This window comes from Nelumbo lutea, chromosome 3 (assembly GCF_056320005.1).
Source record: "Nelumbo lutea isolate HS-2025 chromosome 3, American lotus-T2T, whole genome shotgun sequence".
NCBI classification, from domain to species: domain Eukaryota; kingdom Viridiplantae; phylum Streptophyta; class Magnoliopsida; order Proteales; family Nelumbonaceae; genus Nelumbo; species Nelumbo lutea.
The window spans coordinates 98,936,231-99,070,000 of NC_142686.1; the positions used below are offsets into that span (position 1 = coordinate 98,936,231).

The 133,770-nt window shown below is 39.9% G+C and overlaps 2 protein-coding genes and 3 pseudogenes across 22 annotated transcripts; 1 reads left to right on the plus strand and 4 right to left on the minus strand.

The window, feature by feature from the left end:
* The first annotated feature begins 5,086 nt into the window (after positions 1–5,086).
* On the plus strand, positions 5,087–16,359 carry LOC148867116 (DNA-directed RNA polymerases II, IV and V subunit 3 pseudogene; annotated as a pseudogene).
* Positions 16,360–21,319: 4,960 nt separating this feature from the next.
* On the minus strand, positions 21,320–26,392 carry LOC148867117 (DNA-directed RNA polymerases II, IV and V subunit 3 pseudogene; annotated as a pseudogene).
* Positions 26,393–30,288: 3,896 nt separating this feature from the next.
* On the minus strand, positions 30,289–43,144 carry LOC148867118 (DNA-directed RNA polymerases II, IV and V subunit 3 pseudogene; annotated as a pseudogene).
* Positions 43,145–65,438: 22,294 nt separating this feature from the next.
* LOC148867119 (putative leucine-rich repeat receptor-like serine/threonine-protein kinase At3g14840) lies at positions 65,439–92,780 on the minus strand. Of its 12 annotated transcripts, none has more exons than XM_088978831.1 (24): positions 92,277–92,780; positions 91,938–92,121; positions 84,177–84,248; positions 83,987–84,055; positions 83,821–83,892; positions 83,669–83,740; positions 83,489–83,560; positions 83,295–83,366; positions 83,120–83,191; positions 82,926–82,997; positions 82,754–82,825; positions 81,009–81,080; positions 80,836–80,901; positions 80,620–80,688; positions 80,205–80,240; positions 79,992–80,038; positions 71,372–71,745; positions 71,097–71,295; positions 70,339–70,485; positions 67,314–67,432; positions 66,994–67,204; positions 66,641–66,878; positions 66,145–66,295; positions 65,439–66,065 (listed from the first exon to the last, which is right to left on the minus strand). In XM_088978831.1, exons 1-24 carry the CDS (start codon positions 92,383–92,385, stop codon positions 65,688–65,690), a joined length of 3,045 nt encoding a protein of 1,014 aa, XP_088834957.1. In that variant the 5' UTR covers positions 92,386–92,780; the 3' UTR covers positions 65,439–65,687. The 12 variants fall into 12 exon arrangements, 11 of the variants coding, with proteins under 11 accessions (XP_088834957.1, XP_088834956.1, XP_088834959.1 ...); XM_088978830.1 differs by having other exon boundaries at positions 67,314–67,444; positions 92,277–92,636; XM_088978833.1 differs by having other exon boundaries at positions 67,314–67,444; positions 91,938–92,162; positions 92,277–92,560.
* Positions 92,781–96,362: 3,582 nt separating this feature from the next.
* LOC148867120 (uncharacterized) lies at positions 96,363–121,358 on the minus strand. 10 transcript variants are annotated; one of them, XM_088978842.1, is made up of 6 exons: positions 118,958–121,358; positions 118,215–118,389; positions 102,288–102,359; positions 101,752–101,818; positions 97,152–97,284; positions 96,363–96,611 (listed from the first exon to the last, which is right to left on the minus strand). In XM_088978842.1, the coding sequence occupies exons 1-2, from the start codon at positions 121,210–121,212 to the stop codon at positions 118,374–118,376; spliced, it is 2,271 nt and encodes a 756-aa protein (XP_088834968.1). In that variant the 5' UTR covers positions 121,213–121,358; the 3' UTR covers positions 96,363–96,611; positions 97,152–97,284; positions 101,752–101,818; positions 102,288–102,359; positions 118,215–118,373. The 10 variants fall into 10 exon arrangements, 8 of the variants coding, with proteins under 8 accessions (XP_088834968.1, XP_088834975.1, XP_088834972.1 ...); XM_088978849.1 differs by lacking the exon at positions 97,152–97,284 and having other exon boundaries at positions 119,101–121,358; XM_088978850.1 differs by lacking the exon at positions 96,363–96,611 and having other exon boundaries at positions 118,209–118,389; positions 119,101–121,358.
* Positions 121,359–133,770: the final 12,412 nt, after the last annotated feature.

Below are 133,770 nucleotides of genomic sequence, written 5' to 3' on the forward strand. Positions count from 1 at the left end.
CTTTTATTTAAAAGTCAATTTTCATCAATAAAATTACTAGTAACACAAATATAACTTATGTTAAATTTAGAAGTCCAAATACTAAAAGTACTTGCAACTTTAGAATTAAGATTTAATAACATATAAATTAAATTTTGTTTATATGAATAAAAAATTTTTAAAGCATTCGGTTTAATAATATTCCTAAAAACTTTTTTAAATTGTGGATTTACATAATTATATAACCATTTTTCAAGTTTAGTACTTTCAACTAACAAAATGGTTGTTCAGTATGTACAATGTATTTTGCTAATTCTTGCCTCATTTTTTCTTGAAAATATTTAAAAGTACCAAAACCCCCTGCCCAATTTTGTGTTTGTATTGTTTTTCTCCCTTCTTCTTCTTCTTCTTCTTTTTCTTAGGTGAGCAAATGTTTCCGCAAATGACCTGTACCACCCTTGCTACAATAACTAAAGTCTTTCCTATATTTTTGCAAACAACTATTTTTCACTTCCCCTGAACCTCCTTTATTTTAAATATTTTCTAAACTGGGCTAATCAACTTAGAGGTCTTCTTTTTCTTTCCCTAGTATTAGTACTAAGGGTGGAAGTTCCATCAATATCAATAGCATTCATATTGATGTTAATACTACCATGCTGTGACTAAATATCGTTCACATTGAACATGTTGGGGAATTGGTTTTGGGAGGAGCCAACCATTTTTTAAGTTCTAAAAACTAAAAATTAATTTAATTGCACTTACCCAAATTGCCAATTCATAATCCCAACTTGATTTCAACGGCTGAAGGCTTTCAACTCCAAAAGTCCAAGCTTCCCAAATTGCTAACTTGAGAATTGAGATACAGAATTGTTGAGTAAACCTTCTTCTTGTTGAAACTTTAATAAAGTTGAGAATTAGAGAATCAGAGAATGTATAAGAGATTAAGAGATTGCAACTTGAGAGAGTATGAGAACTAGAGAAGAGATTAAGAGAATTGTTGAATTGGTGTGATGAGAATGGTGGAGGATAAGGCTATTTATATGAATTGAAAATAATTCAATTACCCAAAATACCCTAAAAACTAACAATTTTTTAGTTGGAAGGGGTATTTTAGTCATTGTAAAGTTGTTTATCACTTTACCCAAAATGCCCCCAAACTAAATGTTATATAGCTGTTGGGGGCATTTGTGTCATTCTTTCTCCCCCCAAAGCAAAATACATAAATACCACTATATAACTATTTATAATTGTTGGGGGTTATTTCTATAAAAAAACCCAAAAAGCTTAAACTAGCCGTCCCTAGACCTGTTCATGGGCCAAGTGGCCCGACGAGCTGGCCTGGCCCCCGGACGGGCTTAACCTTGGGTCAAAAAGCCCGACCCGCAATAAATTTGAGCCGGGCTCGAGATTTTCCAAAATAACCCGGCCCAGACCGACGTATAGACTAAACTTAAAAAACCCTAAGCCAAACCTCTCTTCTCTTTCACCTCTTTCACCTCTTTCCCCTTAGCCGAACCTCTCTTCTCTTCACATCCTTCTTAGTCCTCACACTCTCAGGCAGCCACACAATCGGCGAGGCGGTGAACATTCACCAATGTAACAACTCCGGCGGTGAGTCCTCTCCTTCTCTCTCTCTCATTCCTCTTCTCACTTCTCTTTCAAATCTCAGACACCGATGAGGCAGTGAATATAGGCAGCGGTAGCGGCAGTGAGTTCTCTCTCTCTCTCTCTCAAACACGAACTGATGCTACACAATCTAGGCACTCCTAGCTGGCCAAAACTTGGCTCCAAACTGGCGATGAAGGGTACCTGAGAAGAAGGATGAGATGAAGAATTCCCGGGGATTTCGCCCGGTGGGAACACTCCCATGCTTAAGTTAGAGTTTTGTAAGAAATGGAGAGTATGAAAGAAGCTAAGAGTATAGAAAGCGCAAAGTTAGAGATTACCCTGGCCCCTTGGGGGCTATGGTCTTTTTATAACGAGTCTCTACCAAATTAAGCACAACCGCCACTGCCGGATCAGGTGTAACTGTCATTGTCCTTCTTTGACAGCTGCCATTTCCAGGGTTGAGGTGGCAGGTGTGGGCCATCCCTGCAGGACATGTACCTGTTGGGTATGAGACATATTTCAAAGGTGGCAGGTACAGCGCCGCCTCTAGGTTCAGTAGATGCTATCAGAGAGATATTTTCTAGACCTTCGGGCTATCTTGAGCCGAGCTGCATTCTGTCGAGCTTCCTGATGTCGAGGTACTGGTGATGGGCCGAGCTGCTTTCTACTTGAGGTGCATCCTCAATAGAGGAGCCAATGGCGTTGGCCCGTGGTGTCCCTACTTCGGGACACCCAAGTCGAATCAGGGTGCTCCCTTCCTTGGGAGAGGCTTAGAGCTCATTGGGGAGAGCTCGGGTCCTAGGAGGAGCTCGGGCCCTGAGAGGAGTTCGGGCCCTAGGAGCTAGGGATGTCCTACACTTGGTGGGAGTCAAGGTTGGTCGGGCGCTAGTCCTCGGCGAGTTCCCTAACTCGCCGAGCGGCTAAGTTGGACTCGGCGGGTCCCTCTTGTCGAGTCACGGTTGTGCTGTCAGGCTGAGTTGTTCGTCGAGCCAGGTCACGCACATGTGTCCCTATGCTATGAGGTCGGGCCAAATCACCCTCCATCGATTGCCCCCACTCCCTGTGCTGGGGGCGCTGACCCAGCGCAGGGAGTTCATGGTGCACCGAGTGGATTTGTCTCAGCACTCATGCCACCCTGTCGGGCAACCCGTTGGTCATATCGGCCTGGCGTTCGGTTCACTCGGAGGAAAAACCTGGGCTACATACAGCTCACGCGCCGACGTCACACGATCTGAACTTCATGGACCCCAAAAAATGGGCTAAACTGATTTCACCTCGAGAGCCTCGTAGCCGGTTTTCTTGAGAACCGTCAGATCGCTTCGACCTTGACTGTCGATGCCTGGGCCTAGCGGCTATAAATAGTGGGGGACCCTGGTCATTTTCTTTCGCCACTAAGTATCCTTCATCTAGATTGAGCTCGCATCTAGAGTCTTCAGCGCGGGTCTTCTAGCTCGTCTAGTCCTAGTTCGGTTGCATTTTTCCTTGGTGAGTCCCCGAGCTTCCCTTTCTCCTTTTTCAGTTTGTTCTTTCAATGTCTAGTGGGGATAGTCTCTTAGATGAGCCCGAGGTGGTTACCTCGGGTGAGGGTGACCCTATTGTTGCCCAGCCGTCTCATGAGGCACGGGTGACCTCGGGTAGGCTGGCGTCCACCTCCCACCGAGGTCAGGTGCCAGATCAGTTCAGGCCATCCACTATGACGCTAGAGAGACTTCAGCACCTCATCCAGCACTTCAACCTACATTAGGAATACTCATATAGTCTTCCTACCAGCAACTTCCCTTGGGAGCACGGTCCGGATGAGATCGTGATATTTAGGGAGCAACTCGTCGGTGGGCTTCGCCTCCCTCTTCACCCCCTTATCCCCGAGGTGTTGAGACGCTTTAATGTCACACTGAACCAACTCCACCCAAACTCTATTCGAAACGTGGTCGGGACTATCTCCCTTTGTTTCGAATACAACCTTCCCTTAGATATAGACATCCTTTGCTCTATTTTGTCAATAAAGAAAAGCGCCTCGGGCGTTCTCCCCGAGCACAGGCGGACCTACTATCTGTCCCCTCGCTTAGGCTTCAAATTGTTACAAAAATTCCCAAGCAAGGTCCCGGCCTGGAAGCGGGACTACTTTGTAGTCTGGAGCAGCACGGGGTGGACCTTCCTTACTAGTTGGAGGGTGGCTACTCAAGACCCCAGCATTACTCTCAACGAGAAGACGAGGAAACACTCCACTCATGGGCTCAGGTCGAGTTTGATCACAAAGATTACAATGCCGAAGGGAAGCTCATTCAGGCCGGTTTGAGCCCAGGTAGGTCTATTTTACCTTCGCATCTCGCTTAATCAGCTAAGTGTTTTCAAGCTTACTGACACAAAGCTCTATTGCAGGTCCCATGGAGGAAGAGAGGATTACCAGTCAGAGGTTCCTTCGCCAGATGAAGAAGAGGAAGAAGCGAACCGCCAAGAAGGCCCGCATAGAGCCCCCAAGTACCCCCACCCCTGAGCCCAACCTCCCATAGGTTCCTTCTTCGGGGCCTAAACTCCCATAGGCCCTTATCTCGGAGCCCGAGCTCCCTAATGCCCCTCTAGTGATAGATTTGGAGGACTTACCATCTCAGGAGCCTGAGGTGGCGGCAAAGCCGGTTGCTGAGCCAACTGGGGCTGCTGCCGAAGTTCTTAATCCCACTGAAGCTGCTACTAAGGCTTCCGAAGAATCGGCTCATCATGCTGCTGAGACAGCGGTGTCCAGCTCGGGGAGCCAGGAGGAGGAGAGCATCCTGATCCCCTAGTGTAGCCTCCAAAGAAGTAAAGGAGCTATCTACCCCGCAATGGTTACAGACTGAGCCGATCTCACCCCTGGTCAGCTCGGGGCCCGCGCTACAACCCACACTATGGTGGTGAGTTCACACTCTAAGAATCATCATTTTCCCATTCTTTCATTCTTTTCTCTTTGGTATTGATCGACCTCCTTTTGCTGGGTGGACACCGCCGTGCACTCGTTGACCCTTCAGTCTGATAGATATCTAAAGCGAGCTTTGGCTGCCGAGGAGTCATCTCGCACAGCCCATACTAATCTGAGGGCAGCTCGGTCTAAGATCCATCAGTTGGAAGGTGACGCTACAACTCAAAAGAGTTTCATTGAAGTTCTGTTGTCAGAGAAGGAGGAGCTAACCCGCGAGAGGGACAAGTTGAAGGCTGAAGTGAACGGGCTCAGAGCAGGCCTGGAGGCCTTAAAGCTCGAGGTGTGGAACCTTAAGGAAGCCAAGGGGGCCTTGGAGTACGAGGCGGAGTATCTCAAAGTTGACATCAAGAAGAAGACCCAGATCTTCGATCAAGCTCTCGAGGAGACGAAGGTCCAAGCCATCATCGACTATGTCAAATCATCTAGGTTTGATGACGTGATGTCGCAGGTCTACCGTAGGGGGTTTAAGCTCAACAAATGGTTAATAAGACATATATACCCCACCTCGACACAAGTGCCATCACCACCTGGAGGATCACAGACGACATGGCTCGCCAGGCCATGGATGACACAGACTCCGAAGAGGAGGGTGGCGATGAGGAGGCTGGTGCTACCGACCTGGTTGATACCCCCAAAGAGGCTCCGAGTGAAGTCGACAAGCCTTCGAAGTAGTTGTGTGCTCCTTGTACTCTGGGCCTGTGAGCTCAGTCTTATTTTCTCTTTTTCTTGATCCTTTGTATTGAGGTTTTTTGTAATGAAAGCACATATTATGTAATGAAAGTGTGTATTTTGCTAAGTGTTTGTGTAATTCTCTTCTGCCGAAGTGTGTCTTATTCGAGTTATCAAGCAAGCGGGTTTAGTTCTTGAGGTGGGCATTCCTCTACTACTGTCACCTCAAACTGTTTCCCTATACTTAGTAGGGGTGACTCCAAGATTTTGCGATGTACACCGAGGTGGACACAGTAAGGCACGTGCCTAACCTATCTGATTGGCTACTTAGGTTGGCGTTTACCTCTAGCAGTGTATACCGAGGTGGGCTGAGCATCAGAGAGTTCATACCCGAGATGTCCTTGTCTTTGGCACACTAAGCTTATGCTGGCGAGACGGCCAAGTCATGCATAGCGCTGAGGTCTTTAGTTAGCTCGGGGTTTTATCCCTTAGGCTAAAGGGAGCGACTCACGGTCCACTCCCCCAATAGTCTGCCCCTGTCGAGGGGGTGACTAGGTCCCATGTTGCCAAGGTCATTGATAGCTCGGTGAATTGGCCCTTAAGCTCTAGGAGCAACTCGTGGTCTACTCAGTTCAGTGATTTATGAGTAATATTGTCTTAAGTTGACGATATTCCACGCCTGAGGTACTTGTCTCCCTTCTAGGGTCTTGAGCTCGTACGTTCCTTTCCCGAGCACTCGCTTGACTCGGTAAATTCCTTCCTAGTTCGACCCGAGCTTGCCAACACCGGGCTCAGGTACCATAACTTTACGGAGTACCAGGTCACCGACGCGGAGGTTCCGCTTCTTGACTCTAGCATTATAGTACCGAGCTACCTTCTGCTGGTAGGCTCGTTCTCGTTCGTCTTATCATCATATGCTTCTAGCCGCAGTGATGAGACTTCAATTTCAGCTGGGATGACTGCTTCGGTGCTATATGTAAGGTTGAAGGGGTTTTTGCTTGTGGCGGTCTTCTCTGTGGTTTGGTAAGCCCATAGAATGCTGGACAGCTCATCCGCCCATAGTTCTTTAGCTCGGTCTAGGCGTGCCTTTAATCCGCGGAGGATAGCACTATTCGTGACATCTGCCTGACCGTTTGCTTGAGGGTGTGCGACTGAAGTGAAGTTTTGTTGGATTCCCATGTCTTGGCACCAGTTCTGGAATTTAATGTCCTCGAACTGCTTTCCATTGTCGGAAATTAATACCCGAGGTAACCTGAAGCGGCACACTATGTTCTTCCAAACGAAGTTCTGGACGTTTCGGGCTGTGATCGTTATGAGAGGTTCAACTTCTACCCACTTGGTAAAGTAGTCTACTGCTACCACCAGGAACTTCCTTTGGCCTATCGCCGATGGAAACTGTCCAAGTATGTCGATCCCCTATTGTGCGAAAGACCATGGGCTGGTGAGATACTTGAGGTCGGCAATGGGCTGATGGTGGATGTTGGCATGCTTCTCGCATTTGTCACACTTTTTGACGAGTTCAACAACGTATGTTTTCATTGTTGGCCAGTAGTATCCCTGTCGTAGTGCTTTTTGGGTGAGGGCTCTGCCCCCAAGTGTACGCCACATAGGCTCTCATGAGTGTCGCGGAGTATGAGTTTAGTTTCGGAGGGTCGCAAGCAGTGCAGGTAGGGGAGCGTGTAGGATCTTTGGTACACCCGTTCGTCTATCATGACGTATTTGGCTGCCTGCCGCTCTACCCTTCTGGCGGCATTGCAATCCGCAGGGAGGGTCCCGTGTAGTAGGAAGCTCACAAGCGGGTCAATCCATCTTCGCTCTGCTCGAACGACAGGTGTGACCTCCTCTACTCCCCCGAGAATGCTAGGCCGAGGCAGATCCTCTATATACACGGTCCTCATGGTGTTATCACTGGTGTTGGCCAGCTGGGATAGGGCGTCGGCCTCAGCGTTCTCCGACCTCGGGATTTGTATGATGAAGTGTGACTGGAAGTTGAGTAGGGCCTCTCTTACTTTGGCTAAGTAGGCAATCATGGTTGGTTTGTGAGCTTCGCATTCACTTGTAACTTGGTTGACCACGAGCTGGGAGTTGCTGCAGATGACGATATGTTTGGCTTTCGCTTCTTTGGTCAGGGCTAGCCTATTTATCAACGCTTCGTATTCCACTTCATTGTTGAACGCGACGAACTCGAAGCGTAGTGCGTACTCCAATTTCATGCCACTTGGATTGTGCTGAACTATCCCGGCTCTGCTACCCTGCTGGTTCAAGGAGCCGTCCATGTGAAGGATCCAAGGCTCCTCATCCCAGTTTGTGCTTGGCCTAACTAGGAGAGATGCCGCACTGGCTGCTACATCACGGTGCTCGGACTCGACCGGCCTGGGAGCTCTGGGCTTGCCCGAACTGGGGGCCTCGTCCTCAACCGGCCTGGGGACTTTAGAGCTGAAGGTGCACTCTGCCACGAAATCTGCCAAGGCTTGGGCCTTAATAGCAGTTCGGGGCTTATATTGAAGGTCGTACTCGTTGAGCTCAACGACCCACTTCGTCAGTCGTCCAGAGACCTCGGGCTTGAGTAGGACTTGCCTTAGAGGTTTGTTGGTGAGGACGACGACGGTGTGAGCTCGGAAGTATAGATGGAGCTTTCGGGCCACGATAACCAACGTGTAGGCTAGTTTTTCTATCTCTATATGTCTTGTCTCTGCTCCCTACAACACTTTACTAACACAGTAGATAGGTCGTTGGACCCGGTCTACCTCTTTTATTAGTACTGAGCTGACCACCTCGTGCCGGGTGGTCAAGACTGGTATGCTAGCGAGGTACCTCTTGAGCTCTTCGAATGCGAGCTGGCACTGTTCGGTCCATTCAAAACCCTTGCTCTTAATTGCTTTAAAGAAGGGCAGGGTCTGCCGATTTGGACATGAAGCGGCTTAGAGCAGCTATTCGGTCGTTAAGCATCTGAACCTCCTTCATCTTTCGGGGTGGCCTCATATCTAAGATGGCCTTTATTTTGTCCGGGTTAGCCTTGATGCCGCGCCGGTTAATGATGTATCCCAGGAATTTACCCAATGTGACACCGAAGACACACTTATTTGGGTTCAATTTCATGTTAAATCTATGTAGGATTTCAAAAACTGAATGCAAGTCTTGTATTAAATCGTGTGAAAATTGGGTCTTGACGATCATGTCGTCTACATAACACTCTATTTTTCGGCCGATCAATGGCTCAAACAATTTATTTACAAGTCTTTGAAAGGTTTCCCCGGCATTCTTTAGCCCAAAGGGCATGAACTTGTAGTAGTATAGGCCGACCTCGGTTATGAAGGCGGTCTTTTCTTCATCTGCTGGGTCCATCCTGATCTGGTTGTAGCCTGAGTAGGCATCTAGGAAACTCAACAACTCATGTCCTGAGGTCGCATCCACTAGTCGGTTGACCCTGGGGAGTGGGAAGCAGTCCTTTAGGCAAGCTTGGTTCAGGTTGGTATAGTCGACACACATGCACCATTTACCGTTAGACTTTTTTACCAAAATGGGGTTGGCTACCCAGCTTGGGTAATGGACTTCTCTTATGAAATCGGCTGCGAGGAGCTTCCTGACCTCTTCGTCGACCGCCTTTCAGCGCTCAGGGGGTAAGTTATGTTTCTTCTGTCTAACGGGCCTAACTACAGGGTCAGTATTAAGTCTCTGAGTTATGACGTTAGGGTCAATGCTAGGCATTTCTACTACGAACCATGCGAAAACATCTAAATTCTGAAGTAGGAAACTTACTAGTTGGGATTGCAGGGGTTCCCAGACTGAGGCACCGATCTGAAGTGTCTGAGTTGGGTCCTCTGTTGAAGTTGGGACGACAACCATTTTATCCGTGGACGCAGCTCATTCCTCACCTTGTTCCGTGGGCCTCTCCAATTTGAGGTCGTCGGCCACCTTGGTTTTCCCTTTGAGGGCGGTGACATAGCACTTGCGAGACTCAAGCTGGTCACCTCGCGCTACCCCCACTCCGAAGCCTGTAGGGAACTTCATCGCCAGATAGTAAGTAGAGACCACTGCTCATAGGGTGTGGGTGATCGGCCGACCTAATATGGCATTGTTAGGGGAGAGAGTTGCGATTACCAAGAACTCGTGGTTGAGCCTCACTATGCTGGGCCATGTGCCAACCTCCACAGGTAAAGTTATCCTTCCCATGTCTGACTTCTTCTCTGCTGGAACCCAGCAGGGGGTGTTTGTGGGCTTCAGGTCGGCCTCTCGCAACTGGAGCTTGTCGAACACGGCCTTGAAGAGGATGTCCGCCGAGCTACCAGAGTCAACCAGGACATGCCTGACTTCAAAATCGTTGATCTTCACCTTCATTATGAGTTCGTCGTCATGGGGGTAGTGGACCCCGTGCGCATCGTCTTCTGTAAAGAGGATTGGGTCTTCTATCCTTGGCCGCTTTGGTGGGTTCTGTTCTTCTCTGGTGGCTTCGTGAGCTGATGTCTGGTCTGCAGCCAAGGTGCAGTCCGCAACGATTGACCTCCAACTATCACATGGATAGTCCCTCGGGCTGGTCTCTCCTCCGGGGACTACCTCTATGCCTTCTCTGCTGGTTTGCTACCGGATTCGGGAGCATCCTTAGCCTGCTCCCCCTGCCGACCTGCCTTATTATTATTATTATTATTATGTACAAAATTTCTCAGATAGTCGTGACGGATGAGCTCCTCTATCTCATCATGGTGATTTTTACAATTTTCGGTACTATGACCATGATCTTTATGAAGGGTACAATATAAGTTCTTATTTCTTTCACTAGGGTTCCCTCTCAGACGGGGCAGCCACTTTACATATGGGTTGTCCTTGATTGCCATCAAGATTTCGGCCCGCTTTGCATTCAATGGTGTATAGTTAGTCCGGTCTACCGTGGGAGCTCGGAGTGGTTGTGCCACAGGAGCTCGGAACGGCTGGCCTGGCCTCGTTCCCCGAGCTAGGTCCTTCCTCTTCCGACTGTCTCCCTGGCTTGAGGATTCGCCTTCCCTCTTCCTCTTATCGGGTGCGCTTTCGCCCTTCTGGTTGATCTCTTCCTCTGTTGCTATAAACCTGTCTACAAGCTTAAGGAACTCAGCTATGGTTGCGGGCTGGTTGACAACCATGTGCCACTTGAACTCTTTGTGTGTCATGCCTCTCTTGGCTCCCGCGAGTCGCACCGTGGGGTCTAGGCGTGGTATTTGCGTACATGCATTGTTAAACCACTTGATACAGCCCCGAATGGACTCTCCTTCCTTCTGGATTATACCGAGGAGGCTCTCCTCAGTTTGCGGGCACCGCTTGCTGGTGACAAAGTGGGAGGTAAAAGTTTGTGCGAACTGCGCTCAGCCCCTTATCGACCCGGGAGCAAGGTTTCGGTACCACGTGCGGGCCACTCCTTTGAAGGTAGTGGAGAAGGCCAAACACATGCAGGATTCACTAGTTCTCGCCAGGTGCATTTGGGACTGAAATGCGTCAACGTGATCATTTGGGTTGAATGACCCATCATACTTGTCGAGACGGGGGAGCTTGAAGTCCTTGGGCATCGGAACAGCAAGGGGTTTGGGAGACAAGGGGGACGGAACAGAAAGGAGGGTAGCTTTTGCTTCACTTGAGCTTACCTCCTCCTTACCTTTGAGCTCGGGCAGGTCGCACGTTGCAGTCTGGCGAGCTCATCTGCACCTCCGTTGTTGCCGCGTTGGCTCAGTGTTGGTGTTGCTTGCTTCAGTATCGCCAAGCTTGATGGGCTTGGACTGCTGGTGGTAGCTTTGGATTGAGAGACCTTGCCCGTGGTCAGTGGCTAGGGCCCCAAATTGGTTTTCCACGAGCAGGAGCCCGAATTGAGTGTGCTGGGGGCCTGCGGGCTTGACCAGCTCGGTGGCCCCCGACCATGGGAAGAGGCTTGGCTCTTGGAGGGATTTTGGACCCGGGAGATCTCTTCTTGGTGAGGACGTTTGCTCCGGGGGGAAGGCTTGGTTTGCTTTGCGGCTGTGTGCCGAGGTGGGACTTGCTGCGAGGTCTGGTGTATGTTGCTGGTACTGGTACTGTGAAACTTGGTGCAACACTTTTAATTTTCTGATATATAAAATATTACTTTTAATCCATCAAATCATTTTTAATTTTTAGGCATCCAACCTTTGCTTTGTTAGACTTGAATCCATTACCGTTCACACCGAGAGAATCATTCACAAAACTGACCCAAACTGATTCAAACTGACCAGGTCGGTTTTACTTAGTATTGGGTTAGTTTCGGTTTCATTTCTAGGTAAACCGACCAGGTCGGGTCGGTTGGAAAAATGCCAATAAACCGATCCAACCCGACCTGTGAACAGCCCTAGCACATTGGAATTTGAAAAATCTGATTACTCTTCTAAGATGAAACACTTGTGAATCAAGGCACACTTGTAAAACGAAACACTTGTGAAATGCATCAGTGCCAAACACCCGCTTGGAAAGCTAGTTATGTGATAAACAATTGGGAACCAATTCTACCTCAGGATTCCCCAAATGGAATTTGGATTCAGTCCTCACAAGACCATGCTCACATCGTCCGTACAACCATTTACAATCGTGCATTGGGAATATCTCTCCAGGAATAAAAAATACAAATAGGAAGATATTCCCCATACATGGTCGAATCATCCCCCTATGCCTTTTTATAGATAGGTGTTTCTTAGACAAACACTTCTATTGAAAACATCACTTTAAGCATTTCTTGTTTTTGTTGTTTGCATGGTTGGGTGTTTCAAGTAGCACTCCATAAAACCATATGCCACCTCAACATACAAGAAACGTTTTTTTCATTTTTCTGTTTGGTTGGGGCGTTTCAAGCAATACCCTAATTGATCCAATGTGACACTGTTTAGCTTTGTTGGAACATTATCATTCTTTTCTAATGGCCTAGAGTACTCATACATGTATTTAATGACTGATATTGAGATCCAACGGTCAATTCTACGTGCAAATCACATCCAGTGGCTCATAATCGGTATCCTAACAATGATAGAATGATAAATATCGAACATGGGCAAGATAGATCTGCAATGCACTGGATCATTTCTTAGACCTCCCATGTAAGATGCCACATCAGATCCAAGTAAGAAATGCATTTAAACGTGGGGTTGTTGGGAGAAACCAGAATTTGAAGTTCCTCAAATGACTCATGCACATAAATCTAAACATTTTTGTTTTTTTTTTCTTACATTTATTTGATAAACATTGAAACCAAACAATGGTTTCATGTTCAATAAATGCCAATGCCTAAGTGGTGCTGATGTGGTGGCATTTTTTCAAGAAAACGCTCACAAAACCAAACACCCTCTAATCCAATATGACATGGGTCTACTTGGCATATCAAATTAAGCTTGACCCAGTGGTTTGCTTTACATACAAGGTCTTCGGTACCCCACTCGAATCGAGAAAAATGCCCTAACCCCTTTCTACCCTCTTCACTTCCACCAAGGTCCACCTCTAAAATGTAGATGTGCATGTAAGTTTGTATCACCATAAATGAAAAATATGAAAAATAGATTGCTTGTTTTTCATTTTCACCTCATTTTCTTCAAGTTTTTATCCCCATAAATGAAAAGAATGAAAAAATAAATCAAATGGGGTGATCATTTGTCTTGTAAAGTTTTATCTTTGTAAAAGTATACTTTGTTATTTTTCATTTCATTAAAAGAGCTGACATTGGTTAGGTCGAATTTGAACTTCATAATACCTGCCTCAAGTGTCTAGCGAGCCTAATCAAGCTCGTAATAAAATGCTACTTTTTAATATATTTGTATTCATAATATAAATAAACATTAATATTTTGGCATTAACTTATTTATAATATAAATAAATAAATTTATAATTGATTTTCATAATATATATTTTATTTATAATTTTTAATACTAATTTATTTATAATTGGCTCGAATCAAGCCAAGCTCAAGTATTTTGCAAGTATCAACTTGAGTAGAGTTCGAGACAGAAACATGAAACTCAATCAATCTTGAGTCAAGTTTCAGACTATATGTTTTTGAGTCAAGCTCGAGTTCAAACATCTTGATACTCAGCTCGGCATGACTCAATTACATCCCTAGTTTTAAATGAAAAACATGGGTGATCATTTGTCTTGTTTGATCTCTGCTTTACAAAGTTAAGTTAAACTAGGTATAGTATATTTGTGAGTCGAATTAGGTATAAGAGATCATTTTTTTTTTATCTTTAATTGTGAATCTTGAGCCTTTATATTGGAATCTTGCATGTGTGCATGTTACATGTATGCAAATTAGGAACAAGAAAGGTCTCAATGAAATGCTTCTTAAAGATGTGCATTCCATGTAGAACGCTCTTTTTTGCTTATGTGGTGAGCATCGATGCCAAATGCATTTCCTAAAGAAGCAATGAAAAATGTTTTAATTACAAGCAATTTCGTTTACTTATAAAATGGATTACCTGCGCAACACAATGGAGCCAAACACCTTTTAATTAAGATGCTATTAAACATGAGTGACGTGGCCTTCTTTATGATTGATTCCATGCATTATTTTAAAAGATTTAAGCCTTAAGGTGTGAGGAGTACACACATTAAGGCAAGGCACATAGGTTTTGCTTTAAGGGTTAAGTCTTTGTCAAAATGAAGCTAACCACATTATTGAAGTGGAATGGATTTGCTTATGTGATTAGCATAGGCATATGTTAGAATGGATTGCCTAGGTCAATATATGGAAGAAGCACTTCAATAATTATGGGTCAAATAAAAATAATAAAAATGAAAAACGAATAAAACAAATCAAACTCTTATATGTTATTTTTATCAATTTATAAACTTTAATTAATTTTTTCTTAAGCTTTGAGGCTTATGCTTTGCAATGCCTTGAGCCTTATGCCTCACCCTTTTGGCCATTACACCTCAACTATGCTTTAGCCTTTTAATTCCATGGAGATTAGGCTATGAATTCAGGAATAATCCCAAGCCAATAACTCAGTTCATCATTTTCGGTGGTACCTAGACGTCCCTTCACATTCTAGGCATTTACTAGTTTATTGACACATGGATTATGAAATTGGGTTACAGTTTTCATCATCGTCATCATCCTAACCTTATTCCAAGTGGTCAAGCTGGTCAGCTAGAATCAAGTTTGGTCATTCCATTAGGTTTAAATGTCGTATCCATTGTTTAATTATGGCCACTTAATCATTTCTTATACCCTCCTTCAACTTGCAATAAATCATTTCTTTGTATAAGTGTTGTCGATGGTCTTCCTTATAGGTGGTCAAATTATTTTGATCTATTTTCTCTCACTAATAAGCGTACACATGCTTTGTACATGGCAATTCTAGATGATGATGATAATGATAGTAATAATGTATTCACAAATTTTTATAAATATATATTTTTATTTTGTTTATTATTATTAATTGGTTGCAAATTGCAAAATCAAAATCTAATTACATAAGCACTTCATCCAAATATGTGATAATTGGATCAAATTGTAAAGTTTCAAGTATCTTTGATAGGCCTATATGCTTCTCTAGATTCTTCTTTTTGTAATGTTTTATCTTTTTAGTGTATCTTTTCTTGTTCATTTATAAAGAAATGTAAGATTTAAATAGAGGGGAATGATGTGAACAGTAGTAGTTTAATTTACAATTTAAATGTCACAATTAAATAAGGACTAAATCCAAAAATGAGTATTTTAATCAAAAGAAAATTTCACAATCTTATTCATATTTTTAATAGTAGTGTAAATATAAAATTAAGATGTGTTCAATTTTTCTTGTATTTTCTTTTTGTGGTTTTGTGTGTAGAAATAATTTTGATGTCACACTTACTTTTTGTTTAATATGATAATTATATGATGTTATACATGTTCTTGAATGTTTTTCTTTACAAAACATATGTATTATTTTATTTTTTAATTTTTATTTTATGATTTTTTATTATTTATTTTATGACATTAAGTATTAACACATTTGACCCAAAAGTTGAACTATTGATTTTTGCCAAGGGAAAATCTATGATGCGGGAAAGATATGATATGGAAAGAATTTTGACCAATCAAAACCCACCCATGAATTTTGATAAATAACACATGATTCGCTACCATGTTTATGATTCCAAATTATTGGTCAATTGTTTTTCCAATATCATATATTTTCCATATCATAGTCGAACCCTTTTGCTAAATAATAAAATAATTTTATTTTTGGTCAAATCTAAATTATGTATTTCATTTTCATTATAAACAAAAATAATTCTTATTTATTACACCTATTGTTTTAATTTAATTAATAAAAATATCATAAATGTGTCTAATTTTTTTTACATTTTTGTAATTTTCTATATTCATTCCATTTTGAAAATTTTATTACCTAAATAAGACTTCATAGGTTGATCAATTTGATTGGGATGGTTAAATTTCTTAGCCTCGGCTTGGACAAAGAATGATTTTGTTTTTGAGTTAGTTTTAAAAATATATGGGTTTATATTATTAAATATATTGACATGGATTTAATTAATAGCATTTTTTAGTAAAAAATAACTTAAATATAGGATTTACTCACCACCTTGGCCTCATCCTGGATGGCCAGTGTGAGTATTGCTCTATCAAGTTCCACTTCAAAATCCACCACCACTCCGACCTTTACCCTTGACGTTATCAGCTGTGACTTCAAAATCTCCAACCCTTCCATCATCCCAATGTCGCCCAGTATGCAAAGTCTGGTGGCTACAACGCTTTTGAGCAGAGGGGTATACTTATGGTGAAATTGTGTTGTGGACAAGAGCTGAGAGTAAGGTAAGAGCGCTAGTTGGGAAGGGGATAGGAAAAGACCACGCAAAGTGGTCGCCTGCACCCAATGTGACTTTCATGTATGAACCAAATATTCATATTAGTGAAGATTGGATTGAGAGTAGCCCAACAAGACTTTTGACATTGATCCCAATACTCATAAGGTTGTAAAGGTTGATCCTGAGGCATACACTTAATGAGGGGATAGCGAAAGTAAAGCACAATGGGGAAGCCAGGACTTGTTGACATATATGTTAAAGAAGATAGTTTCATTTTCATTGTTGAATCTATTGGCGCCATTAAAGCTTTACAGATGGTGATCAATGCAGTAGAAGTGCTTAAACAAAGGGGTTTCTTCAGCCAGCTCCCCCTTAGAAATTGAAATTTCGAAGGGAGACGTACGGAAATCGAAACCCATGCCAGCCCCAACCAACAAATTCGAAATTTGTTACGGCTCCTCCTCTCCCCCCATGTCAGCATAAGTTTAAGTATTATACCCATTATACCCCTCTATGAAACATTAATCGTCTTTCCTATTTCGAATTTATAGCGTCTTCCTCATTTTGAAATTTTTAAGAGTCTTTTAATCACCTAAGTTTTTCATCTCTCATCACCGGAGCTTCCCCATTTCGAAATTTCAAAGAGTCGTTTCATCACTGAAGCTTCTCAATTTCAAAAATTTTCAGTTTTTTCATCGCCGGAGCTTCATCTCTCTTCATCTCTATCTTTGTTCCCCATTTCGAAATTTCTCAAAGCCATTTCTCTATCAGTGTTCGCCGTTTCATCACCGAAGCTTCATCTCTCATCATCAGAGCTTCATCTCTTGCTCATCATTGGAGCTTCATCTCTACTTGTGTTTGCCATTTCATTACCGGAGCTTCATCTTTACCTGTGTTCGTTGTTTTATCATCGGTCTTCCTTATTTAAGACGTTGAAACATTCTTAGATCCTCCTGTGTTCACCGTTCACCAACTATGGACGACACTCAATGTTTACTGATGAGGGCGGATTTGGCCCTCTAGTGAAATCGTGACAATTGGCACCTCATGCCAACCAAGTGTAGCCTTTTGACAACTGAGCAGCTCGGAAGAGCTTGCCACAGGCAGCTTGCTACTTATAGACAGCTTGGAAGAGCTTGCCACATGCAGCTTGCCACTTACAAACAGCTCAGCATAGCTTTCCACAGGCAGCTCGGTAGAGCTTACCACAGGCAGCTTGCCATTAAAAGACAGCTCGGCGCATCTCTCCCTCAGGCAGTTCGCCATCAGGGAGTTCGGCATAGCTCTCCCCCAAGCAGTTCGCCATCAGGGAGCTCGGCATAGCTCTCCCCTAGGCAATTCGCCATCAGGGAGCTCGGCATAGCTCTCCCCTAGGCAATTCGCCACCAGGGAGCTCCACCATCCTCTCCTGGGAGCATGTCAAATGACGAGGTACTTAGCAAAAAATAAAAAAAAATTGGTATGTGACCAGAACCGGTTACATCAATTGGCGCCGTCTATGGGAAAACACTATAAAAAACTAAGTTCTCATCCTACAAAAGCTAAGTCCTCTTCTCCCAGAAAGCTAAGTCCTCACTTTTTAGAAATTGAAGCTCTTGCTTTACAATTTACATTTTTTATGAACTCAAAGACTATGAAAGGAGTTAGCATACTAAAAAGCTCTACCAACTTTACTTTCAATTCAGATAAAACCTCATCAGTCCTCTCCGCAAGGTCCCCTCTACAAAGATGAGCTCTTCGTGGCTTTTGCGGGAGTTGGCGGCCAACAGACTACATAGGCACCCTCGCTGGTCGAGCCTTCCAAGGCTCCCGTGTGAGCTAGTGACCTAAAGTTAGTAGTGCTACCCCTGAAGGTCGAGCTCCTAGTAGCTTCTTGTAGGAGTGGGTGATCAACATTACGAGGCTGATGCAGCGCAATCACAGGTAGCTCGGCACCTGGTCAGCTCGGCACCTCATAGGTAGCTCAGCACCTGGTCAACCTGACACCTCACAGGTAGCTCGGCACTCGGTCAGCCTGACACCTCACAGGTAGCTCGGCACCTAGTCAGCTCGACACCTCACAGGTAGCTCAGCACCCAGTCAACCTGACACCTCACAGGTAGCTCAACACCCGATCAGCCTGACACCTCACAGGTAGCTCGACACCTGGTTAGCTCGGCACCTCACAGGTAGCTCGACACCCAGTCAACCCGACACCTCATAGGTAGCTCGTCACCTGGTCAGCTTGGCACCTCACAGGTAAAGCCTACGGGCCACATTATTGCTTAAGACCCAGTCACCTCTTTGGCACAGGCAAAGTCAAGAAGAGTGGACTATGAGTCGCTTCCAAAGCCTACAGGCCAAATTACTACTTAAGACCAGTTGCCTCTTCGGCATGGGCAAAGTTAAGAAAAGTGCACTACGAGTTGCTCCCAAAGCCTTCGGGCCACATTATTGCCAAAAACCCAGTCACTTCCTCAACATGGGCAAAATCAGCAAAAGTGAACTATAAGTTGCCCCTAGAGCCTAAGGGCTACAGTACTGAACTGGTGGAGAGCTCCTCACCTTACAGGCAACTCGCCACTTGCAGGCAACTCGCCACATACAGGCATCTCCCAAAGCCTATGGAATTGGATCAGCACTTACTAGCTCGTCGACTTTCGGGCCAAAAGAAGAAATCTACTCCCTTCGCTGAGTTACTCTCAGCTTGAGAGTGGGGGGCAAATGATGAGGGCGGATTTGGCCCTCTAGTGAAATTATGACACCTGGCACCTCATGCCAACCAAGTGCAGCCTCTTGACAACTGGGTAGCTCGGAAGAGCTTGCCGCAGGCAGCTTGCCACTTACAGATAGCTCGACATAGCTCGCCACAGGCAGCTCGGCGAGGCTTGCCACTAACAGACAGCTCGACATAGCTCGCCATAGGCAGCTCGACAGAGCTTGTCACATGCAGCTTGCCACTAACAGATAGCTCGCCACTTGCAAGGTAGCTCGGTACAAGGTAGCTCGCGGAAGAGCAGTTTGGCATACCGCAGGAAGATCTCCTGCCTGACAACGTACCTGACAGATCTGGAGACCTGCGCCCACGTCTCTCGCCAGGCGGCACCGTGCTTGCTAGCCCTAAGAGCGATCCCTTGCCTAGTAGAGCCGTACTCTACAACAACTGCCTACACCCGCCACCTTAGCTCTGGCAGTAATGGCTGCAGCAGAGAGACAGAGGCGGTTATGCCTGACTTAATAGAGGTGGTTACGCTTGATTTGATGGGACACCACTATATAAGGACTCCGATCCCCAAAGACAAGAAGAGGGGAAAAAATGGAGGTAATCCCCGCTCTCTAGCTCTCTCATTTCTCTAATATCATCTTCAAGCTCTCTACAATCAGAATGTTAACTTAAGCATCGGAGAGTCCCTGCCGGGTAAATACCCCCGGGTCCTCTGATTCAATTCTCGCAGGTTCCTTAGCTTCCACCACCTACAAAGAGGAGGAAAAGATGGAGTTCTCGCAAGTCCATCAGCTCCTGTTGCCTACAAAGGAGAGAAGATCATCTCATGCAGAGGGCAGTCGGGTTGCGCTACACTAGGGAGCTCCACCACCCTCTAAGTCACAGGCCGCCTAGGAGTAGGACAAATAACGAGTCCACCACGGTAGCTCACCACTAGGGAGATCGGCATAGCTCTCCCCCAGGCATTTCGCCATCAGAGAGCTCGGCATAGCTCTCCCCCAGACAGTTCACCATCAGGGAGCTCGACATAGCTCTCCCCCAGGTAGTTCGCCATCAGGGATCTCGGCACAGCTCTCCCCCAGATAGTTCGCCACCAGGGAGCTCCACCATCCTCTCTTGGGAGCAGGTCAAATGATGAGGTACTTAGCAAAAAAAAAAAAAATTGGTACATGACCAGAACGGGTTACATCATTTACCATTTGGAGGAAGCTGGAGCATCAGTTTACTGTTCACCGTCCGTCGAAGGCACCTTTTGTTGACCATTTACAGGATGCTCAAAGCTGGTTTTAGTGACCGTTGGAGGGTTTCTCAGGCCCTTGCATTCAACTACTGTGGAGGTGGTTCCCTCGTGTTTCTGGCACAACCCCTATGCTTCCGGTTCATTTTGGTTTAGCCACCCATTCGTTGACGCTGCTTGACCACAGGCACTTCACTTTGTTACATTTTTTCCTTAATTGATTGCCGTAAGGACCTTTGTAAATGAATATTTGAATGTTGCTTAGTTCAGTGCTAATGAAAATGAAGTGTGTAATGTTGATTAAGATATAGATGTCATTATCGTGAGTTATTGAACATTTGTAGGTAAGAATAGCCAATGGAGTGTCGGGAATCAATCTCCGAGTAGTTTGCAATATGATACAAAGTATTGCTATTGCAAACAAAAATGCATTCTTCAAATTTCAACAACTCAGAATAACCCGCAAAAGTTGTTTTATATTTGTCGATTAAAATCTGAGGTAATATTTTTAGTGGGATGATATTATTTGTTTGCATTGATATAAGGCATGTATATTGCTAATGACATGTGTTGCACTTGTAGGAGCAGGTGCTCAATAGCCCAATGACTAAAAGCAATTCTATTAGTTGTTGCAAATTTTTTGAGTGGGCGATTCCTCGAGGTTGGTCGGATGAGGTTACATCAGGAAATAGTCATAGTGATGTTCTGGAATGCCTTGAAAATGTGGAGAGAGCAGTTGATGTTTGCATAAAGAAAATTGAATCTATGAAATTAGTCCATGAGTTAGCTACTGAAGGGATGACTACAGTTAGGCAACTTGTTTTTCTTCTTTTTGCTATCATTCTCCTTACATTGGTCTTTTGGAAATAGTTTATCATTATTGATGAATAGGGTTGGGCCGGGAAAATTTGTGAGTTTGCAATTTTGACCATTACAGACTGTTATGAGGGTTTCAACAATTAGATGGGAACATTCTTCTTTGAATGAATGTGTTTAATGGATAGCGGTGTTTGTTTGGGCACCTAAAACCTGTAGACAAGGTTAGGCTAGTAAGAAAAATGTAATTTCATAGTTTTGACTATTAATGACTATTGTGGGGGTTCTAGTGGTCGAATGGGCACCATCTTTTATGTGTAGATGCGAAAATCTATATAAGGCAGAGAATGTATTTGTACTTGATCATGAAAAATAGGTTTGAGGAGGAAAAAACTATGATTTTAAAGTTTCAATTGTTAAGGACTTTTATGGGTGTTATGGTTCCAAATGGACATTGTCTTTTACCTATAGGTAAAACAAATCACTTGTGAATCAGGGCCCACTTGTGAAACGCTTTGGTGCCAATCATCACCAAAGACATCAACTTTTCTTCTATATCTAATGTTGCCTTAAGTGATCAAACCAATCATCCACGCATGTGTGCACCCAATTTACCAAACTGATCATTGGCGTCTTCAAATTCCCCAGACAACCTGACTACATTCAATTTCTGTTTAATCACTTCGATTGCATTGATCACCAGTTGTAAAGCTTTAATGGCACCAATAGATTTAAGCAATGTTTTGAACCTACAGTTGACCTAGATGGTCAAACTGTTTGAACCGTTACCCAACCAAGATTCTGGGGCTAGTTCAGTCAAGACCTATCAGATGGCCAAAAACCATTGACTTGGTCAAGAATTATTTGACCCAACCGGTTTGTCCGCTGACCCATTCAACTTGGTCATCGGGTTGCACACTCAATGTATGCAAACTTTCAAAAGCCATAACTTTGCACTTTGATATCTGATTGGGGTAATTTTTTTTTTATTTTGGGTAACTTTTCGAGATCTATGCATTCCAAGGAGCTGTAAGCGCTGCTATTTCAATAAAAAAAGCTTTTTGAACCTCAAATTGTAATTTTTAATATTTTTATAAAAAAGAATTAAAAAATATAATTAAATATAAAAATATATATACATATCTAAAATATATTTACACATTATTTGTTAATAAAATATATATTTATACACACACACACATTTATATATATATATATGACGTGGCACGACTTGAACTATTAGAACCGGTGGCTCACTTCGAAAACATTAGAGTTAACAGTGAAAATGAAACTATTTTCTTTACCATATATCTCAAAAGTCCTCACTTCCCCCATTGCTTCTGGTTTCATTATCACCTCATCATGGTTAGTGTATACCTCTGTAAGGTCAGCCAGTACAACTTGATGAGTATTGGGATCAATGTGATAAGCACTTGTTAGGCTGCTCTAGATCCAATCTCTCTTCCTATCCCCTTTCCAGCTATCACTCCCACCTCCGCTCTTGCCCACAACGCAATTTCACGATAAGTATACCCCTCTGCTCGGAAGCGTTGTAACCACCAGACTCAACATATTAATTGGGCGACATCGACAGGGATGACGAAAGGGTCGGAGTGATAGTGGACTTTGAGGTGGAACTTGATAGAGAAATACTTGCACTGTCCGTTGGGGATGAGGCCAAGGTGGTGAACGATGAACTCATCATTGAAAACAGAGGAGTTGACCTCGATTTTGATGAGGTCAATTGCAATGGTCGGTACCTCTGCAAGCATGACACGACCAAGGGCATTTGCCATTCTTGTGTCTATCTCTTGGAGCTTGAATTTGAGGTAGCGTCCATCTCTCTAATCTTTATTTTGGGAATCACTGCTAAGATACTCCCTCCACTCCTCTCATTTGCATGCTCTAGCTCTAGAAGGTTCTACTCAAAATTCTACTTTGAGCCTCTAACTCTCTTGAGTTGAACTACTGAAATGATATAGGTGGCATTCAAAAACACAACTATTAATGGGGTTACTTCTGTCATCAAAACAATCGATGAATGGATGTGGATTATGTCTTGAGAACAGGGAGGATTTAGCTAAGGATCCAAAGCTTGAATAACCTTTACAACAATATGTTGGCCAGTAGTATCCCTGTCATAGCGCTTTCTGGGTGAGGGCTCTGCCCCCCAAGTGTCCGCCACATAGGCCCTCATGAGTGTCACGAAGTACGAATTCAGTTTTGGAGGGTCGCAAGCAATGCAGGTAGGGGAGCGTGTAGGATCTTTGGTACAGCCGTTCGTCTATCATGACATATTTGGTCGCCTGCCGCTCTACCCTTCTAGTGGCATTGCGATCCGTAGGGAGGGTCCCGTGTAGCAGGAAGCTCACAAGCGGGTCAATCTAGCTTGGCTCTGCTCGAACGACAGGTGCGACCTCCTCTGCCCCCTCCCTCCGAGAATACTAGGCTGAGGCAGGTCCTCTATATACATGGTCCTCATGGTGTTATCACTGTTGCTGGCTAGTCGGGATAGGGTGTCGGCCTTAGAGTTCTCCGACCTTGGGATTTGTCTGATGAAGTTTGATTGGAATTTGAGCAGGGCCTCTCTTACTTTGGCTATGTAGGCAATCATGGTCGGTTCCTGAGCTTCGTATTCACTTATAACTTGGTTGACCACGAGCTGGGAGTCACTGCAGATGATGATATGTTTGGCTTTCGCTTCTTTGGTCAGGGCTAGCCCATATTCCACTTCATTGTTGGACGTGATGAACTCGAAGCATAGTGCGTACTCCAATTTCATGCCACTTGGACTGTGCTGAACTATCCCGACTCTGCTACCCTGCTGGTTCAAGGAGCCATCCATTTGAAGGATCTAGGGCTCCTCATCCCAATTCGCGCTTGGCCTAACTAGGAGAGATGCCGCACTGGCTACTACCTCACGGTGCTCAGACTCGACCGGCCTGGGAGCTCTGGGCTCGCCCGAACTGGGGGCCTCGTGCTCAACCGGCCTGGGGACTTTAGAGCTGAAGGTGCACTCTGCCACGAAATTCGCCAAGGCTTGGGCCTTAATAGCAGTTCAAGGCTTATATTGAAGGTCGTACTCGTTGAGCTCAACGACCCACTTTGTCAGTCGACTAGAGACCTCGGGCTTGAGTAGGACTTGCCTCAGAGGTTTGTTGTTGATGACGACGACAGTGTGAGCTTGGAAGTACGAACGGAGCTTCCGACCCGCGATAACCAACGCGTAGGCTAGTTTTTCTATCTTTGTATATCATGTCTCTACTCCCTGCAACATTTAACTAACATAGTAGATAGGTCGTTGGACACGGTATACCTCTTTTATTAGTGCTGAGCTGACTACCTCGTCGCTCGCCAAGAGGTATAGTTCTAAAACATCACCCTCTTTGGGTCGGGTCAAGACTGGTATGCTAGCGAGGTACTTCTTGAGCTCGTCGAATGCGAGCTGGCACTGTTCGGTCCATTCAAAACCCTTGTTCTTAATTGCTTTAAAGAAGGGTAGGGTCTGCCGATTTGGACATGAAGCAGCTCAAAGCAGCTATTCGATGATTAAGCCTTTGAACCTCCTTCATCTTTCGGGGTGGCCTAATATCTAAGATGGCCTTTATTTTGTCTGGGTTAGCCTCGATGCCGTGTCGGTTAACGATGTATCCCAGGAATTTACCCGAGGTGACACCGAAGACACACTTATTTGGTTTCAATTTCATGTTAAATCTAAGCAGGATTTCAAAAACTGAATGCAAGTCTTGTATTAAATCGTGTGAAAATTGGGTCTTGACAACCATGTCGTCTACATAACACTCTATTTTTGGGCCGATCAATGACCTTGTAACAGTATAGGCCGACCTCGGTTATGAAGGTGGTCTTTTCTTTGTCTGCTAGGTCCATCCTGATCTGGTTGTAGCCTGAGTAGGCATCTAGGAAACTCAGCAACTAATGTCCTGAGGTCGCATCCACTAGTCGTTCGATCCTGGGGAGTGGGAAGCAGTCCTTTAGGCAAGCTTGGTTCAGGTTGGTATAGTCGACACACATGCACCATTTACCGTTAGCCTTTTTTACCAAAATGGGGTTGGCCACCCAGTTCGGGTAATGGACTTCTCTTATGAAATTGGCTACGAGAAGTTTCCCGACCTCTTCGTAGATCACCTTCCAGCGCTCAGGGGCTAAGTTGCGTTTCTTTTTGTCTAACGGGCCTAATTACAGGGTCAGTATTAAGTCTGTGAGTTATGATGCTAGGGTCAATGACGGGTGTTTCTGCCACGGACCATGCGAAAACATCTAAATTCTGAAGTATGAAACTTACTAGTTGGGATCGCAGGGGTTCTTAGACTAAGGCACCGATCTGAAGTGTCCGAGTTTGGTCCTCTGCTGATGTCGGGACGACAATCATTTCATCCGTGGACGCAGCTCGTTCCTCACTTTGTTCTGTGGGCCTCTACAGTTCGAGGTCGTCGGCCACCTTGGTTTTCCCTTTGAGGGCGGTGACATAGCACTTGCGAGACTCAAGCTGGTCACCTCGCGCTACTCCCACTCCAAAGTCTGTAGGGAACTTCATCACTAGATAGTAAGTAGAGACCACAGCTCGTAGGACGTGGGTCATCGACCGACCTATTATGGCATTGTAGGGGGAGAGAGTTGCGACTACCAAGAACTCGTGGTTGAGCCTCACTATGCTGGGCCATGTGCCAACCTCCACAGGTAAAGTTATCCTTCCCAGGGGTCTGACTTATTCTCCCTGGAACCCAGCAAGGGGATGTTTGCGGGCATCAGGTCAACCTCTCGCAGCTGGAGCTTGTCGAACACGGCCTTGAAGAGGATGTCCGCTGAGTTTCTAGAGTCAACCAGGACACGCCTGACTTCAAAATCGTTGATCTTCACCTTCACTATGAGTGTGTCATCGTGGGGGTAGTGGACCCCGTGCGCATCGTCTTCTGTGAAGAGGATTGGGTCTTCTGTCCTTGGCCGCTTTGGTAGGTTCCGTTCTTCACTGGCGGTTTCGTGAGCTGATGTCCGAGCCGCACCAAGGTGCAGCCCGCAACGATTGACCCTCCAACTATCACGTGGATAGTCCCTCGAGCCGGTCTCTCCTCCGTGGGATGCCTCTGTGCCTGCTCTGCTGGTCTGTTGCTGGATTCGGGAGCATCCTTAGCTTGCTCTCCCTGCCGACCTGCCTTATTATTCTTATGATTATTATGTACAAAATTTCTCAGATATCCGCGATGGATGAGCTCTTCTATCTCGTCGTGGAGATTTTTACAATTTTTGGTACTTTGACCGTGATCTTTTTTAGGGTACAATATAAGTTCTTATTTCTTTCACTAGGGTTCCCTCTCAGACGGGGCAACCACTTTACATAAGGGGCGTCCTTGATTGCTATCATGATTTCGGCCCGCTTTGCATTCAATTGTGTATAGCCAGTCTGGTCTACCGCGGGAGCTCAGAACAGCTGTGCCGCAGGAGCTCAGAACGGCTGGCCTGGCCTTGTTCCCCGAGCTAGGTCCTTCCTCTTCTGATTGTCTCCCTGGCTTGAGGATTCACCTTCCCTCTTCCTCATCTTATGCGCGCTTTTGCTATTCTGGTTGATATCTTCCTCTGTTGCTATAAACCTATCTACAAGCTTAAGGAACTCGGCTATGGTTGTGGGCTGGTTGACAACCATGTGCCACTTGAACTCTTTGTGTGTCACGCCTCTCTTGGTTGCCGTGAGTCGCACCGCATGGTCTAGGCGTGGTATTTGCAGACATGCATTGTTAAACCGCTTGATATAGCCCCGGATGGACTCTCCTTCCTTCTAGATTATACCGAGGAGGCTCTCCTCAGTTCGCGGGCACCGCTTGCTGGTGACGAAGTGGGAGGTAAAAGCTTGTGCGAACTGTGCCCAACGCCAATTTGCAGGTAAGCATTGGTATATAGAGTGGGAGTATTTGACATTTTGAATGTTTATAGGTCTGTAGTGGAATTCAGAAATCTGCAATGGGCTTGTTCGTAATTTTTCATAAGACAAATATGTACTGCCACATCATATATATATGAAATCAATGTCACTTGCATGTGTTGGAAACATTAATTTGACATTGTAGGTAGAAATAACAATTTGCATTGACATCAAAATGTTCTAAAAAAATTCCGAGCAAAAAATCATGGAAACATTATGAGGTTGATGCAGTGCAATCACAGGTAGCTAGTCACCTGGTCAGCTCGGCACCTCGCAGGTTGCTCGACACTCGGTCAACCTTACACCTCACAGGTAGCTTGGCACCTAGCTAGCCTGACACCTCATAGGTAGCTCAGCACCTCACAAGTAGCTCGACACCCGGTCAGCCTGACACCTCACAGGTAGCTCGGCACCTGATCAGCCTGACACCTCACAGGTAGCTCGACACCTGGTCAGCTCGTCACCTCACAGGCAAAGCCTACAGGCCACATTACTGCTTAAGACCTAGTCGCCTCTTTGGCATGGGCAAAGTCAAGAAGAGTGGACTATGAGTCACTCCCAAAGCCTACGGGCCACATTACTGCTTAAGACCCAGTCGCCTCTTCAGCATGGGAAAAATCAAGAAGAGTGGACTACAAGTCGCTCCCAAAGCCTATGGGCCACATTATTGCCAAAAACCCAGTCGCTTCCTCAACAAGGGCAAAATCAGCAAAAGTGAACTATAAATTGCCCCCAGAGCCTAAGGGCTACAATATTGAACTGGCGGAGACCTCCTCACCTTATAGGCAGCTCGCCAAGGAATTGGATCAGCACTTACTAGCTCGTCGATTTATGGGCCAAAAGAAGAAATCTACTCCCTTCACTGAATTACTCTCAGCTCGGGAGTGGGGGGCAAATGATGAGGTCGGATTTGGCCCTCCAGTGAAATTGTGACACCTGGCACCTCATGCCAACCAAGTGCAGCCTCTTGACAACTGGATAGCTTGGAAGAGCTTGCCACTTATAGACAGCTCGGCATAGCTTGCCACAGGCAGCAAGGCAGAGCTTGCCACAGGCAACTTGCCACTAACATACAACTCGCATAGCTCGCCACGGGCAGCTTGGCAGAGCTTGCCATAAGCAGCTTGCCACTAACAAACAGCTCGGCATAGCTCGCCATAGGCAGCTCGACAAAGCTTGCCACAGGTAGCTCACCACTAACAGACAGCTCGCCACTTGCATGGTAGCTCGGTACAGGGTAGCTTGCGGAAGAGCAGTTCGGCATATCACAGGAAGATCTCCTGCCTGACAATCGTACCTGACAGATCTGGAGACCTGTGCCCACATCTCTCGCCAGGTGGCACCGTGCCTACCAGCCCTGAGAGCTATCCCTTGCCTAGCAGAGCCATACTCTGCAACAGCTACCTGCACCCGCCACCTCAGCTCTGGCAGTAACGGTTATGGCAAAGAGACAGAGGCGGTTATGCCTGACTTGACAGAGGCGGTTACGCCTGATTTGACAGGACACCGCTATATAAGGACTTCGACCCCCAAAGACAATAAGAGGGGAAAAAATGGAGGTAATCCCCGCTCTCTAGCTCTCTCATTTCTCAAATATTATCTTCAAGCTCTCTACAATAAGAGTGCTAACATAAGCATCGGAGAGTCCCTGTCGGGTAAATACCCCCGGGTCCTCTGATTCAATTCTCGCAAGTTCCTCAGCTCCCGCCGCATACAAGGAGGAGGAAAAGATGGAGTTCTCGCAGGTCCCTCAGCTCCTGCCACCTACAAAGGAGAGAAGATCACCTCATGCAAAGGGCAGCCGGGTTGCGCTACACCAGGGAGCTCCACCACCCTCTGAGTCACAGGCCAAGTCCACCAAGGTAGCTCACCACCAGGGAGCTCGGCATAGCTCTCCCCAAGGGAGTTTGCCATCAGGGAGCTCGGCATAGCTCTCCCCCAGGTAGTTTGCCATCAGGGAGCTCAGCATAGCTCTCCCCCAAGCAGTTCGCCATCAGGGATCTTGGCATAACTCTCCCCCAGGCAGTTCATCATCAGGGATCTCGGCATAACTCTCCCCCAGGCAGTTCGCCACCAGGGAGCTCGACCATCCTCTCCTGGGAGTAGGTCAAATGACGAGGTACTTATCCAAAAATAAAACAAATTGGTACATGACCAGAACCGGTTACATCATTTACCATTCGGAGGAAGATGGAGCATCGGTTTACTGTTCACTATCCATCGAAGGCACCTTTTGTTGACCATTTACAGGATGCTCAAAACTAGTTTTAGCGGCTGTTGGAGGGTTTCTTAGGCCCTTGCAATCAACTGCTGTGGAGGTGTTTCCCTTGTGTTTCCGGCACGACCCCTATGCTTCCGGTTCATTTCGGTTTAGCCACCCGTGAATTTGTTGACGTTGCTTGACCACATGCACTTTACTTTGTTACATTTTTTCCTTAATTGATTATTGTAAGGACCTTTGTAAATGAATATTTGAATGTTGCTTAGTTCAGTGCTAATGAAAATGAAGTGTTTAATGTTGATTAAGATATGGATGTCATTATCGTGAGTTATTGAACACTTGTAGGTATGAATAGCCAATGGAGTGTCGAGAATCAATCTCCGAGTAGTTTGCAATATGATACTAAGTATTGCTATTGCAAACAAAAATGCATTCTTCGAATTTCAACAACTCAAAATACCCCGCAGAAGTTGTTTTATATTTGTCGATTAAAATCTGAGGTAATATTTTTAGTGGGATGATATTATTTGTTAGCATTGATATAAGGCATGTATATTGCTAATGACATGTGCTGCACTTGTAGGAGCAGGTGCTGAATAGCCCAACGACTGAAAGCGATTCTATTGACTATTGCAAATTTTTTGAGTGGGCGATTCCTCGAGGTTGGTCGGATGAGGTTACATCGGGAAATAGTCATAGTGATGTTCTGGAATGCCTTGAAAGTGTGGAGAGAGCAGTTGATGTTTGCATAAGGCAAATTGAGCCTATGAAATTAGTCCATGAGTTGGCTACCGAAGGGATGACTACAGTTAGGTAACTTGTTTTTCTTCTTGTTGTTATCATTCTCGTTACATTGGTCTTTTGGAAATAGTTTATCATTATTGATGAATAGGGTTGGGCCGGGAAAATTTATGATTTTGCAATTTTGACCATTAAAGACTGTTATGAGGGTTTCAACAATTAGATGGTAACCTTCTTCTTTGAATGAATGTTTTTAATGGATACTGGTGTTTGTTTGGGCACCTAAAACCTGTAGACAAGGTTAGGCTATTAAAAAAATGTAATTTCATAGTTTTGACTATTAATGACAGTTGTGGGGGTTCTTGTGGTCGAATGAGCACCATGTTTTATGTGTAGATGCGAAAATCTATATAAGGCAGAGTAGGCATTTGCACTTGATCATGACAAATAGGTTTGAGGTGGCCAAAGCTATGATTTTAAAGTTTCAATTGCTAAGGATTGTTATGGGTGTTATGGTTCCAAATGGACATTGTCTTTTACTTATAGGTGAAACAAATCACTTGTGAATCATGGCCCACTTGTGAAACTTTTTGGTGCCAATCATCACTAAAGACATCAACTTCTCTATATCTAATGTTGCCTTAAGTGATCAAACCAATCATCCACGCATGTCTGCACCCAATTTACCGGATTGATCATTTGCGTCTTCAGATTCCTCGGACATCCTGACTACATTCAATTTCTGTTTAATCACTTCGATTGCATTGATCACCTTTTGTAAAGCTTTAGTGCCACCAATATATTTAACCAATGTTTTGAACCTACAGTTGACCTAGATGGTCGAAACGTTCGAATTGTTACCCAACCACGATTCTGGGTCTAGTTCAGTCAAGACCAATCTGATGGCCAAAAACCCTTGACTTGGCCAAGAATTGTTTGACCCGACCGGTTTGTCCGCTGACCCATCTAACTTGGTCACCGGGTTGCACACTCAATGTATGCAAATTTTTGAAGGCCATAACTTTGCACTTTGATATCTGATTGGGGTGATTTTTTTTTTTATTTTGGGTAACTTTTCGAGATCTATGTTAGACAGTATTGTATGCCCTTAGCTCAATCGGATTTGATGTACTTTTGTTATTTAGTGGAAATAAATTAAAATGCATGTTTGATTCAGGTTGTTTGGTGTAATTCTGTGTAAGATCCTAAAACTAGACACTTATAGAAACTTGTGTTAGTTTTAAATGTTCACAGCCATTGGATAAGTCTGGGGAGATTTATCCTGCCAAGAATGATACTGGTGTGCCACCAAGTGTTGGGATGGCTTGTTTCGGCCATCAGGGTAAGACCCAAGGCACATGCAGTATGGGATTGTTTGAACCCTTGAACCAGACCAAATTTCCAGTATTGCCCTAGAGCACGGAGACAGATGGGAAAAATTGGAATGTAACACCTGACCCCGAGACTCGATTATGACATCACTAGGTGTCGGATCGGGCTGTCTTTGATGTGTCAATCAGTGAGATCCTTAGTGGGGGTCAAAACCTGGACATGTTGGTGCTGTTTGAGAATTCATCTGAGTGAGTGGTCATAGTGACAGGATCAACCCCTTTGTCGGACAATGGTAATGATCGGTAATGCACTCTCTCTGATGGAAACCAAACTGCCGGCAGTTGATTTCAATCGTTGGAATTTCGTTTTGCAAAATAATATATATATATATATATATATATATATATATATATATGTTTATGTGTGGTTTCAAAAGATTTGCAAAAGGTTTTAATTCCCGGGATCCATGTGAGTAGAGAATGCGGAACTGTTCCTTGCAGCTGAGAGAGAGGTTTTCTCTTGTCGGGCAATGCTTGATCATTAATGGCAGAGAGGTTGAGTGTAAGACCATTTAGGATATTACCTGATGGGCTAATCTTGCACCTGCCCACAGTCCCTGTGTTTTTATAAGATGGCTTGGCCCAGGGACCACTTAATGTAAGTGTTGGGCCCATAGGGTCCATGTGATGGGCTCAAGGGGGTCACTGAGTCTTTCAGTGAATTCTGCTGGGCCTTGTAATAAAGGTTGGGCCGAACCCATGTGGCTGGTGTGTAGATCAATTCTTGGGTCCCATGCCATACAAAGAATCCCAACTGGGCAGCAGGTTGGAAACTAGTTAAACACTGAACACATAATGGGCCAAAAACCCATTTCGAACTGGGCAAATATGATCACCAGTTCATAGGGTGAATTTGAGATTAGTGTTAGTAAAAAGATTGGGTCTTTGACCTTATCCACTCTAAGAGACCAAATTCAAATTAGATTTGAATCTGGTAACCTCTTGATAAGATCAGGAGTTAACTAACTTAATCTGTAGATAGGATTAAGATTAACCTCTATCCAAATACTGATTTGGATTGGGATAACTCCCAAAATATTGGGAGGTTTCTTAATCAAGAAGAAAGAGGAGAAAACCCTAGCAGAAATATCAGATTTCGAACTATGGGGTTTGAGTAAGCAAGAAACACATCCTACAATCTGAGATTTGATCTCTCACAGATTCTAGAGAGAAGAGACAATTCTGCCCTCTTCGTCCCTGGACTTCTCCTCCTTCTGCCGCCGCCACTACCTGTTGGAAGATTGGATCTTTGCAGCAACAGGAAGTCAAGAAAGCAGTTCTTGACAATAGTCTTGCAAGAAAGACACTAGGATTCGGTGTTCAAGGTTTTCAGAGGGTTCTTATGAAGAATCTAGTGTGTAGGACGCACCCTGCTGGTTCCGTTCCATCCACAGCTGTGTCATCTTCAGTAGGAGCGGATCTTGGTCACTTCTTTGGGCGTGAACACCAACTTTGGGAGATATTATTTCTCCGGATCAGGTATAATCCTTCCTGTTTCCTTTTGGTTCAGACCTGGTTTGTTTATGGTTCAAGTAGGATCATTGAATAATGTATTCTAAATTTAGGGAATACGATTCCCAGTTGGAAGAAGGTAGGAAATTTTTTGAAATTTGCCCCATTCCGCACCTTTCTTGGCATCCATTAGATGGATCCTACCATTCTTTCAGTGGTATCAGAGCCACAGGTTCGAATCTTGAACCAAAAGAAAATCAGATATAACCCTGCGCAGATGAACAAAAAATGTTCTGCCAAGATCTACGCAGATTGCTTTCCTTTTTTATCAAGAAATGGTTTCTTGTTAAGGGTGTTTGATCTGAAATTAATTTTGTTAAATCCAAAAAATTTATTTAGAATTGTTCTTTATTTATTTTTGATTTAATGGACTATTCGAACCTGGAGATCGCAGTGCAGTTTTGGCATAGATAGTCTACGCACCCTTTTTTCTTCCTTTTATTATTATTCGGTCTGTAAATAATTTTTTAATTTTTCTAGACTGAATGTATAGGGTTTGATCAATAATGTAATTAATTAATAGAAATAGGATTTCTGTTTTTTATTTATTTTCTTGATTAAAGAAGAAGGAAGAAGATGGCGGTGCTGGAGATTTGCAGATGGAGAAATCGCATACTACGATTTACAGTTTATGAAACTGTAACTTTTGTGATTAACCTCTATTTTGCAGGGGGTACGAACGGTCCATATTTTTTATTTGTGATTGTCTAAAATAAAAAATTATTAATTTCAGATCTCTCTTGAATTAATTTTTGAATTGAAAATCAGTTTTGGACCTTTTTGACTAGATTGGACCAAAATTGTTTGGACCGAATCTAAGATTCTAAGGGGGCTGTTTTTCAGTTGATATTTCTCACACTGATTATTCCAAATCTGATGTTCAATTATAGGGATTAATTCGGCCCACCTGTAAAGCCCAGTTTTAAAGGGTTAAAATTGCAAAAGCCCATTGTTGTGAGAAAAGTTGTATGGGCCGAACTACTAACTACAATTTAGCCCATACACCTAGTAAACATTAATTGTTAATGCTTTAAGTTTTAAATGGGCCATTCGATGGGCTTTACAGTAGATAATTGATTGGATCAATTCTTCATTTACATGTGATGTTTGGATGTATAACGTGCTGCGACCATGGGCCATAAGCACTTGGCCCATGTTAACTTGTTAGTGGCTCTTGCGCACACCATGGCTAAATGCACATCATTGTCTAGGTGTCCCTTAAAGTCATTGGATGACTCCTCTCCACTTGGTGGGCCCCATAACCCTGAAAATGGATGCGTACAGAACCCCTAGCCGATTGAGGCTCACCATAAATCTGTCTTTATGAAATTCAGTGGGAGCCACTTTGGTTTGACCTAAATTAGAACTAGGGCGTAATTTTGTTCCCTCCAAGCAAATATTAGTGCGTGTGATAAGGAGATCCATTTGATGGACTCTCTAAAGGCCTTCCGTCATTAGCATAATGATGGGTCCATCAGTAATGAGGAAACACATCATAAAATTGGGCTATCCATTTGCTGTTGGATCTGTTAGAGTGTTTCATTAGATGATAGGAGCGTCATAGACCGATGTGGGAGGGGCTTCACCAGAAAATGGGAACTCTCACATGGTACCTTGGCATAACCTGAATATGATGGGTGTGCACTCACTGGACATAAAGGTTTACCTGAAAACGGCTCTAAACCTTGTCTGACAGAGGCCAAAGGGAAACTCATCTGATGAGTGGATATGATCCGTCACAGAAAAGTGGTGGGGTTATGCAGCTGAAACAGTTGGCTTCACACACCTATGTGATTTCCCATATTTCTAGAGACATTCCGTCGTCTCCGTCACTAAGAAGGGAGGGAAAATCTCAGAGATGAATAAATGGGAATAGAACATAGATTAAAAGCCATATCTATGTAGGTAACATGAATCAAACTAAGGTTGTGGACTAACATTTTTGTTGTTTTATCAGAAAATGGCAAACAGTCAATTTGCAAAACTTGTAGATAATAACAAGCTTAAGGGCCCAAACTATGCCGACTGGTACAAAAATCTTATGCTGGCCCTAACTTCTGAAAAGTTAGATAAGGTGGTGAAAAATCCTACCCCAGAACGTCCGGGTGATAGGGCTTCTGAGGCCCGTAGGAGGGACTACCAAGATTGGGAGGATAAGAACTCCCTAGCCCACTGCTTTGTCATTGCCTCATTAGACAACTCAATACAGAGGCAGTTCAATCAGATCGAACTAGCCAATGACATATTGGACAGTCTAAGAACAATGTATGAAGAGCAGAACCGTTCTACTCGACAGAAGGTCCTGAAATTGTTCATGACCGCGTAGATGTCCAAGGGACAGAAAGTTCATGACCATTGTCTTTGGATGATGGGATACATTAATGAACTTGAAGCTCTTGGATCTGGGCTAGATCTTGGCACGCAAGTGGATGCCATCCTGAATTCTTTGCCCTCTTCCTTCAATGCATTCACTATGAACTACAATATGAATAAGCTGAATGTCAGCGTCCAGGAACTCAGCAATATGTTGCAGAGGGCCGAGGATATTTTAAAGAAGGATGAGCCTATGGTTATGCTTGCTGAAGCTAACAGATCGGGCAAGAAAAAGAGAAAGGCAAAGAAGCCCCAGAAGAAAGTTGCCAAACCCAAGAAGCATAAGAAGAACAAGGCATCGGATGTTTGTCACTTCTGCAAACAGACCAGCCACTGTAAGAGAAACTGTCCTGCCTACCTGGAATCTAAGAAAGGTAACATCGAAACTTGTGTCATAGAAACTAATTTGTTAGTTATTTCTGTGTCCTGGTGTGTTGACTCCAGGGCTTCAACTCATGCGTGTAACTCACTGCAGGGGTTCAAAGTTAGCAGAAGATTGAATGATGGCGAGGTGACACTATTCTTGGGAACGACTGCAAGTATTGCAACTACGGCGATAGGAACCGTAGAATTAGTTTTTAGAGGAGTCTTTGTACTTAAATATTGTCTTTATGTACAGAACTTGAGAAGAAATTTAATTTATGTTTCTAAACTGTGTGCTGATGGATATACTATTTATTTTAGTAATATTATTACTATTAAACGGAATAACAAATTCATCGCATGCGGGGAACTGGAGAACGGTCTCTATGTTCTACATCCTTCTCTAGAAACTAACCTAACCGAAACTACGTCGGTCGAAAATCCCAAGAAAAGGAATCGTGATACATTTAATCCCACGTGCCTCTGGCATTACTGACTTGGCCATATCGGTATTGACCGAATCACAGGACTGGTAAAGGATGGTCCTTTGGATTTTCTAACCGTAGAAAATCTTCCCACTTGTGAGCTTTGCCTTCAAGGTAAGATGACTAAGCGGCCACTTGACGGTAAGCCTGAAAGATCTGGAGGCACACTTGACCTAATACATACTGATGTATGTGGTCCCCTGAGTGTTAGGACACAGAATCAACACGTGTACTTCATCACCTTTACAGATGATTTTTCACGATATGGTTACGTGTACCTAATGAGACACAAATCTGAATCCTTTGAAAAGTTCAGAGAGTTCAGACAAGAAGTCGAGAAATAGTTAGGGAGAGAAGTTAAGGCCCTTTGATCGGATCGAGGTGGTGAGTATCTCTCTGACGAATTCAGGGACTACTTAAAAGGACAATGGGATAGTGTCACAACTAGCTCCTCCTGCTACATCACAACTCAACGGTGTTTCAGAGAGGAGGAATAGGACCTTGTTGGACATGGTCCGGTCACTTCTCGTACGCTCAGAATTACCCACATCCTTTTGGGGATATGCATTAGAGACACGTGCTGAATCGGGTTCCAACCAAATCAGTTCCGAAAACTCCATATTAACTATGGACCGGAAGGAAGCCAAGTTAAGACACTTGAAGATTTGGGGTTATCCTGCACACGTTAGAAGAACAAGTGCGGACAAGTTGGAATCCAAAACCAGCCGTTGCCTATTTATAGGCTACCCAAAGGATTCAGTGGGTTATCTATTCTATGACCCAAGTGAGCAGAAAGTGTTCTGCAGTCGAAACGCCCAATTCTTAGAATCTGAATACATCAAGGACACTCACCGTCAGAAAATAGTTCTTGATGAGGAGAGCTCACGAATAGTGGGAGATGTCCCACAAGTTCTAGGTAATGACCAACCTAGAAGGTCCACCCGAGTATCCAGACCACCAGTCCGATATGGTTATGACCAGGATACCTACCTGGTGGAAGCCTTGACTAGTGAAGAGGATCCTGTGACTTACGTGGAATCTATGTAAGACATAGATTCCTATAAGTGGGTGGAGGCCATGAGAGATGAGATGAACTCGATGGAGACCAATGGAGTCTAGACTCTAGTAGACCCGCCCTCCGGGGTAAAAGCAATTGGTTGCAAATGGATCTACAAGAGGAAGAAGGGCCCCGATGGCAGGATTGAGACCTACAAAGCTCGCTTGGTGGCGAAAGAGTATACTCAGAAAGAAGGCATCGATTATGAGGAAACATTTTCGCCCGTGGCCATGCTTAAATCTATTAGGATCCTGCTAGCTGCAGCAGTATATAATAACTATGAGATTTGGCAAATGGATGTCAAAACCACGTTCCTAAATGGAGATCTTAGTGAAGATATTTACATGCAGCAGCCACAAGACTATATTGTTGCTGGTCAGGAACACATGGTATGTAAAGTCAACAAATTCATATATGGACTTAAGCAGGATTCTAGGAGTTGGAACATCCGTTTTGATTCTGCCGTCAAAATGTTTGACTTTGAGCAGAATCTGGATGAGCCCTGTGTTTATAGGAAGTCCAGTGGGGATAAGATTACTTTTTTAGTATTGTATATGGACGATATCCTACTCATTGGGAATGATGTAGGAATGTTGACTTCAGTCAAGGTATGGATGTCACAGCAGTTCTCCATGAAAGATCTTGGAGAAGCTTCATACATATTGGGTCTTCGACTCTATAGAGATAGATCAAAGTGGATAATTGGATTATCCCAGGCTGCTTACATTGACAAAATTGTCAAAAGGTATAGCATGGAAAACTCCATGAAAGGGAATGTTCCTTTCTGACATGGAGTAACTCTCTCAAAGAAGATGTCTCCCAAGACTTCTGAGGAGATTGAGGGCATGAGAGACGTTCCCTATGCCGCAGCGGTAGGGAGCATCATGTATGCCATGTTGTGCACTTGTCCGGACATAGCTCAGGCGGTGAGTGTGGTAAGCAGATTCCAGGCTAACCCAGGGCAGGAGCATTGGACTGCTGTGAAGAACATACTTAAATACCTTCGAAGGACAAAAGAGTTTTGTCTGGTATTCGATGGTAGTTCACTACAAGTTCTGGGGTATACCGATGCCGACTTCCAGTTGGATCCAGATGATAGAAAGTCTACATTTGGGTATGTTTTCACGATAGGATCATGTGCTGTTTGCTGGAAAAGCAGCAAACAGGGGTCCACTGTAGACTCCACAACCGAGGCCGAGTACATTGCCGCGAGTGAAGCTGCCAAGGAAGCCATGTGGATGAAGAAATTCATACACGAATTGGGAGTGATTCCGTCCAGCACATCACCCATCTCGTTGTTGTGTGACAACAATGGAGCGATCGCCTAGGCTAAAGAGCCTCGGGCCCACTCGAAGTCAAAGCACATCGAGAGGAAGTACCATGCACTGCGGGAGATCGTTGGTAGAGGGGATGTCCTAATTCAGAAGGTAGCATCAGCAGATAATGTGGCAGACCCATTGACTAAGCCACTGACACAGAAGGTGTTTGAGAAACACGTGGAAAGTATGGGAATTCGGCTTGTACCAGATTTGACCTAAGTGCAAGTGGGATCTGTTAGACAGTCTTGTATGCCCTTAGTTTCAATCGGATTTGATGTACTTTTGTTATTTAGTGGAAATAAATTAAAGTGCATGTTTGATTCATGTTGTTTGGTATAATTCTGTGTAAGATCCTAAAACTGCACACTTATAGAAACTTGTGTTAGTTTTAAATGTTCACAGCCATTGGATAAGTCTGGGGAGATTTATCCTGCCAAGGCTGATACTAGTGTGCCACCAAGTGTTGGGATGGCTTGTTTCGGCCATCGGGGTAAGACCCAAGGCACATGCAGTATGGGATTGTTTGAACCCTTGAACCGGACTAGATTTTCAGTAGTGCTCTAGACCTTGGAGACAGATGGGCAAAACTGGAAAGTTACACCTGACCCCTAGACTCGATTATGACACATCACTAGGTGTCAGATCGGGTTGTCTTTGATGTGTCAATCAGTGAGATCCTTAGTGGGGGTCAAAACCTGGACATGTTGGGACAGTCTGAGAATTCATCTGAGTGAGTGGTCATAGTGACAGGATCAGCCCCTTTGTCGGACAATGGTAATGATCGGTAATGCACTCTCTCTGATGGAAACCAAACTGCCGGCAGTTGATTTTAATCGTTGGAATTTTGTTTTGCAAAATAAGATATATATATATATATATATTTATTTATATATATTTATGTACGGTTTCAAAATATTTGCAAAAGGTTTTAATTCCAAGGATCCATGTGAGTAGAGAGTGCGGCACTGTTCCTTGCAGCCGAGAGAGAGGTTTTCTCTTGTCGGGCAGTGCTTGATCATTAATGGTTGAGTGGTTAAGTGTAAGACCATTTAGGATAATACCTAATGGGCTAATCTTGCACCTGCCCACAGTCCCTGGGTTTTTATAAGATGGCTTGGCCCAGGGACCACTTAATGTAAGTGTTGGGCCCATAGGGTCCATGTGATGGGATCAAGGGGGTCACTGAGTCTTTCAGTGAATTCGGATGGGCCTTGTAATAAAGGTTGGGCCGAACCCATGTTGTTGCTGTGTAGATCAATGCTTGGGTCCCACGGCATACAAAGAATCCCAACTGGGCAGCAGGATGGAAACTAGTTAAACACTGAACACTTAATGGGCCAAAAGCCCATTTCGAACTGGGCTGATATGATCACCAGTGCATAGGGCGAATCTGAGATTAGTGTTAGTAAAAGGATTGGGTCTTTGACCTTATCCACTCTAAGAGACTAAATTCAAATTAGATTTGAATCTGGTAACCTCCTGATAAGATCAGGAGTTAACTAACTTAATCTGTAGATAGGATTAAGATTAACCTCTATCCAAATACTGATTTGGATTGGGATAACTCCCAAAATATTGGGAGGTTTCTTAATCAAGAAGAAAGAGGAGAAAACCCTGGCAGAAATATCAGATTTCGAACTAGGGGGTTTGAGTAAGCAAGAAACACATTTTGCAATATGAGATTTGATCTCTCACAGATTTCGGAGAGAAGAGACAATTCTGCCCTTTTCGTCCCTGGACTTCTCCTCCTTCAGCCGCCGCCACTACCTGTTGGAAGATTGGATCTTTGCAGCAACAGGAAGTCAAGAAAGCAGTTCTTGACAATAGTCTTGCAAGAAAGACAGCAGGATTCGGTGTTCAAGGTTTCTAGAGGGTTCTTGTGAAGAATCCAATGTGTAGGACGCACCCTGCTGGTTCCGTTCCATCCACAGCTGTGTCATCTTCAGCAGGAGTAGATCTTGGCCACTCTTTAGGCGTGAACACCAACTTTGGGAGATATTATTTCTCTGGATCAAGTATAATCCTTCCTGTTTCCTTTTGGTTCAGATCTGGTTTGTTTATGGTTCAAGTAGGATCCTTGAATAATGTATTCTAAATTTAGGGAATATGATTCCCAGTTGGAAGAAGGTAGGAAATTTTTTTGAAATTTGCCCCATTCCGCACCTTTCTTGGCGTCCATTAGATGGATCCTACCATTCTTTCAATCTATGCATTCCAAAGAGATGTAAGTGCTACTATTTCAATAAAAAAAAGATTTTTTAGCCTTAAATTGTAATTTTTAATATTTTTTATAAAAAAATTAAAAAAACATAATTAAATTTAAAAATATATATAACATATCTAAAATATATTTACACATTATTTGTTAATAAAATATATATTTATACACACACACACACACACACACACACACACACATATATATATATATAGATATATATGACATGGCACGATCTAAACAATTAGAACCGGTGGCCCACTATATATATATATGTATATATATATATATATATGACATGGCACGATCTAAACAGTTAGAACTGGTGGCCCACTTTGAAAACATTAGATTTAAAAGTGAAAATGAAACTATTTTCTTTACCATATATCTCAAAAGTCCTCGCTTCTCTCATTGCTTTTGGTTTCATTATCACCTCATCATGGTCAATGTATGCCTCTGTAAGGTCAACCAGTACAAATTGATGAGTATTGGGATCAATGTGATAAATACTTCTTAGGCTGCTCTCGACCCAATCTCTTTTCTATCCCCTTTCCAGCTATCACTCTCACCTTAGCTCTTGCCCACAATGCAATTTCACGATAAGTATACCCCTCTGCTCAGAAGCGTTGTAACCACCGGACTCTACATTCTAAGTGGGTGACATCGACAGGGATGACGAAAGGGTCAGAGTGACAGTGGACTTTGAGGTGGAACTTGACAGAGCAATACTTGCACTGTCTGTTGGGGATGAGGCCAAGGTGGTGAACGATGAACTCATTGTTGAAAACAGAGGAGTTGACCTCAATTTTGATGAAGTCAATTGCAATGGTCGGTACCTCTGCAAGCATGACGCGGCCAAGGGCGTTTGTCATTCTTGTGTTTATCTCTTGGTGCTTGAATTTGAGGTAGCATCCATCTCTCTAATCTTTATTTTGGGAATCGCTACTAAGATACTCCCTCCACTCTCGTTTGCAAGCTCTAGCTCTAGAAGGTTCTGCTCAAAATTCTGCTTTGAGCCTCTGACTCTCTTGAGTTGAACTGCTGAAGTGATATAGGTGGCATTCAAAAACACAAACTGTTAATGGGGTTACTTCTGTCATCAAAACATTCGATGAATGGATGTGGATTATGTCTTGAGAACAGGGAGGATTTAGCTAAGGGTCCTAAGCTTGAATAACCTTTACAACAATATGTAAATCCTCAATTTAAAAAAGTTTCTAAAAATACTATTAGAGTAGATGTTTTAGAAATTTTTTATTCATATAATCAAGATTTAATTTGTAATCTATTAAATCTTAATTCTAGAATTTAACTTTTTGATATTTATAGTTATATTTGTGTTGTGGGACATTTTATTGGTCCAACAGTTGGTATAAGTATTTTAAATACTATACATATGCATGGTATTGAAATAAAGTTTTTCTGTTAGTTTTGATAAGGATAGTAATAATGATTATGCTATAAATATTTTCGACTCTCAATTAAAACCAAGATGGAAAATTACTTCATATTAGAAGTGCATGCCATATTTTAAGTTTATGTGTATAGGAAATTTAAGGGTCCGTTTGGTTCGTAGTCAAAATTGGAATTGAAATCGGAATGGTATATTCCCATAGTCTGTTTGGTTCATATAGGAATTGGAATGAGAATTGGAATGAGAATTGGAATTAGTAGGAATGAGATTTCATTCCCAAGGGAGGGGCAAGGAATGGTCATTCCCTCAAATGGGGGAACTCTATTTTAGTAGGAATGGAAATGGGATTCCAATTCCGCCCAACCAAAGAATTGGAATTAGAATAGCCCATTGCAATTCCGATTCCAAACCCCTATTCCTATGAACCAAATGTGGCCTAAATATTATTTCACCACATATTTCTAAAATTAGATTAGAAATTGTCTTATGTTTATTAAAACTTCTGGGGCAAGAAAAGAAGAATTTAAATATTTATGTTACCAACAATATGGGAAAAATATAAAAAAAAAAATTATATTAGGTGTTCAACATAGGTGGAATTCCACCTATTCTATGTTAGATAGTTTTGTTTCATATAGGGAAATTCTTACAAATCATTATAATAATGATAAAATGCCTCAAGATTTTATAACTAATGATGATTAGGAAGTCGCAATTTGTATAAAAGATTTGTTTTTACAATATTTTTATGATGCAACTAATTTATTATTGAGTGTTTATTACCTGATATCATGCATATTATTTAATTAATTGTTTATAATTAGTGAAGGTTTTGTAAAATATAGAAATGATTTAGGATTTAAATATATTATTGATGTAATAAAAATTAAACTTAAAAAATGTTAAGAAAATACTCCACCTTTAGATTGCTTAGCTACAATATTAGATCTTAGGATTAAAGAAATTGGTGTAAACGGTTTACTTGAACCTTATCATGTTAATATACACAGTGATATTGGTACAAAAAAAGATGAAAATAATAATTTATTATTTGAAATGTATTACTTATATGAATAAAAATATTAGAAAATAAAAGAACTTATATGGGCACACCATTTGAGAGTGGTTGTGGTAGTGTAATAGATAAGATTTGGTGAATAATAAATAGAAGCAGGCAACAATTAGTTGCCTCTTCATGAAGTTCTTTTACTGAACTTCATTTTTATTTACAATCTAATCTTGTAGATTTTTCAACAAGTGAAGAATTAGAAAATTTTGTTAATTTAGCCTAGTGAAAAGAACATGAGAAAAATTATCTTGTTCTTGCCAACATGGCACATCATTTACTTGCCTTCTAGTGTCCACAACTTCATTGGAGTCATGTTTTAGTATAGGTACCAGGGTATTGAACAACAAGAAAAGTAGTATAAATGATCAAAGCCTGGAAATGTGCACATTCTTGAAGGATTGGATGGATGCAGAGAACAAATACAAGGTTGAAGAGGACATGACACATAAATTGATGATTCACCAGATAATGCAAATCAAGGAGATGGAGTTGGAGGTGAAACCTGAAGAAAATGTTGAAGCCATTTTTTTCAATATTCAATAATTGTACAATATTGTTAACATTATTATAAATTTTGATTTTCAATTTTATTTGAAATTTGTTTATCTTTTTCCAATCCCATGATTCTTTACTTTCATTATTATTTTTCAAATTCTATTGTACTTTTAATATTTCATATATAATCAATTGATCAAATCAATTGTATATGTTAAATTCAAATGAAATAATTTTTTTAGAACTTTCTTTTCAATTTGTTGTCTTTTTTTTGTGTTTGTGCTTTTTGTTTATTTTTTTTCTTTTTAATTCTTTGCCATTTTTCACTTAGCAAAGAGTGAAAAAAGTAAAAAAAAAAATGATAGGCCTATTGCCTAGCCATGCACAAGCCCATTAGGGCTTGGCCTTAGGCTATGGCGGGCTTTCTCTCTTAGGTGATTTACGCCGAGTAAGCATGACCTGCCAAGTCTAGAACATTACAGCTCTAGCCAAAAGATTGGATTTGGCGAAACTTTCTCATGTCTTAAAAGTGGTATCTATTGGGTTTTTTTCCCTCATGTAGAAGTGGGCACTACAAATGTGTTGGATCTTGCAAAGGTGCAAAGATGAGTTCTTGCGCTTGTAGTTAAATGGATCTCGCAAAGTGTGAGATTGGTTTGCGAGATCGTAGAGTGGTGGATATCACAAAGTGCAATATCGATCAGGTTTGCGAGATTGTAGTTGTCAAATATTGTAAGGCATGAGTGCTAGGTTTGCGAGATCATAGTTGGTGGATCTTGCAAGTTATTCAACCTCATAACTTGTCATAACCTCACAGGTCTCGACCTTGCTATTTATTTTGATCTTGCAATAGTTTGATATCATAATTCATAAGTCAGCCTTGCTTATGGCACAATATTGCCAGATAGATACGAAGAAAAGATAGTCATGTGTTGCCACGTAAGACAAAGATATCTTCTTGTACAAAGAGAAGGAGAGTTAATCTTCATGGTGTGTTTAGCCTTTGGCTGAAACCAAAGAAGTTTTCATCCCATTGTTGAGAGATTCCTTTACATTTGTAAAACGGTTTTCCACGTTAAAAATTCTCTATGTTCATTCTTTTTCTTCCTGTTTTCTTATCTGTTCTGTTTTTCTACTTTGTGTTCTTCATATGTTTGGGTTTGTATAATCTTAGGGTCACCTATAATCCTAACAAATTGGTATTAGAGCAAGGTTGGTTTTGTCTTGTGACTTCATTCTTGACCTGAGTGAGATGGAGGAAAGCTTGTGCACCATGTTCAAGTTGATTGTTTTGAATTACGTACACAGTCTGAAAGACAAGGATGGAAGACATTTTGTACTACAAGGAGATGTTTCAGCCCATTAAGTTGAAGGGTGTCAAACTACAAACCAAGACCTACAATTATTAGTCACTGTTAGACAAGAAAGTCATCAGACAAATCAAGTAATGGGTTGACCAGAGAATTTTTTATCACATAGCAAAAGAAGTTGATGCTTACAAGCTTTGGTTGAAGTTGGAGAGTTTATATGAGCGCAAGACCTCATAGAACAAGGCACTCGTGATCTGGTCCATTTGCACCCTGGCCCTATGATAGCAAATGATCTGAATTGACTTTGACAAAGGGGCCAGAGAGTCCAACAATATAAATTTGAATTTCAATTTGAATCATATGGATTTTCTATCATATTGGATTTGGATATACCTGTTAGACCAAGTGCGGGTCGAATCGAATGGCTGAAGTTTCCGACGGTTTTACCTACACGTAAAGAGAATGAGAGCAGCTTCACAATATCGGACCCGAGACACCAATCTCTCAAACAATATGCAAGAGAGAGTAGCTTAATCTGATTAGAGCTAAAGTTGAGAGGATGATTTTCCTTTCTCAGTAAAGGGCTTTTCTCATGGTTGTGAAGCACTTGGGAGATGTCCCTTAAATAGTTGCTCCTCCAATGTTAAGTTCCTTGACATTAGGAACAATAGTTATCAGAATAACCAATTGAGATAAGCATTAGTATTTATGCTCCACCCGATTTGAGACAAGTGTCTCAACTTGACCAAGGATCTAACCACTTGGTCACCCAGTCTAGACTGGGTCAAATGGACATCCATTGACCCAATAAGAACTGGAATATGAATCCAAATTATCCAACAACATTGGTATCTCCATGCATGAAAAAGGTTTTTAAATAAGCAATCAAATAAATTTGTTTTTATAGAAAATAAATAAATAGGTAATTATTTAAAAATAAATGATTGTGTGTGAGAGCATTGCATGGAGATGACCATCAACTATCAACCATCAACATGTGGCTTGTCACATGGCCATTGGATATTCCAACATGTTGAGGATTAAATGAGGGCCTATGGCCACTCCACCATCATGTCCCACTTGGCCAGTTAAGCCGGAGATTTATTTGTATCCCTACATGGTGAGAAAGATTCTACACATGAAGTACAAGGATGAATGTAGTGTTGCAGAGCACCTGAGTGCTTCCAGAAAGTCATGAACAAGTTGTCCAGTATGAAGATCGTACTTTATGACAGGGTTCAAGCACTGTTTCTCTAAATCTCCCTGTCTGACAGTTGGGAAACCTTGGTAGTTTTGCTCAGCAACTCGCCCCTAATGGTGTGTTGACCCTGAACATGGTTAAAGACAACATGCTTAATGAGGAAACAAGAAGAAAGGAGCATAGAACCTTCACTCAATCTAAAGCTCTTATTGTAGACAAGTGGTGCAGAAGCAAAACTAGGAAACCATACAATGGCAAGAACAAAGAGAAATCCAAGGTAAGATCTAAGGAAAGAGATCAAATGTTATCGTTGTGGTAAGCCGAACAATATGAACGAGTGTGGAAACTTGAAAAGAGAGTAATCAAAAGAAAGTGGTGAAAACAAGAGAGAAGGAAAAAGACACAACTATAATTACAATTGATGGCAATGTCATTATCATTTGTGATAATGGTAGTGCGAATCTCGCATGCGAACATTCCAACTAGATAGTGGATTCAAGTGCCTTATTCCATTTTATTTCGTGGTGGGATTTCTTTACAATCTATACTAGCAGAGACTTTGGTTATGTTATAGGTATGAAACTGATGGGACATCCAAGATCGCTGGCATGATTGATGTTTGATTGAAAACCAATGTTGAGTACAAGCTATATTGAAGAATGTAACACATGTTCCTAAAATCCGCTTGAATCTCTTTTCCACTAGTTGCATTGGTGATGATGGGTATTTTAGCTACTTTGGTGAAAGGAAGTTGAAGCTCACTAGAGGATCTCTAGTATTGGCTAGAGGTGAGAAATTAAATACCCTCTATATAATATAAGTTGCAATCTGTAATGTGGGAGTGAATGTAGTTAAAGATCCCTCCATTGGACTTAAGACCCTTGCAAGGATGGAGATTCTACCAATTGCCAAAGGTAGACATTTGATGACTTATTTTGATTGTTTGGCTAGAAAGTAACATACAATTTCATTTTAGTGATCTCCATCACATAGAAGTCCTAATTATCTTGACTTAGTTCATATTGATGTCTATTTAATGAGCATTAGAACATTTAGTGCTGCTATGTATTTTATTATTTCTATTGATGATCGTTCTACGTGTAAGAGGATGGCATCACAAAAGTATGAAGATCCGATTGACTCAAGACTAAACCCGGGTCAAATCGGTCCACTTTGCAAATCCAACTAAGCACATCTTAAAAGAAGAACGAACATGTGATTTAAACAAGGAATATCCTAGCACAAAGAGGGCAAATCAGGAAATAACAACTAGGAAAGTTCTAAAAAGATAAATTAATCACATGTTTTAAATGTGTAAATAGAATAAAAAGGTAAAAAGGGAAAAACACAATCCAAGAAACCTCTAGAATGTGCACCCAAAACCTATAAATAGATGCTTTCCATCCCTTTCAAAGGACTTTTGGACCTCTCTCCTTAAACTGCCATTTATCCTCTCTCCTCTTTGTTTTCTACACAGTCATCTGTTACCATTCATCCCTATTAAGAGTATGAAGGCATTTATATATGTTCTTTTATAAATATTTGTATTTGGGTGCCTATTCAAGGGCACCTTTGTAATTTTGATTGTGAAGTTAAATGAAAAGTCTCTTGGAGTGAATAGAAACACACCAAGCATTTTCGACACTTTCTTCTACTTCTTCGTCTTCTACTTCTTTCCAACATGTCTAAAGCTTCCAACTTGGTACTAGAGCATCACACGATCAAGGAAACTATCTACTACTGGTCATGATTCACAGGCAGACCTGTTGACGTCAGCATGCTGCTTGTTGATGTTAGTTGTCCGTATAGTCGACAACATCCTCATGGGTTTTTTTATGGTCGTTGATTCGCCTTGGTTTTAGGGGAATTTTGGTATAAATTTCATGATGGTTTGGAGCTGTTTTAGATATTTCTTTTATTTTTTGGATTAAAATTGGCAAAAAATCCAGATCTAGAGTTTAGGGCTTGTATGCTCGTATGGTGGGTTGGTTGCTGCTGAAACCTCTTGTGTTTGAGTTGTGGTAAACCCCTGGGACTGCAAGAAGTGATCCTAAATTTTTTGGAGCTCTAAAACGTCTTTGGGAGATTTTTTCTTCCCATGTTTTGTCGTCAATACGTATTTTTCCTAGTTTTTCAGTTGTAACTGATGTCTAACCTTGTGGGAAAGGTGTTTAGGAGTTCAGTTGGTGTTGAAATACTATGGTGCTAGTGTGAAATATTTTTTTTGGAGGGGTTGTGACTGATGGACTCACATAAAGACGTTTGCATACCTACCTATGTTCTCCTAGGAAGCAATGACAATGTCAAAGGGCAGATTACTACTGTAAAACTTGATAGAACAAATTTTCTCGAATGGTCTCAATCAGCCAAGCTTACAATCGGTGGAAGAGGTAAGCTCAGATTTATTACCAATAAGGAGGCTAAGTTGAAGCCTGGAGATCCAAACAGTTCCAAATGGGAACATGATAATCTGTTGGTTATGTCATGGCTTGTATGCTCAATGCAGCCACACATCACTCATAACTATATGTTCCTTCCAACAACTAAAGATATTTGGAACACACTAACTACAACTTATTCTCAAGTGAAAAACATTGCTAGAATCTATTAGTTGTGAAGAGAAGCATGTACTATGCGATGGGGGGAGAAACCAGTGGCCAAGTATTTCTCCTCCTTACAATCAATTTGGGAAGAAACTAATCATCTTGGAATGGAATGATCTTGTTGATGCTAAATAATATAGGAAGTATATCGAAAACAACTAAGTTTTGATTTACTTGTTAGGTTGAATGCTGATTATAATGTCACCAAGCAACACATCCTTAGTGTTGATATTTTGTCACTCTCCACAGCATATTCAATTGTGTAGAATGAAGAGAATAGGAGGAATGCTATGATGCAAGTGTCTGTAGGTGAGTACATTACTCTTGTGTCCACATGTTAGACAGTTTTGTATGCCCTTAGCTTCAATCTGATTTGATGTACTTTTGTTATTTAGTGGAAATAAATAAAGTGCATGTTTGATTCATGTTGTTTGGTTTAATTCTGTGTAAAACCCTAAAACTAGACATTTATAGAGACTCATGTTAGTTTTAAATGTTCACAGCCGTTGGATAAGTCTGGAGAGATTTATCCTGCCAAGGCTGATACTGGTGTGCCACCAAGTGTTGGGATGGCCTGTCTCAGCCACCAGGGTAAGACCCGAGGCACATGTAGTATGGGATTACTTGAATCCTTGAACCGGACCAGATTTCCAGTATTGCCCTAGACATTGGAGATAGATGGGCAAAACTAGAAAGTTACACCTGACCCCTAGACTCGATTATGACATTTCACTAGGTGTTGGATCAGGCTACCTTTGATATGCCAATCAGTGAGATCCTTAGCAGGGATCAAAACCTGGGTATGTTGGGGCAGTTTGAGAATTCATCTGAGTGGATGATCATAGTGACAGAATCAGCCACTTTGTCGGACAAAGGGTAATGATCGGGAATGCACTCTCTCTGATGGAAACCAAACTGCCGGCAGTTGATTTCAATCGTTGGAATTTTGTTTTGCAAAATTAATATATATATATATATATATATGTACGATTTCGAATTGTTTGCAAATGGTTTTAATTCCCGGGATCCATGTGAGAGGAGAGTGCGGCACTGTTCCTTGCAGCCGAGGGAGAGGTCCTCTCTTGTCGGGCAGTGCTTGATCATTAAGGGATGAGAGGTTAAGTGTAAGACCATTGATGATAATACCTGATGGGCTAATCTTGCACCTGCCCACAGTCCCTGGGTTTTTATAAGATGGCTTGGCCCAGGGACCACTTAATGTAAGTGTTGGGCCCATAGGGTCCATATGATGGACTCAAGGGGTTCATTGAGTTTTTTAGTGAATTCGGCTGGGCCTTGTTTTAAAGGCTGGTCCGAACCCATGTGGCTGGTGTGTAGATCAATGCTTGGATCCCATGCCATACAAAGAAGCCCAACTGGGCAGCAGATTGGAAAGTAATTAGACACTGAACACTTAATGGGCCAAAAGCCCATTTCGAGGTGGGCTGATATGATCACCCATCATTGGGGCGAATCTGAGATTAATGTTAGTAAAAGGATTGGGCCTTTAGCCTTATCCACTCTTGGAGACCAAATTCAAATTAGATTTGAATCTGGTAACCTCCTGATAAGATCAGGAGTAAGCTAACTTTATCTGCAGATAGGATTAAGATTATCCCCTATCCAAATACTGATTTGGATTGGGATAACTCCTAATTAGGAGGATTCTTAATCAAGAAGAAAGGAGGAGATTTAGAACCAAGAAAAAATTGCCAGATAGAAAATCTCCTGCGAATTGAGATCAGATCTCATATTCTCCAGAAAAAGAGAAAAAGAAGTTCAGCCTTTTTCGTTTTGGAGATCTCCTCCTGCCGCCGCCATCTGCCATTGCAAGATTAGATCTTTGCAGAAAAGAAAGTCAAGAAATCTGTTCTTGACATCAGTCTTGCAAGAAAGACTGAAAAAGATTCAGTGTTTAGTACTTCCAGAGGATTCTTGTGAAGGATCTAGTGTGTAGGACGCACCCTGCTGGTTCTGTTCCATTCACAGTTGTGTCATCTTCAGCAGGAACAGATCTTGGAGCATTCTTTAGGCGTGAACACCAACTTTGGGAGATATTGCTTCTCCGGATCAGGTATATTCCTCCCATTTATCTTTTGGTACAGATCTGGTTTGATTATGGTTCAAGTAGGATCATTGAATATTGTATTCTAAATTTAGGGAATATGATTCCTAGTTGGGAGAAGGTAGGAAATTTTTGAAATTCGCCCACCCATTCCTCAACCTTTTTGGCGTCCATTAGATGGATCCTACCATTCTTTCAGTGGTATCAGAGCCACAGGTTCGAATCTTGAACCAAAAGAAAATCAGATCTGACCCTGCGCAGATGGATAGAAGGTGTTCTTTCAAGATTTGCGCAGATTGTTTTCTTTTTCAAGAAACTGTTTCTTGTTAAGGGTGATTGATCTAAAATTAATTTTTATTAAATCCAAAATTTATTTAGAATTGTTCTTTATTTATTTTGATTTAATGGAATGTTCGAACCTGGAGATCACAGTGCAGATTTGGCGCAGATAGTCTGCGCACCCATTTTCTTTCTATTTATTTATATTCGGTTTGTAAATATTTTTTTTTATTTTAGACTGAATGTATAGGATTTGATCAAGAATGTAATTAATAGAAATAGGATTTCTGTTATTTTTTCTTGATTAAAGAAGAAGGAAGAAGAAGGTGGCGCTGGAGATTTGCAGTTGGAGAAATCGCTTTCTGCGATTTGCAGTTTGTGAAACTGCAACCCTTGTGATTAACCTCTGTTTTGCAGGTGGTGCGAACAGTCCATAGTTTGATTTGTGATTGTTTGAAATCAAAATTATTAATTTCAGATCTTTCATGAATTAATTCTTGAATTGAAAATCAGTTTTGGATCCTCTCGGACTAGATTGGACCAAAACTGTTTGGACCAAATCTGGGGTTCGATAGGGACTGTTTTCAGTCTGTTTTTCTCACACTTGCTGTTCCAAATCTGATGTTCAATTACAAGGATTAATTCGGCCCACCTGTAAAGCCCAATTTTAAAGGGTTAAAACTGCAAAAGGCCCATTACTGTGAGATAAGCTGTATGGGCCGAACTGCTATCTGCGATTCAGCCCATACACCTAGTAGTCATTAATTGTTAATGACTTAGTTTTTAAATGGGCTGTTCAATGGGCTTTACAGCAGTTAATTGATTGGATCAATTCCTCCTTTACATGTGATGTTTGGATGTTTGATGTGCTGCGACCATGGGCCATAAGTACTTGGCCCATGAAGACTCGTTAGTGGCTCTTGCGCACACCATGGCTAAATGCACATCATTGCCATAGTGTCCTTCAAGGTCATTGGATGACCCCTCTTTGCTTGGTGGGCCCCACAACCCTGAAAAGGGATGCGTACGGAACCCCTAGCCGATTAAGGCCCACCAGAAATCTGACTTTATGAAAGTCAGTGGGAGCCACTCTGGTTTGACCTAAATTAAAACTAGGGCGTTTTTGTTCCCTCTAGCAAATATGAATGCATGTGATAGGGAGACCCATATGATGGACTCTCTAAAGGCCTTCCGTCATTAGCACAATGATGGGTCCTTCAGTAATGAGGAAACGCACCATAAAATTGGGCTATCCATTTGCTGTTGGATCTATTAGAGTGTTTCATAAGATGATAGGGGCGTCATAGACCAATGTGGGAGGGGCTTCACCAGAAAATAGGAACTCTCTCACGGTACCTTGGCGTAACCTGAATATGATGGGTAAGCACTCACTGGACAGAAAGGTTTACCTGAAAACGGCTCTGAACCTTGTCTGACAGAGGCCAAAGGGAAACTCATTTGATGAGTGGATATGATCCGTCACAGAAAGGTGGTGAGGTTATGCAGCTGAAACAGTTGGCTTCACGCACCCCATGTGATTTTCCACATTTCTAGAGACATTTCGTCATCTCCGTCACTGAGAAAGGAGGGAAATCTCAGAGATGAACAAATGGGAATGGAACATAGATTAAAAGCCATATCTATGTAGGTAACATGAATCAAACTAAGGTTGTGGACTAATGATTTTGCTATTTTATCAGAAAATGGCAAACGGTCAATTTGCAAAGCTTCTAGATGATAACAAGCTAAAGGGACCAAACTATGCCGACTGGTATAGAAATCTTATGCTGGTCCTAACTTCCGAAAAGTTAGACAAGGTAGTGAAAAATGCTGCCCCGAAACGTCTGGGTGATAGGGCTTTTGAGGCCCGTAGGAGGGACTACCAAGAGTGGGAGGATAAGAACTCCCTAGCCCGCTGCTTTGTCGTTGCCTCATTAGACAACTCAATACAGAGGCAGTTCGATCAGATCGAACTAGCCAATGACATATTGGACAGTCTAAGAACAATGTATGAAGAGCATAACCGTTCTACTCGACAGAAGGTCCTGAAATTGTTCATGACCGCGTAGATGACCAAAGGGCAGAAAGTTCATGACCATTGTCTTCGGATGATGGGTTACATTAACGAACTTGAAGCTCTTGGATCCGGGCTAGATCTTGGCACGCAAGTGGATGCCATCCTCAATTCTTTGCCCTCTTCCTTCAATGCGTTCACAATGAACTACAATATGAATAAGCTGAATGTCAGCGTCTAGGAACTCAGCAATATGTTGCAGAGAGCCGAGGATCTACTCAAGGAGGATGAGCCTGTGGTTATGCTTGCTGAAGCTAACAAATCGGGCAAGAAAAAGAGAAAGGCAAAGAAGCCTCAGAAGAAGGCTGCCAATCCTAAGAAGCAGAAGAAGAACAAGGCATCTGATGTCTGTCACTTCTGCAAGCAGACCGGCCACTGGAAGAGGAATTGTCCTACCTACCTGGAATCTAAGAAAGGTAACATCGAAACTTGTGTCATAGAAACTAACATGTTAGTTACTTCTGTGTCCTGGTGTGTTGACTCTGGGGCTTCAACTCATGCGTGTAACTCACTGCAGGGGTTCAAAGTTACCAGAAGGTTGAGTGAAGGTGAAGTGACATTATTCTTGGGAACAACTGCAAGTGTTGCAGCAGCGGCAATAGGAACCGTAGAATTAGTTTTTTAAAGAAGGAATGCTTGTACTTAAAGATTGTCTTTATGTACAGAACTTGAGAAGAAATTTAATTTCTGTTTCAAAACTGTGTGCTGATGGATATACTGTTTACTTTAGTAATATGATTACTGTTAAACGGAATAATAAATTCATCGCATGCAGGGAACAAGAGAATGGTCTCTATGTTCTACATCCTTCTCTGGAAACTAACTTAACCGAAACTACATCGGTCGAAAATCCAAAGAAAAGGAATCGTGATACAGTAAGTCCCACGTGCCTCTGGCATTACTGACTTGGCCATATCGGTATTGACCGAATCACAAGGCTGGTAAAGGATGGTCCTTTGGATTTTCTAACTGTAGAAAATCTTCCCACTTGTGGACCTTGCCTTCAAGGTAAGATGTCTAAGCGGCCATTTGACGGTAAGCCTGAAAGATCTGAAGGCACACTTGACCTAATACATACTGATGTATGTGGTCCCCTGAGTGTTAGGACACGGAATCAACACGTGTACTTCATCACCTTTACAGATGATTTTTTACGATATGGTTACGTGTACCTAATGAGACATAAGTCTGAATCATTTGAAAAGTTCAAAGAGTTCAGACAGGAAGTCGAGAAATAGTTAGGGAGAGAAATTAAGGCCCTTGGATCAGATCGAGGTGGCAAGTATCTCTCTGACGAATTCAGGGACTACTTAAAGGCCAATGGGATAGTGTCACAATTAACTCCTCCTGCTACACCTCAACTCAACGGTGTTTCAGAGAGGAGGAATAGGACCTTGTTAGACATGGTCCGGTCACTTCTCGTACGCTCACAATTACCCACATCCTTTTGGAGATACGCATTAGAGACTGCTATCTATGTGCTGAATCGGGTTCCAACCATCAGTTCCGAAAACTCCATATGAACTTTGGACCGGAAGGAAGCCAAGTGTAAGACATTTGAAGATTTGGGGTTGTCCTGCACACGTTAAAAGAACAAGTGCGGACAAGTTGGAATCTAAAACCAGTCATTGCCTGTTTATAGGCTACCCAAAGGATTCGGTGGGTTATCTATTCTATGACCCGAGTGAGCAGAAAGTGTTCTGTAGTCGAAACGCCAGTTCTTAGAATCCGATTACATCCTGGACACCCATCGTCAGGAAATAGTTCTTGATGAGGAGAGCTCAGGAGCAGTGGGAGATGTCCCACAAATTCCAGGTAATTACCAACCTAGAAGAACCACCCGGGTATCCAGACCACCAGTCCGATATGGTTATGTCCAGGATAGTTACCTGGTGGAAACCTTGACTAGTGAAGAGGATCCCGTGACTTACGCGGAAGCTATGTTAGACATAGACTCCCAGAAGTGGGTGGAGGCCATGAGAGCTGAAATGGACTCAATGGAGACCAATGGAGTCTGGACTCTAGTGGATCCGCCCCCCGGGGTAAAAGCAATTGGTTGCAAATGGATCTACAAGAGGAAGAAGGGCCCCGATGGCAGGATTGAGACCTTTAAAGCTCGCTTGGTGGCAAAAGGGTATACTCAGAAAGAAGGCATCGACTATGAGGAAACCTTTTCGCCCGTGGCCATGCTTAAATCCATTAGTATCCTGCTAGCTGTAGCAGCGTACCATGACTACGAGATTTGGCAAATGGATGTCAAAACCGCGCTCCTGAATGGAGATCTTAGTGAAGATATCTACATGCAGCAGGCGCAAGGCTTCATTGCTGCTGGTCAGGAACACATGGTATGTAAACTTAATAGATCCATATATGGACTTAAGCAGGCTTCTAGGAGTTGGAACATCCGTTTTGATTCTGCAATCAAAACGTTTGACTTTGAGCAGAATCCGGATGAGTCCTGTGTTTACAGGAAGTCCAGTGAGGATAAGATCACCTTTTTGGTATTGTACGTGGACGATATCCTACTCATTGGGAATGATGTAGGAATGTTGACTTCGGTCAAGGTATGGCTATCACAGCAGTTCTCCATGAAAGATATTGGAGAAGCTTCATACATACTGGGTCTTCGACTCTATAGAGATAGATCGAAGCGGATAATTGGATTATCCCAGGCTGCTTATATTGACAAAATTGTCAAGAGGTACAGCTTGGAGAACTCCAAGAAAGGAAATGTTCCTTTCAGGCACGGAGTCACTCTCTACAAGAAGATGTCTCCCAAGACTTCTGAGGAGATTGAGAGCATGAGAGACGTTCCCTTTGCCTCAGCCGTAGGGAGCATCATGTATGTCATGCTATGCACTCGCCCTGACATTACTCAGGCGGTGAGTGTGGTAAGCAGATTCCAGGCAAACCCAGGGCAGGAGCATTGGACTGCTGTGAAGAACATACTCAAATACCTTCGAAGGACAAAAGAGTTTTGTCTGGTATTCGATGGTACTTCACTACAAGTTCTAGGGTATACCGATGCCGATTTCCAGTCGGATCCAAATGATAGAAAGTCTACATCTGGGTATGTTTTCACGATAGGATCGTGTGCTGTTTGCTGGAAAAGCAGCAAACAGGGGTCCATTGCAGACTCCACAACCGAGGCCGAGTACATTGCCGCAAGTGAAGCTGCCAAGGAAGCCGTGTGGATGAAGAAGTTCATACACGAATTGGGAGCGATTCCATCCAGCACATCTCCCATCCCGTTGTTGTGTGACAACAATGGAGCGATCGCCCAGGCTAAAGAGCCTCGGGCTGACTCGAAGTCGAAGCACATCGAGAGAAAGTACCATGTACTGCGGGAGATCGTTGGTAGAGGGGACGTCCTGATTCAGAAGGTAGCATTAGCGGATAATGTGGCAGACCCATTGACTAAGCCACTGACATAGAAGGTGTTTGAGAAACACGTGGAAAGTATGGGACTCCGGCTTGTACCAGATTGGACCTAAGTGCAAGTGGGAGCTGTTAGACCGTTTTGTATGCCCTTAGCTTCAATCTGATTTGATGTACTTTTGTTATTTAGTGGAAATAAATAAAGTGCATGTTTGATTCATGTTGTTTGGTTTAATTCTGTGTAAAACTCTAAAACTGGACATTTATAGAGACTCGTGTTAGTTTTAAATGTTCACAGCCGTTGGATAAGTCTGGGGAGATTTATCCTGCCAAGGCTGATACTGGTGTGCCACCAAGTGTTGGGATGGCCTGTCTCAGCCACCAGAGTAAGACCCGAGGCACATGCAGTATGGGATTACTTGAATCCTTGAACCGTACCAGATTTCCAGTATTGCCCTGGACCTTGGAGATAGATGGGCAAAACTGGAAAGTTACACCTGACCCCTAGACTCGATTATGACATTTCACTAGGTGTTGGATCAGGCTACCTTTGATATGCCAATCAGTGAGATCCTTAGCGGGGATCAAAACCTGGGTATGTTGGGGCAGTTTGAGAATTCATCTGAGTGGGTGATCATAGTGACAGAATCAGCCACTTTGTCGGACAAAGGGTAATGATCGGGAATGCACTCTCTCTGATGGAAACCAAACTGCCGGCAGTTGATTTCAATCGTTGGAATTTTGTTTTGCAAAATTAATATATTTATATATATATGTACGATTTCGAATTGTTTGCAAATGGCTTTAATTCCCGGGATCCATGTGAGAGGAGAGTGCGGCACTGTTCCTTGCAGCCGAGGGAGAGGTCCTCTCTTGTTGGGCAGTGCTTGATCATTAAGGGCTGAGAGGTTAAGTGTAAGACCATTGAGGATAATACCTGATGGGCTAATCTTGCACCTGCCCACAGTCCCTGGGTTTTTATAAGATGGCTTGGCCCAGGGACCACTTAATGTAAGTGTTGGGCCCATAGGGTCCATATGATGGAATCAAGGGGTTCATTGAGTTTTTCAGTGAATTCGGCTGGGCCTTGTTTTAAAGGCTGGTCCGAACCCATGTGGCTGGTGTGTAGATCAATGCTTGGATCCCACGCTATACAAAGAAGCCCAACTGGGCAGCAGATTGGAAAGTAATTAGACACTGAACACTTAATGGGCCAAAAGCCCATTTCGAGGTGGGCTGATATGATCACCCATCATTGGGGCGAATCTGAGATTAATGTTGGTAAAAGGATTGGGCCTTTAGCCTTATCCACTCTTGGAGACCAAATTCAAATTAGATTTGAATCTGGTAACCTCCTGATAAGATCAGGAGTAAGCTAACTTTATCTGTAGATAGGATTAAGATTATCCCCTATCCAAATACTGATTTGGATTGGGATAACTCCTAATTAGGAGGATTCTTAATCAAGAAGAAAGGAGGAGATTTAGAACCAAGAAAAAATGGCCAGATAGAAAATCTCCTGCGAATTGAGATCAGATCTCATATTCTCCAGAAAAAGAGAAAAAGCAGTTCAGCCTTTTTCGTTTTGGAGATCTCCTCCTGCCGCCGCCATCTGCCATTGCAAGATTAGATCTTTGCAGAAAAGAAAGTCAAGAAATCTGTTCTTGACATCAGTTTTGCAAGAAAGACTGAAAAAGATTCAGTGTTTAGTACTTCCAGAGGATTCTTGTGAAGGATCCAGTGTGTAGGACGCACCCTGCTGGTTCTGTTCCATTCACAGCTGTGTCATCTTCAGCAGGAACAGATCTTGGAGCATTCTTTGGGCGTGAACACCAACTTTGGGAGATATTGCTTCTCCGGATCAGGTATATTCCTCCCATTTATCTTTTGGTACAGATCTGGTTTGATTATGGTTCAAGTAGGATCCTTGAATATTGTATTCTAAATTTAGGGAATATGATTCCTAGTTGGGAGAAGGTAGGAAATTTTTGAAATTCGCCCACCCATTCCGCAACCTTTTTGGCGTCCATTAGATGGATCCTACCATTCTTTCACCACAAAGCCTAATAAAGTTTTGGTAAACCTAAAGAGGTATTTTGTGAAAATTGTAAGAAGCCGAAGCACACCAAGGATAGGTGCTAAAAACTAAATCACCACCTAAAACTTGAGAAATTTAAAATTGGAAAGAAAGTAAATGCTCATATTTCTACCATAAGTCATGCCTCATACTCACATGCTTGAGGTAAATCCTCCTATTATGGAATTTACTCATGACACATCTAATGTGATGGAAAAATTGAGAGGCATCTTATTTCATTTTGAAAAGAGCAGGTTGCCTACATCTACCGGTTCAAATGCTTCTTTTAGTGCCTTTGCAAAATCAAGTACTACACTTGTGTGACATGTCCCACCCTCTAGTTCTTGGATAATTGACATAAGAGCTAGTGATTATATGGTTGGTATGCCTTCCTACTTTACCACTTATATACTTTTATTAGGGTAAGGTAATATTATCGTTGCCGATGGATCCTAGACCCCAATATCGGGTTTGGGTGAAGTTAAACTTACCAATAATCTTTTTCTAAACTCTATACTCCATGTTCCACAATTGCATATAAATCTTTTATCTATTAGTTTTCTTACAAAGTCTCATAATTGCTCTGTAACCTTCTTTCCATCTCATTGTCTTTCAAGACTTGAGTATGAGGAAAGACGATTGGAAGTGGACATGAAACCAATGGAGTTTATCTTCTCTATCAGTATCCAATGTTAGGGTTAATGTGCCAGTCTGAGCCTTGTCATGATGAGAAACTAAGTTGATTGAAATTGTAGCATCACTGTCTTGAGCATGTGTCTTTTGGTTTCTTGAAGTTTTTATTTCTTACTCTTTTGGAGTCCTTACCTAGTTCTAGTCTGCAATGTGAAGTCTGTTAACTATCAAAGCAATGTAGAACCACATTTTTTGAAAGTAATCAAAGAAGTAATGTTGCTTTTCATTTAATACATGTTGATATTTAGGGACCTTATTCTATTCCATGTATGGGTGGCTATAAATATTTCATTCTTTCTTTGTTGATGACTACTCACATTATACTTGGTTGTATTTGATGAAGAGCCTAAATGAAGTTCTTTTAACTGTAAAAGATTTCTTCGGTATGGTGGAGACATAATTTAAGAAGAAGATCAAGATTATTAAATCTAACAATGCCAATAAGTACTTTGAGAAGTACTTACAAACATTCCTTGAAGAAAAAGGAGTGATTCAACAAAGTTCTTGCCCTCATACTCCCCAACAAAATGGGGTATCAAAGAGGAAAAAATAGACATGTGATTGAAGTTGCTAGAGGGTTGTTATTCTAAATGCATACTCTAACTCAATTTTGGGGGGATGCTGCTCAAATAGTTGTATATCTTATTAACAGACCTCCCTCACCAACCCTACACCTCTAGTCTCCTCATCAACTTCTTTTTCTTGATGAGGATACATTCCATATTCCTCCCAAGGTTTTTGAGTGTGTTTACTTCGTCCATGATATGAATCCTTTTAGGCTGAAATTTGATCCAAAGTCTATCAATTGTATTTTCTTGGGATATTCTTTAATCCAAAAGGGATATCGATGTTATGACTTTTGTTCTAGAAAAAAGTATGTATCCAAAGATGTCACATCCTTTGAGTTTACTCCCTTTTTCTTCGTCTCTCATCTTTCTCTTCAGGGGAAGAATGCTAGTGAAGATTGGGTTCCCTTTTATATGTTGATTCTTACAACTAATGTTGTCAATCCTTATCCTCTTCCTCCTTGCAGTGGTAATAGTCCTCCTCTTGTGCCTCCTATTCCTCGATCTTGGTATTAGTGGTTCATTAGACGGAAAAAGAGGATAACGCCATAGTTGAATGTCCATTACAATCTGACCTCCTAGATTCAAGTAATTTGGATTCTGAACCTCTTCATGTTTTTAATGCTTGTGCTGAATATGTTGTCGAGCCTTCTCATGTAGATTCTAACCTTAACCTTCCTATTGCAATTCATAAAACAAGACAAACATGTTCTAAGTATCCTATATCAAAATATGTCTCTTATGATACTTTATCACCCTCTTATTATGCATATATCTCTTCTATTACTTCTATTTTTATCCCTTATAATGTTATTGAGGCAGTGTAGTTCCCTTATTTGAAGGATGTTATGAACCAAGAAATGGAGGCACTCGAAAAAAACTAGACATGGGAAATTATTTCTCTTCTAGAAGGCAAAGTTCCTATTGGATACAAGTGGGCTTACACAATGAAGCATAAAGTTGATGGCTCAATTGAAAGGTATAAATCTTGACTTGTGGCAAAAGGGTATGCTTAGCCTTATAGCATCGATTAGCAGAAAACATTTGCTCTAATAGCCAAAACGAATTCAATCCAAATTATCATGTCTCTTACTACCCATTATTCTTGGCCCTTATATCAAATGGATGTTAAAAACGCCTTCCTTAATGGAGACCTTCAAGAAGAAGTTTACATGGAATTTCCTCCAGGAGTGAACATCCTTCGGAGTGAAAGAAATGTTTACCATTTGAAGAAATCCTTTTTATGGCCTTAAATAGTCCCTTAAAGCTTGGTTTGACAGATTCAGGAAAGTTGTCTTAAAAATTGGCTTCTCACAATCACAAGCTGACTATGCCCTGTTTATTAGGAGAGCAAATGTAAAAATAACTATGTTGATAGTATATGTTGATGATATTTTTATAACAAGGGATAATATCTTTGGGATTACTGAACTGGAGTCTTTCCTTGCTACTAAATTTGAAATTAAGGATCCCGAAAATCTTTGGTATTTCCTAAGGATTGAGGTCTTAAGGTCAAAGAGGGGCATTTATTTTTCTTAGAGGAAATATGTCATTGATTTGCTTTAGGAGGTAAGAAAAGTGGATTGTAAACTGGTTGAAACTCCAATTTGATCCCAATCATAAGTTAGGAGTTGATGATGGAGATGTCCTTGACAAAGGTGTGTATTAGAGACGTACTTGTCGCTTCTCTTCTATACTTGTACTTGACTAGACTAGATATATCATATTCTATAAGTGTAATCAACCAATAGATGCACAAGCCTAGATCATCTCATATGCAAGCAGTGAATAGAATACTTGCCTATTTGAAGGGATGTCTAGGAAAGGGGATGTTGTATTCTAATCATGGTTATTTGAAGGTAGAGGCCTACTTTGACTGGGCAGGTTCTATTGATGATAGGCAGTTTACTTTTAGATATTGTGCCTTAGTGGGTGGTAATGTTGTATTTTAGAGAAGTAAGAAGCAATCAGTTGTGGCTCGATCTAGTGCAGAGGTAGAGTACAGAGCTATGGCACATGGAGTCTCAGAATTGTTGTGGCTAAAGAACTTGTTGACAGAAATGGGAGTACAAATTGATACTCCAATGTTACTATATTGTGACAATCAAGCTGCCATAAACATAGCCCACAACCCTATTCAACATGATTGTACAAAGCATATATAGGTTGATCAACATTTCATTCGAGAAAGAGTTTCTAGTGGAGAGATTTATCTACCTTATGTGAGGTCTGAAGACTAGTTAGTTGATTGCCTTACTAAAGCTGTTACCAAATGAAAGCTCAATAATAATTTCAACAAGCTAGGCATAATAAATATCTATGCTCAGGTTGAAGGGGAGTGTTAAGAGTTTTGAGGGCATTTTTTTCCTTTTATGAATATTTGTATTTGGGTGCCGATTCAATGGCACATTTGTAATTTTGCTTGTAAAGTTAAATGAAAAGTCTCTTGGTGCGAACAGAAACACACCAAGCGTTCTTGACACTTTATTCCTCTTCTTCTTCTTCTTCTTCTTCTTCTTCTTCTTCTTCAACATCTTTAAATCTTCCAACTATGCCATTGTCGGAATTCTAGCTTTGGCAAACTATAGCAGCCCGATCCCTCTCCAGGGAGTATGTGATGAGTATCCCCTCTGGCCGGCCACTTTCCTTTCTTCCCTTTCTTTCCTCTTTCAGTTTTGTACTTGAACCAATCCCTTAGGTTTTTAGGTTCAAGTCACCAGCACATCCATTGGCTTTACACTATGAAAGTTAAGGGTTATGCTTTGAAGTTCAAGGATCAAGTGTTAAATGTGTTCAACCATTTTCCTCACAAGCATTGAAAGAGAAACGAGAAGAAAGCAAAAGTGGGTGCATTGGTAATGGTGGTGAGTTACAAAACTAGAAGAAAACAAGAACATGACATCAAACTTGAGAAGATTGTAAAGACACCCCAGTAGAATAGAATAGCAGGGACTAGAGAGGATGACTAACACCATAATAAAGAGAATTAGGGTGCATGCTCTTTCACTCTAAATTATCAAATCCATTTTGGAGTGAAGCAATGATGAATGAAATGAATTTGATCAATCCCTCTCCTTCAGTCCCTCTGAATGGTGATGTGCTAAAGAGAGTTTAGAGAGGGAAAGATGTTTCCTATGAGCACTTATGATTTTTTTTTTATGCAAGGCATTAATTCATGTCTCAAAAGATGAAAGATCAAAGATTGATAGCAAGGTTAAACAGTATATCCTCATGGTTTATGGGCATGAAGAGTTTGGCTATATGCTCTAAGACCTAATTGATAAGAAAATTGTCAAAAGCAAAGGTGTTGTGTTCTTTGAGGATTAAACTATAGATGACTTTGAAAAGATGGAGAAACTAAAAGCCTATGCAAGAAGGTTTTTTGGACTTAGGTCTAATTTGTCCACCCATAGTGTATAATGAAAATGGGGGAGATGTGTAGGAAGAACATGATAGTTTTCAAGGGAACAATTGAAGTGCTAATTTAATACAAAATGATCAAGCAGACCCTAAACCACCAATTTTAACTACAATTAAGAAGATCTACTAGATAAAGACAACCCTCTAGAATGTATCCTCTAAATGAATATCTACTAGTCACCAACAGATATGAGCTAGAAAGGTTTGAAGAGGCTATGTCTCATACAAATAAGATGGAATAGTTGAAAGCTATGCAAGATGATATCAAATTCTTGCATAACAATCACAACTATGATCTAGTGAAATTGTCTCAAGGCAAACAAACACTCAAAAATAGATGGTGTTCAAAGTGAAGGCTGAAGGAAATGATGCAAAGCCTTGGTACAAGGCTCGACTAGTTGTGTAAGGCTTCAATCAGAAGAAAGGAATTGACTTTGAAGAAGTTTTCTTACTGATTATGAAGATGTCCTCCATTTGAGTGGTTCTCACTATGGATGCTAGTATGGATCGAGGAATTGGGCAGCTAAATGTTAACATTACCTTTTTATATGGAGACTTAGAGGAGGAGATATACATGGAGCGACAAAAAGGATTCAAGGTCAAAGACAAAGAGAATATGGTATGCAAATTATGAAAGAGTCTCTATAGAAATCAAGAAAGCACTGAGGCAGTGGTACAAGGAGTTTGAATCTTTCGTGGTAGACCATAGGTAAAAAAAACTACCTTAGATCATTGGATGTTTGTAAAATACTTTTAATGGCAATTTTATCATTCTTTTGCTTTATGTAAATGTCATGTTGATTGTAGGCTACAATGCTAAGAAAATCGAGAAGTTGAAGGAGTTAATCAGAAAGGATTTGGGACTAGCCAAACAAATCCTCAGCATGGGAATTTTCCACGACAAAAAGAGTTGAAATCTTTGGTTATCTCAAGAGACGTACATTAAGAAGGTGTTGAAGAGGTTCAACATGAGTAGGACTAAAGTGGTCAACTCTTCACTTGCAAATCATTTCAGGTTAAGTTCTTAGCAATGTTTGACAAGTGAGAGAAAGAAGAAATGGTGTATTTTATGCATCAATCATGGGTAGTTTGATGTATGTCATGGTGTGCATTAGGTTGGATCTTTCTCATGTTATTGGTGTTGTAAGCCGATTTCTCTCATATTCTAGAAAGGAACACTAGGCTATAGTGAAGTGGATTCTAAGATACCTTAGGTGCACCTCTAAAGTATGTTCGTGTTTTGAAAATGTCAAACCTATACTGAACGGCTGAATAGACGTAGACATGGTTAGCAATATTGATTTTAGGAAGTCTACTACAGGCTATCGTATTGTTGCCTATAAGGAGAGTAGTTTCATGGTAGTCAAAGTTTCAAAAATATGTTGCCTTTGGCTGTAATGTGGATGAAGAAATTCATGCAAGAACTTGGGCTGAAGTAGGAAAAGAAGTATATAAAACAGTCAAAGTGCTATCCATCTTAGCAAAATTTCAACCTTCCATTTGAGATCTAAATATATTAATGTTAGATTTCACTGAATTCATGATACTTCGGAGATGAAGTCTCTCAAACTTGAGAAAATTCATACCAATGAGAATAGCTTGGATATGATGAAAGACTCTGACACTGGAGAAGCTCATTGTTTGCAGAAACAAGGCAGCCTTGGTAGAACCCTCCTCATGAGTCAAGAAGGGGAGATTTGTTGGATTTTTCCCTCATCATGTAGAGGTAGGCACCACAAATGTTTTGGATCCGGCAAAGGAACGAAGACAAGTTCTTGGCCCCATAGTCAAATGGATCTCGCAAAATGTGAGATTGGGTTTACAAGATTGCAGATTGGTGGATATCACAGTGTGATGTCGAGTTTGTGAGATTGTAGTGGCGGGTATTGCAAGGTGTGAAATATATATATATCCTCTTGTACAAAGATAAGGAGAGTTAATCTTCTTGGTGTGTTTATCCTCTGGCTAAAACAAGAGAAGTTGTAATTGCATTATTGAGAGATATAGTGGACGTTTTCTAGACTAGTGTCCTGTGGGTTTTCCCTTCACATTTACAAAAGGGTTTTCCACATTAAAAGTTCTAGGTGTGCATTCTTTCTGTTCATGTTTTCTTGTTCTCATTCCGTTTTTCTACTTTATTCTCCATCTCTTTAGGTCTATGTGATCTTGAGGTCATCTGTGGTGCTAACTGTACCAACATCATTATCCTACAGGCCAACTAAGGGCCAATAGAAGTCGCTACTGAGGAAAGATGAAAACCATTCATACGATATGAGGTTTTTGATAGATAAAAGAACCCATAAGATAAGAGGTTGAGTGTAAAATTACAATATAAATGTGCAGACAAAATACCCAATGTTTCTAAATGTGAAAACATGTTGCCCCTGATCACTGGTGTTGCTCTCTGCTGGCAAAATATAATTGAAGTAGAGATGTCCCAAGATGATTTTAATAATCAAAACAATGACAAACTCTTGATTTATTTGTTCCACCATACATTTATCTTGATTTGACAAAAGTTACATTGACGAGGTTACGATAAAACTTCCTCGAACTTCCGTACACTCATATTCCACAGAATCCCAAGTGTTTGATCTTTGTAGAAAAAAATGAAGAATGTAAATACAACTGCACAACATATACATTTTAGAAAAACAATCCAGGAGCTATACAACTACTCCATTCTGTCGTTCAGTTAGCCAGATCCCGGTCTGGTTGGGAAGAGATGATAGGGCGCTGTGGAAGACTTACTAGTTTGCGGCTCACCTATCAACAGGCTATACATATCAGTCTCACTGACGCTTTCATCTTCACTCTGTTGATAATGATCCCTCACAGCATCAGAGTTCAAATCATGACTGGAGATACTTGTATCTAAAACAAATTCCTGCACTGTAGTCTGTCCTTCAAGCATTTTCACCACAGTAGACATGGTAGGCCTAAGTGATGCAGACACATTTGTGCATAGAAGAGCAACATTAATCATTGTCATAACCTCTTCATTGTTGAATTCAGGTCCCAACCTTGGATCTACTAGATCCATCAAATTTCCCTTCTCTTTCAGAATGAGGACCTAAAAAAACAAGGCAATAAATCATGAAAATTTGTTTATATGAAACAATAGAAAAAAAAAAAGAGGAAAGTACAAGTACCCAATCAAGAAGATAATCACATTCCTCCTTTCCTAAAAAACTAGTATTGCTTCTCCCACTGACAATTTCCAAGGCAACAACTCCAAAGCTATAAACATCTGCTTTATCTGTCAAACGACCCCTCATTGCATATTCTGGTGCTATATATCCACTGAAATTCCAGACTAACATATATTATCCCCTACCAAGATCATAACTACATTCAAGAGATAAGTAATGTGGCTTCTACCGTTCTACCATACAATGGTTCCCATAAAAGTTTTACTTTTATTTCTGGAAAAGTATTTTCTATGCAACTTTAAACCAGTAAGGAATGCTACAATTGCGATTCTCAAAAGATCAAATATAGTTCAGAGAAATTCAGGAATCTCTTCAAATGAACATAGTCTTCAAGTTTCATAGGAGTAATATAATATTTTTTCCCTATTCACCAAGAAGACAAAACAGTACCATAAACAATAAATTATGACATTTTATGTAAAATGTGGAGTCTCACTAGGTTCCAGCTACTCGAGTGCTTAAGTGAGTCTTCTCTTCTGGGTCAAGCTTAGCCAACCCAAAGTCAGATATTTTAGGGTGAAGATCTTTATCAAGCAATACATTGGTAGCCTTGATGTCCCTATGAACAATCTTCAATCTTGATTCTTCATGTAGATAAGCTAAGCCTTTAGCTATTCCAACACATATTTTGTGCCTTGTTTGCCAATCCAATTTTAATTGACATTCTTCTGGCCCTTCATATTATCAGAGCAAAACATATTAGAAAAGTAATCTTTTAGAAACAGAACCTACCAATTCCCAATACAAAAGTAAAAAAAAAAAGCAATTAAGAGAATGACGCTTAGTTACCAAATAAAACATGAGCAAGACTGTTATTTTCCATGTACTCATAAATTAGCAATAGCTGATTTCCTTCCACACAACATCCATAAAGCTTTACAAGGTGAGGGTGTTGGAGAGCAGAAATAATGCCAATCTCATTCACAAATTCACGACTTCCTTGTTTTGATTTTGAAGAAAGCTGCTTAACTGCTATCATGGTGCCATCGGATAGAAGACCCTACATGTGTAGGAAGTTAAGTTTATTGTATGCAAAATTCAGACAGAAGAAATGAATACATTTCATGACAGAGAATTAGATCAGTGTAACTTTTTATTTTTTAGAATACCTTATAAACAGTTCCAAAACCACCTTCTCCTATCTTGTTTGGAGCATCAAAATTGTTTGTGGCAGCCTTAATTTGTCTTAAGGTAAAGAAACCAGTATGTAGGTCTAGACCAGTCATATCTGTCCAAGGAGCTAATAATAGATATTATATGTCTCTTAATAAACTAAAAAATGCTATCTGCCTACAAACTTGCATGTACACCAGAACAGTCCAAATCATGATATTGTGAAATCATGTCTTGAAAAAGACAGAATGTCCAAAAGTAAGAAATGCATTTATATATTCCTTCATCTTTTATCGGAATAGTATGAAATCCAAAAACATGTTCTAAAAAGGAGAAACTAAATCCAAAGAATTTCAAGAAAAATGTGAAGAAATATATGAAATAGATGGACAAAAGTTCAGGAAAACACCAAAGGTCAAATTGCCAAACCTTTCTAGAAGAGTAGTTCTTTCTACTGTACATTCTCACTTATCGTGATGATATCAGTGAAGTATATGAGTTTCCATTTGATAAAGTTCAGACCAGTATATCTTTCAGTTGCAGAATAAAGAGGAAGGAAAGAGAGAAAGAGAAGAGAAGAGAGAGAATGAGAGGAGAAGAGAGAAGAGAAAGAAGAAAGACTGGTTCAACCTGAAAGAAAAATCACCCCTCTCTAGTCGACCAGGTTATATTTATAGGTTTCTCTATAAAAAACAAATTGACTCTTGTGCCCCTACTTAAGTATGGGACACATCACTTAATTTAACATTACACCTCATACTAAACATAAGTGAAAAGACCAAATTGCCCCCATATCCGACACTAGCACTCCCCCTCAAGCTGGTAAGTGTATATCATATAATTCCAGCTTGTTACATATGTAGTCCACTCTTGTCCGACTCAACACTTTGGTGAACAAATCTTCCCATTGACTTCCTGTGTTAACATATGCTGTACTAGGAAAAAAATAGAAGATTTGTTCACCAAAGTGTTAACACAGGATATGTTAACAAATAGAAGATTTGTTCACCAAAGTGTTAACAAATAGAAGATTTGTTCACTCCACTAAGAACCTTCTCTCTCACAAAGTGACAATCAACTTGTATATGCTTTGTTCTCTCATGAAAAACTGGATTGGAGGAGATGTTGTAGCTTGGTTGTCACAATAAAGCTTCATTGGAGTGTCAATCGAGTACCCCATCTCTCAGACCATTACTGCATCTTCTACCATGAGCTCCCCTGAATCTCGACCTACAACTCGCCCACTACCATGACTGTACATGTGTCCACCACCACCACGACCGTACATGGGTCCACCACCACCACCACAACCTGGCTGAACCTGATGAGTTCCTCCTTTACTACCACAACCTCCCCCCCCCCCCCCTCTTGCCACTACAAAAGCAGACCTATCAAATATGGTGGGGTTCTCTATAGGTCGAATGGAAATCCTCTATAGATGGGCAAACACCACTTCAAGGGATAAAAGGGCAGACCCACCTAGTATCTGTGCTCTCACGGTTCATATTTAGACTTCAATCCCACTAAAAATCTGGTCATATCAAGTTGCTCTCTTTGTTGTTGCTGAATTTTGACATCAGATGTATGGGGGTGATACACAATTACACATTCAACTCATTCCTAAGATTCCTCAGAATAGCATAGTACTCCTTAAGACTTTGATTACCCTGTTGCAAATTAAAGTACTCTTAATAGAGCTGGTATACTCTAGTGGTGTTGTCCTATCCTGAATAAAGTTTTTTTGCATGATTCCAAATCTCCTTGGCTGTGTCTAAGAACATGAAATTCACACTAATCTTAGGTTCCATGTTGTTTCATAACCAAGTCATAATCTGTGCATCTTCTTGTTCCCAATCACTGTACTCCGGAGAATCAACTAAAGGTTTGTCTTCTCTCACATGCTTGACTTTTTTCTTAGCTTTGAGAAAAACTTCAATAGATTTAGCCCAAGGCACGTAATTCTCTCCATTCAGTTTGATGAAGGTCATTTGCACATTCAAGTAATCAGGGGGAATCATAACAAACATATGCTTACTGCTGTCTCCCATGGCTTACAAATGATCACCACACTACACTCCTACGGTTGAATGGTCACCACTGTTCCACTCCTACAGCTGAATGACCACCACTGTTCCACTCCTATGACTGACCACTGCTGAAACATTCAGTGTCACAGGTTTCAGCAATGGTAATCACCACTGTTCTCCACTTTTGGCACCACACACAACAAAAATGAATAAAAATAAAAACATCACACCAACACTTCACACTTCTGATACTAGGTCTTCAGCACACCAGACATTGCTTCGCATTATATCCTCATACAATCCACTTATTTGAACCACACAAGTCAACCTCAAAACTGTAAGACCACAAAACTACTGTAGCAGCCCTCTTTGATCCATCGATTAGAGGGTTTTCTACCAGTCACTTGAAACCACCACAGCACAATCAATCGGAGGCATTAAAACCTCCAGAGGAAAAAAACAACCACTCCTTTTCAGCCTTTTTGTCAAACTCCAAGAGATCTAAGAGAAATCTGCAAACTACTAAACTAGGGTGAGCAGAAGACTATACAGATCTGAACTAATTTAACTTGTCTCTGATACCATGATAAAGTTCAGACCTGTATATCTTTCAGTTTCAGAATAAAAGAGAAAGGAAAGAGATAAAGAGAAGAAGAGAAGAGAGAGGAAGAGAGGAGAAGAGAGAAGAGAAGAGAAAGAAGAAAGACTGGTTCAACCTAGAGAGAAAATCACCCCTCTAGTCGACCAGGTTATATTTATAGATTTCTCTATAAAAAACAAATTGACTCTTGTGCCCCTACTTAAGTATGAGACACATCACTTAATTTAATATTACACGTCATACTAAACATAAGTAAAAAGACCAAACTACCCCTATACAGTCGACCCTAACACCATTGATGTTTCCCTCCCCCTCCTCTTACCAGTCATCCCCACCCACCTAACAACAAAAAGGGACAAAAATAGATGAATATATATTGCTAGTTGCTCTCACCTTGATCCATTGTGTTTTTGTGACCCAGATAGCCTCTCCACCAAAGGAAACCCAGAACAAAGAAAATAAGCCCTGCTATGGAAACCACAATTCCAGCCACAGTACCTGCAGATATCTTCTTTCTACCTTCCGAAGGAGGCTTGAAATCTGTATTGAGTAAACAATATCGAAATTCATGCTAATTGAATTAGATGATTGTTCAAATAATGTATGATACATAACAATTAGCACAACAGCATACAGGAAAAACAATTTCCAAAAGAAAGTCTTCCATTAAACTGAGAAAGAAAGAGAGAATAAATACAAATGATAGGGAAACAGCCTTAAAGGAAAGATTAATGTCAAATTCATACATCCTAACAAGTCACTCTTTTTGAAAGGTCCACGTTTCTTGAATATTTTTCAAAATTCTTTTTGACATTTGATAAACAGAAGTGTATCCACAACTTTTGTATTTTAATGCCATTTTCCTGCCTTTTTAATGTTGACTATAAAAAATTCCATTACCCAATGTGATCCCTGCTATCTGAGGTCTTGAGCAGGGTGGTTTGGATACATACCTAACCTTTGGCATTTTTTTTCCCACACAAATGTCCTCTCACAAACTTGAACCCACAGTCTCATTCTTATCAGCTTGAGATTTTACTATTACACTAAGCCATGGCCCCTACCTTTTAATATTGACTATAAACTAGGAGGTTCTTCAAAGTGAACTTACTCAAAACAAAACATTAGGAGGTTCTTCAAAGTAAACTTACTAGGCACCACAGAGATGGCTGATATGAGAGGACCATAGATTCCTGGAGAAGGGATTCTTGTTGTCCCTCTTCCAGCCCAATACAAGCGGATTTCTAAAGTGTCATGTGTTACATTCACTGTGCGAAATTTCTTCACAACTGCCTTCCCAGCTCCACCTGCTTCGTCTACTATATTGAAATCCTTCAACACCAACTTTTCCTGCATTATGTTTAATCTTAGTTAAACCTGACTTCTATAATCTTTTGAAAGTTCATAACTAAACAACATGGTTTACCTGAATATATGTATCGAATACACGCCTTGCAAGGCCTGTATAGTTTCTATCACTAGTAAACATGATCTCCGCAAAATGAAGGCTCACAGTGTAACTCCCAGTCAGAAGACAGTATACTACATAAGTGAGAGAGATGGGAGAAATGCGTGCCGTTGTGTATAACAAAGCATTATTCATTAACAGTGCAGAGGTATTTGTTACTATAAAGGTATCTTTAGGATTGTCATTGTCTGTGAAGCTACCAGTGCTGCTAAATGCCCAATTGTTAACAGGCAAGTATTTTGCAGGTCCACCAACGTCTTCGTCAGCTTCATATTTACTACCATTAAATTCTGATTCTTTTCCACCACAATTTATATGGAGCTCATACAATTCTAGCACCAAGAAACAGTGGATTAGAACTAACTGGACAAAACCAAGAAAAGATAACATAGTTAAAATTGTAACTGGGCCTAGCATAGTCCAATTAAAAGCTGATGGTTAAGTAAAAGCATATGACAGAAGATTTCATGTATATTTTGGCAATAGCTTGTTCAAAATAATAGTGACGTTTTTTCACATGTATGAATATGTCCCTTCTAGAGAAGAGGTATTTTCCTATATCAATATTCTCTATTTTAATCTGTCCTACCACCTATGAATGTCCCTTCAAGTGTGTCTTTCAAGAAAAAGTGTGCTGGATTCTTACTTTCCCCTTTTTTGCGGTGGAAATTTCCAGCCATTGAACTCAGGATATATATCCTTCCTTTTTTCCTATTTTTGATTGATTACATGAAAATTATATTGAAGATGAAAGGGAATTAGTAGGTACAATTACCTAGGCTTCCAAAATGAGGGAAGACAAGATGAAAGACAACAACAAAATAAGGGTTGGGGGGGTTAAGGAGATGGGGAAGGGGAAGACAATATGAAAGATAGCATCCAAATAAGGTAAATGATACATGTATAAAAATCCAAAGCATAGTCGTGACTGAATATCCTAGGAGGAGTCCAAAAGTTTTTTGAGCTCCATAATGTAGTGGTCAGGGGCTAACATTTTTTGTTTTTTTTGAAGAGGTAAAGTAATGATTCATTAAGAAAAAAAAGAAAAGACCCATGCACAACCAGAGGCTATACACTGGGGAATACAAACAACCAGAGGTTAACAGTTCCATCAGATGTTTACATTATCTTTTCTTCTCCTAGAAATCCATTTGAAAATATAAACCAAAGAGGATATTATAACTTAGTGATCCAGTGTATCAGGCTCCCCAGAGTTTGAGTGCTATATTTAGATGCATGAAAAACCATAGAATAGGGTCAAGCAATCTAAGAGGTCATCTATGTTTATGGTTAAGTATACAAAAACTGTTGTGTTGGTACCTTGAATTCTAGTTGAGATCCACTCCATGACCCAACCTGAGAAAGGTTGAGAGAACCCCAAGGCAAAATTTCATAGTGGTTTATGATGGAAGAAGAGGTATGGACTCACAGAGACAAGTGGGGTTCACTAGTGTCCAGAGTCGCAAACAAGTGGATCTTGCAATATATCAGACCTCGCGGCTTATCTGATCTCATGGATCATCTAGATCTCATGGGGCTCTTCTAGACTCACTAGTCCTTTGTACTCATGGTAACCTGGATTCGCAGGCTAATCTTGCAGCTGGGACTCGCTGATGTTGGGATCGCTAATCTCTGGACTCACAAGTATGATCTTTTTTTTTGATAAATTGATAAATCTCACAAGTATGATCTTGCAGGAGAAGAAAGATAATTCCTTGACAGGTAGTGGGGATCAATCTGATTTAGGGGTTTTTTCATATAAGTAGCGTTGTACCTTGCACAAAATGTCAACTTGTGTCTTGGGGGTCCAAGAAAGAGAATAAGAGCATGTGTGAGAAACATGGGAGTGTGAACTTCGGGTGTATTGGGAGCTAGGGTTTTGGTGAGAGGTTGTGAACACGAGATCAGATTTGGTCCTCACAACGTTTGCAGCCGTACATGGGAAGTAGTTCTCAATGCACAGATGAAGTGCTATGACAATGGTGTGAGAACAATTTTGAGGACAAAATCCAGTTTCTGTGAACACTATAACTGTATCCCACTGCTGATAGTAGATTTTTTTCTCTTCTGATGCCCATGGACATAGACTATAAGCCGAACCACGTAAATCGATATGAGTGTGCTTTGTGTTCTTTGTTTGCATTTTTTGTTTGGTTTTCTTCTACTTGCCAATCCATTTTTCATTCCTGGGCTTGTTAGAACCTCAACAAAAAAACCTTTTCAGGGGATCCATCCTAGTTCTTTTTTTTTTTATGTTGGTTTCTTAATTGTACAGTTTTTGTTGGTTTATTTTGTATAACACCACCATACAGCTTCTCAGTTTACATGGGCTGATTTTATATTTTGGTTTCTTTGATCAATACAATATATTGCCTTACAGGGTTAAGAGGTGAAAACAGCAAAGAAAGTTTTGATTCTTCTCTTGTACCTCAAAATGTCAATGTGGAAAAGAAGATTTTTAACTTGTAATTCCATTAGGGCCTAAAAGATTTCAATTGCAAGATTTAGGATGGGGATCTGTCCTCTAGTTCTCCGATGGGTAGTATCTCTTAGGAAGGATGGGATAAACCAAAAAGAGAGGAACACTAGGTAGAAGAAGCATTTAGCAAGGTAGAATATGGTACACCTAATTGAATATAACCAACCCAACATAATAGAGTGGATTATCTTTCATCTCTCTCACAGTATCTACCTGCCTTTGGGTGAGAGCCTAACCAACTTTTCATGGGGCTATGTTCCCAAATAGAGCTATTTAGATTATTTATTTGCGTTATAAAATTGGGTCATTACCAATGTACACCCCAGGCTTCACAGCTATACAGGGTCTTGGAAGGGGTGTACTAGATAAGGACCTAAACTCCAGCATTTTTTGCACAAAAGTGGCTGCTCTCAGCCCAATATTTTGCCATTTTATTCTTTCATATTTTACCTACAGGAGGGAATTTGTATTAAGGAACTTTCTAGGCACATTCCCTAGAGGAGAATAGTATGGTAAGAAAAATTACCAAAAAGCCCATCTATGGGCTAAACAGTCACACACGAAACGTTTTTATAAGTTTGGTGATGCAGTAATATTATGCAGGTTCAAAAATACTTCTTCCTTGAGCGGTAAAACTCCATTGTCCCATCACAGGCTTGGTGAGATGACATTCTCAAGGTGGTTTTGGGCAGTAAGATTAAACATTGTCTTCCTCCTTGCTCTGGTTCTTTATTTATTTTTCCCTGCTAGTTTTTTTTTCTTTCCTTCTTTCTTTCTTTCTTTCCATTTTGGCAAGACCGCTGTGAAAGCATTTTTAACTTGAAGGTTTGCAACTTGAACAACAGAAACCACCTCAGAAATTATATCTCCAAGTAGAAAAATGGTCAATAAGCTTATGTATTTAATCTTAACCTATATTACATTTGCAATTATAGTTGTTAGCCAGTTAATGCCTTCCATTATCAACCACAAAGATGGGAAATTTTTTGAATATCAAGACATTTAAATGTACATTCTAGAACATCCCTTCTGTTTTAATGCATCATATTAGCTTGAGGTTTTTACCTTCTATAATGTTGATTACACTGATGATAAATTAGAGGAAAATCTATCTCTGGGTATATATCACATTCATTGCATTCAGCAGTAGTAAGATGCACAAATAGTATCAGAGAGACTTCCTGGGCAATAGGAGGATTCTCTGTTCTCAGAACCACATCTCTTCTCATCAGTTTTTTTATTTCCTGAACTGTGAAGTGAAACGACTCATTCAGACTGGTCAGAATAGTTTGATTTTTTTTCTCTGGGTTCTTCCTTGGTCGTAACACCAAGGAAACCCTAATTGTTTACAGCCGACGCTGTGAAGACTGCTTTTTGTTATGTTCAACCTCGTACAGGTGCTGTACAGGAGTTGTGACTCCTTAGTGACAAGTATGTGCTGGTATGTTCTGTCCTTTAGTGGTGTGTGCCTTGTGTGGTCTAATGATGATTGAAGATTGAAATTTTTGTCTGTTAGTTGCTGGTAGTGTGTTTCAGCAGTGGTGTTCCATTATAGGAGGCAGATTGGTGTGAGTTTTGTGCCCTACTTGTGTGTTGGGTGGTAGAAATAGGGTGAAGACATATTTCTGGGTACATCAGTGGTTCTTTAATGACTTGTATAACCTACTTAATATGGCAGCTGAAGATTCAGCTTATTTAGGGTTACATCAACCCATGGTACAGCTGGTATGGGTGCTGATAAATATATTTTTGCCGATGCCAATCACCCCTTTGAATAGTCTGAACTACGTAGAGTGGGCTCAAGGTGTGAAATTATATGTTACAGCTAGGGGAAAAGCTGGATACATAAATGGGAAAGTGAAAGAACCTAAGAGTGGGACAGCTGAACATGATAGGTGGGACCAGGAGAACATTATGGTGATGTCTCGGCTCCTTGTAGACATGGAACCAGGTGTAAAGAGGAATTTTATACAGGCAGAGACTGCAAATGAGATATGGGAACAAGCCGAAATAACCTATTCTGAGCAGAGACACTATGCAAAGATTTATCAGTTAAGGCTGAGTCCTCAACCTGTAAACAGGCCAACAGGGTGACCGTAGTTTTTCAGAATATTATTCAGCTCTTACCTCGGTTTGGAGGGAGTTGGATCACTACCAAACTATAGAATGGAAGAATTATGATGATGCCAAAGCTTAGTTCAAGAGGTGTGCTGCCAAAGGCAAATATGTAATTTCTTACTTTTTAATTTTAATCTCATTGATATGAATATAGAGCTGGTAGCTGCCAGTAAGGTTTTTGGCTCTTGAAATAGTCTCTCTTCCCTCCTTCTCTTCTTCTTCCTTCTCTCTTCTTCCTCTCTTCTTCTCTTTTTCCTAGAAGAAAACATCTACCTTGTACAAAAGCTACTTGAGCTTGATTAATGAGGGACAATAGGACCAATTTGATCCTCAAAGGCATCACCCTTGCCAAAAGTTTATAAATGCTAGTCACCGAACTAATAGGCTTGTAGTCTTTAGGGTGTTTAGTGATGAGGGGTGATTTGGCCCGACCTGATAAACAGAGGACACGTGGATGTAGCCCACTAGCTGGATGATGACTCAGCACCACGGTCACCTTGGCGATTTTAGTTACTTCGGAATCCCAGCCACCTCGGATGGCACCAAGCTCTGGGCACCTCGGATGACTAAGGCTAATCAAGCAACACAGAAGATTCCTAGGAGCCAGCCAGCTATCTCTGAACCTTTCGGGATCATGCCACGTAACCGTTAGGTTTAACTTCATCTTGTCCGAATCGGAGGGAAATGGTAACCCCTATCAATTAGTGTGGTTCCCGCCTTCCTGAGCAAAACGGACCCTATAGAATGGAAGAATTATGATGATGCCAAAGCTTAGTTCAAGAGGTGTGCTGCCAAAGGCAAATATGTAATTTCTTACTTTTTAATTTTAATCTCATTGATATGAATATAGAGCTGGTAGCTGCCAGTAAGGTTTTTGGCTCTTGAAATAGTCTCTCTTCCCTCCTTCTCTTCTTCTTCCTTCTCTCTTCTTCCTCTCTTCTTCTCTTTTTCCTAGAAGAAAACATCTACCTTGTACAAAAGCTACTTGAGCTTGATTAATGAGGGACAATAGGACCAATTTGATCCTCAAAGGCATCACCCTTGCCAAAAGTTTATAAATGCTAGTCACCGAACTAATAGGCTTGTAGTCTTTAGGGTGTTTAGTGATGAGGGGTGATTTGGCCCGACCTGATAAACAGAGGACACGTGGATGTAGCCCACTAGCTGGATGATGACTCAGCACCACGGTCACCTTGGCGATTTTAGTTACTTCGGAATCCCAGCCACCTCGGATGGCACCAAGCTCTGGGCACCTCGGATGACTAAGGCTAATCAAGCAACACAGAAGATTCCTAGGAGCCAGCCAGCTATCTCTGAACCTTTCGGGATCATGCCACGTAACCGTTAGGTTTAACTTCATCTTGTCCGAATCGGAGGGAAATGGTAACCCCTATCAATTAGTGTGGTTCCCGCCTTCCTGAGCAAAATGGACCCCTACGGCTCGGGCCGAAGACCCCGGGAACATTTCATGAGACCCACGACAGCCCAGCTATATAAGGGTATCAACCCCCAAGACTCGGGTACACGCGATTACTTGCTCACTAGCTTACTTGCATTCAAGCTTTCAGCTCGCAACCAGAGTATAATACTAACTTAAGCATCGGAGTGACCTTGTTGGGTTATCCACCCCGGGTTCTCTAATCCTTTGTCTTGTAGCTTGATCCAACTCGCTACGCGAATGTCTAGGTAATCTTCCAGCTAGGAGCTTCCAGATCGCGCACCATCATTTAGCATCAACCTTTTTAAGAACAAGGGCTACGAAAGTGGCATTAACTCTATGGTTGATTTTATGTCTCTCTTCAAATTCCTTGAAAACTTCAACCAAATCCTCCTTGATTATTTCCCAACAATCCACATAAAACACTTCTTGTCTAATTTCCTCTTCTTTAAAATTCCTTTCCAGACAACTCAAAGTTGTCTCATCCAATCTAGGCTGATCTCATCCTTCCAATCTCACTGGGATTTAGAGTTCTTCTCAATATTAACTTGAAATGATCTACAAAAAGCTTTGTTGTCTCTTCTTGAGAGGAGATCACTTCTCCATCAATCTCTAATTTAGCCACAAAGTTTTTCCTCTGTCTCCCATTAGCCACTACATGAAAGTATTTAGTATTCCATCACCTTCCTTAATCCATCTATGCCTAGACTTTTGCATCTAGGAGATTCCTCACTATAGAGAACTTCCAGCTCCTTTCTCAGCTCTCTTTCCTACTCATTCATGATTCTTTGAGATTCCTTCTCATCCAAAACCTCAATGCGAGAAAGTAAAGAGGACTTTTGCTCCTATAATCTCCCAAAATGATCTCTATTCCATTCTTTTATTTTGGGTCTCAACAATTTCAGTATTTTATGGAACCAAACTCCTTTCCACTTCACTCCCCTCAACTCTTCACGCCATCATTCCCCAACCTTCTATACAAAGCTCGAGTGTGTCAGCCACATATTCTCAAATCTAAATGGCATAGGTCCAACCTATAAAAGTTCATGGCCTAAAATATAGGACAACGATCAAAGGTAACCCTAGGTAAGGCTTTTGTCACCAAACCCCTCCAAAGATTCTCCCAAGCTCCATTTAAGAGAAATCTATCCAATTTCAAATAGGTTGGGATTTCCTGAAGGTTAGACCAAGTAAAAATGGCTTGTAACAAGAGGAACTCCATTTAACTCACAATTATTAACAAAGTACAAGAGATGGTATTATACATAAGTTAGTGACAATATTGTAGATATGTGGACTAGTAGTATTGTTACCCTCTAGTGCACATGATTTCCACTTTAAGCCAGTTCAAAATTCTTTTTAGACATAATTTTAATTCTCAGTTATATTTTGTATAATATATTATTTGTTTATTATTAGAATAATCTAAACGGTATAGGTCCAGCCCCTAAAGTTACTGGCCTAACAACATAGGACAATAATCAGATTTAACCCTATGTAAGGCTTTTCGTTTTTGTCACCAAACCCTTCCAAAGATTCTCCCAAGCTTCATTAAATATGTTGAGATTTCCTGAAAGTTAGACCAAGTGAAAATGGATTGTTACAAGGGGAACTCCTTTGACTCACAATTATTACCAAAGTAGAACAAATGGTTTTATACATAAGTTAGTGACAATTTTGTAGATATGTGGAGTAACGGTATTATTACCCACTAGTGTGCATGATTACCACTTTAGGCCAGTTCAAAATTCATTTTAAACATAAAGTTAAATCTTAGTTATATTTTGTATAATAGATTATTTGGTCATAATTAGAATAATTGGAACTTTGTATGAGTATAATTTTTTCTTAAACATACTTTATCATGTAGATTTTGACTGTTGAAGTTTACAAGACAACTTCACAGCATATTATTTTATCTATTAACCTTAGTTTCTTAGCTTTGTTTGATGTTTGGAACAAGATAATAATTTAAAAAGGTATAACTATACTTCTTTTATCACTTCATAAAATGTTATTTCATATTGTCACATATTTCACAATGCTTCTATCATATCAGTATTTCCACTAGGAAAAATCCAGCATTTCCAACAAGCTTCCTATATTTGGATAACCAATATTTCCACTGACACCAACATTTTAAACCCTAATTACATGTCACAAAAACATTTTTGTCATTATGAATAAATTTATTTATAAAATTAAAGGTTGGGCCAACTGCTTGTATATTTCTTTACCAATTGCTTTCTTCTTATCCATTTTTCTTTGCCTTCCCCTTAATGCTGAAATCTCTATGTTGTGACATAATTAATGCTTTCTTTCTTGAAATTGTTCATGTTATTTTGCTTGAAATTGGTAATTGATCTTTAAAATGGTTTGGTTCTTAAATATCAGTTGCATGGGTCTACAAATTATGCTAAATTTGATATTAACTTATTGGAAAGAAAATGTAGAATATTAACATCAAGAACAAATAACTGAAGAAAGAAAAAAAGAAAACCGCATAAAAACAACAAACACTTTTTACTTTCAAAAGAACATACTTTTTTGTGGACATTGAGAGCTTTGCAAGCATGGAAGAACTCCATTTCTAGATCCAAGACCAGGTCAAGATCAAGTTAGCTTCATAATATCATACTTGGTGATGATTTTCCATGTAACAAACAGACAAATCAAAGTAGAAAACACATTGTGCACTGGTCATTCTGACCAAAATCAAAACTTAAAATGCAATTCCAAAGAAAGAAGAAACTTACGAGTTGTTTCTAGAAATAGAGCTCCTGAATAAGTTTCTGCAGGACATAATATAGAGTGAAACATAAAGATTTTTTTCAGGAAAACATCTAAACAATAGTATTTTCAACATTTATTCATTAACCATGAAATGACTGATTACACATCTTGAATTCAAAGATCTGGATGATTTGTTTTCTGGAGTAGATTTTTTGTTAACTTTAAACCTCATACATGATAACCAGTGATGACGTTGTACTTTTTGGTTTTTGTTCTTTCTTTACTGAAATATCTTTACCTGTTCTGTAAACACCCCTTTTTCTGTTAATGAATCTCTTTCCATTATTGAGAAAAATAGAGACTTGTCTCTTAGTTATGGAAATATTTCATCACAATATTTAGAACTATAAATAACCTAGCATTACAAAGTTTTCTTACATGCCCCTTTCTTGACAATCTGGTATGATTGAGCTGTCTATTGTAAAGTTCTTATTGTAGGAGAGATCACTGCATAGAAAAGAAATTAGAGCAACTATCACACAAAATTGATAGCAGTAATAAAAATAGAAATAATAAATTAATAGCAACAATAACAAATGATGATGAAAAAAATTATTTGGTAAAATAACCAAATTCTTGAAAAGATGAATTTACATGTATCTTCCATTATCTAGCATCTGCTTAGGCACAGGACCATCCAGTAAGTTTGCAGTTAGAATCCTGACCAAAATCCATATCAATGATGTTTAACTGAGCACTAACCAATTAAAAGTCCCTCTATGAATTTCTTATAAAACAAACTATAGCTATAATATTAGATAACATACACATAATCTACTTCCGAAAGTCTGTTAAAGCTGCTATTAACTTGCCCCGTTAGCTTGTTAAAACTGAGATCTCTGTAGAAAAACAGGGAAACTAGAATAAGAAACAGGTTTGGTACAACAAACTTTTCTAACCACTTGATTTTCATCAATGTTTACCGTTTGCTGAAAATTTGAAAAAAAAAAAGAACTAGCATATTTATCATTAACTATTATTCCATCCTTTTGGTATGAATCAAATGCTTGTAAAAGAAACAGACGTGCTGAAGAGTAAAGACAAACTTTTGTATGTCGAAAAAAGAAAGAACAAAAAATTCTGAAGTTATGAACTGGTGGAAGTAAACATGGACCAAATTAGTAAAAAATGATTTAAGGAATTATAATTTACCAGGAAACATGGCTCTTGAGAGACATGAATGGCAAGAAAGGATTCATGTAGCCAACCCCTAATTGTTAGGATTAACGATTGAATTGAGTTGATTTGAGAATAATACAACACAACAAGAAGATAAATTATAATCTCAAAGATTCTTCTTAGAAGTTAAAATAGAAAAACTGCATGACTATGAGTTCCAGGAGCTGTTATCACTTCTTGAAGAAGTTAATAGATGAGGTAAAATGCAGAAATTTGGACTGTTTCTCTGAGTTCTTTTTTTTAACAAACTGGTAGAGTCAAGAGGTGCTAAATGCCATGGATCTGGAAATTCAAGATGCCTTCAAAGTTCAAAGATCCCTTTTTTACTTTGGATTGCACTTCTGGATAGGATTCTCACTATTAATCACCTATATTCCGAAGGAATGATGTTGGAAAACCTTTGCTGTCTTTGTGGTGAAGAGGAGGAATTGGTTCAATGCAATTTCAATCAGAGAAGCTGGATACACTTCTTAAAATTATTTGGAAAACTATGGGTGATTCCAAGGGACCTAAACACTCTTATGTCTTCCTGGATGTCAATAGGATTCAGAAAAAGGGGCAACATCTTGTAAAAGATTGTTCCATTGGTTGTATGTTGATCAGTCTGGTATGAGCAATACTGTTCACAAGAAGAACAGCTTGAAAGCAAACACACTTTAAAGGGAGCAAATATTTGAAAGAAGCAGTTATCGGAATGATGGAGAGGCTGCTTATTTGTTGGACAAATTCCTATAAGGGTCAGCAGGCTTCCAATGCCATCATTTCTGTAATCACTGACAGCAGATTATAGGGGGCATGAGTTTGCTTTTTAAAGGGCAACTTATGTATATAAAATCTTATACAATAACTTGAAGGTTAGAAGCTTATCCCTGCTTTTGTAAAGTTTGTTGTCTAAAAGGAGAATTTGCTATTTAGTTTGAAGACGACCTATCCTTTTCATTATTTTCAAGCCACAGCTTCCATGTTTTACGCTATATCTTGCTTAAGTTTGTTTATATGTTTATGTGGATCTTCATTTTTATCTTGTTGTTTCTTTATTTGGTCTTCCTGAGTTTTTGCAAGAGGAGGGGACATTGGTAGTGCAAATAAATTGTCTATTTATATTGTAGTATCGATTTTCTTTTTCATATTAATTGTGTACATTAAAAAGTTTTGCGAAAAAATTGTGTAAAACGCTAGGTCCATATCCAGTCCCCTCCCAATATCCCAGATAGCTGGGACAAGTGGACAAGCATTGGGTAATAACCCTATTGACCACTTATCTTAAAAACTTCACACTTTCTTCCCATGAATGATAGATAGATAGATAGAGAGAGACAGAGAGAGGACATACAATGTAAATAGGTTTGTTATTCCCCCAATATATGGAGGTAATTCTCCAGCAAGGTTGCAACTCCTTAATATCCTATAGTAAGAAATCAAACGAGTACCAGTTAAAACAACCAAATGTTACAGATAGTCTTACTTCCAATAGATTCTGAGAGCTGTTAAATATCTCAACTCACAATGTCTTCAGGCTTTTCATCTCATTTAATGGCGGAAATGATGCTTCTGGTCCATTTATATCACTGATCCTCCTGGTTATGAAAATTTCACTCAGAATAACTACCATAAATTGGTCAGCTAAAGATTAAATGAGAAAGTGCAATTTACTACGAACTGTCTAAAAGAATGTGATGCAAGGCAGCTTTCAACTCACAGATTAGTCAAGTTTGCTAAAAGAGAAACCTCTGAAGGGATGGGTCCTTCAAAACCACTTGCTTGCATTTCTCTGTTGTTAAGCAAATATCAGTTACGTAAATGAGTATGGAAGAACCTTCCTTGAATTCCAAATTTTTAAATGGTAATCAGACTTTGAATGCAGAAACTCTTACAATCTCGTAAGTTTTGTCCAGTTCCCTATAATGCCCGGAATCTTTCCACTGAATTTGTTATCATTTATCCGACTGCAGTGTATCAAAGTAAAATAAGAATGGTAAAACAAAAAAGAGTTTTGAGAAGGAAAAAGAGGAAAAATAAAAGCTCTAGACATGAAAATGAAAGTTGTCAAAATTTTATAGAAACCTACAAGTCCTTCAAATTGGCCAGTGCAGAGAGTCTTTCTGGAAACTGCCCCGTGAAATTGTTCGAGGAAATTACACTTGAAGGATACAAAGAGACATGATCAAACCTTTTAATATGGAAATTTTAGAAAACCCTATTAATTCTAAGATTCCATAAAGAATGCATAATGACGGAAAGGCCATACAGTCTCTCTAAGTTGATTAGATTCCCAAGCTCTGGTGGAAGAACTCCAGACATGCGATTAGCCTCCAGGATCCTGAAAATTCGAACTACATTGTATAAATAAAGTTGAATAATTAAACAGATTGAAGCACGGAAGGAGAAAACAAAACTTACAGTTCTCTGAGAGTTGTCATACTCCCTAGTTCTTTCGGGATTGATCCCGACACACGATTTCCAAAAATCGAGCTGCAGTAACACCATTTGATTAATTTTAGACAAGAAAGAAAGGTAGTTGCTGAAGTACACCATCAATGTGATAAGAAGCGAATGGAAGGCTTACATGATCTCTAACCGCATAGAACCCCATCCTGGAGGAATGGTACCACTAAGGTAATTGAAGGTGAGATCACTGCAAAAGAGAGACAGAAATGAGTTTGCAGTTAAGCTAGCTAATACTGAAATTGGCAACTAAGGGATTTCAGGTGGAGAAAAGGCTTCAATGAAGAGTGGGGGATATGGGAAGCTCTTACATTTCTTGCAGGTATGGGAGCTTAACCAACTCTGGCGGGAGCACTCCTTGTAGACCCTGAGACTTGAGGAGTCTGCAATCCGAATCAAAGGAGGTTTAGACATGAGAAACTGCCCATAAACTCAAAAAAAAAAAAAAAAAAAAAATCTGAAGAACAAGGAAATCAAAGACATGAAAGAAACCCACATTAAAGCCAATCTATACAGTTATCCGCTGTTTAATATTAAGGGTTCCCATTTCCTTTGGCATCTATTTCTAAGAGTTTAAGATGGCAATGAACGAACAATTGCATCAATGGCGTAACAGGGCTCTACTGAGGTGAATATTTTGTTGCTGGACTTGAAGTGAAGCCATTGAATGTTTGATCATGCTAATTGCAGTGTTTAATGAGAGAGTATTATCCACTGAGGCTACAAATTGGAGCCCAGCAATACATGGATGAATTAAATTGCGTATAGGCTTTCAGAGTTTAGTTTTTTAATGCTTTGCTTATACCAACACGAATTTTAGTCTATTCACAAGCTTTTCTTGGTGAATCAAGTCGTTACGTTAATTTACCAGAATGCCCTTATGGAATGTTGTCACCTCTTACCCTTGTCCCTATTAAGATGACGGAGCTACATTCCACGTCAGATTGGAATCTTCTACCACCCATTCTCCTTATTCTTACGATCGAACCTCAGTGCCGTAAAATACTGATTAACCAAATTGGTTGGTTTGATTTTGATTTAAAGGTATCCGTTTGATTTCGGTTAATCAATATGAAAAATTAATGATTAATCGAAACTACCAGTATAGTATTTATTTTGTATTTTCTTTATAATATATATTATAAATATAAAAAATAAAAAAAAAAACCAATGAATCAAAGGGTAAACTTTTTAAATTATCCTTGTGATTTTAGCTAATTGTCTAAAAAATTGACTAAGGATACCCTTATTTTTTTTTAACAATTGACTAATACTTTCTGACAGCACCCGTTAATAGAAAGACAAAAAACTATTTTACTTTTTATGCTTCTTTAAATTTTCAAAATAAAACAACTTAAACATGAAAAGGAATCCTATACTGTGTTTCCATGGAGTCCAATCAAAACTAAATAATTTACTGAAAGACCGGAGAGCGGAGAGGGAGGTCTGAGAACGGAGGTTGAGAGAGACCGGAGAGCGTGACTTTTGATGACGCTCTAGGAGGGGACGATTGAAGTGTGTGACCGTGGGAAGGTACGCCTGTTCACTGTGCGGATTTAACGATTGAAGCGCCACTTGCCGCACTAAAGCTCCCATCTACTCTATTATATACGGCAGCTACTGGGATGTTGCTGGTTATAAACAAGATTCAGCCATACAAACTTGTTCGCTGTTTGAGAACGAGCACCAATGGAGTTGAAGGGTCTTCCCTTGTTAATATTTTGCTACAGTGTTCTTTGTTTCCTGTCAAATATCTCGATAGCAGTCGACACCATAGCTCTAAACCAAACTATTACAGGTGATCAAACCCTTGTTTCCGCAGGTCAAACCCTTGAACTTGGATTCTTCAGTCCTGGCAACTCCAGGAACCGTTACTTGGGGATATGGTACAAGAACATCCCTCTTCCTACAATAGTTTAGGTTGCAAACAGAGACAACCCGCCACTTACAGATTCCTTCGGAGTTCTAAAGATCGGAGATGATGGAAATCTTGTACTCCTCAACAAGACAGGGAGCATTGTATGGTCCTCGATTTCGTCCAGAGCAGCCAAGATCCCAATTGCACATCTCTTAGACTCTGAAAATCTTGTTCTAAGAGTTGAGAGTGGTGATGATTCAGAAAGCTATTTATGGCAGAGCTTTGATTATCCGTCCGGTACATTGATGCCAGGAATGAAGTTAGGATTGAACTTTAAAACTGGCGATAGCTGGTACTTAACATTCTGGAAGACCGTAGAGGACCCTTCCACGGGAGATTTCACTTACAAACTAGATATTCGTGGTCTTCCTCAGCTGCTCCTACGCAAGGGTGGAGAGTCAGGAGATGTTCAATATCGAAGTGGGCCATGGGATGGGGTGGGATTTAGTAGTGGCTTTATGAGGAAAAACTCAGTTTTCAATCCTATCTTCATCTTTGATGCGGAGGAAGTGTATTATGCGTTCGAGGTGGTGGTTATGGCGGTAGTGCCGCCCTCCCTCCTGAGATTCCCAGTCCATGGTGGTGGTGGTGGCAACTACGGTGGTTGCTGTGACGGTGGTGAAATACTGTAACAGGTGAGCAGGGCTTCCGCAAGAGCCTCCCCCCTCTACATGATCAAGATAGATGGGAAAGAAACTGACTATTTAAGGGTGGTTCAGCCCTCCCTCCTGCGATAGCCAGCCCATGGTGGTGGTGGTTATGGCGTGGCGGCAGCTACCGTGGTTGCTGTAGTAGACGAAGGGGAAGTGAGGGAGAGAGCTACCTCGTCTCTGGAATTGAAGGAAATGGAATGCTCTCCATGCACAAATGGAATCTACTCGCGCATTACCACGTGAGACCACCCCTATCTTATTAATTACAATAACAGTAATTACTGTTATAAATTACTGTTATTTAAATTACTATTATTATTATAACAGTTATTAATTACTATTATAAATAACAGTAATTACTGTTACCGATTATTACAGTAATTTAATAATAGTGATTATAACTAATAATTACTATTATTATAAATATTGTTAATTACTAGATATTTACTTTAAAATTATAAATACTGTTATAAATTACTGATTATTACAGTAATTTAACAAAGATGTAATTATTAATTACTGTTATTATAAATATTGTTAATAACTAGTATTTACTTTAAAATTATAAATACTGTTATAAACTAGTGATTATTACAGTAAGTTAATAAATATATAATTAGTGATTATAATTAATAATTATTGTTATTATAAACATTGTTAATAAATAGATATTTACTTTAATTTTACTTTAAATTAAAATTATAAATATTGTTATTAATAAATACTATTAATAAATTTAATAAAGATTATTATTATTGTTATATTAAAAATAATTAAAATGTTATTAAAAGTATTGTTATTGATTATTTAATAAAATATTATAATTACTACTATTGATAAATATTGTTAATTTAATTTAATTTTGGTAATTATTAATTTAACCAATATTGTTAATAAATTTTATTAATAAATTTAATATTTACTTTTATATTAAAAATAACTAAATAATATTATTAAAACTATCATTAATGGTTATTTAATTAAATAGTATAATTACTTACTATTATTGATAAATGTTGTTAATAACGTTCTAACAACCAACAGTTCGACTGTCTTGTTCGAACAAATGGTCCGTTCTGACAACAAAAATTACAAGCATAAAATTAAGGAACCATTCTAGCCACCGATTTTTAGGTCGACGATTCGAACGAACGGTCGTTCTGACAACAAAAATTATAGGCAAAAAATTGAGTTTGTGAGGTCCATTAAATAGTATCATACGGGTTATGTCATTCGAGTGTGTAACTCATACAACCCGAAAACAGAATCGTTATGGCCACTGGTTTTTGGGTCGACAGTTTGATTGTTCGATTCGAACGGATAGCCTGTTCTGACAACAAAAGTTTATAAGAAAAAAATTATGGAACCATTCTGGCCACCGGTTTTCGGGTCGACAATTTGATCGTCTGATTCAAACGAACGATCCATTCTGATAACAAAAATTACAAGCAAAAAATTGAGTGTGAGGTCCATTAAGTAGTACCATACATGTTATGTCATTCGGGCGTATGACTCATACGACTCGAAAATGGAACCATTATGGCCATCGGTTTTTGGGTTGACGGTTCGACCATCCAGTTTGAATAGATGACCCGTTCTAACAACAAAAAATTAAAAAAAAAGGCCAAAAAACCATTGAATGGGTCAACGGGTTAACGTTTCGACCACTCGAGTCAATGGGTCGTTGACTGATTCAACGGTTTTTGGCCAAGGACTGGGATTGGGGTAAAACATAAATGGCTGCCTAGATGATACCCAATTAAAAAAAAAATACAGACAACTTGTTCTAACAAAGAAATTACAGGCAAAAATTTGAGTGTCTGAGGTCCATTAAGTAGTACCATACGTATTCGAGCATGTGACTCATATGACCTAAAGACAAAACCGTTCTAGCTACCAATTTTTAGGTCAATGGTTCGATTGTTTGGTTCAAACGGATGGCCTATTCTGACAACAAAAATATAAAAAAAAAGACCAAAAACCATTGAACAAGTCAACGGTTCAACCGCCTGGGTCAATGGGTTATTGATCGATTTAACAATTTTTGGCTAGGGACTGAAATTAGGATAAAACGGAACCGGTTGCTTGAATGGTTCCCAATGAAAAAAATAAAAAAAAATGGCCAAAAACCATTGAACGGGTCAATGGGTCGATGGTTCGACTACTCGAGTCAATGAATCATTGACCGATTCAACAGTTTTTGGCCAAAGACTAGGTCGGCATTCCATTCCAGCCCCTGTGAAGCAGGGTCCCTCCGCTAGTTCTATTTACTACAATAATGCTCACAACAAAAGAACGATTGCAAGCTTTATTTGCCTTTCTCCTATAGAAATCAAAGCATTTTTGTTCAAGTTGCAGAAGCATCTTTAACCCATTATTTTTTCTTCTTCCTCAGGTCCTCCAGCAGAGGTCTCTACTTTTATTGTGCATATGTTTTCCTTGGTTGGCAGCGCAGATGATTGACAGTGGAAGAAACAGGCAGTGGTGGAGGCGGGCAATAAGCAAGAACGAGAGAGAAATTTCTCTATTTATATTCACACAGAGCCTGATTTTATCTTCGATCAATCAACAACGAGTTCAACAATTGAATGATGTCAATGCATTTGGTTGGAGTTCTCTCTCTCTCCTTCAACCTCACCTTCCCTGTTTTTCCTCCCCTATCATTGTCACTGCTAAGGAACACTTTGTGGGATGTTTCAGGAGCCTGTTGTAAGGAACACTTTGTGTTGACCAAATCTCAATTTATATGCACTTGATGCCTGATCCAAGGTTCAAGGTATCGACATGTATCGGCCTGTATTGGCCAATATGTATCATTTTGGGAGTTTCCCAATACTCTCCTACAAGGGGTGTATCAGGGCTCTGACTGTGAAAAAACCTTAAATTGACCCCCTTAAGTGGTTTTCAAATATATATATATATATATATATATATATATATATATATATATATATATATATATATATATATATATATATATATATATATATATAACAAAATACCGATATGACCCAATACGCCCCTACTTGTGTATCAGACATATCGATATTTTGAACCTTCATCTGATTTGAAATCATTCCAACACCCTAACTAGGTTGACTATAACGCATATTTCACCATGATGAGACTAGATTCACCATAAAAGTGAGACCCCACGATGTTTGAGTTGTTAAATAGGGAATGCTTGTAAATTTAATTAGTATTGCCCATGTTGGGAAGACACCATCCTTATTAAGGGTCCATTTGGTTCGTGGTCGGAATCGGAATCGGAATGGTCTATTCCCCTTACCTGTTTGGTTCAGACAGGAATCGGAATTAGATTCTGATTGATGATGCTTGCTTCATGAAGAGGTTGGAATCGAAATCAACCATGATTTTTAATTTTGCCTCTAATAAAAATAAAAAAGAAATTAGAAAATGCATGAAAATACCAAAAAATGCAAAAATTTTGCAAGAAAAATATAGAAATTATAATAATTTTATAAAAAAATAAAAAAATGCATGAAAATACTCAAAATTTGTAGAAATTACAAAAAAAAAAGTAAAAATTTTATATAAAAAATGCAGAAATTACAACAATTTCTATTATCTTAGTTTTTCTAATCTTTTAAAAGTGGATGAAACGAGCAGAACAGAGGCCCACTTTATTATTTTGTATTTTCTAATCTTTTAAAAATGGGTGAAACGAGTAGAACAGAGGCCCACTTTGTGGGGAAGCTCGGGATGCATGTAACATAGGGATTTGGGTGGGGCAATCTCACTAAAAAAAAAAAGAGCAGGTGGATACTGAAGTTGTTGGATTTTAATCTCATAAGAGATTAAATCCAATGGGTTTGATTGGTCAATTACATGAGAAACTGCACCTGCACACTTGGTTGAAAAAATCAGTTTTTCTCTTACAAAAACCCAGTTTTGAACTTGTCCCACATTGGAAAATTATAAGTTTTGTTTTCAGTATTTCAATAAGAGTTGATTTACACTCCTTAGAATTAGTAGAGGAGAGTATGGGGATTCGATACCATGCAACGCGCGTGCGCGCACGCGTGTGTGCGGCGCAATGAGGCGCACTTTGCTCGCACTCGCGTGGCTCGCGATGGGTGGCTCTGGTTTGGTGCGTTGATGACCATTGATCACCGTTGATGAAATCAATGGTCATGATTCGATCGGGTGTGATCAAGAGGCACAATTCAAAATTAACAGTCACCAACTGTTAACCACCTTTTAAACAGTCACAATGTTTGAAATTGTGACTGTTCAAGGTGCCTTCTCTAAACCAGCACCTACATTTTCTTCATACCTCTTCACAAATTATTTAAGGAGCATGAATCAGATTCCAAAACACAATTTCGAAATTTACTATCTCTCTCTCTCTCTCAGTCCGATCTGCTATAGTCTCATAGAAGGTTTCTTTGGAGACTCTTCAACTTTGCTGGTTGCAGATTCTCGCCCAAGGCTCTATTGTATCCTGGGAACGAATTTGCCTGTAACCCAACAGCAAACTCAGTACAACTGAGTAGGGGCAAATAACATTCTAAAGACAGTGTCTTCAGACGCGCCTTAGAAACACATTTTCGAAATTTACTATCTCTCTCTCTCTCTCTCAGTCCGATTTGCTACAGTCTCATAGAAGGTTTCTTTGGAGACTCTTCAACTTTGCTGGTTGCAGATTCTCGCCCAAGGCTCTATTGTATCCTGGGAACGAATTTGCCTGTAACCCAATAGCAAACTCAGTACAACTGAGTAGGGGTAAATAACATTCTAAAGATAGTGCCTTCAGACGCGCCTCAGAACTTCTCCTCCAAAGTTACAGTGACTCCATCTTCTCCAACAGAAGTAATGAAGACACTAAACCCAGAAGAATAGAGTAGCCTTCTTACAAGAGTGAGCTTTTCTTCATACGCACATTGACACATAAAGCACACTCATCTTACACAACTTCTCTCTCTCTAATATATGTTTCTTCTAATACCTGTGCTGCATTGCATCTGTTTGGAATGGGAAGGGAGACGATACAAACAGTAAGAAAAGCTCGAATAGATGAATTGCAGTTGCAGAGGGAGCAGAAGCAAAAGCTCGAGTAAACGATGTAGAGAGCAAGAAAAGCTCGAGCAGATGAGTTGCAGTTGCAAAAGGAACAGATCAGAAGTAGAAGCAAAAGCTCGAGCAGATAACGCAGATAACAAGAAGAGTGGTAGCTGATTTGGAGGAAGGAGGAAGAGGGGGGCGGCGGCAACGACAAGGAATTGTACGGAGGTTCCTTTTTCATAACAACTCAATCGTAGGTTGGATTGGAGGGGTTTCTTGTCAAAAAAAAAATAAAAAAAAACTAAACGGCGGAATGGGACTACTCGTTCCCATTCCGGTATTCTGACTCCACGGTCCTATTCCCTCGAACCAGTGAACTTTTTTTTAACTGATTAGTTGAAATCTGAATTTGAATATTAGTAATTAATATACCATATTTGAACTCCAGGATAAGATAAAAAGATGGAAAGACATACATTCTAGTGACATGGCAGCTGGTAGTGTTGTACTTGTTGGCGAAGGAACAACCGCAGGCGACGGTGTTCTGCTGTGTATACGGCGCCCCAGGCGTCGTCCATCCCGATTGGCCGCTACATGGATCCACGCTGAAATCCCACTCCCTCTTCCCCAACCTCTTCGCTATTTCCCTCAGAGCCACCACTGTCATACATATAAACAAACACAGAGAGATAGCTTCGAGCCTTCGAAGATTATTCAAAACCCAAAATCAGAACAAAAGCTCCAAGAAACTAATTAAGAACATCTCTCCCTCTCTGAATATAATCAAACGGTGAGTAGAAGAAGTGTGATCTTACCTTCATCAGACACGAGGGTGGCGGCACTAGGCTGAGCGGCTCCGAATCTGAACGCTGGCAATAACAAGAGACTGAATCCAATAACCCAAATCATGGATGAACTTGCCATGTCTCGTCAGGTTTCGAAATCTTCTCCCTCGGACATGCCCAAGAACCAGAGTAAAGGATGATCTTCCCGAGTCCTGACGGGAGCTAATTGCAGAGAAGCAGAAAGAGGAAATCTGGTGGGATTTTTGTGGTGCGGATTCGGGTCCTACAACAATCACAGGCAATCAGCCAACCTCGGATTGCTTTACCCCTACTTTTTTTCTATACCCACTGTCGAGTGTCGACCGACTCTTGATGACTGATTCCATGCAAGCTTAGGCTACCGATTCGGAGAAAAATGTGAAGTCTCGTCATTTTCGGCGGCTGTACGTCTCTTCACATTGATTCTGGGCATCCACTAATTCATTGACGGGTAGAACATGAAACCGGGTTTCTCACGCCTCTCTCAAAAAGTCCACATATTCTGACCATTAGGATTTTATATATAATCAAGTGACTTAAACATCTTCTTCACTCCTCACACCATTTGCAGCCATCCATTGGAAACATCTCCCTATTTGCATATTTTCATTCATGGGAGGATTTTCCGATGGATATGGCTGAAATATTGTGAGGACGGTAGGACGAGTTTTGTGCATGTTTTTCAAAATCGGACCGGAATGGAAAGCCGGGAATCATTCAGATGATCGGTTCCGTTTTACCTAGAACCTTATTTTGCAAAAAAATCGTTGATTTGGTCATTATATCCCTGATTCAGGCGGTCAAACTGTCCAATCCGAACCGTATAATGGTTTTGGTTATTTTTTAATTTTTATTTTTTTTTTGTTAGAATGGGTCATTCGTTTAGTTTGAACAATTGGACCGCTCAACCCATGAACCAGATCCTTGACCGGCAGATCGTTCAATGAGAAAGACGTTATATCGAAAAAATTTATAACCAATTAACTGGTATTAGACCTGTTCATGGGCTGGGCCAGGCTGGGCTTTCACTCTGTATTAACGGATTTTTTTAAGGCCCGAGCCCAAGCCCGACCCGACCATCAGGCCTACAACTTGGGCCCAAGCTTGGCCCTCATAAAAAGCTCGAAGCCCGGGCCTGGGCCCGAGCCCGAAATTTAGCCCATACTGTTACTACTGCTGAAGTGGCTGAATAGAGAGAGAGAGAGAGAGAGAGAGAGAGGGAAATTATAAAGAAAAGAATAAAAAATGTATATATTAAATTATAAATATATATTTTAATAAATATTATATTATTTATATATTTTATATAATATATAAAATACATATTATATAATTGTAAAATATATAATTCTGAATCGGACCCGGCTTTTTTGACAAATCCCGAGCCTAGCCCGAAACACAATCGGGTTTACTGTGTTAGGCCCGAGGTTAGACCTGCGGGCCTAATTATATGACCAAGCCCGACCAAGGTACGGACCGGGCCAGGCCATCGGGCTACCCAACCCATGAACAAATCTAACTGGTATCATAACATTAGCAACCAATCAGGTAGATTTTCAACAATTATACAATAAGTTTTGATTAGTTAAGGCGTTTCCGGTATCATGTATTTTTTGCATCATAGATTCGTCTTAAAATAAAAGGTACAAATTTGATCCCCTTCTCAAAATTAATTCAATCAGCAACCCTGCAATAACTAATTTTTAGACCTTAATCATGTCCCTCCAGATTGTTACCACAAACTGTTCCCACATCTACAGATAATAGATATAATGCACCACTGTCATCGGTGTCATGTATTGCCAACGTCTTCCTAAGAATGACAAGAGCCATTTTGCAATTATAAATTTATAATGTGCTGTGGGTAGAGATGTAGGAACAGGTTGTGAGTAGCAGACCTGAGCCGCCCACTTGAGCCCTAGTCACGTCTGCATTGAGGTGGGTAATAGAAAAATCCATCACCAAACTCCAAAAATCTGCTCAGAGGAAATATATGAGATACACAGGAGAGGAATTCAAAAGAAGAGATAGCCTAATGTGCCATCCAATCTGTTGCTTGTTTTGCTTCTATGAAAAAATGGGAGAAAGACATAACACTCAATTAATCAACCAGCTTCTTGCACTCTTTGATGATGGTCCTCAATCTCCAAGGGATGTCTATCTGTTTCTTAAGCGACATGATGACGACATGGGAGTCCCTTTCGATGATGATAGGGTGGCTCCTAAAGTTAAGGGCAACATTGAGCCCACTAGGGGGTGAGCAAACGATTTATTTGGTTTAAAACTGAATTGAATAAATCAAAATTTTAAATGAAAAACTGAAACCGAAATTGAAATTGTCAATTTGGTTTTCAGTTATTTCGGTTAAAACCGAATTTCAATAATATATATATATATATATATATATATATATATAAATTATAATATATATTTTAATATGTATTATAGATTAAATATATATATTATACAATGTATATAATAAATTATATATTTTAATACATAATATAATACAATATAATATATTTTATACATATTATATATGTATTATATGTTAATATATATATAATAGATAATAAAGTTTTGGCTAATTCGGTTTTTTTTGGTTAACTGAATTTTTAAAGCTAAAAACCGAAACCGAAATTTTTTGTTCGATTTTTTTATTTTAACCGAATAATGCTCTCCCCTACTTCCCACACCGCCCATGCTTCTACAACATCTATAATGGTCACACCAATACCATAGGCTTTTGCATCAAGAACTTTACCTAGGTGATTCCTAGCAATATAAGCAAACGAGCATTCACCAAGGTCATTTTTAGACGCGTCAAAATTTATTTTAATAGCCTCTTCTCTTGGACTTTTCCAAAAAAATTGGCTTCCAAATTTTCTAATTACATAAGTTATTATCACTACCATCACAAGATGCAAGATATAAACTCAATATAAGAGTTTAGAGCACAGTTAATAATAATCAAAGGAGGAGACAGTCGATTCTGAAAAATCTTTTATTTCTATTTTTCCAAAGATGACACAAAATGAAGCTACACTTCCCATATATCATAGGCCCCTCCAAACCGGGCTTTTTCTACAAATTAGTCCACCATTCGACAATTAAAAGCATGCTCAATATAAAAGCTGCAACAGGCCCATCACTAGCCATTCCCATAGCAATAAGGAAAGATTTTGTATTATCCTGTTTTAGTGACCAAAAAAGGGTGGTCTAGTCCGGATTAAGCCTCTTGTTTTTCAAAGAAACATCTGTTCTGCATTGAAAATTGCAATAGAGGTAGTTAAGTGTGTGAATTGTGAAAAATATTGTGTAAGGCACCTTCAGCTTGCTCTCTTACAAGGACTGTAACTGCAGGGCTGTACTCTGGAAGGAATTGGATCGATCAAACCCATCGCATCAGAATCGGGTCCGATTATTAAAGCTCCAAATCCAAATCCGATCCGAAGAATCAATCTTTTTTTGATAAATACACGACACCCGATTAAGGTCTGAAAAATCAACAGGAGGAAAAGGAAAGAAAAAAGGAAAGGGTGGATACCATGGTCCACCTTGGTTTCAACGTGATTTAAAGTGCAATGTTTTTCCACAGCTTAAAGAGGAGTTTGGTATAGACCAAAGCCAAAAGAGAGTAGATTTAGTAGAAGCAAGGTTCAAAGTATCCATAGATATGCACAAACATGCCATTGGGTGTTTTAAAGGGCATTTTCTCCTTATTTTAGTTTTTATTTTCAAAATCTTACAGCGGGTTGGTCTTAATTAAGCCTACCTACCATACAATATGCTTGATATGTATCAATACTTTGAACGTTGAATAGGAGACAAACCATGTTTGATTTGGTATATATCCTGACAAACCATGTAGCCACACCCAATGAGCACTAAACAAATATTCTGACAGCTATTTTAAAATTTGTTTTTAATCTTTTCAAGGGTGGGTTGAAAGAGGACCAATTCTGTGAGAGGAAATCCAAACTCCTTCAAGGAGGACTAGGACCCGCCATTAGATGGTTCCCACATTAATGGAGATTAGTTGGATCAAAAATCAAAACATGGAAAGAAAAAAAGTTGCAGGTAAGACACCTGATAGTTTAGTGGTTCAAGACAATTCTTTAGCACTTTTTCATATATTCGCATTTGTTCACTAGTATTTATAAAACTGGTTTTCTTCAACCTTGACGCATCGAGGTTTTGATTTAAGACAGCATTTCCATCAAAGGACACCAAGGACCAAGAAGATAAGACTGGTTGTTGATATAACAATTCCAGCAGCAGAACCTACTGATATCTCCTTTCCACCTTCTGGAGGAGGTTTGGAATCTGCAAAAGAATAGGAAAAAAAATCAAGCCTCTGTATCCCATGCTAATAATAAAAAAAGCGACTCTCGAAAGATGTATCATATGTCAATAGAGTCAACATCATGATGGCAAATCCTTTTCAAAGAATTATATCTACTTGACTGACTTAAGCAATCCATAGAGACCATAAAGAAACCACGTGTCTAAATAAATCATGATTGGTTTTAAGTTTGTGTTCCTTTCTTCAATTTCCTTTTCACATTTGATAAGCAACAAAATATTTACAGAAATCTTGTTTGCATTTTACTGTTTTCCCTAATGCATCCCTATTGATCAAAGACTAAGAAGAGAAGATGAAGGATGGGTTAAATCCTACTAAAATCATCTGGTAGTTCCAATATAACATCATTGGATACTTTTAATCTTACACCAAACACTAGATCAATTTTTTCAGACATAAACAATAATTGGAGCTTAGACAAACATTCAACTTAACAGGTTCCGCAGATATAGCTGGCACTAAAAGACCATAAACTCCTCTATAAGGGATTCCTACTGTACCTTTCCCAGCCCAATAGAAGTGGATTTCTAAATTGCCACTTGTTACATAAACTACACTAAAGCTTTTAATGATTGGCTTGCCAACTCTACCAGCTTCATCTGCTATATTGAAATCTTTTAGTACCAATCTTCCCTGCAATAGACTATTATAGTTAGACCTGAGTAACATGATATATTGAATGAATTTCTCCATAATGGGATAAACTAACAATTACCTGAAGCTGTATCATTTGTAAACATGATCTCTGTGAAATGGAGTTTGACAGTGTAACTTCCATTTAGCAGACAGTACCCATAATAAGTTAGAGAGAAGGGAGAAGTCTACGCAGTCATGTACAATTTAGAGTTCTCAGATTTATCTGAAAGTATGGATCTGTTTATTACTAGTTATCTATGCTTTTATTATCATCGAGAAAGTATCTGGTGTTGCTTAATGACCAGTAATCTGTACTTTGTAAAAACATTGAAGGACCGTTGTGTATTGGTCCACTTCATATGTGTTATCTCCTATGGTGACTTCTTCACCACCACAATTTATATGGAGCTTGTACACATCTAAAAATATAAAAAAACAATCAATTAGTGCTGACTAGATATAATCAGGATTTAGGGAAGGGTAGCAATACAAGTTGCAGGTAAGACACCTGATAGTTTAGTGGTTCAATATATGTTAGTACCAAAAACAGAAAAGCATGGTTCATAAGCATAATTATAATGACATAATTCATCCACATAGAATTTTGCCATTTTAAAAGATTCAAACTGCTCCCTGCACTATTAGCCTATTAAGTGCTCTTTTGACAGAACTTTGCCATTTACTACTCTTTTGACATACATCTTTCCAACAAACCCAAATGAAAATAACAAATTATTAAAAGTCATACAAAAAAACATTATGGAGAAGAATTTGCAAACAGGCCCAGATCTCACTAAAGAGGAATAGAATAATGGCCATGCTTCAACTTTAAAACACAAACTTTGTGAACGACTTTGCATGCATGGAATGATTCCACTCCTATATCAATATGAAGTTGAGCAAGTTAGCATACCATACATGAATACGTTTTAGGTAAAATAAATAAGGGGGCATTTACCAATATGTCATTTTTTAAACAACCTGCCACATCAGCATACCCCCTAAGTCAGTGCTCTAGAAGTTCTTTATACTATATATGAAACCTATGATGCAAATGTGTGGAAAGAAAAGTATAAAATTACATGTTTCTCACCAAGTAGCTTTGAAACAAATGTCTGGAGACAAATTATACAGTGAGAAACAATGTTTAGTAGCTGAAAAAGAATATCAACAACAAAATATGAATTATATAGAAGTATTTTTACACATTTCATTCTTGACAACTAGTTTTGTCTGAGCTTTTTAACATAAAGTTGTTGTAGGAGATCACTGTATTTTAAAGTTACTAGGAATAATCAGCTTCTTGAAAGGAAAAAAGGTATTACTTTAAATCAAAGATCGGTTGCATGAAATTCCCCCTTAGAGAGGCACAAACTACAGCAAAGAATACAAGAATGTTAGAACAAAAATTACAGTAGCGCCCAGAACAATGTTTCCCTATTTGTACCTCGCTTTGCAAAGACATCAGCAAATGCATTAGCTGATCTCCCAATCCGCTGTACTGTTACAGACACATTCCTTATCAGCCATTTGAATTTCTTTAGCTCATTTTTGTAGCCCCACACAACATCCTCCAGATTATTTAACCTGTCCACCACTGTCTTAGAGTCCCCTTCAACCAGAAGCAGCTCTACACCCATTACTTTTGCGAGAAGTAATCCTTGTATTGCAGCTAACAACTCTGCTCGAATTGAGTTCCCAACACTAAGGATATGTTTGGTTTGAGGGAAAAGTAGGGAAAGGTAGGGAAACCTTTATAAATTTTGTAAAGGTTTCCCTACCTTTCCCTTCCTTTCCCTACATTTTCCTTCAAACCAAACACAGCCTTAATGGGCCATAGTAGAGCAAAACAACCTCTCTAGCCTTATTCCTCAGTACACCTCCCAACCTAGAGGAACCTGGGTTGCCCTGGCAAATCCCATCAAAATTCAGCTTCAATGAACTGTGAGGAGGGGGTGCCCAGCTTGTCAATACCCTTACCTTGGAGGAGGAACAACTTGCTACTGATAACCAATTCCTCCAACAGTAAGTAAAGGAGAAGTGGTCAAACAATTCCAAAGTCTTTAACCAATGTATTGCCCTATACATAATGCAGTCCTTCAAGGCCTGACTGCTCCTCCCCTTTTCCTGGAAGATCCTGGCATTCCTTTCCAAGGTACAACAAGAGTATGATTCGAGGTGGATATAATTGCATAACAGTTAAATCAAATTTTCTTGTTACTTAACCACTTGCATCATTGTTTACTGTCTCAATCTAGACACAAGAACTTAATCAAACTTTCATTGTGTACCTATTTCTTGCTCCCGAAGGATATAATTGCATAACACTTAAATCTATTACTTTGATTTTGATCTGGAAAATTCCTGTTTTCCATGATGATATTCTCTTTCCAATTGGACATTACAATTGCGTTTATGACATAATATTGCTAGTTGCCTTATTTGTGTTATTAATGTCATTAACTATTAGTCTATTATGAATGTGCCAGCTAGCTTGACGGTAAATTCTTTAGCTGGTTGTAGCAGAGACCTGGGATTGAGTCCTGCCTTCACCAAGCTTGGAGGGTTTGGGGGACGGATATCCCTGTTGTGTAGCTCATTTTCCTACCAAGAAAACATTAATCTATTACGTAGTGAGTTGATTAAAAATGAATCAAGTCATGAGGGACAATGATGTAGGGCAATCCAGAGGGAATGGGAGTACTGCAATATGTACCAAGTTACAAGTTAATAGATATTTCCAAGAGAATGAGAGGGTAGAAGAAGGGATAGAGGAGGAGATGCACCGAGTAAATCCCAAACCTTGGTTTAGCACTTAACCAAGGGAGTAGGATCATTAAGGTCCACCACATTTAGAAAATGAGTAATTCTTCTCAAGGAATAAGCAAGTTGTAAACCAAAAATTTCCATATCCTTTCGTTACTGGGGAAAGTAAGAGTACACTAATTACATATATAGCGTACTGAAGAAATATTTACAGATTCCCTCACAGACCATGCAGAAATGGGCCAGGATGTAAAACCAATATATAGGCCCGATTGGAAACATGGAGGCCCATTAGGCCTAGGTTAATCAACAACAAAATAAAGGCTATCCCATCAGACAAATTCTCCCTTTTCCTTCCTTAAAATGTTTATCCAGTCACTGCACAAAAAGGAGTTAAGGAAACTTCACAAACCTACTATAACACTAGGCCTTTGAATTCTTTTCTCAAAGTAAAACCCTTTATCTGTAACATTTCCTAACAGCAAATTCATCTTCAAAACTATTTTTACTTTTCAATGATTATTTTAAAAATGGGCAGTGGTTCCATGTCCTTAAACAAAAATAGCAGGTGAGGAGGGGGAGGGGGGAATAGACAGCGGTTCCATGTCCCAGAAGGTAACATTTCTACAATAGTTTTTTTTTTTTTTGGAGAAAGGTAACCATTAAATTCAAAAGGAGCAAAAAGGAGGGGGGTATACATGAGAGGATGTACAAACAACACAACCAGAACAAAGCACCTAAAAACCACCCAAATTAAGAGTGCAAAGTATTTGCACTATAAAAAAATTTCTACCCACCCCCACCCAAGATTTAGCCAAAATATGTGCAGTTGAGTTCAGCTCTCTTGGAATCCGTCTAAAGCCGCAAGACAGAGATAAGGTTAATTCAGAAATCTCATTGAGGAAATGACCCAGCCTCCATGGGTCCTTATCTAAATAAGTGACGCAATTAATGACATTTCTAGAGTCCCCCTCGATGAGAACAGATTTAAGCTGGAGGGATCTAACAATTCTCAGACCAGTCACCAATGCTCTGACTTCAGCATCAGAAGCATCAACAGCACAAACAGGACCACTGAAAGCCCAAATCACAGATCCCTCTCTTTTCAGAATAAAATTCCCCCAACGCCAGCCACAGGAGTCTGGCCAGATATCAGGAAGAATAATCCCCCCAATAGGTTGATAATGATTGCTTCCATTAATTACACTATTGCATGAGTAGGATCCGGTAGGAAACCCAATCCTTTTATCTGTCTGATTGTAACACAATTAGTATAAGCCTTTGTGATCTATCATGCATATTGCCATTTCATCATCTGAAAAATGCTCTGTATTTATAATGGACAAAGGCCTGTAGATATAGGGAAACAAGTTATACATCATTCCAATTCTCTTGAGCAGTAAGAGCAAGTTAGAAATCCTCTATTCTAATACTATGAGCTTCTTCTATTATTTCATTACTATATTTATGTGACTTCCATATACCATTCTTATGGTAGTCAGTTTTATCTAATCAAATAAGGAATAGGCATTTTTAATCTTTTAAACTACGTGCCAAAATCATAAGAAAATCAACTTTTCAATTGTTATATATGCTAAGATCTTAATAACAATAATTCAGGAGAACCAACATTTAAAAAAAGGGAATTTGTTTAATCAAAAGATTCTTGTACAGAACCAGAGGAATGATTAGACTTACAAGGTTTTTAATTCTGTCATGCTCCCCAGATATGAAGGTAATTCCCCAATGATGTTACAACTCCTTTCTACAAAAAATAGAACCATGATAATTTCATTAAGCTGCCAAAATTAATAGATAGACATACTACCATAAATTGTAAGAGATATACTACTATTCAATTCACAATATTTTCATGTTTAGCATATTCCTTAGTGGAGGAAAAACTGCTTCTGTTCCATTGATATCACTAATTCTCCTGCATATACATATTTCACCATGATTAACAACTAGAACTTAATTACTTATGAAGACAATAAAGTTCCAACTTGATGTTAATAAATAAAATAAGATGACAAATATTCCATTATTGACAATGCAAACCATTCATCTAGAAATTGCTACATTTTTTCAGTTTCTTGCTCATGCCATCACAGATCAGAAATTCTAAATGGAAGAGGTTGATAAAGAGAACCAGAAAGGTTAATGCTGGGTTTGTCCGATTCCATGTGTATGAATTGCAGAAATTTAAAACAATGTAGATGGTTTCTACTCACATGTTAGTTAATTTGCTTAGAAGAGAAATGCTGGAAGGAATGGGATCTTGCAGACCACTTGCCTACATGACACTGACATGAAAGAAAATTGGATTAAACAAATGAAAAAAGGAACTTCAATTTCAATAGTAGAAACTAGAAAGGAATTGGGAGGGGGGATGAAGTGGAAAACATAAAAGGAAGGAGAAAGTCTTACAGTTTTCGAAGCTTTGTCCAATTTTGTATGAAATTAAGTATGATTCCAGTAAAGTGGTTATCACTAATCCAACTATGTTACACCAATGACAATAAAAGCATAAACAAAGTGGAAAGGTGATTCTAGTATCAATAGTGTTGGGAAAGTAAAAAGAAAACTGAAGATTGAAGAGCCTTGCAAGTCCCTCAAGCTGGTCAGGTGACACAGATAGGGGTGCAGCTTTTTTTTCTTTTTGATAGATGAGGTAGGACTGCAACTTGGGCGGGCCCAACCTGAGCCCAGACTGAACCAGCCTGCAATTTTACATAGCTGGAACTGGAGTTTTGGTCCTCAGGATGGGCCTGGGCCCAAAAGTTCGGACTTCTTAATGGCAGTTCAAACCTAGCACAACCTTATCCCAATTCCCAACCCAAGCCCGGCCCCATTATATACATGTACATATTCATATTTAGGATATATAGGCACATATTTGCATGCATGCATGCATGAATATGCAGACACATACATGTATATCAATTTTTAGTGTGGGTTGAATGGTTGATTGACCAAACCAAGTGTATCAAATTTTAGTGTGTGCTGGGCTCAGATTGGATACTCCAGGCTTGACCTCAGGCTCAGGCTTTAGGCCCAATTCTTAGGGTTGGGCTTGGGTTGAGTTAAAACCCGGCCCTGCCTGCCTGACTTGCACCCCTAGACACAGCAGCTGCCACGTGAATAATTTGATGAAATCAGCCTAGAAGAAGAGAAATTAAAACAAAATAAATCTGTTAGAGCTAGCCAAATAAGGGTAGATTAGTCATTTTATTTCTGTTAAGTTATGTGCTTATGTGGCGGTTTTAATAGAGACTTCCTGTCCCATACTTAAGTGGGGGCAGTTTAGTCTTTGTACTACTAATTAGAGGCTAATCCATATTAAGGGTCAACTGATAGGGTTTAGTCTATCAGGTTCGAGTGTTCTCTTCTTCTTCTTCTTCTTCTTCTACTCTTCTCCTGGTTCAAACTACTGTAGCTACAGGACAAACATGGTATCAAAGCAGGATGTTGCTCTCTAAATCTCCTCACCTGCTCCTTTCTATTCATGACCTCATTTTTTTTTCTTTCTTCTTTCTGGGCTCAAAAATGGAGAACACTGATTCAACCTAGGTTTGAAAACACTTCAGTCCTTCTTCCTCTGCGCAGAACTTGACTGTTTGGGTGTGTAGATGACTTCAATTAAACTTAATGGTGAGAACTCTGTACCATTGGCCAAGTCAGTAAAAGTTTTTCTCAAGGCAAAGAGGAAAATGAAGCATGTGAAGGAAGAAGATAAACCAACAGCTAACTCTTCAGGGTTTGAAGACTGGGAACAGAAAGATGCCCAAATCTTGACATGGTTATGGAATAGTATGGAACCCAAAATAAGTGCCAACTTTATGTTCTTAGATACAGCTAAGAACATAAGGGAACATGCCAAGAAGCTTTATTCTGGGTAGGATAATACTACAAGGATATATCAGCTCTATCAGAAGTATTTTGATCTGCAGCAAGGGAATAAAACCCTAGAAGAGTACTATGCCAGTATGAAGAACTTCATAAATGAACTCAGTGTCTATCATCCCCTTACTCCAGATGTTAAGGTTCAGCAACAACAGAGGGAACAAATAGATGTCACTAGGTTCTTAGTGGGGTTGAAATCAGAATATGAACCAGTTAGGGCCCAAATATTAGGAAGCTCTACTCGTCCTACACATGAAGAAGTTTTTGCACGGCTTCGTAGGATTTCTTTGGGACCTACAGAGAATCCCACACAGTCTAACAGATCAGCATTTGTGATAGCCAGAGGAGGTGGACGTGGTACTAGAGGGGGAGGACATGCCTCCCGAGGAGGTCGTGGTGGTTCCATATTTGGCCGTGGTGGTGGTCGTGACTCAGGGGGAGGGCGTGGTAAAGGAAAAAGTAACTCTACAAGGAAGTGTTGTTAGATAGTTTTGTATGCCCTTAGCTTCAATCTGATTTGATGTACTTTTGTTATTTAGTGTAAATAAATAAAGTGCATGTTTGATTCATGTTGTTTGATATAATTCTGTGTAAGACCCTAAAACTAGACACTTATAGAGACTCGTGTTAGTTTTAAATATTCACAGCCGATTGGATAAGTCTGGGGAGATTTATCCTGCCAAGGCTGATATTGGTGTGCCACCAAGGGTTGGGATGGCCTGTCTCGGCCACTAGGGTAAGACCCAAGGCACATGCAATATGGGATTACTCGAGTCCTTGAACTGGACCAGATTTCCAGCATTGCCCTAGACCTTGGAGACAGATGGGCAAAACTGGAAAGTTACACCTGACCCCTAGACTGGATTATGACACTTTACTAGGTGTCGGATCGGGCTGTCTTTGATATGCCAATCAGTGAGATCCTTAGCGGGGATCAAAACCTGGGTATGTTGGGACAGTCTGAGAATTCATCTGAGTAGGTGATCATAGTGATAGAATTAGCCCCTTTGTCGGACAAAGGTAATGATCGGGAATGCACTCTCTCTGATGGAAACCAAATTGCTGGCAGTTGATTTCAATCGTTGGAATTTTGTTTTGCAAAATTAATATATGCATATATATATTTTTACGGTTTCAAAATGTTTGCAAATGGTTTTAATTCCTGGGATCCATGTGAGTGGAGAGTGCGGCACTGTTCCTTGCAGCCGAGGGAAAGGTCCTCTCTTGTCGGACAGTGCTTGATCATTAAGGGCTGAGAAGTTAAGTGTAAGACCATTAGGATAGTACCTGATGGGCTAATCTTGCACCTGCCCACAGTCCCTGGGATTTTATAAGATGGCTTGGTCCAGGGACCACTTAATGTAAGTGTTGGGCCCATAGCGTATGTGATGGGCTCAGGGGTTCACTGAGCTTTTCAGTGAATTCGGCTGGGCCTTGTAATAAAAGTTGGGCCGAACCCATGTGGCTGGTGTGTAGATCAATGCTTGGGTCCCACACCATACAAAGAAGCCCAACTGGGCAACAAATTGGAAACTAGTTAAGCACTAAACACTTAATGGGTCAAAAGCCCATTTCGAGCTGGGTTGATATGATCACCCATCTATGGGACGGATCTGAGATTAATGTTAGCAAAAGGATTGGGCCTTTAACCTTATCCACTCTGGGAGACCAAATTCAAATCAGATTTGAATCTAGTAACCTCTTGATAAAATCAGGAGTAAGCTAACTTAATCTGGAGATAGGATTAAGATAATCCCCTATCCAAATACTGATTTGGATTGGGATAACTTCTAATTTAGGAGGTTTCTTAATCAAGAAGAAAGGAGGAGAAACCCTAAGAGAAAAAAGAGATTTTCGAACCAAGGGTTCAAGCAAGAAAGCATCCTACGAACTGAGATTAGATCTCATACACACTCCAGAAAGAAGAGAAGAAATTCAACCATCTTCGTCCTAGGAGTTCTCCTCCAGCCGCCGCCATTCCTTCTTACAAGATTTGAATCTGAACTTGCGCAGATGGACAGAAGATGTTCTGCCAAGATTTACGCAGATTGTTTTCTTTTCTTTTTTTTTCAAGAAATCGTTTCTTGTTAAGGGTGATTGATCTGAAATTAATTTTTGTAAAATCCAAAATTTATTTAGAACTGTTCTTTATTTATTTTGATTTAATGGAATGTTCAAACCTGGAGATCGCAGTGCAGATTTGGCGCAAATGGTCTGCGCACCCTTTTTCTTTATTTTATTTAATTCGGTCTGTAAATAATTTTTTTTATTTTCTAAACTGAATGTATAGGATTTGATCAAGAATGTAATTAATTAATAGAAATATGATTAATGTTTCTTTTATTTTCTTGATTAAAGAAGAAGGAAGAAGAAGGTGGCGCTGGAGATTTGCAGATGGAGAAATCGCTTTCTGCGATATGCAGTTTGTGAAACTGCAACCTTAGTGATTAACCTCTATTTTGCAGGTGATACGAACAGTCCATAATTGATTTATGATTGTTGAAAATCAAAATTATTAATTTCAGATCTTTCATGAATTAATTCTTGAATTGAAAATCAGTTTCGGACCATTTCGGACTATATTGGACCAAAACTGTTTGGACCGAATCTAGGGTTCGAAAGGGACTGTTTTTCAGTCCATTTTTCTCACACTTGCTGTTCCAAATCTGATGTTCAATTGCAGGATTTAATTCGGCCCACTTGTAAAGCCCAGTTTTAAATGGTTAAAACTGCAAAAGCCCACTATTGTGAAAAAAATTGTATGGGCCGAACTGCTAACTGCGATTCAGCCCATATACCTAGTCGACATTAATTGTTAATGTTATGGATTTTAAATGGGCTGTTCAATGGGCTTTATAGTAGTTAATTGATTGGATCAATTCTTCCTTTATATGTGATGTTTGGATGTTTGATGTGTTGCGTCCATGGGCCATAAGCACTTAGCCCATGAAAACTCGTTAGTGGCTCTTGCGCACACCATGGCTGAATGCACATCATTGCCATGGTGTCCCTTAAGGTCATTGGATGACCCTCCTTGCTTGGTGGGCCCCACAACCCTGAAAAGAGATGCTTACGGAACCCCTAGCTGATTAAGGCCCACCAGAAATCTGACTTCATGAAAGTCAATGGGAGCCACTTTGGTTTGACCTAAAATTAGAACTAGGGCATAATTTTGTTCCCTCCAGCAAATATGAGTGCATGTGATAGGGAGATCCATGTGATAGACTCTCTAAAGGCTTTCCGTCATTAGCACAATGATGGGTCCTTCAGTAATGAGAAAACGCACCAGAAAATTGGGCTATCCATTTGCTGTTGGATCTGTTAGAGTGTTTCATAAGATGATAGGGGCATCATAGACCGATGTGGGAGGGGCTTCACCAGAAAATGGGAACTCTCTCATGGTACCTTGGCGTAACCTGAATATGATGGGTGAGCACTCACTGGACAGAAATGTTTACCTGAAACGGCTCTGAACCTTGTCTGACAGAGGCCAAAAGGGAAACTCATTCGATGAGTGGATATGATCTGTCACAGAAAGGTGGTGGGGTTATGCAGCTGAAACAGTTGGCTTCATGCACCCCATGTGATTTCCCACTTTTCCAGAGACATTTTGTCGTCTCTGTCACTGAGAAAGGAGGGAAATCTCAGAGGTGAACAAATGGGAATAGAACATAGATTAAAAACCATATCTATGTAGGTAACATGAATCAAACTAAGGTTGTGGACTAACGTCTTTGCTGTTTTATCAGAAAATGGCAAACGGTCAATTCGCAAAGCTTCTAGACGATAACAAGCTTAAGGGCCCAAACTATGCCGACTGGTACAAAAACCTTATGCTGGTCCTAACTTCCGAAAAGTTAGATAAGGTGGTGAAAAATCCTGCCTCGGAGTGTCCGGATGATAGGGCTTTTGAGGCCCGTAGGAGGGACTACCAAGATTGGGAGGATAAGAACTCCCTAACCCGCTGCTTTGTCATTGCCTCACTAGACAACTCAATACAGAGACAGTTCGATCAGATCGAACTAGCCAAGGACATATTGGACGGTCTAAAGACAATGTATGAAGAGTAGAATCGTTCTACTCGATAGAAGGTCTTGAAACTGTTCATGACTGCGTAGATGTCCAAAGGGCAGAAAGTTCATGACCATTGTCTTCGGATGATGTGCTACATTAACGAACTCGAAGCCCTTGGATCTGGGATAGATCTTGGCATGCAAGTGGATGCCATCCTGAATTCTTTGCCCTCTTCCTTCAATGCGTTCACAAGGAACTACAACATGAATAAGCTGAATGTCAGCGTCCAGGAACTCAGCAATATGTTGCAAAGGGCCGAGGATCTACTCAAAAAGGATGAGCCTGTGGTTATGCTTGCTAAATCTAACAAATCGGGCAAGAAAAAGAGAAAGGCAAAGAAGCCCCAGAAGAAAGCTGCCAAACCCAAGAAGCAGAAGAAGAACAAGGCATCTGATGTCTGTCACTTCTGCAAGCAGACCGGCCACTGAAAGAGGAACTGCCCTGCCTACCTGGAATCTAAGAAAGGTAATATCGAAACTTGTGTCATAGAAACTAATATGTTAGTTACTTCTGTGTCCTGGTGTGTTGACTACGGGGCTTTAACTCATGCGTGTAACTCATTGCAGGGGTTCAAAGTTAGCAGAAGATTGAGTGAAGGTGAAGTGACAATATTCTTGGGAACGACTGCAAGTGTTGTAGCTGTGGCAATAGGAACCGTAGAATTAGTTTTTAGAGAAGGAGTGCTTGTACTTAAAAATTGTCTTTATGTACAAAACTTGAAAAGAAATTTAATTTCTATTTCTAAACTGTGTGTTGATGGATATACTGTTTAATTTAGTAATATGATTACTGTTAAACGGAATAACAAATTCTTCGCATGCGGGGAACTGGAGAACGGTCTCTATGTTCTACATCCTTCTTTGGAAACTAACTTAACCGAAACTACGTCGGTCGAAAATCCCAAGAAAAGGAATCGTGATACAGTAAATCCCACGTGCCTCTGGCATTACCGACTTGGCCATATCGGTGTTGACCGAATCACAAGGCTGGTAAAGGATGGTCCTTTGGATTTTCTAACCGTAGAAAATCTTCCCACTTGTGAGCTTTGCCTTCAAGGTAAGATGACTAAGCGGCCATTTGACGGTAAGCCTGAAAGATCTGGAGGCACACTTGACCTAATACATACTGATGTATGTGGTCCCCTGAGTGTTAGGACACAGAACCAACACGTGTACTTCATCACCTTTACAGATGATTTTTCACGATATGGTTACGTGTACCTAATGAGACACAAATCTGAATCCTTTGAAAAGTTCAGAGAGTTCAGACAGGAAGTCGAGAAATAGTTAGGAAGAGAAGTTAAGGCCCTTTGATCGGATCGAGGTGGTGAGTATCTCTCTGACGAATTCAGGGACTACTTAAAAGGACAATGGGATAGTGTCACAACTAGCTCCTCCTGCTACACCACAACTCAATGGTGTTTCAGAGAGGAGGAATAGGACCTTGTTGGACATGGTCCGATCACTTCTCGTACGCTCAGAATTACCCACATCCTTTTGGGGATATGCATTAGAGACTGCTATATACATACTGAATCGGGTTCCAACCAAATCGGTTACGAAGACTCCATATGAACTATGGACCGGAAGGAAGCCAAGTGTAAGACACTTGAAGATTTGGGGTTGTCCTGCACACGTTAAAAGAACAAGTGCGGACAAGTTGGAATCCAAAACCAGTCGTTAAATATTTATAGGCTACCCAAAAGATTCAGTGGGTTATCTATTCTATGACCCAAGTGAGCAGAAAGTGTTCTGCAGTCGAAACGCCCAATTCTTAGAAACCGAATACATCTTGGACACCCATCGTCAGGAAATAGTTCTTGATGAGGAGAGCTTAGGAGCAGTTGGAGATGTCCCACAAGTTCCAGGTAGTGACCAACCTAGAAGATCCACTCGGGTATCCAGGCCACCAGTCCGATATGGTTATGACCAGGATAGTTACCTGGTGGAAGCCCTAACTAATGAGAAGGATCCCGTAACTTACGCGGAAGCTATGTTAGACATAGATTCACAGAAGTGGGTGGAGGCCATGAGAGTTGAGATGGACTCGATGGAGACCAATGGGGTATGGACTCTAGTAGATCTGCCCTCCGGGGTAAAAGCAATTGGTTGCAAATGGATCCTACAAGAGGAAGAAGGGCCCCGATGGCAGGATTGAGACCTACAAAGCTCGTTTGGTGGCGAAAGGGTATACTCAGAAAGAATGTATCGATTATGAGGAAACCTTTTCGCCCGTGGCCATGCTTAAATCCATTAGGATCCTGCTAGTTGTAGCAGCATACCATGACTACGAGATTTGGCAGATGGATGTCAAAACCGCGTTCCTGAATGGAGATCTTAGTGAAGATATCTACATGCAGCAACCGCAAGGCTTCATAGCTGCTGGTCAGGAACACATGGTATGTAAACTAAATAGATCCATATATGGACTTAAGCAGGTTTCTAGAAGTTGGAACATCCGTTTTGATTCTGCTGTCAAAACGTTTGACTTTGAGCAAAATCTGGATGAACCCTGTGTTTACCGGAAGTCTAGTGGGGATAAGATCACCTTTTTGGTGTTGTACGTGGACGATATCCTACTCATTGGGGATGATGTAGGAATGTTGACTTCGCTCAAGGTATGGCTATCACAGTAGTTCTCCATGAAAGATCTTGGAGAAGCTTCATACATACTGGGTCTTCGACTCTATAGAGATAGATTGAAGCGGATAATTGGATTATCCCAGGCTACTTACATTGACAAAATTGTCAAAAGATACAGCATGGAGAACTCCAACAAAGGAAACGTTCCTTTCAGGCATGGAGTCACTCTCTCCAAGAAGATGTCTCCCAAGACTTCTGAGGAGATTGAGGGCATGAGAGAGGTTCCCTATGCCTCAGTCGTAGGGAGCATCATGTATGCCATGCTGTGCACTCGCCCGGACATTGCTCAGGCGGTGAGTGTGGTAAGCAGATTCCAGGCCAACCCAGGGCAAGAGCATTAGACTACTGTGAAAAACATACTCAAATACCTTCGAAGGACAAAAGAGTTTTGTTTGGTATTTGATGGTAGTTCACTACAAGTTCTAGGGTATACTGATGCCGATTTTCAGTCGGATCCAGATGATAGAAAGTCTACATCTGGGTATGTTTTCACGATAGGATCGTGTGCTGTTTGCTGGAAAAGCAGCAAACAGGGGTCCACTACAGATTCCACAACCGAGGCCGAGTACATTGCCGCAAGTGAAGCTGCCAAGGAAGCCATGTGGATGAAGAAATTCATACACGAATTGGCAGTGATTCGTCCAACACATCACCCATCCCGTTGTTGTGTGACAACAATGGAGCGATCGCCCAGGCTAAAGAATCTCGGGCCCATTTGAAGTCAAAGCACATCAAGAGGAAGTACCACGTACTACAGGAGAGAGGGGACATCCTAATTCAAAAGGTAGCATCAGCGAATAATGTGGCAGACCCATTGACTAAGCCACTAATACAGAAGGTGTTTGAGAAACACGTGGAAGGTATGGGACTCCGGCTTGTACCAGATTGGACTTAAGTGCAAGTGGGAGCTGTTAGACAGTTTTGTATGCCCTTAGCTTCAATCTGATTTGATGTACTTTTGTTATTTAGTGTAAATAAATAAAGTGCATGTTTGATTCATGTTGTTTGATATAATTCTGTGTAAGACCCTAAAATTGGACACTTATAGAGACTCGTGTTAGTTTTAAATGTTCACAGCCGATTGGATAAGTCTGGGGAGATTTATCCTGCCAAGGCTGATATTGGTGTGCCACCAAGTGTTGGGTTGGCTTGTCTCGGCCACCAGGGTAAGACCCAAGGCACATGCAATATGGGATTACTCGAATCCATGAACCAGACCCGATTTCTAGTATTACCCTGGACCTTGGAGACAGATGGGCAAAACTGGAAAGTTACACCTATCCCCTAGACTCGATTATGACATTCACTAGGTGTCGGATCGGGCTGTCTTTGATATGCCAATCAGTGAGATCCTTAGCAGGGATCAAAACCTAGGTATGTTGGGACAGTCTGAGAATTCATCTGAGTGGGTGATCATAGTGACAGGATCAGCCCCTTTGTCGGACAAAGGTAATGATCGGGAATGCACTATCTCTGATGGAAACCAAATTGCCGGTAGTTGATTTCAATCGTTGCAATTTTGTTTTGCAAAATTAATATATACATATATATATATATATTTGTACAGTTTCAAAATGTTTGCAAATAGTTTTAATTCCCGGGATCCATGTGAGTGGAGAGTGCGGCACTGTTCCTTGCAGCCGAGGGAGAGGTCCTCTCTTGTCGGACAGTGCTTGATCATTAAGGGCTGAGAAGTAAAGTGTAAGACCATTTAGAATAGTACCTGATGGGCTAATCTTGCACCTGCCCACAGTCCTTGGGTTTTTATAAGATGTCTTGGCCCAGGGACCACTTAATGTAAGTGTTGGTCTCATAGAGTCCATGTGATGGGCTCAGGGGTTCACTGAGCTTTTTAGTGTATTCGGTTGGGCCTTTTAATAAAGGTTGGGCCGAACCTATGTGGCTAGTGTGTAGATCAATGCTTGGGTCCCACGCCATACAAAGAAGCCTAACTGGGCAGCAAATTGGAAACTAGTTAAGTACTGAACACTTAATGGGCCAAAAGCCCATTTCGAGTTGGGCTGATATGATCACCCATCTATGGGGCGGATCTGAGATTAATGTTAGCAAAAGGATTGGGCCTTTAACCTTATCCACTCTGGGAGACCAAATTCAAATCAGATTTGAATATGGTAACCTCCTGATAAGATCAGGAGTAAGCTAACTTAATCTGGAGATAGGATTAAGATAATCCCCTATCCAAATACGGATTTGGATTGGGATAACTCCTAAATTAGGAGGTTTCTTGATCAAGAAGAAAGGAGGAGAAACCCTAAGAGAAAAAAGAGATTTTTGAACCAAGGGTTCAAGCAAGAAAGCATCCTGTGAACTGAGATTAGATCTCATACACACTCCAGAGAGAAGAGAATCAATTCAACCATCTTCGTCCTAGGAGTTTTCCTCCAGCCGCCGCCATTCCTTCTTGCAAGATTTGATCTTTGCAGAAGAAAGAATCAAGAAATCAATTCTTGACATCAGTCTTGCAAAAAAGACTATAAAAGATTTGGTGCTCATAGTTTTCAGAGGGTTCTTGAGAAGGATCCAGTGTGTAAGACGCACTCTGCTGGTTCCGTTCCACCTACAGCTGTGTCATCTTCAGTAGGAGCGGATCTTGGTGTCCTCTTTGGGCGTGAACACCAACTTTGGGAGATACTGTTTCTCCGGATCAGGTATAATCCTCCCTTTTCCTTTTGGTTCAGATCTGGTTCGGTTATGGTTCAAGTAGGATCCTTAAATATTGTATTCTAAATTTAGGGAATACGATTCCCATTTGGGAGAAGGTAGGAAAATTTTTGAAATTCGCCCACCCATTCTGCAATCTTTTTGGCATCCATAAGATGGATCCTACCATTCTTTCAAGTGTACCCATTGTGGTAGGGACAAACATTCAGTGAATTTCTGTTATGATCTCTATGGCCCTCCTTCTACATGGGCCAATCATGCAGTAGCTGGTGGGGTTGATGCCAGTGATAACCAACAAGCAGATCTAACACCTTCCACATCTACACCTGTTTCCAGGAAGGAGATGGTGAGTGTACCGCATGATGAGTATGAGAGGTTCTTCTAGACTACTTCACAACATACTACAACCACCTTTGCCCACTCAGGTATAGCTTGTCTGGCATCCAAACCCTCTTCCTAGATTATTGACTCTAGAGCCTCTGACCACATGACCGAGACTCCAGGTGTGTTCTCTTCCCTCTCTGAAACTTCCACATCTCAAACTGTTACCCTTGCCAATGGTTCATTTTCTCCCATTTGTGGTGTTGGTAATGTTGACACGGCTTCTCTTTCTTTATTATATGTTCTATATGTCCCTAAGTTTCCATTCAATCTTATGTCTGTTAGTAAATTAACCAAGACTCTTAATTGCTCTATTACATTTTTCCCTTCCATTTGTAGTTTTTAGGATCTCAAGATGAGGAAGAAGATTGGTGGGGGGCATGAGGCTGGTGGATTGTATTACCTCGACGGTGGTGGATCGTCAGTTGCACTTCAGACTTCACTCACTCCTCTATAGTGGCATTGTCGACTGGGACATCCATCCCTCAAGGCACTCAAGATACTGGTTCTGTCTTTGAGTCATTTGTTGTCTTTACAGTGTGAGTCGTGTTAGTATGGGAAACATCGTTGTGTTCCCTTCAGTCCTAGAGTTGATAGTCGTATGTTGAGTCCTTTTGCTTTGGTTCATTCAGATGTTTGGGGCCCGATTAAAATAGCCTTATAATGGTTACAAGTATTTTGTCACTTTTATTGATGATTGTTCAAGGATGACATGGATTTATTTAATGAAAGAAATGAGTGAATTATTTTCCATTTTTCAAAAATTCCATGCTGAAATACGTACACAATTTGGTGTTCCAATCAAAGTTCTTCGTTCAGATAACGATCGTGAATACTTTCTTACTTCCTTTCAATAGTATTTAGAACAGCATGGCATCATTCATCAAACTTCATGTGCATCCACTCCTCAACAAAATGGGGTGGCTGAATGAAAGAATCGTCATCTCCTTGAAATTGTTCAGTCTATTCTTCATCATATGAGTGTTCCTAAACGATTTTGGAGTGATGTTGTACTTACTGCGTGTTTTCTTATTAATCGGATGCCCTCCTTCATTCTTCATAGTCGGTATCCCTTCTCTATTTTTTTCCCCACCTTGTATCCCTTTCCATTAACACCTCGTATCTTTGGTTGTGTGCTTTGTTCACAATCTGAGTCCTGGGATAGACAAGCTGGGTGCACACTCTATTAAGTGTGTCTTTCTTGGCTACTCTCGGACTCAAAAAGGGTACAAGTGTTACAATCTCATTACTCGGAAGTGCTATGTCTGTCCTAATGTCACCTTTTTTGAGTTTGTCCCCTTCTTCTCGAGACATGAAGCATCCATGTCTCCACCTTTGCTTCCTCTTCCTCTTCCAATCAGTGGTCCCGTTCCAGGTGTTCCAGTTGAGGTTGACCCTTCACCTCCTCCAGTGCAGATCCCTACTGAATGACCACTGATCCGACACATGTATACTCATCGACAGACACCGGCTCCTCCTCCAGCTTCTACCTTGTCTACGGATCCTATTGTTGCTCCTGTCCCAGAACCTTCAGGACTTGATCTTCCCATTGCTTTACGGAAAGGTAAACGTAGTTGTACCCTCCATCCCATTTCAAATTTTGTTTCAGTCTCTCGCCTTTCCACTTCACATCGCCAGTTTGTTTCACTGCTATCATCTATTTCTATACCTAAGAATGTCCGAGAGGCTCTTAGCTCACCTGGGTGGCGATAGGCAATGGAGGAGGAACTCTCTGCCCTTCAACATACTCAAACGTTGGAGCTCATTACTCTTCCTCCTATTAAGCATGTTGTGGGTTGTAAATGGGTGTACACTATTAAATACTTGCCGGATGGTAGTGTGGAGCGTCTAAAGGCCAGACTTGTTGCTAAAGGTTATTCACAGTTGTATGGGGTGGACTATATAGAGACCTTCTCTCAAGTGGCTAAGATTGGCTCTGTCTGTGTCTTAATTTCCCTGACAGTTATGTATGATTGGCCCTTATTTCAACTTGACATTAAAAATGCCTTCCTTCATGGTGACCTTATGGAGGAGGTATATATGGAGCAACCACCTCGGTTTGTTGCTCAGGGGGAGGATGGTAAGGTGTGCAGACTGAAAAAGGAAATTTATGAGTTGAAACAATCGCCTCGTGCTTGGTTTGAGAAGTTTAGTGAAATGGTGAAGAATTTTGGAATGAAACAATGCCAGGTTGACCACTCGGTGTTCAGCTATGATTCAGAAGTCGGAAAGATTTTATTAGTGGTCTATGTGGATGATATTGTCATAACTGGTAGTGACAAATTGGGGATCGATAAACTAAAGGTCTTTCTGCAAAATCATTTTCAAACAAAAGACCTTGGAACATTGAAGTATTTCTTGGGTATAGAAGTTGCTAGATCAAGGCAAAGTGTAAACTTGTGCCAAAGAAAATATGTTCTTGATCTACTAGATGAAACAGAACTATTAGGTGCAAAACCGGGTTGAAACTCCCATGGAGCCAAATGCTAAGTTGAGCAGTGATATAGGGGAAATATTTGATGATCTTGGAAGGTATAGACGGTTAGTGGGGAAGCTAAACTATTTGACTATCACAAGACCAGACATCTCCTTTGCAGTCAGTGTGGTGAGCCAATGCAGAACCCCCGGATACTTCACTGGGATGCAGTTCTTAGAATTGTAAGGTACTTGAAGGGAGCTCCAGGCCGCGGGTTATTGTACAAACCAGGAGGAACACTTGAAGTAATTGGGTATACAGATGCAGATTGGGCAAGCTTTGTGTCTGATAGAAGATCTACCACAGGTTACTACACATTTCTTGGAGGAAATCTTGTGACATGGAAGACTAAGAAGCAAATGGTTGTGGCAAGGAGCAGTGCTGAAGCCGAATACAGAGCCATGGCACACACTACATGTGAATTAGTATGGCTGAGGAATCTCCTACAAGAAATCAGGTTCTCCATGGACAGACCTATGAAATTGTACTGTGACAATCAAGCTACACTCCACATTTCATCTAACCCTGTTTTTTATGAGAGAACAAAGCACATAGAGATTGATTGCCACTTTGTGAGGGAAAAGGTCCTTACTGGAGAGATAAGCACAGAACATGTGGGCTCAGGTGATCAATGGGCAGATATGTTTACAAAAGGCTTAAGCTTAGGGAGAGTGAACTATATATGTAACAAGCTAGGATTATATGACATATATTCTCCAGCTTGAGGGGGAGTGTTAGAGCTAGCCGAATAAGGGTAGATTAGTCATTTTATTTCTGTTAAGTTATGTGCTTATGTGGCAGTTTTAATAAAGACTTCCTGTCCCATACTTAAGTGGGGGCAAGGCTAATCCAATATAAGGGTCGACTAATAGGGTTTAGTCTATCAGGTTTGACTGTTCTCTTCTTCTTCTTCTTCTTCTGCTCTTCTCCTGGTTCGAACTACTGTAGCTACAGGACAAACAAAATCATTCATGATTTAATTTCTTCAAGTATATGTAAATTCAAGGGAAACCCAGAACACAAAAAACCAATAAAAAATGTTGAAAGGAAGAATGACCATACGCTCTTCCTATTGACAAGACACCCAAGCTTTGAAGGCAGAACTCTAGAAAGCTGATTGAACTCCATGGTCCTGAAAATCCGAACTAATTAAAACCAAAAATATATATTTTTGTGTGAAAAGCTGGATAATCAGAGCTTGCAGGCTTTTCAGGGTGTGATGTTTCCGAGTTCTTTCGGGATTGGACCCAACAATTGATTTCCAAGGAGTGAGCTTATAAAGTCTTCTTGATTAACTATTTAGATGATAAATTCTCTGACTTGCAAACTAAATTAAGCAATGAGAATGAGAAGACCGAATTGCTTGCATATTCACCAATTTATGGTACCTCATTCTGGAGGTATTGTACCCTTAAGGCAGTTATGGAGGAGATCTCTACAAAACCAAAAAAGGGTAGTTAATTAATTTAGTTAATGACTGAAAGTTGGTTGCAAGGGATGTGACTATGGAAAGCTCTTACATTTCTTGGAGGTATGGAAGCTTGACCAACTCTGGTGGGAGCACTGCCGGTAGGTTTTGGGGTTTCAGTACTCTGAACTCAAACATAAGGATAAACTTTTAGCCTTCAGAAATTCCTCTAAGAAATTGAACCACAAAAATAATAAAATGATTTGAGAAAGTTAGAAATTTCCAATGTGTTTAAACCAGTGTACATTATCAAAAGAAAAAAGATCTGCAAATGGGATCAATTAGGCTTTTTCTCTAAACAAGTAAACAACCTGCTCGCTTCCCTCTGTAGAGAATTGGGCTTCACATCTAAATCACTATCCATTGGATATGAAATTCTTTAGATTAGATTTTTATGTATTTGGAACAACCCAATGAGTTTACTTGGGCAGAGGTTACTGATCTTCCTGCTTTCTCTTCAGTAGTGGGCTTCACTAATCACTAATGAGTAGCTAGAAAGCTGTAGAATAAGCAGAGAAAGTCATACTCATACATGCTGATTACATGGCAGGCGGTATTTCCGGCGATGGAGCAGTTGCAGGTGATGGAATTCTCAGAGCCCTTTTGCATGTTCTGTGTCTGCCATCCTGATTTTCCGCTGCATGGATCAACGTTGAAATCCCAGTCTGTCTTTCTCAAGTTGCTCACTATTTCACGCTATGCCTTCACTGCCATACAATAATAAATAATGTTTGCTTTGACATCAAACAGGTTGGATCCACAGCAGATCCAGCTAAATTGAGATCCACATCTAGCACAAACAATGGAATTGGGAGTGGGTTTGGATCTGGTCTACTGACATATATTTGGTCAGATTGCAGGCAGGATCCTAAAGGGATTTGCAAAGATCTGGGTCAGATTTATTTTAGGATAAGGATCTTACTAGCAGTAGGTCTAGTAGGTGATAAAATGAGAAAAAGTAGACTAAAATGGTTCAACCACATGCAGAGAAGATCATCTACAACTCTAGTAAGAAGAACTGGGGGCTAGAAGAGCTAGGGAAACCCAAAAAGGTCATGCCTTGAAGTAGTGAGAAACAATTGAATGGTCAAAATTTTCAAAATGGATATGGCACTAAACAGAATGGAGTGGCAGAACAGAGTTGTTGTAGTTGACCCCATATAATTGGGACAAATGAGGATGATGATAGATGCTACTTGAAAACATAGAATGAAATATAATACACCCTAGATATACTAAACAACGTAGCAATTTATATAGGCAATGTTTAACTACCATAAGTCATCCAAATTCCAGTAGGCTAATGCTAATTCGGGCATGTATTCTACATTCCTCATCTGTGCCATCAAAGCCTTCAACATCTCACATATTTCCACTGTCCTAGGTAGAACTGAATCATCAGAGACAAACACACTGACCTGATTCTTAATCTCAACCCAGCTGCTCCCAGGTTGCTTTTCCACTCCCTTTTCTTTCATCAACATTCTCACCTTCTCAACTTCATTCCAACTACCTGCTTCTGCATGTATATTTGACAAGAGCACATAATTGGAAGTTTTATAAGGCTCAAATTCCAAAAGCTTCTCAGCAGCAACCTTCCCAAGTTTTAGGTTCTTGTGTAACCGGCATGCCCCAAGTAATGCACCCCATGTTCCTGCATTGGCCTTGATTGGCATTTCCATAACCAGTTGATAGGCTTCTTCTAATCTTCCTGCCCGTCCAAGCAAGTCAACTATACAAGCATAATGTTCAGCCAAAGGTTCAATACAATACTTTTCAGTCATATATTTAAACAGTTTTAAACCTTCATCAATCAAGCCAGCATGACTGCATGCAGATAAAAGCCCAACAAAGGTCACCTGATCTGGATTCAACCCCTCAGTCAACATCTCCTGGAAGAGTTGAATTGCATCTTTCCCATACCCATTAAATGCATAACCAGAAATCAAAGAATTCCAAGAAATAATATCAGTGTTATCAATATCATTGAACACTTGTTCTGCACTGAGGATCCTTCCACACTTTGCATACATTGTGATCAATGCATTCCCAACAAACAAATCATTAACATAACCTATCTTCACAACAAGATGGTGAATTTGCTTCCCAATTTGTAGAGCTGCAAGGTTAGCGCAAGCACTAAGACTACTGGCAAAGGTAGACTGATCAGGTTTCTTACCTTCTCTTCCCATCAATACGAAATGCCTAAGCCCATCCATATACAGCCCATTTTGGGTGAAACCCGAAATCAGAGAATTCCAAGAAACTATATTCTTCTCCTCCATCTTCTCAAAGATTCTAAGTGCTTTATTCATTTCTCCTCCCTGAGCATAACCAGCTATCACTGTATTCCATGTAACAATATTCTTCCTAAACATTTGCTTAAATAATTTGTTAGCTTCATCCATTCTGCCACATTGAGCATAGCCAGCAATCATGGTATTCCAACAGGCAATATCTCTAGTGTCCATCTCATCAAAGATTTGACGAGCTTCTTCCATCTGCATGGTCTGTATGTAACCAGAGATCATCGCAGTTTGGGCTGCAACATTCTTGTAAGGCATTAAATTGAGCAACTCCCTTGCTTTCTCAAGCTTCCCAATACGGACGTACCCATTGATCATCGTAGTCCAAGATACTGCATTTTTTTCTGTCATTTGTTCAAATAAAATTATAGCCTCATCAATCTGATAGTTCAGCACATACCCTGAAATCATGGCATTCCAAGATACCACATTTCTCATGGGCATCTGATCAAAGATTCTTCGTGACTCATCAATACGGCTATACCTTGCAAACCCACTTAACATCGTTACCCATGAAATGACATTCGGGCTTGGAATTCTCTGAAAGAACTGCATTGCAGAATCCAAATCACCTATCTGCATAAACCCATCAATTACCAAATTCCAAGAAACCACGTCTCTCTCTGACATTTTGTCAAAAAAGTCCAATGCCAGACCCATCTCTTCATTTTGTATGTAAGCAGCAAGCATGGAATTCCATGATACCAAATTCCTAACTGGCATCTTATCAAATAATCTTCGAGCATCTTCAAAACGGCCGTTCTTTGCATAACCTGCAATCATTGCATTCCAACAAACCGGGCTTCTCTTATCTGGAAGTTGATCAAAGAGAATCCTAGCCTTTTCAAGTTCCCCGTTTCTGGTGTAGCAAGTTATCATCAGAGTCCATGAAAAGAGGTCCCTCCTAGACATTCTTTCAAACAATTCAGCAGCTTCATGGACCTTGTCATTATACAAGTAGCCAGAGATCATGGTGTTCCACGAAACCAAGTTCCTAAGAGGCATTTGCTCAAAAAGGTTACGTGCATCATTAATTCTACCATTCTTGGCATAAGCAGAGATCATAGAATTCCATGTTACAGTGTTTCGAGATGTCATACTCTCGAAGATTTTAATTGCCTCATTGATTTTGCCGGATTTCCCCAACTGGGTTATTTTCTGATTTTGATAGAAAACAAGGCTTCCACTCTCACCAATTGATTTGAGAGCTTGTATAATTCTCATGGCATACAAACTACCTGAAATAATAAATCACTCAAACAAGAATTTGAATGGCAGAGAATTGCTATTATTGACAATTTGACACAATAACAAGTTTTAAAAGGAAGGAGACGGGGTGAGACAACTCAAAGTCTGACATGGGAGACCTAATAATAGAAAATGTGTCATACTGGTCGCGGTATTACCCAGTAACCCTCCGGATCCGAGCCCGTTAAATAACTGGGACCGGAAGGGTCATAAGACACTGGTTCAACCTCCATTTCGGTCCAGTCCGATAACATTATTTGTACAATATGACCGCATCTGGTTTAACCATCCGGTCCAATCCAAATAACACTGGGTGTATAATCCGTCGGTTCGATTTGGTTAGAACCGAAGATCTAATCATTTATTCAGTTTGACCATTTTCTCCAACCGAACCGAACTAGAATTCAAGACTGAACCAACCCAAACCGATTTCGATTCAATTAAGCCCTAATTCCACAAAAATGATAAATAATGGTTTTAATTAAGAAGTGTTATTAATTAAAAGTTAAAATTGCCCAAAACCCAATGGTTTTAATTAACTATTATTAATTAAAAGTTAGAATGGTCCCAAAGTACAATAGTTTTAATTAATTAATTATTATTAATTAAAAGTTAAAATAGGCCCAAAGCCCTATGGCAGTGGGGAATTGACGAATTGACCATTATTTACAAACAATTAGTAATTAGTCTAGGTTTTAATTAAATATTATTAATTAAAAGTTAGAATAGGCCCAAAGCCCTATGCCAATGGGGGATTATAGAATTTGTCATTATTCACAAACAATTAATGATGAAGAAACAATTAATAATTAGCCTAGGTTTTAATTAACTATTATAAAATTAAAGTTAGAATGGGCCTAAAACTACCAATTTAGTCAGTGGGAAATATAATAATTAATTAGCATGAAGTATTAAGTATATCATTAAATATTTAATATACTTAATTAAATAATAACACTAATTCGGTTTTCAGTTCAGTTCGGTTAAAAATCTTAGCCAAATCAAACCAGAACCAAAACTGAATTTTAGAAAAAAAAAATCGACCTGAACCGATACCCGAATTAACCAAACTGAACTAGTTTATTCGATTTGGTTAGGTTCAGTTTTCGATTTATCAACTAAATTTGAACACCCTTAAACTATATGTCCCATGGGTAGAGATGTGGAAACAACTTGTGGATAGTAGATGTGAGCCTGTTACATAATTGGGACCAGAAGGGTCATGGGACATTGGTTCAACCATCCATTTGGGTCCAAGCCTGATGACACTATTTTGCACAATATGTCATGTAACTGGTTCAATCATCCAGACCTGTCCAAGACAAAGCTACTTTGTACACTATGGTTGCTAATGCAAGGAAACGTTCCATGTATGTGTGCAAATAATGAGGTAAAGATATAAGCTAACATGAGTTCAAAAAAAAAAAAAAAAACAAAAAGAACATTAACATGATGTTATCAAATCTAACTTTTTTAACTTGCACCAAAACTCCAAAACGAAGGCAAGTATCTGTTATATATATATGAATTTTGTGTTTTTCTCATATTAAGATAGGTAGATAACACCGCAATAGAGTAGCACATTTAGTTGCGAAGCACTTAAAAGGGTTGGACTGTGTTGCCGAAAAGACATGATATTGGAAAAACTTACAACCAATCAACCAAAATCATAAAGATGGTAACCAATGAGGTGGGTTTTCATCAAAATTCATAGAGGGTTGTGATTTGTCAAAGCCTTTTCAGTATCATGTCTTTTTGGCATCACAAATTTTCCCTTTAAAAAAAGAATAGGGATGGTCATTCTTAGCCCGTGCCACATAAACTTATACATAATGAGATTTATTTTATTTTGGTGATATATTATATATTACAAAATACATTTTATACATATGTTATAAAATATAATATTGAACATTATGCACATACACACACATACACGCGTGTGCGCACACACAGACAAACACACACACACACACACACACATAAGCTGCCCTCTCTTCTTCACTAGAGTCCCATTCCAACTCTCTCTCTCTCTCTCTCTCTCTCTCTCTCATGTTCCGAATCACTTAACCAACCCCCTCCTAAAATTTCTCCTAAACTATCTCTCCCCCTTAAAATACCTCTTAATTTATAGGGAAAATTCTTGATCAATACCCTATACTTTAGGGGTTGTGTCAAGTCAGTCCCCACAAACTTCAAAATGTGCCTCTACAATACCTTGAACTTTCAAATTATGTCTAATATGTCCCTACCGGTGGTTGACCATCAGTCAACACCGCCACGTGACATCAAGTGTGCATTAAGTAATTTCAAAAGGGCAAAATAACCCTTTATTATGAAAAGCTTGACTCGTCTGAGTAGTATAATTCTTCATCTGGTTCCAAATGATCATCCGGTTACAGTTGATTGTTGAATAGGGGAGTGGGAGCTTCAACAGTTGATCGGTGTCTAGTTCCATAACCCTTCATCCCCTTTCTTTCTTTTAACACTCAAACGAAATGGGTAAAATGGTCAAAAAATACCATAAAAGGTAATTTTACCATTTTGGAATTATTTAATGCACATTTAATGTCATGTAATGGAGTTGATTGATAGTCAGCTAACAGTAGGGACCTATTCTATTAGACACAATTTGAAAGTTTAGGGTACTGTAGAGACATGTTTTAAAGTTCGAGGGTTGACTTGAGACAACCCCCAAAGTTCATGGTATTGTTCAGGAATTTTCCCTAATTTATATTACATGCACAATAAACCATCTAAAAATAAAAAAGCATAGTTAAATTTATTAATTACATTAACTTGGGTAGTTAAATTAATTTATGAAATATTTTTTTGATGTTTTCAATAATTACTAATATTATTGAATATTATTCAACAAATATCAACACTTGAACTATTTTTTTTGTAATTTTGGTAAATTGGAAATTTTAATTACTAAAAATTACTGATTTTGGTAATTTAATTTTAAATTTTTTTGAAAATTAATTATTGTTAAAAAAATTGTAACTAATTAAAATATTGAAAATACAAATTTAATAATTAAAGAAGTATTGGTATTTTTTCATTGGAAAATTTATTTCAGTAAATATAAATTTATTTTTTACATTTTTGGTAACTTTGATATTATCAGTAGCATTTTAGCAGTAAGTAGTTATTGATATTTCCAGTAATTTCGGTCAATTTATTAATATTTAGTTATATTATTAGATAATAATTAAAATTTTTTGTTGAAAATTCATTTTAATAAATATATATTTTATATTTTTAGCAATTTTTATATTTACTATAATTTTTTAGAAATAATTAGTAATTCTGGTAATTTAATTTAGTGAAAGTTTAACTATAAAGCTTCCAATTATTTAAATAAATCATTGGAAAATTTTAATAATTTCCATAAATATTGGATACTAAATTTATAATTACCATAATTATTGGAATTATATTTAATGGGTGGGTTCGGGGCAGGGCTTATACTCCTCATCCTAACCCCAAGTTTTAAATTAACCCATGTCTCTGACCTCGATCCATGTCGGGAAAAAATTTAGCCTGCATCCCTAGTTTGGGGACCTGAATTCTTAATTTTTTTTTAATTAAAAGTTTGTTTTCAAAAAGGTCTATATTTAAGATAAAAGCAAAACTAAAATGCAAACAATATTTTAAATATATTTTAATATATATAATATAAATAATACTATAAATAACATAAATAATATGCTATAATTTGGCATGCTATGAATAGAAAATAAGGGAGGGAAAGAATTTGTGAGTGTACAATAGGTATGATTCTAATTGAGTTACAAAATTTTCTTTATTTGAACATTTTTATTTAGAAAGTGTGATTCTTCTTTATATATAGACTTTGTTGTGTAGATAAGGTCGTGTGGCATAGGTAAGTGGCTCAAGCTTCATGTTTTCTATTCAACATTTTTTTTTTTATGTAGATCACATGGTATAGCAACTTTGAAGGGAAATGGCTACTAATTCATAGTATGTTTTTGGTTTTGCAAGTTTTATTTAGTTTTTATATTAATTTCTATATCAGTTTTAGTTTTTATACATTGTTTGTGTTTGAATCAAATTTTATAGTTGTGCAGCCTGTATTAGATTCAAAGATTTTTAGTTTTGTATCTCATGTTTTAGTATATAGTCTTTCTCAGTTTTGGTGAAAAAGATGACAATAATAGATCTTTTTGACCCATTTTCAAACTATAATATACGGGGTTAACAGTTTTTTGTTTTTTACTTTATTAAAGGAATCCAAAAGGAAAATGAGGATAAGTATGGGGGAAACAGTGATTCATAGTTCCACATTTGAATCACAAGTATAGTGTATGGGTTACTCCTATGCAGTCAATACCCATATGCTAATGTTGAGACCAAAGAGTGTAATAGTGTCCCTTCTATTTCAATTTCTATTAACAAAAGCATGTGCATCACACTGGCACTAGTATTAAGTATAGTATATTTATAGGTGTCAATACATGATTTTTGCTCGGTCCTTTGTCTGAACCCCCAACTCACCCTTGAATACTGATCAAACCATTTCAACCCTGCCGAAACCCATAGAATCCAAAAAACCCAAGCCTCAACCTCCAAATCCTCAAAAGCCATTGTTGATCTCATCTGGTACCCCTTAATCAAATTACTAAAATACCCCTTTCTCCAAATTCCCAACTTGCCCTTAACCAAATTACCAAAATACCCCTCAAACCAAAATCCCAAAAATATCCCCATTCCAAATTACTATAATACCCGTTGAACAAAATTCCCAAAATATCTCTGAGAATACACTTTAAACAAAATTCCTAAAATATCCTCATTACTACAATAACCTTTGAACAAAATTCCCAAAGTATCTCTGAGAATACCCTTTAAACAAAATTCCTAAAATATCCTCATTACTAGAATAACCTTTGAACAAAATTCCCAAAATATCCCTATTACCAGAATGCCCCTCAGAACAAAATTCCCAAAATATCCCCCTTGACCAAATTCCCAAAATACCATTTTCCAAATTACTAAAATACCCTTGACTAGATCCCTAAAATACCCCTGACCTAATTCCAAAATTACCCTCTTTCCAAATTACCAAAATACCCTTGACTAGATTACTCAAATTACCCCTTGGACCAATTCCCAAATTACTCCCTTGACCAAATTCCCAAAATACCCTTGGCTAGATTACCAAAATTTCCCCCATTCCAAATCACCAAAATAACCCCTCAAACCAAACTCCCAAAATACTTTCCAAGTTATCAAAATACCCTTCATTCTCCAAATTACCCAAATACCCCTTTAAACCTTCCCATTCAAACCCTATATTACCCTAATCACCCTCATGATACCTAATTTACCCAATTCCCTTTCTAAATCCCAATTTACCAAATTGCCCTTCACTCAAAAATTTCTAAGACATTCTCCATCCCCAATTCCCAAAATACCCTTTAGACCTCAAATTACCAAAATACCCTTTTGAACCCGAATAAATTAAACACCCCCTCTAGCTTAAACCACCCCTCTCCAAGACCTAGTTTACCAAATCAGCCCCCTCTTTTTGCTAGAAGTTTTTTTTTACCTACCTTTCTTCCCATTATAAGAAGAGGTCGAAAGAGAGGAGAAGGGGGCTCTCTCAGTGTTTTCCTTTTGAGAGGTTGCCGAGTTGAGAATTAAGAGGGAGAGAGTGGGAGGTCAAACTAAGAGAAGAAGGGTCGAGAGAGAGAGAGAGAGAGAGAGAGAGAGAGAGGGGGGAGGGAGGGAGGGCTCTCTTTGTTTTGAGAAGAGGGGGAGATTACAGAGAGCGTGAGGGGGTTTAAGAGAAAAAACGAAGTCTATCGATCTAGTAAAAGGAAGAATATAGGACAAGAGAGAAAAAGAGGGAGAAGGGAGAGAAAGAGTTTGAGAGAGGTCGGATGGGTGAAATTTGAGAGGGGGGCTCCTTCGAATAGAAGAGAGAGAGAGAGAGGTCAAAGGAGCTTGGCTGAGATAAAAAAATAAAGAGAGACGAGAAAAGGATCTAAGAGAGAAAAATGGTGAGATGAAAGAGAGGGAGAAGCTCGAGCAGAAAATAGAGAATCACTGTATTCTATTTTTCCTTTGTTTCTTTTTTTTTTCTTCTATCTTGAATTCCAATTCAAACACGAGAATCATCATATTCTCTTGTGTTAGAGAGGTTAGTGGGTATTTTCTCCACTCTTCAGACTAACTGATTGAGTCTGAAGGTGGGTTTTTGATAGAAAAGGGGTGAGAAATCACCCTTTTGCTCAGGCCCCTACATCCAAAAGGAGCTGATCTAGAGGGAAGGAGAGAAGCTTCTAAGTCCTTTCAAACTATTTGAGATCCTGAATTCTTAGTTTGAATATAAGTGAAGAGGAGAATCTAGTATTCATACTAGCAAGAGAGAAGGGTGCCTATTCTTGATCATGATCAATGGAAAGCCCAAAGTTTACTTTAAAGCAAGTAGGGGCCTTCGACAGGGCTGTCCTTTTTCCCCGTTCCTCTTCACTTTGGTAATGGATGTCTTTATCCAGTTCATGGAGAAAGCCAAAAGCCTTAATCAAAGGTTTTGAGGTATGAAGAGATAACATGAATGTCTCCCATCTCCTATTTGCAGATGATGTCATCCTATTCCTGGAAGCAAATTTGGAGAATATTATAAATGTGAAAAGAGTGCTTCAATGTTTTGAATTGGTCAATAGGTTGAAGGTAAATTACTCAAAGAATAGCCTAGCAACTATAAACCAAATTGAAGAATCCCTCTTGGAAAGCTTCAAGGAAACTCTGAATTGCCAAGTGGAAAATCTCCCCCTGTCTTATTTGGGCTTGCCCCTCGGTGGGAATCCAAAAAATCCAAGTTTTTGGGAGCCAGTGATGGAAAAATGTGAAGAGCAATTAGCTACTTGGAAACACTGCTATCTCTCTGAAGGGGGTAGACTTACCTTCATTAAGGCTTCCCTTGCAAACATACCCATCTATTTTCTTTTAGTGTTTTGGATTCTTGCCAAAATCATATCACAAATTGAGAAACATCAAAGAGATTTTCTATGGGAAGGTGAAGGTGATAGAAAAGGGCACCCAGTAAATTGGAGTCAGGTCCGCAAACCAAAAAAGGCTAGAGGGTTGGGAATCGGACATCTAAAAGAGAAGAATAATGCCCTCCTCGGAAAATGGATGTGGAGATTCCCCATTGAATCAAACTCCCTTTGGGTAGCTATCATCACTAACAAGTATGGGTTAAATGCAAATGGTTGGGACTGCAATCTCCGCTCAAATCGATTGGCTTCCTCAAATCCATGGAAAGGTATCACTTCCATTCACAACCTCTTTCTTTCTTTCATAAGATTTAAGGTGGATAATGGAACCAGAATAAAGTTTTGGACTGATCTATGGTGGAGTAATTCCACATTAGTAGAATATCCTAGGCTTCACAACCTTACCCTAAACAAAGATGCAACCATTTCTTAGTGCCTCCCCAATTCTCCCAATGAAAGCAACATAAACTTGAGCCTCAGAAGACCCTTAAGAGAACCGGAGATTAGTAAGATAACTGACCTCCTCCTCTCTCTTAGGGAAGTCTACATTTCCCCAAACTCCCAAGACTCTCGAGTCTAGAAACCCCACCCTAGAGGTGAGTTTTCATCCAAGTCTTTCTTTGAAGCTCTAGTTGTAGGAAATCGAGACTATGACTTCCCTTTCAAGAAGATCTGGTGCAAGTTTGTCCCCTCAAGAGTGAGTTTTTTTGTTTGGGAGGCTTGTCTGCATCGAGTAAACACTTGTGAGCTACTGCAGAAGAAAAGCCTTGGTTGATAGTGCTTCATGTTGTGGCTGATAGTGCTTCATGTTGTGCTCTAGCGATAGTGCTTCATGTTGTGCTCTATTGGCTGATAGTGCTTCATGTTGTGCTCCAGCGAATTTGGGAGGAAAGGAACAACCGACTGTTTGAAAATAAGGTACAATCTAAGGGTGAGCTGATCAATCACATCACTTATCACTGCAATTTGTGGGCTTCCAACTCATAGTTCATAGGAATCAATGTTAACGACCTTAACAAGAATGTGTATAACTTTCTGATTTCCTCCCTTCCTATTCCGCTCCCCCCCAGAGTTCCCTCAACAAGAAGGGAAGGAACTTGGACTCTAAGTTTTGATGGAAGTGCTTTGGATAACCCTGGAGTTGTCGGCATAGGGGGAATCCTAAGAGAATAAAATTGACTCACCTGCTGGGTATACAGTGGATCAATTGGGATAGCTGACTCCATAAAGGCAAAAGTGTTAGTAGCTTTTACAAGGATTCACCTAGTCAACAAATTGGGTATTCAGAACTTCACCATCGAAAGTGACTTAGCAAATACGATAAAATGGTTAGGACAATAGGAGGCTGGACCATGGAAACTTAGTCACTTCTTAACAGAGGCAAGGGACCTATTGGCTCCAATGAATGTTTCTTTGTACTGGATTCCAAGGGAGCTAAATGCCATTGAATATGGTTTAGCAAAATTAGGTGTCATTTTGGAGACCTTGTATTGTGATAAAATTCCACCTATATAATTTTCAGGGGTCTGGCCCCTGTTTTGTATTTGTACACTCTCTTGTGTACCCATCTTTCTTTTAATGAAATCAGTTAACTTCATCCAAAAGAGAGAGACAGAGAGGGGTGCTTAACCCCTTCTCTCTTTCTCTCTCTCAACTTATCCAAAATAGCCTTATCTTGGCCAGATGGTATGGAGTCACTATTAATTCCAATGTGTCTTACCGAACGCAATTCTGGGAGACCCATCACTCACATTTACCTATTCTAATGGGTGGCAACTCCATTTAATCGGTCATGAAGTGAACTTCCAGGGATTTTTCCCGATGTTCATAATAGGCAAGGTCTAATGCCTAGCCCGAGTCCATGTAAACTCAGCTTCGGGCTTATGTTTCAGGCCCGGAGTCTGGGCTGGGTCTGTGCAATTTTTCTTATGATTGGTGCTAAATTTGGCCCAGCCTAGCCAAGAATGACCACAAGCCTTGATCTGATGGGATTAATGATGGCTGGTTGTTTGTTCTGTTTGTGCCTATGTCTGTTGTTATGTCTACTCTTGTATTAATGTTACTCTACAATTGATAGCAACGGAATGTGACCCGAGTAAATTATGATGTGACATTCAATTAACATGGAAAATTTGCAAGTTTTAGGGTTGTCAACAGGGCTGTTCACAAGAAGTTTTGCCTTAGGCCAAGTTTGGGAGTGGTTAAAAATAAGTGCTTATTTGAAATAAGCATTTATTTGGAGCCATGATTACATCAATAAGCACTAATTTGTGTTTTGGAAATAAGTCCAAATAAAATAAGTACTTCAAGAAGTTCAAATTTTGGACTTATTTTTAAGTGCTTATTCAAGAAATACTTATTTCCTTTTACAACCTTTCTTGACCCATCATGTCATTTTGAAAATACCCATACTACCCCTACTTAAAATATATGTTTTTTTCATCAAACGCTTATGAACACTAATTAGAGTAAGCACTTGTTCAATAAACACTTTTTTTTCAAATAAGCACTCCCAAACTCTGCTTAAATTTGATGACAGCAATGGTGTTGGATGCATTATTAAGCAAACTACTATGTCATACACAAGGAGAGGCTTGTTGATAGCCAAGGCTATTGAGCATGCAGCCATGGATAGCAGCATCAGTAGCAAGGTCTATAGTGAAGCTAACAATACCTCACAAATATTGATGAAAAAGATATTTAGAGCATTAAACGTCATTAGGAACTCAGCCTAAGATGGTTTTGAGATGTCCCTCATGAGATCACTTTGGTTGTTTGGAAAAAAACAACCTGGGCTATTTTGGGAGCCATTGCACATGACACCTTTGTTAGATAGTCTTGTATGCCCTTAGCTTCAAAAGGATTTGATGTACTTTTGTTATTTAGTGAAAATAAATTAAAGTGCATGTTTGATTCATGTTGTTTGGTATTATTCTGTGTAAAACCCTAAAACTGGACACTTATAGAAATTTGTATTAGTTTTAAATGTTCACAGCCATTGGATAAGTCTGGGGAGATTTATCCTGCCAAGGCTGATACTGGTGTGCCACCAAGTGTTGGGATGGCTTGTTTCGGCCATCAGGGTAAGACCCAAGGCACATGCAGTATGGGATTGCTTGAACCCTTGAACTGGATCAGATTTCTAGTATTGCCCTAGACCTTGGAGACAGATGGGCAAAACTGGAAAGTTACACCTGACCCCTAGACTCAATTATGACACATCACTAGGTGTCGGATCGGACTGTCTTTGATGTGTCAATTAGTGAGATCCTTAGTGGGGGTCAAAACCTGGACATGTTGGGGCAGTCTAAGAATTCATCTGAGTGTGGTCATAGTGACAGGATCAGCCCCTTTGTCGGACAATGGTAATGATCGGTAATGCACTCTTTCTAATGGAAACCAAATTGCTGGCAGTTGATTTCAATCGTTGGAATTTTGTTTTGCAAAATAAGATATATATATATATATATATATATATATATATATATATATATATATATAGATGTATGGTTTCAAAAGATTTGCAAAAGGTTTTAATTCCCGGGATCCATGTGAGTAGAGAGTGCGACACTGTTCCTTGCAACCGAGAGAGAGGTCTTCTTTTGTCGGGCAATGTTTGATCATTAATGGCTGAGAGGTTAAGTGTAAGACCATTTAGGATAATACCTGATGGGCTAATCTTGTAACAGCCCACAGTCCCTGGGTTTTTATAAGATGGCTTGGCCTAGGGACCACTTAATGTAAGTGTTGGGCCCGTAGGGTCCATGTGATGGGCTCAAGGGGGTCACTAAGTCTTTCAGTGAATTCGGCTGGGCCTTGTAATAAAGGCTGGGCCGAACCCATGTGGCTGGTGTGTAGATCAATGCTTGGGTCCCACGCCATACAAAGAAGCCCAACTGGGCAGCAGGTTGGAAACTAGTTAAACACTGAACACTTAATGGGCCAAAAGCCCATTTCGAACTGGGCTGATATGATCACTAGTTCATAGGGCGAATATGAGATTAGTGTTAGTAAAATGATTGGGTCTTTGACCTTATCCACTCTAAGAGACCAAATTCAAATTAGATTTGAATCTGGTAACCTCCTGATAAGATCAGGAGTTAACTAACTTAATCTGCAGATAGGATTAAGATTAACCTCTATCCAAATACTGATTTGGATTGGGATAACTCCCAAAATATTGGGAGGTTTCTTAATTAAGAAGAAAGATGAGAAAACCCTAGCAGAAATATCAGATTTCGAACTAGGGGGTTTGAGTAAGCAACCTGCAATCTGATTTTTGATTTCTTACAGACTCCAGAGAGAAGAGACAATTCTGCCCTCTTCGTCCCTGGACTTCTCCTCTTTCAGCCGCCGCCACTACCTGTTGGAAGATTGGATCTTTGCAGCAACAAGAAGTCAAGAAAGCAGTTTTTGACAATAGTCTTGCAAGAAAGACACTAGGATTCGGTGTTCAAGGTTTCCAAAGGGTTCTTGTGAAGAATCCAGTGTGTAGGACGCACCCTACTGGTTACGTTCCATCCACAGCTATGTCATCTTCAGCAGGAGCGGATCTTGGTTACTTCTTTGGGCATGAACACCAACTTTGGGAGATATTATTTCTCTGGATCAGGTATAATCCTTCCTGTTTCCTTTTGGTTCAAATCTGGTTTGTTTATGGTTCAAGTAGGATCCTTGAATAATGTATTCTAAATTTAGGGAATATGATTCCCAGTTGGAAGAAGGTAGGAAATTTTTTTGAAATTCGCCCCCCATTCCGCACCTTTCTTGGCGTCCATTAGATAGATCCTACCATTCTTTCAGTGGTATCAGAGCCACAGGTTCAAATTTTGAACCAAAAGAAAATAAGATCTGACCCTGCGTAGATGAACAGAAAATGTTCTGCCAAGATCTACGCAGATTGCTTTCCTTTTTTTTTTCAAGAAATGGTTTTTTGTTAAGGGCGTTTGATCTAAAATTAATTTTGTTAAATCCAAAAATTTATTTAGAATTGTTCTTTATTTATTTTTGATTTAATGGATTGTACGAACCTGGAGATCGCAGTGCAGTTTTGGCGCAGATAGTCTATGCACCATTTTTTCTTCATTTTATTATTATTCGGTCTGTAAATAATTTTTTTTTTTATTTTTCTAGACTGAATGTATAGGATTTGATCAAGAATGTAATTAATTAATAGAAATAGGATTTTTGTTTTTTATTTATTTTCTTGATTAAAGAAGAAGGAAGAAGATGGCGGCATTGGAGATTTGTAGATGGAGAAATCGCATACTGCGATTTACAGTTTATGAAACTGTAACTTTTGTGATTAACCTCTGTTTTGCAGGTGGTACGAACAGTCCATATTTTTTATTTGTGATTGTATAAAATAAAAAATTATTAATTTCAGATCTCTCTTAAATTAATTCTTGAATTGAAAATCAGTTTTGGACCTTTTCGGACTAGATTGAACCAAAATTGTTTGGACCGAATCTGAGATTCGAAGGGGGCTGTTTTTCAGTCCATATTT

What these genes read in the sequence shown, in the direction of transcription:
- LOC148867119 (XM_088978830.1), bottom strand. Translation starts at nt 92,385, where the DNA reads ATGGCAAGTTCATCCATGATTTGGGTTATTGGATTCAGTCTCTTGTTA. An exon ending in TCTATTTCTAGAAACAACTC is followed by an intron (nt 80,039 to 80,204) that starts GTAAGTTTCTTC and finishes TCTTGGATCTAG; the next exon opens with AAATGGAGTTCTTCCATGCT. An exon ending in TATTCGATACATATATTCAG is followed by an intron (nt 71,296 to 71,371) that starts GTAAACCATGTT and finishes AACATAATGCAG; the next exon opens with GAAAAGTTGGTGTTGAAGGA.
- LOC148867120 (XM_088978842.1), bottom strand. Translation starts at nt 121,212, where the DNA reads ATGAGAATTATACAAGCTCTCAAATCAATTGGTGAGAGTGGAAGCCTT.